The sequence below is a fragment of the Python bivittatus genome, unplaced genomic scaffold (genome assembly GCF_059951505.1).
Source record: "Python bivittatus isolate LINGU-HERP-01145 unplaced genomic scaffold, Pbiv_v1 ctg000020_np1212, whole genome shotgun sequence".
Classification (NCBI taxonomy): domain Eukaryota; kingdom Metazoa; phylum Chordata; class Lepidosauria; order Squamata; family Pythonidae; genus Python; species Python bivittatus.
In genome coordinates, this window is record NW_028277030.1 from 6,299,516 (window position 1) to 6,408,376 (window position 108,861).

The 108,861-nt window shown below is 42.6% G+C and overlaps 2 protein-coding genes across 2 annotated transcripts; both read right to left on the minus strand.

Moving 5' to 3' along the window:
- Positions 1–24,309: 24,309 nt before the first annotated feature.
- LOC148216974 (transcription factor AP-2-beta-like) lies at positions 24,310–45,558 on the minus strand. Its single transcript, XM_088150393.1, has 4 exons — positions 45,001–45,558; positions 40,988–41,129; positions 26,098–26,357; positions 24,310–24,373 (listed from the first exon to the last, which is right to left on the minus strand). The coding sequence occupies exons 2-4, from the start codon at positions 41,002–41,004 to the stop codon at positions 24,333–24,335; spliced, it is 318 nt and encodes a 105-aa protein (XP_088006519.1). The 5' UTR covers positions 41,005–41,129; positions 45,001–45,558; the 3' UTR covers positions 24,310–24,332.
- A 2,125-nt stretch (positions 45,559–47,683) lies between these two features.
- On the minus strand, positions 47,684–78,142 carry LOC103057700 (transcription factor AP-2-beta). Its single transcript, XM_088149936.1, has 6 exons — positions 77,970–78,142; positions 73,187–73,645; positions 72,412–72,603; positions 65,155–65,215; positions 48,617–48,836; positions 47,684–47,693 (listed from the first exon to the last, which is right to left on the minus strand). The coding sequence occupies exons 1-6, from the start codon at positions 78,048–78,050 to the stop codon at positions 47,684–47,686; spliced, it is 1,023 nt and encodes a 340-aa protein (XP_088006062.1). The 5' UTR covers positions 78,051–78,142.
- Between the last annotated feature and the right edge of the window lie 30,719 nt (positions 78,143–108,861).

The following is a 108,861-nucleotide window of genomic DNA, read 5'->3' on the forward strand; positions in this document are numbered from 1 at the left end:
AACCTTACCACTAGGAATGAATGAAAAGGTTCCCCAGGGTTTTTAAAGGCTTTTAAATAAACATTGGAACCAACCAGCTGGCAAAATCTTGGGATATCTTTTTCACTTTAAAGAAAGTCCTTCATGGCCAGGAAATATAACCCTCTCATCACATTGGCCACAACAAGGTTTACAGCTTCATGCAGCAATATATTTTTCCAAAAGTACTTTGTGTAGACCTTAAACAAACCCACACTGAGACCTTTCTATTGACCTTAACCACAACTTTCTAGACTGACAGCCCAATCCTGAGTGTATATTTAGTCAAGATGTTAATCCTGCTGCGTTGAATGGGATTTGCTCCTAAATTAACTTTAGGATTGTGGTCTAATTCCATTAGTAAGGGTGGTCTGGATCTGAAATTTCAAACTCTTAGTCAACTTTTTCATGTGTGTGTGTACATGATGTATACATACATACACACACACACATACACACACATTCTTTGTGGTTGCATGTAGTCTTCTGGCCTCAGAGAAGTTGTCCAAGATTGGAATGTGGAAAACTCAAAGAAGTTCTGCTTAGATTGCTAACAGACTAAAGGAAACCAAAAAACGAAAATGAAAACAGCCTGACCTCTTTCTGTGCCTTTAATAAGATCCTAAAGTTCAATCAACAGGAACAGTTTTTTCACAGTCTGGAGATAAAATATCTGCTCTATTCAAGTGTTTGGTACTTGAATAAATACTGCACTGTATAAAGGGACAAATACAAATGCAAGGACTAGACCAGCAACAGGCCAGCATCTACACTGACTACTGCTCTTAAAATTTGTGTTTGCCTTCAGTCTGTAGGGAGATTAAAATCTTTATGTGTCAAATGCCAGAACAAGTCTATTATACTATCAGCCACTAATGTGAAAGAGTACTGGATTACTGAAAAATATTTCACATGGGCTGCCTTTAAAGACTACTCAGGGTTCTTTAATCTTGAAGATACTCTTGAAAATATGCAGTTGTCAATTAAAGTTAGGGGATTTGTTTTCTGAATCTGGAATCATACCATTAGGTATATATTCTGATTAGTACCAAATTTTGGATGGTTTCATTTAGTATAAACTCTCCTTTCTAGAGCCTTTTAGAATATCCATACCTAGCATTTTCAGTTAATTGGATTGTTAACTAAATTGATATTAGGGAGTAATCTAGATCTTTAAGATTTTTTAATACTCTGTTATATGGAAGACTTCAATCAGTGCTGGGATTTTTAAAAAATGGACCCTGCACCTGTAGGAAAAATGCCAGGAAGAAAAAAAAAAATCCATGAATTTCCATCATTTCCTGTGTAAAGAGATAAATATCATTTGTTTTTTGCAACCCACTTGCAATATTTACAACTACACCATTTATTGACATTTCAATTTGGACCAGTGACATTTTCAGCGTAAGAGACACCTAAATTATTAAAAGTGATTACCAAATCTTATGAGACAAAAAAATCCCACAATAAATCTTTATAATTACTTCTTATTGATAAATCAATTAGATATGCAACTTTCAAAGACTGGATGGAGTAAGGAATTGGAGATTCCTATTTTTTCTAAACAATGGGAGATTGTCTTTACATTTGTATCAAAAGGTTCAACAGATCTTAGACTACAGCTTATTGATTAAAAAATAGAATTTCAGACTTTTTTTAAAAAAGATTTATAAAGCTGCCCAATTCAAACAATGTGACCCTGGGCAGCATACAGTATAAGAAACAAACAACAAATAATTTTTTTTTAAACCATATAATAATAAACAAACATAAAACATAAATATAAAATGGCAACTGAGCACATAACAAACCAATCCAAAGGGGATTTTCACTCAACTGGCCCCTAATGCCTGGGGCAACTGGACTCCATTGTGAAGGTACAGAAAAGGAATGATCATTATGTTGAAGATGCAATGAAAACAATGCTTCACTCATTCAAACAGGTTTTGCATCATCCTAGAATTGTTACATTGTAGAAAAAAATGTCAAATTGATGTACATATCAATTTAACTTTGAGACAAATTTTAATATTTTCAGATATGTATATTCTTTTGAATTACATAGCTACTACATAGAAATTGATGGTTGGACTACAGAAATAGATTCTCTGTGCCCCTGTTATTGCCAAGAAACTTATTTTTCAGCATCAGGAACATAAATTTATGGTCCCATTTACTCAATGGACAAAAGACCTAATGTTACTTGAAACTTATGAACAAGTTATTTACAGACATCATGTATGGACATTAATCATGAAATATAGTCACCTTTCTTGAAACTTTTGTGTAAAACCCCATACATATATACATGCATGAGGTGCCCTTATATTTTTTTTCCTTTTTCTTTTTCTTTTCCTTTTCCTTTTCCTTTTTCTTTTCCTTATTATGTTTAATTAAATTAATAAAGCCCCCCTCCCAAAAAAAACCCACTACTCAGAAACTGCAGTTGATCCAGAGAAGAACAAATAACTGAATTCATCTAATTTGGTAGAATGTTTACTAAAGATAGGGAAATGGATAAAGATATTGTAAGGCATGCAACTGCTGGTAGAAAGGGAATGAGTTTTAGAGGACTGTTGCAAGGAATTCATTTTTGTTTAAAAAAAAAAAAGTGAAAATGGCAGTATATAAGAGTATGTTTCTGCCCACTTTGTTATATGGAACAGAAAGTTGGGTAAGTCAGGCGAAACACAGAAGTTAAATGCAGCAGGAATGGGCTACTTAAGAAGCGTGCATGGTAAAGCAAAAAAAAAAAAAGTGTCAAAAAAGAATGGGTGATGAATGAATGTGAATTAAATACCAAAGGGAATAATCAGTACAAAACTGTACTCAAGTGGTTTGATCATACAGAAAATGAATTAGGATCAAGTTGCAAAACAAATATATGAAGCAGGGCTTCTTAACCTTTTTGTGCTATGGACTCCTTTGAGAGTCTGGTGGAACCCATGGACTCCTTCTCAGAAAAGTGTATTTAAATACATATACATACATACCTGCACATATACAGACACATACAGATATACACACACACACACACACAAAGGAAACTATGCTTAAATACAGTTATCTAAACAGAGTCTGGATAGCGTAGTAGTTAGAGCACTGCCCTTTGATGCGGAGGTTCAAATCCTGGCTGGTATCTACCTTACCAGTAGGGATCCTTGGACAAAGACCCCCTAACACTTCGCCTGCCTATCTAACAAGGTCCATGCCAGATTTTGGGGAACCAGGACAATCTGATGATAAGTGGGCTACTGGAACAAACCATACATGGATGAGACAAGAGAACCTGGAATTGATGGAATGCTACTACAACAGTAAACCTAATGAGAGGGGATATATGAAATGTATGAGAGAACTATGGATGGACAAAAGAGCTACATCCACACTGAGAAACAGCTAGTTATCCAACACTTCAACACAGTGAAGAGACAGACCAATTACATATTACATCTCGGACTCAAGAAGACCCAGAAGAACAACTGGATGTGCAGCCAACACCTGAAGCTGGAACATCACTGCCACCCTCTCCATTACAGAACACAGCAGCTCGTATGAGGCATAAGATCATGGACAAAGTAGCTACAGTCAACCCTTGAGATCAATTACCAAGGCTCAGTGGAGAAGTACCATCAGATAGTATGCTAGAAGATGCCAATAGAGCCCTCATGACAATCCCTACTACCCACCAAAACTCAAACCAATGAACTGGTATACGCTACAGACACTGTAATCCTGGAGATGCTTGGTTACATGATCAAGAAGAACAGCAGTACATACACTCCCCCCCCCCACCAGAAAATGAGGTTGGAGGCTAAGATCAAAGCAACTAAGAGAGAAGTTAGTCAGATGGTGGAACTACAGAAGCATGTAGAGATTAAGCATAAGACTCAGCTACTGAAAAAATACAAGGGACTGACTTATCTGAATCCCTAGAGACTGCTAAACAATGGCTCACAGCACTGGTTAACAGGCTAAGGAGATACATTAAAGAAGCAGAGGCCAAGAAGATAAATGCCATGTTCTCCAAAGAACCATCCAAGGTGTACTCCCAACTGCAGTGCAACAACACAGTAACAGCAGAGCCACCAACAGCAGAAACTGAACAGTACTGGAAGAACATATGGGAGAAAGAGAAGACACATAATACCAGTGCAAAGTGGCTGCAGGATCTGAGAGCAGACCATAGCAATCTCCCAGAAAAGGACTCAGTCAGCATCACAGGAGCAAACATCCAACAGCGGGTCAAGAACACCAAGAACTGGACAGCACCTAGCCTGTACACAATCTAGACCTTCTAGCTAAAGAAACTAACAGCAGTGCATGAACGCCTAGCAGCACAGATGAACCAGCTGCTAGCAGCAGGCTCCCATGCAGACTGGCTAACACAAGGAAGGACAGTGCTGAAAGACTCCCGCAAAGGAACAGCACTGTCCAACCACCGGCCAATAACCTGCCTCCCCACAATACGGAAAGTCCTATCATAGCTGCCAAGCTACAGGACCATATGGGACAATACATGAGCACAGTTCAGAAGGGCATTGGGAACAATACCAGAGGCTCAAAACACCAGTTGTTCATAGAGAGTTGCCTGAGACTCAAGGTCTAGACAGATCAATCTGAGCATAGCCTGGATTGACTACAGGAAAGCCTACAACTCAATGCCACACACATGGATCTGTGAATGCCTGGCGCTATACGAAGTCAATAGGACACCGAGGACCTTCCTCAAGAACTCAGTGGGACTGTGGAAGATAATACTGGAAGTCAACTCAAGACAGCTCACACAAGTGGCCATCAAGTGCAGCATATACCAAGGTGATGCGCTGTCCTCGCTGTTCTGTATAGGCTTGAACCCCCTCAGCCAGATAATCACAAGGACTGGATACAGATACAAGTTCAAGAGTGGAACTACCATCAGCCACCTCCTCTACATGGATGACATCAAGCTGTATGCTAAGAGTGAACGAAACATTGACTCGCTGATCCCACTGACACAGATCTACAGTCAGGACATTGGGATGTCATTCAGACTGGAAAACTGTGGCTGGATGGTAGTAAAGAGAAGGAGGGTAGGTAAGACTGATGGGGTGGAACTACTAGCGGGCTACATAGCAGACATACAGACCAGCTACAAGTACCTTAGTATCCCAAACTCAAATGGGAACCATGATGAAGAGTTAAGAAAGACAGCAACATCAAAGTGCCACCAAAGGATAAGACAGGTCCTGAAAAGCCAGCTCAATGGGAAGAACAACATGCCATCAACACATATGCCCTGCCAGCCATCAGATACCCTGCCGGTATAGTGAGCTGGTCAAAGGAGGACATGGAAGCTGTTGATGTGAAGACCCAGAAGCTCTTCACAATATACTGAGGTTTCCACCCCATCCATCACCCAGAGACTGTAGACCAGCCGGAAAGAGGGCAGGCGGGGTCTGGTGAGTGGCAAAGCCACTGTACTGGATGAAACCCAGAACATCCAGGAGTACATCAGTAAGATGGCACCCAAAGATCAGCTGCTGAGAGAATACCTGAGGCAGCAGCAGACATGGGAGGAAGTTCAAGCAGAAGAAGTGCCATGGCAAGACAAGACCCTGCATGGGATGTACCATCAACAAATAGCTGAGGTGGCTGACATTGGGAAATCCTTCCAGTGGTTGGAAAGGGCTGGATTAAAAGACAGCACTGAGGCACTGATCATAGCAGCACAAGAACAGGCACTAAGCACCAGATCCATAGAAGCAGGGGTCTACCATACTAGACAGGACCCAAGGTGCAGACTGTGCAGAGAGGCCTCAGAGACAGTCCAACACATAGTGGCTGGGTGTAAAATGCAGGCAGGAACAGTGTACATTGAACAGCACAACCAAGTTGCTGGCATTGTGTATAAGAATATCTGCACAGTATATGGGCCAGGCCCTCCCAGGTCCAGATCGGAGATTCCACAGAAGATTGTAGAGAATAACAGGGCTAAGATCCTGTGGGACTTCCAGATCCAGATGGACAGGCAGGTACTGGCCAATCAACCAGACATCATGGTAGTAGACAAAAACCAGAAGACAGTGGTAGTGATAAATGTAGCAGTACCAAGTGACAGCAACATCAGGAAGGAGTAAGAGAAGCTGGAGAAGTACGAGTGCCTGAAGGAGGAACTAGAGAGGATGTGGAAAGTAAAGGCCATAGTGGTCCTAGTGGTGGTAGGAGCACTTGGGGCTGTGACTCCTAAGCTGGGAGAGTGGCTCCAACAGATCCCAGGAACAACATCACAGCTCTCTAGGAGTTCTGCAGTGCTAGGAATAGCTAAGACACTGTGCAGAACCCTCAACCTCCCAAGCCTCTGGTAGAGGACCTAAGACTGAGGAAGACACATACCACCCATAGGGGTGAGAGGGTTTTTTTTTTCACACACACACAAAGGAAACTAATTATGCTTAAATACAGTTATCAAAATATGTAAAAAACAACCAATATGTAATATATGTGCTTCTTCATTAATTAAGGTTCCCTGAGTTGCATTTAAAAGTTAGTCTGTGAGGTAGTTTTATATCCCACCTTTCCGCTAAGGAGCACAAAGCAGTTTTCTCTACCCCCCCCCCCCGCTGCCCTCACTGCCCCCGCCCAATATTTTATCCTAACAACGTTTGGTGTTACGTTTGGCTGAGAGCTTGTGGCTTGCCTACCATCACCCAGTGAATTGTATGGCTGAGTGGGGCATTGAACCTGCATCTCCTCAGTCCTAGTCTAAATCTCTTTAAAAAACAAAGACCCCGTTGAGCTGAGCTCAGCCCTTGGTGATTTTGGGAATAGGTCAATGGAGTTGGCTTGCCAACAGGCCAGGCACAATCACTTGCTGAGGTTCTAACTTTCTTAGCACTACATCACTCAGTCCCTACCTGGACCTCCATGTAATTTTGACTACAACTTTCATTATCTCAGGATTGCTGACATGAAGCCAACAAAAGCATTAGAAATAAATTTTGCCTTAATAGTTTAATAGTGAATCACTGCTACTGCCTCACAGGGGTTCGATGAATGAGAAACAAGACGTTATGCAAGTAATAACAGGATGATAGTCCACTATAGAAGTTAATTGTAAAGTAGTTCGATTTGGAGCAGGAATTGCCACATGAGATGGAAGGATAAAAGTAGCATCAGTAATAGCTGGATTCTATTTGTATTATTATTCCATTTGGGCTCTATTTGTAGTCACGTAGCCATTGGGTAATACTGTATAATATATAATACAGTATATAGTACTGCTTGCAATGGCTGGGTCCTTAAAACAGACAGGAAGGGAACCCGAACAGTAGCTGTTGAGGAATAATAAGAAATAGAAGAGTTGGGGGTGGCAAGGCACTTCGGGAGACTTGCTTTTGCCAGAACCCAGCGCCTTTTTCTGGCATCCACAGCTGGGGAGATCCCCAGCGCCAGCCAGGCCAGCTTGCCTTTCACTTCCGAAGTGCTGTTTGGCCGGCCCGCGTCATGCTTCTCAGTTCAAACGCGCTTTGGCTCTTTATTATTCATGGGCCTTTTTCTCAGTCGGTGGCGCTGAATAATAAAACAGCTCAGGATCAAATGGGCCAATTCTCCATGCCTGACACCAACTGCTACTGTTCGCTGGGCTCTGCCAAGCGTTGCCTCTGATAATGAGTGGGATTTGGTTAAACAGTAAATTAATGAATAATGAAATATCCAGGTTGATCAGTTAGAGAGCACGCTTGCTTGGCCCCGGGCGGAACGCCGGGGGCAAAAATTACTTTCAAACGGCGCTTGCCTGTCTGCTGGGCTGGATAACTATTTTACAGCCTATTGCCTGACAGAATAGGCAGGGAGGGAGAAAGGGTGGAAATGGTGCGGGGGGGGGGGAGCTAAGTAGCCGAAAGAAAGCAGCCGGGGCGGGGGAAGACTAGAGGAAGCCGGCGGGTCCGTCTAGTTATTACGGCATTGCGGCCTGCTGCAAGAATGAAGAGCCTGAACGCAATCACTGGGAAACTCCACGGCGTTGCGGAGCAGAAAAAGATCTGGGGAAAAGCGCACGGGGGCGGGGAGGGGGGCATCCTTCGCTGGAAAAGCTCTTGGGAAGGCTAGATTTATTTCAAAAGCTCTTCTCGCCCCAAGTGAACCTAAAAGGCTTCAGGCTGCAGCAGCAGCAGCAGGTAAACAGTGGACGAGACCACACCTGATTAGAAAGATAGGAAGCGCAACACCTGAAGCATTCCTTGCTTCCAGTCGCGGAGAGCCGGAGGACGGAGGTGCTGTAAAAAAGCAAGCAATGGGGGACGAGTGGGAGAAGCGGCGGGAGCAGCTGTGAGTTTGAATTCGGCTCAAGCTACCTAAAAAATAGCCTGGAGCTGGATTCTGACTTTATTTTAGACCAAGGAGAATAATCTGCTAGATGCATCTTTTCCTCTCGTTTTTGATTTTACTACAGCGACGCTGGGATGTAAATGCTCTAAGGCCCTGGTCTCATTGAAAGGGAAGGGAGGGATATAAATTTAAATAATAATTCGCGGCTATAGCAGTCTTCCCAACCTTAGGGGGGTATTTAAACTACAATTCCCAGCAAGCACGCTCAAAATCTCAGGGCATCCGCGGTGGGCCAGAGTCAAGGCTGGCGTACAACTGCCGCGTTGGTGCGCTTCTCCGCGCTGGTGGCGCAGGAGCCAGGAAGACAAGAAGGAAGATAACCTCCTGCCATACCCTTGTCAACTTTCCCTGAAAACACCACACTGACAGACCATGAGTAGCAGCAGCGGGGGTGATTTTTCTAATCAACGCCCGCAGGTTGCTTTACAAATCAGCGCCGAGGAAAGGCGCTCGCGCGCGGGAACGGTCCAAGCCGGGCTAGGTGGAGCGGGAAGGTGCGGCTTGCCACCCCGAGGGCGCCGCCCCACATCTCCCCATGGAGGCGGGTGACGCGGCCTGCTGCGGCAGGAAAGGCGGGTCGCCGGATAAACTGACGAGCTCCGGCTTTCCAGGTCAGGACTTGCTCCGACTACTGCCGTTGCGCGGGGCGGAAGGGAGGGGAGAGGCTGCGTCCGTCCTTGGAGTTCGTGCCAGCGCGGGCGAGGGGTGAGGCCGCCCTGCTTCGCCTCACTCCGCGGGTACGGTTGGAGAGTGTAGGAGGCGCAACTGTTCCTGAGCTGCAGCAATTCTTGCGAAAGGTCCTCGAGCTCCCGCCCAGGCCGGCTCCAAGCTTTTGTAAGCCTTGGGCACTCCCATCAATGTACCCTCCCCTCCCCCCTCATTCTTTTGTGTTATTAAAAGGTGCTATAAACGAATCCAAGTAAAGCGAGTTAAGTTCGATTTGGTTGCTTGCTTTCCTTAGTTTTGAGTCGCGGAGTGGGAGGCACATTTTTCCGGGCTTATTGGGAATTCGCAGGCCCTGGGCTCCTTCTGTCCAATAGATAATCCAGCCCTGGTCCCACTACTACAGTGTGCAAAGAAAACTCAAGAGATAGGATGGGACCTCCCTTTCCTCCCAGGTCTTTGGGGCCCAACGAAAGACAGGATTATTGTGCTGGGATCTCTGCGGGGCAGGGCAGCTACCTTAAATCGGGCAGGCAAAGGGAGGCCTCCCTTTCTGTTAGTTGCCTCTCACTTAAAAATATTTTGCTTGTTTATTATTATGCAAAACCTATCTAGAAGCTTAGACGATGTCTCTGCAGTGAAAATAATAATTGCAGTAGGAACATTTTATTTACGGTAGAGAAATCTTTCCAGGCTATTCCAGAGTATTGGATGTTCCTGATAATGTGGTTATTTCTTATATTTATCAGTATCACAATTTGCTGAGTTTTCCACAATTCTATTGCACCTCCTGTTGTAAAAACTTTGGGAGATCCCACCGTTAGGATCACTGAGATTCTGAGCAGGTCACCCAGTTCCCAGGACCCCCTTTTATCAAGGATACTTTTGGCTGGCTTGTTTAAAATGAATAATAAGGATACTTGACTATTGCTGATTCCTAAACATTTGGACCCAAAAGTCAGTCCCATTGCAGTTATTGACATTTAACTTTTCTTCGAAGGCAAGTAAATCTGTGATGCCATGATCCCAGTGTCATCTGAAGGGCAGAGCGAACATCTATCCCATACTTGGTTGCTGTTCTCCTGGCTTTTCTTTTATTATTTATTTGTTAGATTTGTATCCCACATTTTGATTAGGAGCTCAGGCAGCATACCTAGTGCTCCCTCCTCCTTTTTTCCCAGCAACAACAACAATCCTTTTGGACTGAGGGAGACTGATTAGTCCAAAATCACTCAGTGGGACTTCAGCCAAGACATGGCTTCCTTTTCTTAGCAAATTTGCCCAAGGAAGCAAGTATCGCTAGCATAATTTCATTTGTAAGATAGAGAGGTATTGGTTGTTATTGTTATTTTTACAGTCAGATTTACATCTCCTAGACACAAAACCAAATAGAATAGATTTATAAGTGGGCTGAAATCTACCAATTTCTTTATTTTTAGAATATCTATATCCATCTATATCCCTCCCTTTCTGCCCATAGAGTATTCTGTGAGGCTAACAATAAAACACGAAACAGTTAAAATCTTATAAAAACATTTTTTTTTAAAAAGTAATTCAAACTGGAAAGAATGTGGGCTGAACTACAGGCTGTGCCAGCTGGGATTTCAGCTGCTTCTCTGAAATCAAAGGGAAGCACGTAAAAATCCAAAAATCAGCTTAAACTATCTTGCTGGTAACTTGAGGTATCTACATTGGTTTCATCTTATTATTATTAATAATAATTTTGGATTGCTCCTCAGTTCCTTACAGAAATAGTTTTCTAGCAAGCTTATCCCCAATCCTGATAAGAGAAAATGCTTGGGTTTAAGGTGTATGGAGAAAGTGGGTCATAAGATATTTCAGCTTGCTTCCTTGAGAGGCATAGAGGTATCTATCCAAATGCAAACCACAAGCTCCCAAAGGAACATTTTAGGCGAGTGTGGAAATTTTCAAAGACCAAGCCATTTGTGGCAATTAGAAACAGGCATTGCTCTCTTGCTTTTGTAAATAAATTGTTTATTCTTGGAGACAACAGAAAACGGAACAATCCTGACAGTGGTTCCTAACTATAGAAAGAGGAAGAATTCAAACACTTAGAATGTTAGGCCTTCCAATGCATAAGCCCTGCCTTTGGTAAAGAAGTGTTAGCCATCTGATGACAGCAGGACCATTCCATAAGAGCTCTTGAAGGTTAGGTCAGACCCATTACACCATCACCCAATTTAAAGGACTTCCCAAACACTTTTTCCCCAGTTCTAAACACACTGCTTACACTTCAAAAGGGCTTCCGCTGACAGCTTCTTGCATCTGTTAATTGCTAGAGAAACCATTATTTACAAAGCTAACAAAATTCTCCAGGATTCTTAGCAATGGGCAAGTTGTGTGTGTGCTTGGTGGGGGGGGGGGGTACACGTGACAAGACACAGGGAAAGGTGTATGGGTGGGTGATTGTGCAAAGTAGGTCAAAGCCAGGATGTTTTAATCTTTAAGAAACAGGTTTTTAGGTTGAGCTGTGTGGGGTCCTGGATCTAAGGTTGCTTGCCCTTGCTTTGGGCATGATGGTTAAGATTTATGGGAGTTGAAGTCCAGTCTGCTTGAGTCATGCTTAACAGCCCGACATCTCTAAGTAAGTCCCATTGACTTGTACCTGGATATAAGATCCAACCACCTTCTTACCAAGTGTTAATTCTACTGGAACTTTCTTGCAAAAGCACAGGAATCAGAAGAGAACTTTGGGGAACAAGTCCGTAACTCTACTCAGGAAAAAGAGCACTTTTGCACAGAGATGCAGAGGATTACATATCAGAGGCAATAATTCTTAAAATGTAAGGAAACAATCACTGGCTCTTTTACTATATATTCTAAAATCAGATGCAGGCAAGTTCAGGTGTCCTCTTGTCCTGACTTTTATTCAATTTTCCTCTTCCCTGCTGTCTCTATCCCTCCTTCTATATTGACATGGAAGTAAAACCCCCATTGGGTTCCATAAAAGTTGATTTCCAAGTTTGCAGCCATTTCGATTTGGGCCATACCAAGTCTCGCAGGTTTAAACTGGACAATTAATTTCTAGGTAGATACCCAGATTCAGCCAGAAGAGGAGACCGTTGGGAGAAGCAGGCAAAGGAGGATGCTAATCCTGGAAACCAGTCTCTGCAGGATGAAAATTGAGGGTGCACCTTCCCTTCTATCTTGCAAAGGGAATTGGAATTGAACTGGATTTCATCGCCATCCATAATCAGGTACTGGTTTGATGGCTGCATGAACCAACACTTTTGTACTCAGCTCTAATCAAGATCATTATGGCTGGGAATTGTAATCCAAAATATCTGGAGTGTACCCTGTTGGGGAAGGCAGCTTTATGTGGTAGAGGGGAATCTCTGTGTTCCTTTCTATCTCTATGTATCTATGAGTTAGCACTAAGGTTGTAACTGATGTAGAGCAGAGATAATATCAAAGGTAGAACAGCTTGTAATTTAAAAATGTTTTATTTGATAGTCCCCCACATATCTTTAATGGAATTTTTCTAAGAGAAAAGAAAATTTGCTGGTGAAAGTGAATTTTAATGGATGGAGTTGAGATGCACACATTTTTAAAGTTTAAGCCTAATTTCAGCCTATTAATGATAGTGGTTTAACCATCATACAAATCCCAGCAATTAACTGTTTACTTCCAAGTAAGTCTGCATAGCACTACTGTCTTAGATTACAGTGTAGTGCAATTTATTCAACACTTTTTCATAATCTCAAAAAAGGTGTCTTTTAACTGAACTATTTAAAATCAGTGATAAATAAAACTTATTTGATCAGATTATTTTTCTAATGAGAATAATGAAAATAGAAATTAAAATTTGACTGAAGTGGAAGAATTAAACCACATTATCTTTTTCCCTTGTTTAAAACAATGGAAATTAAGAGTGCTTGATTGACACAGTTCTTCAAATAAGTCTTTTATAATAATAATAAATATAAGGATATGCACCAGAGGCATACATTGTAAGACATGTCAGATAGAACTGAGTGGGACTACTCAAATATAAATTATATGTTATATTGCACATTTGCCTGTGACTGGGGGAGAGCAGTAGAGGATTGATTTACTCCACTGAAGTCAGTGATGAAATAAACACACTCTGAATCCGAGCTTTCAATCTTTGGCCTTCATTGCAAACAGATCAGCAAAGCAGTAAACGTCATTGATTTCAATGGAATGTACATCTTAGAAAATAAGCATTTTCTCAGTGAAAGAATGAAAGCAGAATTCCTAATTATTTCAAACTGGCTGTTCATTATGTCACTCAGTGATACTATTTACAAGGAAGCTTTATAAAGCTGAGTTCAAGTTTAGCCAAAAGAGGAGAGTTCTCCCTCAGGTTTTCAAGGAACAAAATGCTACTTATAGCTATATACATTAAGGCAAAGCTTTATCACTGAAAAATGACCAGATTGCCACTTCAAAGCAGAGAAAATAACTGCCCGGTTTAGTATATGCCTACTCAGAAACAAACCCCATGTAGTTCAGTGGGACTTATTTCTGGGTAAATTTCTTTAAGATTGTAACACTGGGAACATGGAACATCATGGTCAACATGGAAATCAACGTTTTGTTCTCATTCTCATTATACAGTCAAATCCTAAAATTCTCCAATTTCACTAAAGGTAATCCTGACCAAGTTCCCCTTGGAAACCAGTCCTTCATTCTGCTTGAGCCAGGATTAAAGTTGGCTAGATAGAGGCCTCCCACTGCCACCACACAGGAGGGCATTTACTGGCAAATACAAAAGCTGAATGGTTTACTAGAAGGGCTTAAGAGCAGAGCCTTTTTTTAGATTGTGAACTGTTGACCCAATTCTGTCATAAGTCAAGGCTGCATTTTACTTATTTAAACATCTGAACTGCCTCTGCCTCATCTAGGCCTACTCTTCCAGTAAAAGTAAAAATTCTCTTGATTGGAACTCAGCTCCTGGCAACATGGCCATTGGCAGGAATACTTAGGTGGTTTCTTGCTGCTGCTTCTGGGATATTTTTTGGTCGACTTCCCAGTATAATCTACAGCCCTGAGATGTCTTGTGGTTTCCCATCTAAGTAGTAATCAGGTCCACCCTACTTAGCTTTGGGGATGAGCCCCATTCAGCTAGTTGCTGCCATCTGTTTTAGTGTCTCAACAATCCATACTGCAATCTCTGGTGCTTGCTTCAGTGCTGTGGCCATTTCCTCTCTAGTGACTTGAAGCCTCTTCTAGACTCCCCCAATCAACCCTGTGCCCCTTTAGGAATGAAGGGGGTCTTTATATTGCCACAGGATTGTCAGGTAACGCTATAAATCCCTAGTTTATGACGTCACTATGCCAAGGATCACGTTCTAAAGGCATTTGATGCTCTGAATAAAAGGCATTTCATTTTTTGCTGTACTTTTGACTCCAATCCTCCTATTCTGTTCACTGCAATGGCAAAACCCACACAGGAAAGAGGCATTTTCTCCCTGCCTAATAGGAGGTGCTATTGTGCTGCAAGCTTAAAAGACATTTTTCTGTCACAGTCACAAGAGCAGTCTTCTTTTTATGAAGTTGTACGGGATTTGTTTTCATTGCTTCGGTTTGGAACCTCAGGTTGACATTGCTCTTCCCCGCCTTGGCCATTTCCCGAGGGAAAGTAGCAGCTGGACCAAACCAGCTGCTTAAAAACTAATCCATAGGAAGGAATCGGCTTTCCCGGACTCTACAAAACGTTAGACCTCGAGAAATGCGTTCTAATGTGCCACTAACATGGTTCCCTCCAACCGTGTTGGACCTCAACTCTCCGAAGGGAGTTCATCGGTGGGGATTGTGAGAGTTGTAGTCCATGATGGCTGGAGGACACCAGGTTGGGACAGGCTGATTTGCAACATTGAGTTCAGAATTATTCGAGGAAAGGAAGAGCGAAGGAATGCATTTTGGCACAGTATCCTCCAGATTGCTGGGCTACATCTTCCATCATCCTTAATCATAGGCCATGCTGGCAAAGAATGATGGGAAGTAGTTGTAGCTGAATATCTCAGGAGGATGCCGGCAGAAAGACTGTGTGGAAGCACCTCTTCTTGAGTGAGATGGACTTTCCCAGAAAGCTCATTTGGTACAAAAACTAGTCTATTGGAAAGCAGTGAAATGTTCTGGTTTCTCCCCACCCCACCCCATCAGAACGGGAATTAAAAATGCTGACATTTAAATATTTGGGTATTATTCTGTTCAGAATCGAAAACGTGTGTGCGCCCAATGCAAATTTATGCCATTCCAAAAATTCGCCCTTTACTTGGTTATTATTTTCATTCTCTTTTCTTTAAAAAGGATTCTACCTGATAGTTCACAAAGGGCCTTTTAAAGTAGTTACAAAATGCACTGTTAGCTCTTTCCAAGGATATCAGAATAGATGATGCCAATCCTCTGGTTCACTTTCAAATTAAGTTGAGGAATTCCCCCTCCCTTCCCCCGATATTTCGGACACTGAGTAATAAATTAAAAGATAACTGCGAGGAGGATTAAGATGAACCTTTTCGTTGAAATGAAAACGGAAAGCTTCCTTCAGTCTTTGCCTTTAACTTGCCCTCACCTTGAAATGCAAAGCGCTTGGTTTGGCAGATATCCGGATGCGGCAGCTCCAGCGCGCTTGGACTTAACCCTCTGCATAATCCGACTGAACCACCAAACAACAGTCCTAGGGCTGAATTGGGCTTCTTTCTCTTGAAGGAGTGCAACCTTATTCACACCCATATGCCCGCACTATTAATTTCAGTGCAAAGTAATACACTGGGGCATCATTCTCATTGGCGGATGTCTATTTAGTAATAATTTTATCATATACTCATGAGATTCATATACCACCTGGAAAGTTGTGTAGAAATAGGTATGGATTTCACTTAGAGGCCATTCCCATTAGCGAGATTATTTCTTATAGTGTCACTTGGCAATATTGGTGAGTTAATCTAAAGGCAGCCAACATTACTACTCAAATCTTTTATTTGCACTCCAAGGAAAAGAGATTACTAAACGAAAGTTTGCAGCCTCTTGGCACTGGAGTCCACGCATCTAAATTCTAAGACAGATAAAGGATTGCACTAACAGGGTGCACAATCCTATCCATGTCTACTCTAAAGAAAATCCAAACAACTCCTATCTTGCGAGTAAAACTGATTTAACTCAGTTGGAATTACTCCTGCATTACCCGTTTTGATTCAAAGCTGGGCTTTACAAGAGGTAAACAGGGTTGAAGTTTGGGCTCTAACATGCCCCACCCCCACGCCTTTCGGCCAGAGGTTTTGTTCCCTTGCTGGAGCATAGGCAAGGCAACACGTTTGTTAACACGATCTCGCCGAGGTCTCCAGCTGGCTTTAGGTGATAGGGGTCAAGTAGACTCCCATAGATGGGGCAAAAATTAAATGCAGTCAAAATGCATGTCTTTAACTCAATCCAGTTAATATCCCTACTCTCCATGTTTTTCATAATTCTGCTTACAGGTTCAACCATGTAGCCATTTGGGGATGCGGTCTGGGTCCCACCTGGGGGGGGCATGCCTTCCCTTACACGAAATAAAGACATGAGGAACAATCTGCGCTTTCGGCAGCGAGAGCCCAACACTCAGAGCGGTTGTTTCACAAAAGGAGCCAGTTTTGCTGAAAGGCAACAGGCCTGTGGGGCTCGGAGCCCAGACAATCGTTTCCCCGCCTGGTCTTGGGCATCATGCACCTGGGCAGCGGTGCGAAAGCAGGACCTTGTCAGAAAAAAGGAAACGGGAGTCTGCTTAGGTGGGGGAGAGGCGGTCAGCAAGTTCAGACAAAGTCAAATGGCCAAACACTTCTGAGAAGCAACGTTTATTTTTTTTTTTTTTCACCGTAGAACCAGGTCCTGAATTTCCCAGAAGCCCAGAATGGGAAAGTTTTGTTTGTTTTCTCGGCTGCAGAAGTAAATCCATCTTCAGCACTGAAGCAGCACCAATGTTTTGTTTTGGTTTTTTGTTAAAAAAGAGATAGGGAAAAATCTGAAGAGGAAAATACAACAAAACACAACAATCTTTTTATTCTTCTTATTTATGTAAATCAGGTCATCACTGGACAAGAAACCAAGTTCTACCCATTACCATAACAGTTTGTCGATAAAGAACGAAAAAAAAATCAGACTGGGTACTATCTAGTATCAAGCGCTTGTTTTTTGTTTTTTGTCTTTTTGATCTCAACCCTCCCCGTGGTTTAAATTCCCCACCCATTCACAGAGGTATAGTCACAGATAAATAATCCCCAACTACTTGCTTGCTGTATTTACACAATCCCGTTAAATTAAGCATAAATAAATATATACAAACTCATCACTGAATACCTTTCCCATTTTTTTTACCCACCCCGTTACTTTTCTGGAAGAGTCCCTAAAGCAGTTGATAATTTTCCCACTGTTACGGCAAGACTATTCAAAGGAGAATAGGCATCGTTTTTACTGTTTTAAATAAGGTTTGTGTTGACCTAAAAAGGGAACGTAACTGATTTCCCAGTCTTATTTCCTGTATAGGAATTTGCCTTGTTTTAGCTTTATTCTTTGAGGCCTCACTTCTTAAAAACTCACTGTGGGAGCACAGATCCCCTTCGATGCGCACAAGGGTTTAACTTTCCTAGAATGGGTTTCAGAGAATGGCATGAGCCACACAAGGGGTTACACCGTCCAGGCTCTTAGCCACCCGTGTTTCCTTTCCCAGGACACATGATTGTTCACTTTAAACGTGCTTTAAAAAACATAAGATGATAGAAAATTGGAGAAAACAAATACCAATACTGAAAAACATACACTCACACATATATTTTAATAAACATATGGCCGAGAACATACATCAGTGCAATTAAAGCATTAATTTATTAATTGCAGATAAGTTGCTTTTTAGAAGGGTGGAAAATTTTAGTCAGAGCTGTCCCACAAAAAAGGGCATTCAGTGCTGAAGACATCACCATCATCATCATCATCATCATAAGGAGAAATCTCCTTTAGAGACACCCTTTCCAGGTACCAAAAATCTGGACAACGACTACATGGAAGAAAGAGCTAAGCGTTCACTGTAGCTCTGCTGCCATGTAGTGATTGTTGATTTTCCAGCCAGCTACATACTTGATTTAACAATATGGTTGTAGGAATCCTTTAGAGACACCCTTTCCAGGTACCAAAAATCTGGACAACGACTACATGGAAGAAAGAGCTAAGCGTTCACTGTAGCTCTGCTGCCATGTAGTGATTGTTGATTTTCCAGCCAGCTACATACTTGATTTAACAATATGGTTGTAGGAATCCCCCACCCCACCACTTCCATTACTACTCAGCAAAAGAAATCAAAGACAAAGGTTTTAATAATACATGGAAATGCCCTGAGGTAAACCCAATGGGAGAGTGGGAATCACGCCTTGGTCGAATAAGCGACTCTAGAGCAAGGCAACTGTAATTGACTTAAAGCGCAATCAGCAGCAAGTTTGTTCCAGCAGTGGATGGTCATCCCCATCACTCTGGCAGCTTTTCTTTGAATGAAAATTTCAGCAGCTAATTGGGCAAAAAAGAGGGGGCAAGGACCGATAAGAAAGTGGGGGTATGTCTTTAAAATGTTACAGAAGACACTCACTGTTCTCCCCAAGTAGATCCACCATTCTTTGCATCACCAGTGATCATTCAGGGCTTTCTTCAATGGGGTTGGGCTTAGGGTTGGGTGATAGTTCATCCCCCTGCCCTCTGAAATGTCTTAGATTGCTACAGTCCCATTGTCCTTCCCCACCATTGCGGTTCCATTACTATCTCAAGGGTGGTGTATTGCCCCCTTCCTCTGGGAGACTGCTGAGAACTCACTCAACTAACTGGAGGAATGGATTGAACCAGAAGCTGAAAAGAGAAGGCTGTGAATCCAGAGCTTTGCTTCACTCGGACTGATTGCAACAGGGAGCTTGGGCAGAAAGCAAAAGGAGACCATTTCAAGCGAGAAACCATCTGAAAAGGAAAGAGTCAAGCAGTCCTTCCTTCAGGATTGCTGGTTTCTTTTAAAGGAAGCCTGATTACTTCAGGTTTGTAATTGTCACATACTTGTCCACCAATATACTATGAACCTAAAATGAAAGAAAGTTTCACTTAAACCAAATTCCAGAAATTCCCTTTCAAATAATTTTCCTTAAAATGCAGAGCTTAGATACTCATGACTAATGCAACCTTCCTCTCTAAATGATTCTAGAGATCAAATGGACTTGTTTCTAGCATGGTGCTTGCTATTACTGCATAGCTCAGAGTCTTTATCTACTGCAAAACTGGCCAAACCACCAAGCCTATGCTTTTCCCAGGACACAGTAACAGGAAAAGTTGCACCTGTTGAATGTGGAAGCAACTATGAAGCTGCTGACAGCCAGAAGAAACAACAGGTGCCGAGTACCTCTGCTATTCATAGCATCAATTCTTCTTACGTCATTTAGCTGAAAAACAGACTGTTAACTATCAGAAACAAGATTACTGGGAGTAAGTACCCTGTGGCTCTACAGACAGAGTTGACCACTCTATCAGCTCATGCCAGCAGTGCCAGTGAGGGATGCTGCTAATTGCAGTTGTCAGAACTGGAGAGCCATGTAAGGGAACATTTCAAATTACCTGAAGGGTACACATGGCAGCACACCTGTTTGGCTCCAGAACAAATACCAGTGGTCTCTCCTTTAAACACTTATTTGGGTTTAAAACAAAGCTCTTCTCCTATGCCACCTGCTTGTGTATTTATCTACAGATAACAGAATATTTGGACAAAGCAGAACAATTTCCAAGCATAGACTTTGGGGCCGGATGTGCAGGAAGCACAAAAAGCCTGGGTGCAGTGTTTGGCAAAGTATTTGTCAACGTGTACCAAATTTAGAGTCAGGATGGCTTCTGAGTGACATAACCAAGTTGCAGCCAATCTTGGTTCCCTAATAATGGAAGCAGATTGATTTAACAATTGGATTTGTTAAAGAGGGAAGCAATTCCTTCATCCCAAATGACTTTGGGAAAGTCCTTGGTAAAGCCTAATATTACTTCTATGCCTGGGAGGACCTATTCCACCACAGACTATGACCTAGTGCAGATATTAAATTCTGTTTATTCCCCTTCTCCACTGTCTGATCAAGAGTCCCTAAAATCGAAAAGTCTGAACACTGGTTTGTTATTCAGGTTATATCTTCTTTTTCTGTCAGAAATCTTGTGCCTTTAACGGCTCCTTAACAAGAATGCCAGTAAAGTGCAGCAGGTGAAGCATCACGTGCCAGGTAGTGTGAAAACTTCACATCCTCACTGAAGAACAGAAATAGTTGGCAAGAGAACCAACAGTGGTAGATACCTGCTTCTAGCTGCCACAAATGTATGTACATAATTTCAGAACTACATCATTTTTCAACAGAATGTTCTCTCTAGAACTAGGAATGCTAGTTTTTCAACTAGATTCTTTAATAGCAGTTTGATACACAGGAATTTTCATATAGCTTCTTCTGCTAAGGATTATATTATGAGCTACTTTTAACGATACTGAAAATTTGTTTCTTCCTCTTTAGATCTCAGCTGTGACAAGAACTTCATTCCTACTCCCCCAATCCTGCAATAATATTGGGAAAATTTAATAGATTAAAATGACAATACTATGTTTTCCCCATATAATCAAAACATTCAGTTTTCCCCAGCCACTTTAAAGAAGTTTAATCAAAGATCATTTTTTCTATAACTGCAGTCCATGGGGATGCCAAAATGATTCCTCCAGTAATACAATACTGCCCTTTAAGCAGAGAATACAGTACATGAAAAGTACATTAGACAAACTTTTATATTTTCCCATGCACTGACTTTATGAGGCTACTCTACAGATCAATAGTGGAAATGTATAGGTAGTGCTTAAATGCCATATGGTTTACAGGGGTTAGAAAAGTGAGACATATTGTAGGGTTTTATTTTTTTACTTTACAAAGATACTACTGCCTCATAAATTAATCTCAGATCAATGTGATTTATTCATGAATGAGATTAAGATGGTATCAATTATTTCTAAGAATGTATTGATGATTGTTATTTTAATACGATACTTCAAGAAAAGGTTGAGTCCTGCAGCTGTGATTAACAGTGGCATGGGCAGCCAATTTTCTTATACTTGAGTAATTTATAAAACTCTTTAAGAAAAGAAAAAATAAAAGTAGAAAGCTCAGATTATCAGCTTCTAGGAACACTGATGGGATGAGGAATAAAATTACCAAAAATAAGAGATGGGGGGAAGAATCGTAGTTCAGTAAAGAGTAGGGCTTGGCATGGTAAAGGTTGGATTGCAAAACATGTATCTCTGAAAATATGAAGATGCCATCAGTGTGTAGACAGTACTGCTCAATCCATTTGTGCATTCTGCTGTGCAGGATCACAGAATCTGTTCGTGATACCAAAAAAAAAAAAACCCCTTGTGAAAGAATATTCTCCTGGAATAGTTAACAAGTTATTGGGGCAGAAGACCCTATCCAGTAAAACCACTGGAATTTCTTTCTATTTCCTTCTGTCTTTATGATACCCATATGCATACACAAAATTAGTTTGAGGATCAGCAAGCTGAAACTGGGACACGTTTATCAAATAATGCTTCCAGACACCTACTCTTTAAAGCTAAACAATAATTGGTCTTTCCCTATCCACCCCAAAAGAACCTTGCATATTTTATTCTAAAACAGCAAGACAGGTTTCTTTTGGCTGTTATGCACAAACTTTAGCAACATTTAAAAGTAAAAGGCAGACATATCTGCAGTTCAATAAATGAATTGCAGTAAATACATTTTGGGCTAATGAATGCCCAGATCAGTTGTATGTGCATTAAGGGCAAAATATCTCCTGATTAGCTGTTCAACTTTTCAATTCTTCGGCCTCAATGTCTTGCTTAATTTAATGATAATCTGTATCTTAGGCACAAACAGTTGAATTTTAAGTAATGGAATATTTCTTCAGTGGGCCTTTTTAATGTTAACTCAGTTTGGATCCTGCATGTTCATATCAACAGGATGAACAGTAAATTATTTTTATGTTGCAACAGGGAACTTGCTACATTTGTAAAATTCTGTAAGAAAGCTTAAATTCAGAGAAAAGGGAGAACTAATCAATACTGCAATTGATTTCAAGCCCCATAAAGTATCCTCTAAAATAGTATGAACATAAAGGTCCACTGCCTTTCCTTTCTTCTTTCTTTGTGAGTGCTGGAATGGACAAGACACATAAACAAGATACAAATTTCAAATATGTTATCTAAATAAAGTTATTTTAAAAGTATGCTGTGTAATCCAGTCAATATTAAGCACATTTAAAGTCCATTGGCTTTAACAGAACTAAGTTAAACACATACTCAATTCTCTGAAAAATAAATGTAGCAGGCTGGGTAGATGGAACTGTAGCTCTGACTTGACCGTGTTGCCTGATGAAGACATATCTTTTCCCTTATGAACAGTTCCTACTACACTACAATATTTAATACATTAACCATTTAGCCTTTTATTTGCCTTGATAAATTGGGCAGCTTTTTTTAAAGCAGTAGCACTCAATAGCAAACATGAACTCAAGCATTTTTTTCTTCAAGTAGAACGGAATGCCTACACTAGGATGATATCCAGTATCTAAAAATAAAGGAAAGTATGTTTTTGACTTCATAACTTTTTTTTACTATATCCTAATTAAAAATGAATCAATATAATATAGGAACTCAGTTAATATTTTTCAAGTTCTACAATAGCCATGATCCCAATCCTATTGTAGAATGCTATGCTTAATCTCTCCTTCTAAAATGTCACTGAAATTAGGCAGATGATCAGAATTTAAAGCTTCACCCACAACTGAACTAAAATAGCTGGCATTAAATCAATTCCTATTAAAGTCAATAGAACTGCAATTTTAGTCTTTAGACATTATATATGGAAGTTCCACAGATTGATGAAATTTCCTGCCTAGATAAATATACTCAGGAATGGTGCTTTAAATTGACCACAGACAATATACTCCTATTTAAGAGTTTGGGAATATGTTCCATTAAAAACAAAGAAAAAGCTGAATTCATAACACAAGTAAAGATACTCAAAGAATGGCTTTAAGTACATCTTAATTGGCTTGGTTGGAAATTAGGAATCACAGGGTCAAATTCTAAATGCACAACACATAACATAGCACCTGTAGTGTATAGTTTCCTATACGGAGATAGTACTGATAATGATAAATTAAGAATGTACATTTTCATATTTCAAGCATCTGCACATTGATACATTTATGTGTATATGCTGCAAAGGACTGCAGCTCTCTGGCATATGATATGTGCAGTTGCTTCAAATGAAACATTAATTACTGCTGTACTATGTGCTCCCAGTTTATATTGTATAAAATGATGTAACTTTTACTGAAAACTGCAAGTACGCAAATAGCATTTGAAAACTGCATTTCAAATAAAAAGTTGAGTTCAGTAAAATGCATGGATGATTAGCCATAGACCCAAGCCTTCAATGTTCCCTTAAGTGGAATTAAATTCCACCAAAATTAATGGAACTTACAGCCATATAATGTGTTTGGGATCAGGGTGGCAGGCATAATACATCTTTATCCTATTCTCATCTTCTAGAATGAATTCAGTATGTGAGGCCAAAATGAAGCATAGACACAAGCTGTTATGACAAAGGGAAACAATCTTTCAAAATGCATGAAATCCACTGTCAATTCAACAAAACCTTTGCAAACTGATAACATGCAGGGTGACATTCATTTTGCACTTAAGCATGATTCCTTTTCCTATGTATTCCAAAAAAGGAGGTTAAATATTTTAAAAATGTAATTCAAAAGCACACACAGTAACACAATTACTGCAAATTATTGGAAAGTGGCCAATTCCTCCCCTTCCACCCCAGGGCCAAGACAACTATTTGTCTTCCAAGTCAAGATTTGCAACACTCCTTTGATAACCAGGGAAAACAGATTTCCTTAAAATTAGACACTAACTTAATAATGAGACATGATTCTTATTACCTTCTCTAAAAGAGGAGATACACTTAACAAAACTGCTTTTACTCTGTGCATCAAACACTATTGCCCCACCACCCAATTCTTTTTTTATATATATTGGAGGACATAGTATTTGCCTCTAAATCTGCATCACTTGCTCAGTTAGTGAAGCCTTACTTAATCTATTCCCTTTGAGCTTCTTTAAAGAAGTACACCTGCAGAATTCCAAAACAACTGACTTTGATTTGAAAAGGAAAAGTGTCAGAATTGTGGATTTTCATCTCAGTACCTGATGAAATGTGTACGGAGCTCTAGTCCTCTTTGAAGAAGCTCATAAGCCAAGCGGGCAAAGCTTTGGGAAACAGAAGAAAATTAAAAAGGTGCATACTCCTGAGAAGATTTAACATACTTATCAAAGACATTCTTATTAACATTTCTTTAAAAGAACAAAGAGTGTGTCTGTGATCTGAAACATTTTAAAGAGAGGCAGTCATTACTGAAATTTTAGAGTAAGAATGAACAGATTGATACCTTCATCCTAATCACACTGTCTAGGAGGCCTATCTGCACTCCAAAGCATATATGAATCTCATACATATGTGGATTTTCACTTTAGTAGCACACACTTTCATGTGTGCCTCTTTTGGGGCACTGTAAACCCTCCCCTTCAATAGGACAAGTTATTTCATTGAAATGTAAACGGAAGTCTTCCAGGTGAGAGCTCCATGTGTACATTAGAAATCTTTATCAAACAGACTAGGAAATAAAGCTTACCAATTTCAGGCACAGGGCCATTTCTGCAGTAACATTTGCCTTCCATAGAAAACAAATACTTATGAAAAAAGTTGCAATTAAAAGGAAAAGGCATGCTGATCTTTAGATCCATCCACAAAGAGAAATGTTTCTTTTCCCTTTCCAGTTCACAGTTGTTGCATGCCTGCGCAACTTTTTTTCACAGGTACATCTTCATGAAAATGTCTACTTCCATGATAGGCAGATTTTATTATGAAATGAAGGGCTTATTCTCATTGTCATGCTGAGTAGTAGTCCTACAGTTATTTATGGCTAATTCTGATTGCAATGGGTCTGCTCCAAATATGACCAAGTCTGGATCAAATCCAATACTTTAATGGAGCATATATATGCACAAATTCTACACATCCTTATAGACAGAGAAAATGACTATTTGCAGCCCCAACGTTTTAGGATTAAATATGCTATGTGGGCAGTTTTTGATTAACACTTTAGGTATCCAGAATAAGCAGGGGCACCTGATGATAATCCATTAGCTCTTCCACTTACTCATCCATGTAGTTAGTTACATTTTAACACTTTCACAGCCTGAACCCGTCACCTCTGCATGTAGTTACTAGTAATTCTTCTTAATGACTCATAATTTAGACAGACTCAGATTTGGTTTTTTTTCCCCCCCTTTCTTCCCATTATTAAGAAATCTATGGGCCAAACGCTACTGATAAATTTTAGGCATAGCTATTCAGACCACGCAGAGAGAGAACAGCAAAACTTTGCACAAAATCAGAAAACCTTGCTCTGAACGGGACAGTCCAATATAAAATATATCCATCCCTTAGGTTTTTCTTTCTACCTTAGATAGATTTTAAAAAATAATACAGAAACAGACTATGTACCTCGGCCAACATAGCAACATTATCAAAATGATTCTTCCAATAAATTATTGATTGCTTTTATCTGTTATAATCTCATCCCCACCAAAAATCATTTAAAAAAAGATTGTGGGATGACAGAAGTGGAAAATCCTGGATGTTATCTTCAAAAGTTCCTTTGCCATAGCCACTGAGCCACTCTTCCTGTTCCACTGTGCGCCTCTGACCTTATTTTCTTTTTTAAATTATTTGCAGGTGTGACCTACCTAGCATAATTCTTCCAAAACCCAATCCAATATTTTAAAGCTAAAATTAAATGTTTTTCCTCCCAAAGGATTGCTCTCAATCTTTCCTTTTCCTTTCTGTTTCCCCCCCAATTTCATTAGCGTGCTTTCTTTTCTCTCTCTCTCTCATTTTCTGTGCTTTTCTTCCTTGTCTCCAGTTTTACTACCTGGTCCTTCCCCAGAAGTGTGCCTGTTAGCAGAGTTGTTGTTCAAGAACATCTTGTCCATGCCTTTGAGAGCTTCCGTCAGGTAATTCTGGAGAGCAGTCAGGGCAGCACAGATGGCCGGGGACCCAAAGCCGTGAGTGATGAGACTGAAGTGAGTCAAGCAGCTCTGGATCCCTGGCTCCAAGATGGGGCTTGGTCGGCTATTGCCAATGGGTGTCCGGTCTTGGGCCAAAAGATCGGTAAATTCTTTACAAACTTGCCTGGAGATGAAGAAAGCAGATGACAAGAGCCAAGATCGGTCAGGATTAGAGAACTCTGATGGACCACTATCAGTATTTTGAAATGAAAAAAAAAAGTATCAAAATCTAACAATTACAGCACTCTTTCAATGTGGTGAGGAGATTCCTTTTGTATTCTATTTTAAACATCGTACTTGCGTTTTGCTCTTCCTCCAGAGAACTCAGTATATGAAATTTGTCCTGCTTCATCCTTACAACACCCAGGTTGAAAGATTATGACAAAGAAACCAAGCAAATGCCACTGCAGAGTAGGAACCTGAAGCAGGTTCTTCAGAGCTAGTAGACAACTGTATTCCATTTGATATAACTTAAGGAATTTGTTTCTTATTTTTATAATCACACTGAATATAACTTTTCGCATTTAAATATGATTGAATTATCCAATAATTGCACATTTTTCAGTGTAATTTGTGAATCTTGAGAGGTTTTTTTTTTTTTTTAACCATGCAAATAACATTTAATTCATAGCCCTGCAAGAATACTTTAATGTATCGATGGAACTTCTGGTTAAACAGTTCATGTTCAGTTCTACAGCAAATCCATACAATGGTCCCTTGTGAGAAGGAATGCTCTGATTTCTCATACTGAAAAAATAAAATAAAATAAAATAAAATAAGATGCTGGAGTTAGAAGAGACCAAAAATCTTCTATAAGATAATATAAAAATCTTCTGTAAGATAATATAAAAATACCTATAAGGGGCTAAATCTTATTGAGAAAATAAGCCATTCATACTGAAAAGAAAATATGAGAAGGAATAAAGGAGGTGTGTTTGTATGAATATCTGATATATTGGATGCAGTGATTACGGCACTACTCTACAATGGTTGCCATTATACATTCTCACTTTGAAAGTAAAGCCATTTTTTCAAAGTAACGGATCAAAATTGTAGCATGTTTTCACATTTATAGAGCAGGAGCCTAGATTTGTTCAAGGTTGCCCAACATAACAGTGATAGTATATGTGCAGAAGTATGAATATAGCAATTTAAGCATCATTGTATTCTGCAACCACAAACCTCTGTCATTTAAGGAGGAAAAAAAATCAGCTTAACCTACCCTAGAGAGTTGTTGCCATAGGGAAAACAGAAGGTGAGAGTGTTATGTATACTGTCTTGAGTTGTACAAAATAAAGGCAGGATATAAATCTAATCAAAATAATAATGTTACTGCAATTAAACCTAGCAGTGGTGTGACCAAGTACCTCACTCCAAATATCCTTCACATTCAGAACAGTGAAAGCTAATTAAAGATCTGGACTGTAAAAATCAGGACAGCCACTAGATAACTGCAAAGAGTTAGAGCATCCTGTATCTCTGCTGCTTTCTAGTGATCATCTGGATTTTTGCAGCTCAGATCTGGTAGCTATAATCTACTGTGTAGTAAGGAGAAAAGTCATTTCAGAATCTTCTATAGATAGTGTCAAAGAGGTACCACAAGCTGACTGGCTCAAGTCTACCAATAAATAACAGAATGGCTAGAGAGGTATGCTGGGCATTTGCCTACAATTCTTTTATCAGCATACCTGCATAGGGTTTAAAGAAAGAAGTAAAATCTCCTTCGAGTTGAGCTCAACTCCTGATGACTATGCAGATACAAACATGCAGTTTTCTTGGAAACAGTACAGAAGTGGTTTGGTATTGCCTTCTATTGGGCTGTTTTTTTAACTTCCAGGCTAGTATGGAGCCCTATTATTCTCTGGTAGTCTCCAAGGTCTAACCAGCATGGCCATGCTTAGTTTTGGAACCCAATGTCAGCCGTGTGGTTCCATCACCCAAGGCAGACTGGGTTTACACATTCCATAGCTTGTTTAACTATCATTAGTTGAATAAGCTACAAGTGGCTGGGTTTGCACAATATGATAAGCCATAAATCATGGTTCATGAACTATAGTGGTTTGGTTCACAAACCTTGCTGGCCCAAAATGAAACAAACCCATTCTTAGACTACAACTAACAGGTATTTTTCCTTTCTATTACATCCTGTGTCTGAACCATCAATTTGGGCAGCACTGTCATGCCAGTAGGCTTATTTGCCAAAACTTAAAAAAAAAAAAATTATTTAGCCAGCAAGAGAAATGAGAGATGTGGTGGGAGTATAAGTAGCTCCACCACTGTATTATTATTGTTTACTGTGCATTGCACAATGATGCACAATACATTGTACAGCTGGATAAGTTCAGGGTTGGCAAGGATGTGATGAAACAGCATTTTGGCATATCACATGCATGGACCTAAAGGGAGGAGCTTGGTCATAACTCCTATTTTGTCATTCTGACAAAATGGTCAGATTCTGCAAATGCCTCCAAAGGGAAAAATAGCTGTGGCTGAGGAACTGGTGTTAAGAAGAGTGCTAGGAATGGCCCTAACCAAGGATTACACAGAGATTTAAAGCTCTCAGAATCACAGATGTCAAGCCAGGCTTAAGAGATTTACCTGAGGAATCCAGAGAATAAAGCAAACCATAGCCAGCCACATTTTACCACCCAATATTCAGCAATCTTTGTGGTGACTGTCCCACTGGGACTTCTGTGTAATTACAAAAAGAATACTGTGGTGATCCAATCTGATCTTTCCTGAACTCTCTCACTGTTCCAAGTCTACCACCCCATGTATCCGGGATGGGTGAGAGCAGGAAGATCTGAGATACTGTTGCTAAAGCAGCCCCATTTCTATCTATTCCTTCCTTCTGTCTGTGTATCTGAAGACCAGAAAGAGAAGTTGATAACAGTCTCTTACCACCAACAGCCATGGCCAAAGTAATTGAACCAGCCAGCAACCATGAGTACAAAACTGTGGTTAAAGCAACCACTTTTAAGCCCAATGTAATCCATAGTTGAGACTTACAGATCATATGAGGCAAGCTTATATCTGATTTACAGTAGCACAGAGTATGGGTAGCATTCATGTAATTAATTACAAGAAATTTCATGTACTCAGAACACTAGGGAGGACTGTAACACAGCCTTATGTCTCACAAGGTATTAAATCTATGAGCATTAATTTTTTGAAGGGAAACAACCTATGATGCAATCCCTCAATTTCAGTCTAAGCTGGTACAATTGTTTATGTTTGTGAGAACAAGAGCAAAATCTTTAGACTATCCCATACATACAACTTTGATTTGTTGTCCTAGGTGCTGATCTCATTAAGATGACAGACAGAAGCTCCATTCATTAAAGTTTATATATGTATAAATAAGAATCCTGTATTGCCTTGCTCAACAGTAAATATCATCTATTCATAAGGAGAGTTGGAAAACAATAATGCCAGAGATAACGACTGTCATGCCTTCAGTGTACTTTTCTGGATTTGGAATCACATGAGAATGGAAGGCTGCAGAAGCTTAAGCAGGAGCTTCTTTTATTCTCATGAATGTATTAAATAGACATACAATCTGTCACTGAAAGCTATGCAGGTTGTAATTCATGCATATCTGAGAAATACAATTGTTTCCACATTATTTATTTATTTGATTTATATCTCTCACTGAAGTCAGTAAATGTACTGAGGGTCTGGGATATCACAGATATACATACATATTTTATTCATACTGTTGTACAGCTACCTATCAGCCCTAAATAGAATGAATGGGCATGTGCACACACCCATATAACAGAAAAACATAATTGAAGGAAATCATATCTTACTGTTTGTCTTTACATTTGTAGGTATACATATAATCTATAATCAAGACTAGAAGTGGGTACCCAGTGGCCATCTAATTGTTGGATTCAATTCCCCAGTTTGTTTTATTTTAATTTATTTGATTAACCTTAGAACAATTTTGGCCCCAATTTCTGTAGCAAATGAAGTACTAATTATCAGGAATGTTAAGTTCCATTGGCTAATGGATACACAACTATTTTGACCTCGCTCTTAGTTCTGATGCATATGGAAATTCAGGCAGAATGTTAGCCATGCCTGCTCATTAACGTCCCACTGGTAACACTCTGGTCACTTCCATGTTGTTCAAGACTTCAATTAGACAAGTGCAGTGCCAAAGAAAATAATAAGTAGGGTAAATTTGTCACATTTTCTAAACTCAACAATTTATGCTGACTATAGAAATTTGATTAAAATTGACAAATTGATGCAATGCAGAAACTGAGGTGACAGGTGTGCCAGTGAGATGGGTGCATGCCAGTATAATCCATCCATTATATAAACATTTAGAAATATGGAGCAAGGCAATTGATTACAACATCCACTTTCTATACAGGGCAAAGTGATTTACAGAAAGGCACTGTATATAAATAGTAACCTCAGCATGAAATGATGTTTTATATATATAAAGCTATATTATAATACGATGGCTCAGTTGTGATATTTTGAAAGTGATGGCAGGTGATGGTGAAAGTTTAAAGAGTCCTATTTGTGAGTCTGAACCATTAGAAATATGAAGACGGTAAAAAATAAAAAATGGAAATGTTGAAGTTACACACCAAATAATAACACATTTGCATCTTCAAAGATCAAAGGTGGGAGGTGGGGTCTGTGAGCAATTAAAGTTCTGAGACATTATTATTGTTTGACCCTGCAGACAAGGGCAATCTAATTCCAATCACATCTAAAAAACATCTGGACAAATTTCGGCAAATTATTTCTCAGCCATCCATATATTTCTTTAAATTATGCTGTCAACACAGCAAACCACATTCTAAGGCACAAAATAAACGAGATCTCTTTGGGGCTCGCCTGCAAGATAGAATACGTGGAGAAACAGGCAGCTATACACTACGAAAGGCCTAAGTCTGCCATAAAGCACCAAACAATATGGCAGGGAAGCCAAAGGGAGGCATAAATCAAATAAACAGAAAAGCTATTGTAAAAGTTTCAATGAGCTAGGGAAAAACATCTAAATATAGCCATAGATTTAATATTCCCCCCTGCTGTCCCCCAGCTGCTACAGTAAAAGCATCAGATCTGTGGATGATTAACTGTAAATATTGGGAAACATGCATTAAAATTTATTTTTTGTCATCATGAATGGATAGCCACAAGCCAAGAATTCTACTGAAATTCACATTTCTTTTGTGAAAGGGAATTAGGTCCAAGGTCACCCTTACTAAGCAAAAATGGGGCAGAGAAGGTAGTATGTTCTCCCAGGTCCATACAACTCATTTGGGGTGACAGTAATACAAATGAGAATATCTCAGCTGTTATGGTAGAATGATAAAGCAGCTAAAGTCACATTTGTCATCAACTTATTTAGAAATATTTTACCTATGTATTAATGTAGAGGTGGGATACATTTTTGTCTCATCTATATGGGACTCTGACTCAAACTTACAGTTTCAAGAAATATGTCCTCCATAATGGCACCTGGAACACCGAATTTCTTAGACTGACTTGTCTGGACATGCCCAGTGTCCAAGGACCAACTACTGTAGACCTACTGCCTGATACCAAATTTGAACATGCTTTTTGCCTCCTCATTAATGTCTCAATGCAGGAATAGTATAAGACAGGGGAGAATTATATATTTTCTTGTAACATCCATATCTGGATGAGAGAGCAATAATCAGAAAGCTTGGATACAAAGGTTACTTCAACAGTAATAGAAACAGGATGCTCTACAGCATTCAACCTTTTTGCCTCAGGTGGTGAAAAGGTTAAAGCTAGTTCTGACACACTCATTTTGCAGTGAACACAGAACTAGCCAGTTCTACCTAGTTACAATCTCACAATTTCACTATGGTTGTGTTAATCTGATTAATACAGGAGGCAGCTTACTCACCAAGTGAACTGGCACACTGAAGCAGAAAGAGGGAAAGCTGCAATAATGTGCACAAAAAATGAAGTCTATCTAACACACAGTACATGGAATAGAAAGCTATTCATATGAATGAAACAAATAACATCAGAGTCATAATTCAAGAACAAGGGTAACATTGTGGGATAAATTATCATCTTATCAAAATTGTCAAACTAGTAATTGATTTTATATTTCTTCACTACATCAGGAAAGAATAACAAACCAAACACAACTACTGGAGTGATACAACCATTCACAAAAATTAAAAATATTGGAGTGGCCAAGGAATTATTATAGAAATGATGTGGATGATTATAGAAATCCTAAATTAACGTGCACAATTTGTTCACATCTTGCCTAATTATTGTTATTGAACAAGCTGTAATTAGAGGTTGAACAACACACAATAAACCATAGTCAGCTTTGTTCACACATCACACTGATCCATAATCTGACTTGTTTGGTTTTGGCTTAGAGTCTTATTTAAACCTAACTAATTCATAGAAGACTGTATAGGCAGACCTCAGTAGTTAACAATGGTAATTGGGATTGGGAACTCTGTTGCTAAGCAACCCAGTTGTAAAGCACAACATCACATGACTACTCCAACTTACAGTGGCAGTTCCAGTTTTCATCGTTAGGTGAATCCCATGCAGTCATTAGGCGTGACGTCGCATGATTACCATTTACAACCTTCTGCTGGCTTCCCCATTGACTTTGCTTGTCGGAAGCCGGCAGTGAAGGTTGCAAATGGCAATCATGTGACCACAGGACGCTGCAATGTCATAATTGCGAAGTGGTTGTCAAGCACAGGATCATGTGACTGTGGGGACGCTGCCACGGCCACAACTATGAGGACCAGTCATAAGTCTCCTTGTTCAGTGCCATCCTAACTTTGAACATTATGAGCCACAGTATCTACAGTTCCCAGATAGGATATGGAGAAGTGTAGCCACCAGGCCAAGAAAAGTTATCCACTTTACTTCCTAAACACATCCTTCAAAAGACCAAAAGAAAGTTTTGTATAGAACATTGAATAATCCAAACTCTTCATGTTATTTCTATGGCCAACATTACAAGACTTTTATTCAGTTTATCTACATATTATCTTCCCTGAAAATAATATGTTTTGCTTCCATGTAAAAGTGTGGAAAGGAGAGAGGGAGGGAGAACTTCTTCTTGCTTTTATTTTACCAGCATTGTAGAAGAGTTCCTGATACCAAGGCATGGCCGCTACATGCAGGCCTCTATTAAAATTCTAGCAGCTGTCTTCAGGAAAGCAAAGATGAAATAATTTTCTGCATGGCACCTCAAGTAATCTACCCAATACCTTTAAATAGGTCCACAAAAAATAATGCTTAGACCATTATGATGAGCCTGTACTCAACTATTTTGAATGTGTTAGAATATGGAAGTAGAATATTCTGTCATAAATTTTAATTGTATATCTATTTACTGTTTTAATATGTTGTGAGCCGCCCAGAGTCCCCCATTCGGGGGAGATGGGCGGGGACAAGTTTAATAAATAAATAAATAAATAAACAAACATCATGCTAATCTACTATAAAACTGAAGCCAAAAATTTTGCTAGTACAAGTAGTCCTTCCTTAGCAACCACAAATGAGACTGGCAACTCCACCGCTAAGCTTCGCGGTTGCTAAGCAGAAAATCATGTGACCACGATTGGCTTACAACATTACTTCCCATTCAGTTGTTAAGTGAATCACCGCAGTCATTAAGCAACACATCACGTGACTCTGACTTATGATTTTACTTCTGCATTCTCCATTAACTCTGCTTGTTGCAAGCCAGTTGCCAAGCACACAAATGGCAATCATATGATCGTGGGAGCTGTGATGGTCTTAAATGCAAGGATTGGTCATAAAACTGTTTTTTTTTTTACACCATTATAACTTTGAACAGTTGCTAACCAAGTAAGAAGGACTACTTTTTTTTCATATTAATATGGCATTGCTGGCCATAGGCATATCTGAACTCTGGCCCTTTGTTCTTCCAGCTTTATTTTTTTTTCTTAGACACTTTCCACTGATCTTCTAATTTCTCCAGAGCATTTCTCCTTACTCAACTTCCAACTTTCATTTCCTAAACCCCTTTGTTTCCTACAGTGTATTACACGACTCATTTAAATTCTACTTCCTTATTTATTTATTTAGTGCCTTTGAGTTAGTGTTGACTCTTGACAACTGCCTGGATTAGTCCCTACAGTTTTCTTGGCAAGGTTTTCAAAAGTGGCTTATCGTTGCCTTCTTCCTAGAGCTGAGAGGGTTAGTGGCCACGAGGGTCACCCAGCCGGCTTCGTGCCGAAGGCGGGACTAGAACTCTCAGTCTCCTGGTTTCTAGCCTGGTGCCTTAACCGTTACACCAAACTGCTCTCTTCTACTTCCATAAGCCAGTTTTGTTTTTGTCTATCCTTTTCTAGGCTATTTTTCTCCTGCTTCTACCTAGAATCTGAGCTACTAAGCCAATGTCGCTTAAAACTCCTTTGCTAGTGGATTTGGCCCTAGAAAGTAATGTTGAAAAACAAAAATATTCATCTTTACAAGCTGTTATAGAGTTATGATACACTTAATATTTGATTATGTATTTTATTTATAATACCTGAACCCCACTTTTTAGAATTAAAAGTAAATCTGTAAGCAGGGAACAATAAAAAACCCAGAACTTTAAACAGTTAATTGTGTAAAAAAACAATAAAAATAATACACTTAAAACCATAATGGCTTAAAAACTACAACACAAGACCAAATCAGGCAATACAGCATTACTGAATGCCTGGGTTAAAAAATTCACTACAAGACCATGGGCTAACACTAGAAGGCCCTTTTCAAAGGCTAAATATATCTTCACAGTGACTCTTTATTACTAGTTTACTGCTAGAATTAGCATAGCAAATTATTCTGTTCAGGATTTACACTGCACTCCATACTTCAGCAGTTTAATTTGATACTAACTTTAGTTATTGTACACAGATCCACAGCGGATGAATATTCCCACTTTCAAATGGTGAATTCTCAAAATTCCCTGATCACGTAACAAAAGAATTACAGTATTTCATCAGCATCATGAATGCATTGTAGCATGTTAAGAACACAGACTGAAAGTACAAAAAAAAAAATCTTATTTCTGAAACTAATCAGGTGTGATCTGTACTGAGCACTACATGTAAACCTCTCTGGAGATCAAATAAACAAATAAACCACATTTAACATTTCAGTTGATTGGACATGTGAATGCCACAAAAATGAGTTTATTAACTGTAAAGCTATAATAAAGTTGTAACAGCTTAAGAAATATTTATTTAAGAAATAAATAAGGAGCTACAATGAAAACTCATTTTAACAGACTAATTGGAGGGTTGGTTCCATTATTTGGAAAGTCTCTCCAGTCAAAGAGTATTTCATGGCAACAATGCAAAATATATCATTTTTGTAATGACATCATTATGCAAGTGATGTAAATCACATTATTTAATGATGCCAAATTATGTATTTTCCATCATTTGCATAATAATATAGCTATGCAAATACTGCAAATCAAAATGGGGTTTGTTGCATGCATAATCTGTTCAATCAAGTTTTCCCTGTATTACAAAGAAAGAGAATTGAAGATGATATTGTTTTTATTCACTTTGTTCTTTATAACTATAATAATAATAGAACTTATGAGTAAAATGCATTTATTGACTATTACTAAACTCTACTTAGCTATATATTGTACAGCTTTGTTGGGACTCCTTGACCCACTTTATTGCTGGAACCTCAGCTCCAGATGTAGCTAGACCTGTTTTATGCAGAGGATAGTGGCTTTTCCCAAACCATCTGAGCATTATTGTATTCAAAAAACTCAAAACTCCATCTTCCATTATCTAGCATGGAAAAAATCTATATGATTGTAATGCTAGGGAGCATCTGTTGAAAGTCCCCCACTTCATGATGTCCATGAGGTATGGACCAGGCAACAGGCCTTCTCAGTGGTGAACCCCACCTTATGGAACTCCTTACCACCAACCCTTTTGCTTTAGATGTCTTAGGACTATCAGTGACTGATTAGTGTGAACTATTTTCTTACAAGTTTCTATAAAAATATTCTTAAATCACTTCCAATCCCTTTGTTTTAGTAGTATCTTTGCATCTGGGTTTTCATTTTTTAATCCATATGATCACTGATGCTTTAGCACCACTTTCAAGAATAACAATATAAGTATGATATAAAAAGTATGCATTTTCTGTTCAACAGTGTCTACTTCTGCTGATTGATTTCAGCTTAATACTTTTGCTGATGGATTTCAATTTAATACTGATAATTTCAACTTAACATCAGTACTGTGAGACTTTGTTACCAGAAAATATTTATGAACACTGTCACATTTCTGTATGTATCACATAGTGCAAGGTAATTAATTAAATAGGAGAATGTCATCATGTGAACATTACTGATGTTGTCAAATTTAAGTTGCTTCCCATACTCTTTGTAAAAGGCCTGCCAAGCTGAAGGTGATCTGTTTTCATGTGATGAAAATATATTCTTCTGACATTTAAAAATGTATGTTTAAATCCCATTCAACAGGCAGCAACTCATTCCATTCCAGTATTTTTACAGTCCAAAATTAAGTTTATTGTTTTATAGCAACAAGCTAAATGGATTGATGCATAGTACAGCAGAAATGCAAATGAAGATACTTTCAATTCAAAACAGATGTTGGTTTCAGAGAAAGATGAGATGATGAAATAGTAGGTAGAACATAAAGAATGTAAGGAATGATAAGGTTAAAAGGGTTGTGATTTCAGCTGCTCTAAGAGCCCTGATGCCTGGTGATCACATCTTCTAATTCCCCAGACATCTGGTCCCTTGAGGGAGTTTTGGGATCTCTTTGAACAGGTTGCACCCAGGCTTGGATAGGCATCAGAGGATTTGAGGATTTAAGCGGCTGTGAAGTGAGTAGTTACAGCCATTAGCATGAATACAGCAATTGATAGAAGATAGATTAAAGGGCTGGTGGGATATCCATAAGGCACTTGGGGTAAAACAGAGGGCTTGAACTGCTTCTAGCTTTACTGCAGTGGCAACCAGTTGTGTAACTAGAAACAGAATTACATGGGCTATTTAGGACACTGAGTTCAATCCAGTGCTAAGTGCAGGAATCCAAATTAAAGCTTCTCAAAGAGATTGTTGTCCTTCATCCACTTGAATGCGACCAGTAAAGAAGAAACCTGCCAACTCTCTTGGTAAATGGTTCCACTTGTGAACTGCTTTTAGTACTAACAAGCATGCAAATTCTTCACTGAAGAAAACATTAATATCTCTTTGGTCAGCAATATGGGTAGTGCTCCTTGCACTGTAAGATACTGTACATTTTTCTCTCAGATGAATTCCTTTTAACATCATTGTTGTATCATACAAATGCTGGTTTCTCTATACTCTGGTTTTATTATGTATGTGTAGTAAGCTTCTCTATATCAGTGATAGTGTCTTAAAGCTATTTATGGTGTCAATTTAGACCATAAATACATCAGCTTCAAAGGACACAAGTAAGGATAAGGAATAGCAAGGAGGAAAACATGAAAATCCCTGCTTTGTTTAAAAAAAGAATTCACTAGTGGGAAGGAAATCTCCTTCTATCTGATTTCAAAAATACATGAATTGTGAAGAGACAGAAGTTATTGGCTTCTACAATAGCTCAAAGTCCTCTGAATCTGAAGTCTGATATGTGGAAATGTGCTAAGCCCTACAAGCTGGTACAACGTGATTCAAATTCATTCACCAAGTTATTTGTCAACTCCCATACACTGACCAAGTTATTTGTTAGCATGCTGATTCCATTCCAGCTCTTCAGTTGAGAGACAAAATTTTCTTAGCCATTCTTTTTTCTGTCTCTTTCTTTTTTTGGGGGGGGGGGGGGGCAGGAAGATCCTCAAGCCAAACCTCTCACTTATGCTGATAACTGCTCAATTTGTGATCAGGGAGGAGGCATTCAGGAAGATATAGGTAATTTCCTTGGAGCCAACTCGTCTAACTGCGACCCATAACCCTTTTGCTCCGTAACCATAAAATTCCCCAGCAAGGCAGTTCTTTATTATCCAGTCTTCTGATGACTTTTGACATTATACAAATGTATCAATTCTTGTCCAGCCTACAGTAATGTCATATCTCAAGGACAGCCACAATGTATTTGAAGTCCTCAGTAAGAGCCTCTATCTTTCTATAATTGACTTCAGAAATATGTTGCAGGCATATGGATTCAAATACTAAACATCTGTGTTGTTTCTATATATCAATTATGTGCTGTTAAAGGAAAAAGCAAATGTCCTATACAGTGAGAATCAGCTTCTATAGGTTTGCATCTTCATGCAAGAGAAAGGCCCCAACTTGGTCTATTTGTTTTTCACTGGCCTTAGGTACTGCTTTTCACACCTACGAAGTCTGAACAGTTTCCACAGGTGTCAAGGCTAACAGTTAAAATGCTTGAACACTTCCACTGTGCTTTCTGGTTCCCGCACCCGGAAATACTGTAGTGCCATATTCTGTTGCGATGGCAAACTTCCTAGTAATTGTTGAAGATTACTCTAACCTTTAGTTCTACAGCTAACATAATCTTGATCATTTGATAAAAATACTCATGCTTTTTAGGACCATACTCAAGGAAATTAGAATTGGTCTTTAAGACCTATATACTGTATTTGGAAACTCCACCACATTTGATTGACTTAAAAGCAACACTGGGAACTTCTCCAGCTTCCTTCTGATAGTGGTGGGTACAAGCACATATTGTTTTGACTGGCAGCAAGGTCTGCATCTGTAGATTTGTAACATTTATAAGCAGGTGGACAGCTACAAAAGCTGAGTTAGCAGGTGGCACATGAGGCTTATTGGCTAGCATAGCCTCTGTAGGTAGTGTTATATTATTAGATATAATAAGCCAGAAGCAACGGACATTTGCTTTTGTACATCAGTTTTGTTATTAGTGGTTTGTTTGTTTTTTATTTATTTTTAAGACTGGATTGAAGTGCATACACAGACTCAGTAAAAGGATTTTTTTTTTCCCTTCAGGTAATAAGGACATACAAAAGATGAGCATTAAAAGGACAAAACTTACATGAAAACAGGATAACCACATTTTCTCTTTATCTGTGTCGTATTGTTTATTGTTTTGTCTAGCCAAAAAAGTAGTGTTCAAGCTTTAGCTTTGGCAGCTTGTGATTCAAAAGCATTTTCAAGGAATTTCGACTGGTGGGGTCTAGGAAGAGGGCCTTTTCTGCCATGTCCCTCGCTCTGTGGACACTCTCCCCCCTTCAGGAAGAGTGTGAAATCTTGGCTATGCCAGATGGCCTGGGGGCCAGATGGGAGCTCGCACCATTGGAATTGGCTTGTGGGGTAAATGATTCTAGCCCCCCCCGTCATCTTGAATGTTTTTAGCCTTTTTATGTATATGATCTTTTTATATAGTTTGACTTTTTAACTAATTAATGTGGATGTTTATATTTTTAACTGTTTCTGGGTTTTACTTTAATTGTGAGCCGCCCAGAGTCACCCTTTGGGGAGGTGGGCGGCGTATAAATTAAATAAATAAATAAATAAATAAATAAATAAATAATAAAATTTTCAACAGGCACAGTGTTTCTCAGCCTTGAACTGACTTCTTCATGCTCATCTATTCAGTAGAATTTAGCATTCTATTTTGTTCCAGCTTGCAGCCTGACATGTCACAGGACAGGACCACTATCTCTCCTTCTTGGAGCTTTTCATATAGACAGTGTTTCTCAGCCTTGAACTGACTTCTTCATGCTCATCTATTCAGTAGAATTTAGCATTCTATTTTGTTCCAGCTTGCAGCCTGACATGTCACAGGACAGGACCACTATCTCTCCTTCTTGGAGCTTTTCATATAGACTTTGGAACTCTTTTATTTTCTGTACAGCAGTTGTGGCGCATTATAGGTTCCAGCTGAATCCTACTACAATTCCCAGGATTGATATTTTTTTTTTCCTAACTATCATTATCAAATTTTCCTTGGAGTATGTATCTTTGAAGCAAATGTTTATTACATTAACACAACTCTGGAGATTTCCAAGATGGGGAAGCAACATCTCAAAAGACGTTCCAAAACTGAAACAAGTACTCATCCAGAACCAGCAGGCTGAAGTTTTACAGATTTATTTAGGTAGGCACAGATAAAATGAAGGGCAGTCAGATACAATAATAAATGGTATCCTTGAAATATAGGAATTGCTAATATCAGGCAACTGCAATGCATTTTGACTTAAGTGTTTTGGGTTTGTTTTTTTTTTTGTACTAAGTCTCCATTCATCCATAATATATTGTAATGATAAATAGAACTATCAACACATTTTTCCAGGGATTATAATCAATTTGCCTAAGATTGTAGGCAAATTGATTATAATTGTAAACTTAGCAACTGCATTTATTCAGTTATATTCTTTGGGGAGGGATTTTCAATACCTAACCACAGATTAGAATTGGAAAGCTAATTGGGGGAAGAATACTAATTTATTTTCATGTGCTTCTGTTAATTTTTTTTAAATCTCACTTTCTCAGCCTTTTTGCCTTTTGTTGATTTTCCTATCTGTCTATTTTTTCCTCTCTTCATTCACGTTTATTCTTCTTTTCCTGTTCTCCTTTTTTCAGTTAGAAATAGTTTTGGGGCCAGTACTGGCTAGTTATTTGGGAAATAAGAAAAAAAAAGTTTAGAATGAACCTTGAAATGAAACCAGCTAGTTTGCTAATGTCAGAGGGGGAAAAAAACAGGGCCAGGATCTTGAAAGCAAAGCATGTTCAAGGATTGTATTTCTACTCACTTTGTGGCAAGCAGCATATTCTTTCGGGAGTGGAGATCAGTAGGGTCTGTGTGCTGTCTATTCAGATATTCAGAAACAGCTTTGGCCGGGAACTCAGTTTCACAGATGTATCCAAAATCTCGAGCTAAGTGTACAGCTTCTCCTAGGAAAAGACAAGCAGCTTTGGTCATCATAACCAGCTCAGTTAGTACAATTTTCAATCCACCTGAAAGCCAAAGTTAATGCTTACTATCTCAATTTAAATTTATTTTAAAATTAAAATAACTCAAAACTTTATTTTGTCCCAATCCAGATTTGGGAATGTGGACCTTGGCACACTCTTCAAAAGTCTAGTGCAGTCCTCAGCTTAAAAAAAAGTTATGAAGGAGGCCCAGTTAATGTGAAAGATCTGGGAGATGTTCAAGGCATATTGACATTAAAAATAGAAAGCAAATTTTTATATGAAAGAGACATAACAAAGAGAACATAAAGAACTGGAAAAGCATCAGATATGTAAAACTCTGCTTATTAACATAGAGAGATTCCCATTAGGCCATGGCCTCAAAATACAAAGTTTGTGAAAAACAAATGAACAGTGCCTCTGAATACATACAGTTTATACTTGTCTCTTTTGGACTTTAGGCACAATCCAAGTTCAAACGTACTCTGAATTATCCAAGTCAGACCATATATAACAAATCAGAGGGCAGGTTCCAGGCATTGCTACCCAATCAGTTCCCAGCAGCTCAGTAATTAGAAACAAAGGTGCCATGAAATGCAATGATAGAACAACATAAATACACACATCAGAATATTCATGCATGCTATTCATCCATTAGGAACAAAGATGGTGATACATTAATCCATCTTATCCATCTCAGTGCCACAGACCTGGGTCACATGACATACTAAGTAATACTGTGGCTTGGCTTAGCATGCCATCCCAACTCAAAACCTTGGGTCAAATTAAGGTTAATTAGAGCACCTTGACCACAAGTTATAATCATGGCTTGATTCTGATTAGGAAATAGTCGTCCAGGAGAACAATGTAGGATGTGGGAGAAGCTACAAAGTAGAACCTCTACTGATCCTCCTTTTTTTATCTCCTATAGGTTAATTGGAAGTGGGGGGTGGAAAAAGAATGGAAGGGGAGGAAACACATTGGTGCCTCTGACTTAAGCCATACATACTCTCACACACACAAAATTGGTTGGAATACTGATGCAGAGAAGGGGGTCTGGCAAATTACACTTGGCTTCCCTGTTTCATGTATGTTCACTAGATAACTATCTTACCCATGATTAACTCCAAGGCAAATACAGAGATCTAGAACATAATGTTACAGCCAGGTTACTCATGTGAAGTCTAAATATACCTGTCTGAATTTGCTGACATTGGCCTCTTCTTATTTTTGCCTCTTGTCTCTTTCCTTCTCCTCTTGCCATTTTCTTCTCACAAATGCTGAGTATAATCTAAAGCATACTTGTCATCATCTTTTTAAAAAATTCTTGTATTTCAATAGTACTGGATAAATTATAAACAAATACAACTGAAGTTATTCCCATTCAGTTGCCTTTGCCTCTGGAGAGTGAAAATACACAGCTTATGCCAACTCTCTCAAAAACAGAGCTTAAAAGCCATGATCCTATGTATACTTACGTACTCCAGAATCCTATTCTTGCTAGTGGGAATTACTTTGACATAAAAGGGATGAGTGGGTATAAAACTAAAAAGCTTAAATTACTGCTTATTTTCATATTTCTTTGCTCTGATATCAAACTATGTGCTGTTAAAGGAAATATCAAACTATATCAATATCAAACAATATCAAACTATGACACTATATTGCAATTTAAACTCAAAGGAGGAAGAGAAGCAGAATATACTCCCCTGACTTTTAATCTACAAAAGCGAATGTATTATATTTTAGTAACTGTTCTAATGATTGATTGATTGATAAATAAATAAATAGTGACACTCAATTTTGAACAGATAAGGAAACAGAATAGAAAAAATGAATTTCCCATGGATATTTAATTATTGTAATAAAATTTGCAGAAGAGATATGAGTTCCTCTATCCTTGATGAATCCTTGACATACAGAGAGAAAGAGACAAAGGTCTGGCTAGTTAGCTAGCTATCCATCATCCTTCAATTTCATTGCTTGGCTAACTTTCTCTCTTTCTATAACCCATATATATAGGTTGTTAAAATTTGGGGACTATTAGAAGAAAGTGCAATAATACTGATACAAGTGCTAATTCCTGCCAGATGGATTGACTTTTTTTCTTTAGTGAAAAAACTGATTGGGCCAGATGAGAAATTACATTATGTTATAAAATATATATTAACAGTCATCATAGTGTTCACTAACAATTATCTTTTCCCATTAACTTTAAAGTTCCACTAGAGATTACACTCCACAAAATAAATGCCTCCCTTTAAGAAATTTGTTTGATTTGAATGACAATATTTGCTAAGAATGCATTGAAAACTGTGCTCTTGGACCCCAGCACAGTACCAACAGCTCTAGGTAACTGCTATTTATCTCTATCAAAAAGGACTTGTGGTTTCTTTCTGTAAACAGCTCATTTACTTTCACCTTATCTTCCTATTTTTAACAGGCATTTTTTTCTTTATTTGCTCCAAAATAGCACAATTATTCATTAAATGGCTGCCTGGAAATCAATAATTAAAAAAAAACAAAAACACATTAGGAAATTGTGTGAGATCCTTATACAACAGTCACATCCTAGGATCCAAACAGATTACTAAAAGCAGTCTTGTCCCTATGAAAGGGATCTCATCTGGTGCTAAGATCTTCATTCAGTGAAGATACTCCATATTCCTGGAGTAACCTTGCTAACTTTTGAGTTTACTGTTTAACTGCCTTATCCATAACTATGCTTTGGATTTCTACAATTCTCAATTTCTGCTGATTCAGTTCAATTCAGTTCAATTCAGCTGCTTCTTCCATATCCATCTTTTCATTTAACCTATACAATAGATCCTCATGTTTTTCTTTTCTTCTATTCTTTTTTTGGAGACGAGATCTGCAAATCTGAATCTGTGTTAAGTGGCAAATGTAGGTCCCTAGTGATGTATATACAGTATTCATCTGTCCAAGTCTGCCTCTGTTATACCCTGACATATTTTTCACAATTTCCAGGAAGGTATCTATGTTGGACTGTTGCAGCAAAAACACCACAAAATGTTGTTGCCTTTAAAGAATAGTGAATTAATTATCCATACGTTTTTGTCGACAAAGTCCACATCCTCAAGTGGAGTAATGAGCAAACTACATATATTAATCAACTCATCAGTTGTTTTGCAAATAGCTGCTATTGATAAGTAATTACCCTTGTCTCACCTCTATTTCACTGCCCCGTGTCTGCTCCTGTTACTATTCCTCTTTAACCACAGCATATAACAACTGTGAATCTGATGAAATGTTCTGTTGTCCATGAAGACATATGGCATAAAGATTTATTACTACATGACAGTTTGTTATATTTTCTAGAACTCTTGAGTTCTATGTATATTTATTTGAAAACAAGTTCCACATCTATCAATATTGTGGGACTTCCCTTTACTATACTGTACATAAATTTGAGTATGGTGGAGAAGTTAGTTTGGAGGGAGTGTTATTCCCAGAAAAACATTTTAATTAAAATATCTTCCTCTTCCATGAGGACAGATATCATAATCCCACTTAGTATGTCCTAACAAATACATTAGATGACTGGTTAATATCAGAAGTACCATTTAAATATAACTTCATGTAGCGCTGTTACTTAAAAGTAAATGCCATTTTCTTTTTCAGACTGCAGCCTTAATCTTGCTGAATCTTAAACACAGCCCCGGTTGGGATCTGTAATGAGCCTTGATTTTCTGCATGGCAGATTTTTCATGCCACAGCAGCAACGATTCGATGCAACTTTACAAAATGTCAAACCTTTCCTCGCCCAGAAGTGTCGCCAGAGGAGGTGGGGGGGGGGTGAGAAGAAATCGAAACGGACAGAAAGTCTGCTTACCTTCCACCAGGGAGGTGAGTAAAGTGACATTTGCCGCTTTGCGCCTGCCGGCTGGTAAATTCAAACCGATTTTTTCTAGCCGCTCTCGCAACGATCGCCCCCCATTTTTCGATTTGGCTCTGCAGTGGCGAAAAAAGGAGCGCAGGGATTCAAAACTCAAGGAATATCCCCGGGAGAGAGGAGAAGGGGGCTGAGGGATGGGAGGCGAGAGAGCTCTGGCGCTGAAGGGGGCTTTGGGCACAAGCCTCGGCGTGCAAGCAACGCTGAGAGAGGAGGTTTCGCGGTGCCGCACGGCGGGAAAGGAAGAAACGCGGCCCTTGAAAAGAGAGTCTCGCGGGGCCCGTTGCAGCCTGACCCTCTGCTGTTGCTTGGGCTGCCAGTTCCGCCTATTACAAGCTCGAGTTGGCTTGCTGCAAGTTAACGAGGAGAAGGGTTACGGCCGGGAACAAACTGGGTGTTCTTGGAAAAGAGCGTCATCCAAAGCATTTAGCCGCCCAATAGCGGTGGTGTTTGGTGGTGGTTTCTTTGGTAATTCTGCCTACAAAACGCTCAAAGAGGCTAAGAAGTGGAAAGACTGGGTTCCAGCCGAAAGAAATGCCTTGCGGTGGAACGTAAGCTATGCAGTCGCCCCCAGCAGTACACAGCACGTTTGTGAAAGTGCGTGTTATTAGTGTGTAATAACAAAATTCAGTAAGTTTGAATTACTTTTGGATGATGATGATGATGCTGTTTCAAGGCAAGAAATGCTACTTCAGAAATGAGTGTTTATCACTCCCTGAGGCTGGCGTGGTCAGAGGAAGGAATTCAAAGGCAACATGGCTGTTAGGCCTCCATTAGGAGAGAGGTTTGGTGCAGCAAGAAGTGGGAAGCCTTTCAAGGGGTTTAGTGTATTCTGTGGGTGGGTGTCTTTGTTTTTAAATAAGAATAATCCCCTTCCCTCAGTTTGCCTCTGCATTTTACGGCAAAATAAAATATTCACAACTATATGCAGGAGAACACTCTGTGCAGGGGGGAATGCATCAGCTATGTATTTTGTTTTTGTGAAGAGGGGAAGAGCCCATTTCCAAGGCAGGGATCCAGTGAAACCTAGGGGGTGGATCAATTTGATCCATTTGATCAATTGATTGATTTGGAAGGGTAACAGTGAGCACTGGCTGGCTGACTGTTGCCTGGGATCTACAGACAGGATCTCCACTAGCATCTTCTAGAGCAGTGGTTCTCCAAGGGTGGTTTGAGGACCCCTGGGGGTCCCCGAGGCCCCTTCAGGGGGTCCGTGAAGTCAAATATTTTAAAATGTCTCAATTTTAATTTCTCATATAGTCGATATTGATAGACATAACCCACATAAACCAAAGCTCTTTGGGGTCCTCAATCATTTTTAAGAATATAAAGGGGTCCTGAGACCAGAATGTTTGAGAACTGCTGTTCCAGAGTCATCCAATCATCATTGGGCCAATATAGCGGTCATGACAGACTTTATATTGCCTGAGTGATGCCAGAAAATGTTAGAAGTCACTATTGTGGAAATGGCTGTAGCTTTGCAAAACTTTGGAGATAGGCCCATGCTCACAGCATGTAGATATGCAAATGATCAGAACAGTTGAATAGCACAATCCCAGATGTGCTAGATGACATGGATTGGGAGATGTAGGGTCTGGTGGTTTCTGGAAGAAGTTTTTCTAAAACTCTGAAGTGTTTATGTTAGGACAACCTTCTCCAACCTGGTGCCCTTCAGATGGGTTCCTAATACCACTCTGAGAATTCCCAGCCAGCATTTAAGGGCAAAGGCTTCTCCTATTATTGTTCCCCATGCTGCTGGTCCTGGAGATAGCATATAACTATCATGCATAGTAGCCACAATGTTGTGTTAAGGTGCTGAATTAGGACCAGTGAGACCCCAGTTCAAGTCCACTCTCAGCTCACTGAGTGACTTGGGGCCAGGCAGTCTCTCAGCCCAACCTACTTAGCAGGGTTGTGTTGTAGGGAAAATGGAGGAAGGATAGCTGTGAACAGCTCACTGAGTGACTTGGGGCCAGTCAGTCTCTCAGCCCAACCTACTTAGCAGGGTTGTGTTGTAGGGAAAATGGAGGAAGGATAGCTGTGAATGCTCTTTGAAGGAAAACCAGGATATAAATCTAAGAAATAAATATTTTTTCTAATCTTTTAAAGCCAACCACAACAGTAACCCTGTGATAATGAATTCCATATTTCAGCTAGACATTGTAAAAAGATTGTATTCTTGATTATTCTCACCTTATATATAATAATACAGTTCTCCCCATCTCCGTGTGCATCACTTTACCTTTATTTACAATGAATAACATTTTATAGCCATTTCTCCAGTTTAAAAGTACCCATTCAAAGCTTTTATTCATCTTTTTTTGTTTTCAATGGTTTTATGTCTTATTTGGTCACATATCTATAAGTTGTTTTTGAACCAACTGAGAAGCACTGGTCCTAATTCAAGTCCTCAGAGAACCCCACTGATTACTCTTTTCTATTGTGGAACTGTCCAGCCCTATTTTATCCATTCATTCTAATTCATAAGACAGTACTCTTACCCCATATCTATGTTTACTCAAGGGCTTTTCATGAGAGACTTGCATTCTGTAAGTCCCAATAATAACGTCTGCCCAATAATGCTGTCATACTTGTGATATTCTTAAAGAACCAGAGGCATATTTCAATGAAACCTAATGAGGGATGAATTAAAATTAAGGAGAGTGCAAAAAAAATCAAAAAGTTACTTCTTCATAGTTTACAATCATTGCCATATATATTTGGTATTTAACTCTTCATATATTGTGCAAATTCTTACAGCAACCATGTAAAATAAATGAATATTATAAATTCCTTCTTGGGGAGAGGAACAGAATTTTAAATGATTGCTTAAGTCATCTAATGCATCTGAAACCTCATCTCCTGCTCCCTCATTCTCCACTAGTACAATATACCAAACTGAATAGCAAATTATAAAATCTATAACCATTAATTATTTAAAATTAATCCAACTGTAACATTCAGTTAAAACTTCCAGACAGTTTGTAGCATAGCTTACAACAACGGTCAGAAATAAAAATAGGAACAATGTACACAGCCACCTCCTTTAAGGCAGATGATAACACAGCAACTTCAATGCCTTCTAAATAAATGGGCCTTCATCCAGCATCCAGCTGACCTTAGAGACTCCGTCCGCACCTACCCAGCCTCCCTGGGTGAGCAGTAAAGGTTGGGCTTTAGTAAAAACGCTTTTTTGCCATTTGTCACCTATATCTTCTTAGCATCTAGGCAGCTCCATATAGGAGTACTATGTACTTTTAAAGCTGCAAGGTGCTTTAAAAGATAAACTCCAGGATGTTGAGCTGAACTCAACTACAGAAATAACCAGTCTGATTATTTAAAGACAGTGGTCAGTCCCACAGAATTAATGAACAATGCACTACAATAGTGAGATTGGCACAATGTCATCAGTGCCAATGGTGATGGCATCCAGACTGTTAGGTATATCTCATATGTGTGTTCCCTCATCTCTCTTAATCTCAACAGCTGCTTATAACAATGTTAATACAATTTTAATCCCACCAGAAAATACAGACTGGACTGTCCCATGACTTACCTTCTAAGGACTCCTCCAAGGAGAGAAGCATTTAAGCACTCTGGAGGTGAAAGGCGCCGTTGAACTTCTCCAACAGTGACTTTGTATTTGGACGTCGAACTGAGCAAGGAGAGTCTCCCAGGTACTGAACAAAACACTTCGCCTGTGTTCACAGACACACCACCAAGGAAGCCATCTTTGTTCATCATCAGGGAAGTAACAGATTTTGGAGGAACTGGAACTAGGAAGAGAGGAAAGCAGTATGGGCAAGATCACGTTGTCAAGGGCAGCCTACATAGCTCGTAATTACATTCATCCAGAAGAGATTCCCACTGATTAATAAAAAGGGTTTCAGACTAGTTGTAAAGGAATTGCTGGCATTCATTTTATGTTTCATTTATTTGTAATACTTTTATATGCCACCTCTCATGCAAAACATCTTCAGGTAGTATACAACATCAAAATAAATTCAATAGGTTAGTAAAGAAATAGTTAAAATTATAAACACATTAAAATACAATCACCAGTTGAGAACTGTAGAACAAAATCACTATGAGAAGCCAAATGCATAATGAGCGTATGTTCTAAAGTGTAATAAAAAACAATCCAAATGAAAGACAGATTCAGCTTTCCAACTTTCCTAGCAGACTAGAAAAGATCAGAAAATATTTGGAAAAGTAAGCCACCCCAATGTAATTTTCTCTTTATGTAGGTGGGAGCAGAGCACCTACTTCCTCCTATTGAGGACTTTGTCCTCTTTATCGCTGGCTTAGAAAGAACAGCATGTAGGTAAAGTGGAGGTGATCCTGCTCTGCTGAAGAAGCACCTGCAAAAACAGTATTTTCAAGCACTGTGCATAAACTGCCTTTTCCCTTTGAAGGATAAGGTTGAGGCACAGGCAAAACCAGCAAGGCTCAGCTTTCAGGGTTTTTTCAGAAGCACAGATGAAGGGTGTAGGGTGGGGGAAACAGTCTGCTGAAGAAGAAGGAACCTTGCTCAAGGCCTGTTGATGGATGGGCTGATCTGACAGACTATCTTAAGTCCAGACAGAAGTTTTCCATCTCTAAGACCTGGCATGGACTGGTACAAGGAATCTTTGACACAGCTGCCAGACTAATAGCCAAGGTAGAGATGTTCAGAATAAAAAGTCCAGGAAGAGTCTCTTTGAACATTACCACAAGAGACCATATCATAGGTTTTTTCTGTGCTGCTTCAATATTATGCAAGGGTCAAGACTGGATACATACAGGGACTCCATGGCACACTTCTTTTCCAGATCTCTTCCAGCAGAAATATCAGTGAAGTAGGAATAGTGTGTGCGGTGTGATTTCATTCTCCATGTTTGATAATATCTGAAAATCTTTCTGGAAAAGAAGCTGGAGAAATGCAGGACTTAGTCTAGTTCCAAGCACAAATAACTCTCCATCGGAGGGAGTGATTTCAGGCATTTGCCATTTCTGAGTGGTGTAGGATAAAACCGTGCTGCTGAAGATCCTGTCGGAAAGAGGCATACTGCCTATTGACCTAACTTCAAAGGAGACAATGCTTTTATAAGAAAGGACCACATTATAGATGCTTAATGTCTGGGGATTACTGAAAGAAGATTATGTAGCATGGGGTCTATTATAAACTTAGATTGGACCCCATATGGAAACAAGTCAGTGACCGAATTACTTCTTAGCCAGAGAGTAGGTTTAGATGGAGTGCCCTAAGAATAAATCTTAAGACAACAGCACAGTGCTACTAATGGTAACCTAAGAACTGGCAACACAAAACACTTCCCTAGTTAGGAATCCATATATTCTGTGTTTCTGGACTACCAAATCAGTGTAAGAATGAAACTTTCACATGCATGCAACCCTTGGGTACTTTTTTGGTCAGCCTTGGAGGCCCTTTTGAGAATGTCTGCTGAAAACTGAAAGTACAGTTGAGATGGAAAACCAATTAAACTATGAGATCCAAAACTCTCCAACCCAGTCCTGCCAGCCTGTGTGATGTGGCCCCACCTACTTGGTGGCCCTCTGTTGCCCCAGTATTAAGCACCGCCTTTGGTCAACAAAAAAGGCCTGCTCTACTACAGATCAAGAATATAACAGATTATAAATCACCTGCGGTACAGTGAGAAAGTCTGCCTTCTTCTAAGAACCTGAAAGCTAGTTTTCTTGCAGAGTTCTTGTATCTTTAACAACTAGATGACATCTAACAATTCTAATGCTTTCCTATCCTATCCCAAAACATAATTAAAGATGATCATTAAATGGCAGCAAAGAGTTGGATTTTTATGTTATGCCATCTAATGGGTGTCCAGATTTTTGTAGTGCAATTATGATAGTCCTAAATAATTCAATAGGTGAATGTTTCTCTCCAGGGCAAGAAAATACTCTTCCTGTTTAACTTCTAGCTTTTGTATGACAATTAAAAATTCAGTAGCCCTTGACAAGAGAAAAAGAAAAGAAAACAAGACTAAAACTCTTAAGATTTCGCCACTCAGAAATAGGGCAAATCACAGCCATGATGGGTCCCAGATTAATAGGTTGTAGCGGGGCTTTCTTTTTGCATTTTGAACTCCAAGTCTGCATATATGAAATTAGTATACATGCACATACAGCCCCATGCCCCCAAAGACTATGTTACATACCATAACATTGAAAAGTTATGCTATACTGTATATTTTAGTGGATCGTAACCTCTTACATGTTTTCCTTATATCATTCTTTTTAGGTTAACAGAGAACCTAGTGTACACTGGTGATTCCAACATTCCCTTTTGTTAGTCATATTTGAATATATTCTGTACATTAGAATGTTGCAGAGAAAAGGTAATTCTGGATACAAATGTTTTCGCACTTCTTCAGCACCATGAATAATAGGCCAAACTTATTGAAACTTTTTTCAGCAAATGGTTAGAGCAAAAACTTACCCCATATTTCAACTGGTAACATAATTGCTAGCTTTCATGTTAGAAATGGTATATTTTTTTCTGTGCCAGAACTAACTTGGTTACATTATATATTTAATTGTATATTTAAATATATATCTTTATCAAACCATGTATCTATTCATATTGTTCCTGTGTAATTGTCTTTACAGCATTCCAAGTAATAAATAGAAAAACCATAAACTTTTAGATTGTTCACTATCCTGTTTTAGAATATAATGTTGAGAACAATTGCAAAAAAAAGTATCAGGATACTAAGAAAATGTTGGACTCAAAGTACAACCAGTACAGTATAGTAGCTGAAGTGTTGCACTTGGACCAGGCGATCCATTTCAAGTTCACAAATAACCGTAAGAACCATGAGGCTTTTTATGCATTTTAGATCCAGAATCAAAATTATCATTTCCCCAGTCTCCATCTTTCAGTTTCTCTCTGCTATAATTATTAGAAATAGTATGCTTGTCCACATGTTATAGAGTAGACATAGCTAACAAGCTGTTTCACTCTGTTGTAATGCATTTGCCTATGCACACATGTGTATTTAAAATTGTGTGTGTGTGTGTGTGTGTGTGTGTGTTAATTCACAAATAACCATTGTGCATACTGGGAAACTTCATGCTAATCCTTCTCTTTCAGAAGAGGTTATTGTTGTAGGAACAAAATTAGGGGAAAACCTATTTATTCTGCCTTGAGCTACCAGAGAAAAGTCAGGGCACAAATAAATAATAATAATTACAATCCTCTCTAAATAGGTATCTCTGTTGATGATATAGGCTGTAAAGGTTAATGTGTACTGATAAAAAATACATTTTGTTGTAAGCTGTTTATTATTCCACCAACAAGAAAAGAAAAATATCCCAAAGAGTTTGTAATTTAAATTTGAAAAGGAGAACGAACCAGCTAGATCGTTTTTCATTGAATATTGACTTAATATACATTAAAATATTTTTTTTCTTTTTTTAATTTAACAAGCCAAAAAAGCCAATATTTCTCCTTTGACCTGGCCATAATGAAAGCATTCTTTCTTATGTATATATTTAACTGGGAAGGGTTACAAAGAGAGTAAGTCCAATTATACAAATGAATAAAAACTGTTGGTGGCATATGTGAAATTGTAAAATATACTATTTGTACTCCTTAAGATCCTCTGGTTTTGTTAACATGTTTCTTCCAGGAAGAATGGCTGTTAAGAGAATTAAATTAAAACAAACTTATTTAGTCAAAGATGATTTAGATATAAAGCTCTCTGTAGCCCCCCTCCCAAAAAACAAAAAACCCCACCAAAACAAATACAAGCAATTTATTCCTGACATGAGTATTATTTACAATTGAACCTAAATAAATCTGTGATAATTGGGACGTGTGTGTATAGTTTATGATTAACAGCAAGTATGCTGATCCACCAACCAGTCATGTTAATTTACATAAAGCCTCACTGAATGTCTCCACTCCCCCTATTCCTTTGGCTGCCAGTCATTGATAACAAACCATACAGGTTCCTGGTGCATTCGAGTATCTTTGTTAGAGTCCCAAACTATACATAGCAAAGAAAGAAACCCTTACAATAGGATTTCCAATTCTAGTCCAACACCTTCATTATAAGGAGCATTACAGCATGGTCCTCACTGTAATCTGAGAAGGAAGTCCCACTCATTTCACTGGGACCATTGCCTCCTCAAGGAAGTGTTTTATAAGCAGAATAATGAAAGCACTGAAAAATAAGCCAAGTACCTGTATACAAGGATCATCATCTCCTGGACATCCAGGACAGAAGACAGAGAAGCTTAAAACTATCAGGTGCAAGTATTGGGGAATAGCACTACTGTACTAGGATTTCTAGGCAAGAAAAAAATAGAGCAAACTTGCCACTAGGTTTTATACAAAATCTGTGTTGTTAACATGCCAGGAGCCTCAATACAGCCTGTGACAATTGCAGAAATCCCAGCTCTCTGTGAAATGTCATAAACCTGAGTTCAGGGTAAGCAAATGGCCAAATGGGTCTTCTCCATAGAAAATTGGCTGTTTCTGATGCTCATTTTTCTCATTGCTGTTGAACATGTTCTGACACTTAAGCAGTTGATCTTTGAGTCTAGGGTGAAACTTTGAAACTTCAGCCAATTCATTTTCCATTCTGAATTACTTGGAGGCCAATTCCACTGATTTCTATCAAGCACTCACTTCCAGGTAAGGATCAAATGTCCCAATATCTAAGTAGGTAGACATCCAATTTTACCCACATGTGGCAGGCACTAGAGATGGGGGCAGGGGGGACAGGATGGGAGGTCATGGGATGAAGGAGGAGGGAGCTCTCAAAATGCTTCTTACAATCACTCCTCCAGTCTGCTGCTGTCAACTGGACTATTTCTGTACACCATCTTCAGTTCCATGTTCAGTAATAGCCCAGGTAACAGGCATAGAGGGAGGTGTGGAATGAAGTAGGAGCTCTCTCCATGCTCCTGCTCAGTTTAGTCCTTTCTTTGCAGCTGTTACCTGCCAGTCAGGCTATTTTGGGATACAGGTGCAGCACTAAACCTATGTTCAGAAATAGCCCAGCTGACAGATAACACCTTGGTAAGTCACCTGGGATGAAGCAGGGCAGAATGAAGAAGGAAGGATCACTGAAGGCACAATCCATAGCATGGAAGCTCTGTCCTCAACTAATGCTGGAAGGCAATGGTGGTGGCAGCAATGAGTGGCCAAGGAGTCCAGTTCTGACCTTGGGGCCAGCTGCATCCAGACGTAGCCAAGGAATGGCTATAAAGAACAGACTTCTGGAACTGGGCAACTGTGATTGGCTTATGTAGTGGAAATAGAGTGGGCAAAACGACACCCACCCACCACCCACCAAAGGCTGAAGTAATTGTGTGTTAGAGTGATAGAAATTGCAGCTGCATGAAACAGGTCCAGGGAGCATTAATGGTGATAGGTATAGCAGTCTTTCATGAGTCTACAGAGATATTTTTTAAATAAATAAAAAGTTTTTTTTTTTTTATGAAACCTCTTTTTGGCAGAGGCAGCACAAACCCTGTAATATGCCTGGGGTGGCAGAAATAGCAACATACAGTTAGCAGAAGCTGGCTTTCTTTCACAGCTTAAATTGACCACTTGAACAACATAGGACTAGCACCCTTTCAGAAGAGCAGTATATCCTTGTTTATCAGTAGCCCGTGCATGACCTGTCAAAATGGTTGCTGAGATATGCTTGTGCTGTGGTTTTAGTCCCTAGTTCCTAGCCCCTAGCCAAAGCTGGCCAGGGCTGCTTGGAAACTGTGAAAGGTCAGATTTGATTAGGACTCAGGACACAACCAGGATAGATTGAACGTTTTTTAAAAATCTGAAGAAGAACAAAATGGAAAACTACTTCTGTACTGTTGCCAAGGAAACTGCATAGTTTTATCTATATAGGCACCTGAAGTTGAGTTCAATCTGAGGGCATCTTTACCTTCATTCTCAATACTAGCTAGGATCCTTAACAGCACAGCATTTCCCCATCACAAGATTATTTATTCATTGTTCTAATAGGCATGGATCCATTGAAATCATAAGCTTATGAAACTGCTCTTTGTGGATTTGCTAATTGCTCTCGCCACCAACAATTGTGGGAAATAGCAGCTCAAAGAGGCCACCTATTTCTTTGAATGAAAGAGCCCCTGGGGCAGAATTGCCCCATTGCCTTTCTTCAACAGGTTGTACAAGGGAGTCAAGAGAGTCTTGGCTACCAAAGCTTCTACTACAGGGTCACTGTTTAGAACAAAATACATTTCTGCAGCCTGATCCTGTCCAGGTTGACTCAGAACTACTCTGTGGGGCTTCCTATCACAGAAGCACAAGCATATCTGCAGCCATCTAAAGGGAATCATTCTAGTTAAATCAATAAGACCTACATCGCATTCTGCTTAGGCTAAAGGGCCAAAATTAAAATATAGCAAGACTAAGAGCCATCCAGTCCACGTTCTCCTTCCTCCAGCCAGACGCCTCCAGCCAGATGCCTCTTATTTGTAGGCTTGGATTTTAATTTCTATTTATTCCACATCTAGTAATTTCTCTTCAGTGGCTTAATTTGTTTTTACATCAGTCTTCTCCAATGTGGTGCCCTACAGATGGATAGGAGGACCATAGCTCCCAGGGTCCTCAAGACATCATGAAATTCTAGGAGTTGAATCATGAAAAACTGGGAGTTCTGGTGAGCTCCAGATGTTGGAGTTCCAAGCTGTTTCAAAGCAAATAACTGGTTCATGTTTCAAAAATGTGGGTGGTGTAGGGTAGCACAGTTTTCCTTAGTCCCTCCAAACCAATCTACTGAGGAAGAGAGGAGGACTGCAGGCACCTGGCTGGATGAGGAGGTCATCTGAATCAGAGGTTGTGATCCTAAGCAACATGGAAGTTTCCTTGAAAAGAATAAAATTTGGCTCTAAATTACATCACTTTGGGTTGAGAGGACAAGGGGAATTTCAGTACTGTAGACACTGCATATTGGCTTTGAATATTTACAGGCTGCATTTAATTTTTCCAAACGTATACAGTATTCTTACTGAGTATTTTCCAGAGAGACAGATATGACTGTGCCTGCCTGTTTCCTGCTTTATGCATCTTGGGAGAAAGGGAAACCCAAAAACCATCAATTCTTTTGTAAACAGCTTGATGACTTGTGCAAATATACCAAGAGTTCCTCCAAGACTCTACCTCATATCTATTGCTATTTCATAGCACCAGGGATATGAGCTCTAATCTGTATTCCATCTTTTGTAAATTACTTAATTCTTCTTAAAAGAAAAAAAAATGCAAGCCTCCCATGGAAGAAACAACGGGGATCAGGTTATCTAAATCTGTATAATTATTTTAATATTAAAGCTATCGCCAGAGGTAATGCAATTTGGTGATTTCAGTTACTCAAGATACATGCATTAGGTGTATACACCAGAGCAAGGGGGTGTGTATAATAGGATAAAGCTATAAAACAAAGCTCATTTGGAAATTGATGCTCTATTTTAATTTACATGTCTCTCTTGCCATTTTTTAAGATCAGGAGACATTTATTTTGTTACTGATTTCAATATGTACTGTAGTAAGGATTCCAGCCTTCTAGAGTTAACTGAAGCTACAGATCCAGTTTCAAATCCTAGAACTCCACTCCAGAACATGGGGGATAATGAGGACTGCCTTTGAGCCGAAGTAGGGTACTTTCCTGTCCTACAATTAGAAGGTCTCACACAAACACACCCATATGCACACGAGATTAAAAATCCCACTCAGATAAGTACAACTTCTTATTGAGATTTGTCCTTTGCATTAAACCAAAAAGGCAACAGCATTCAGAAATGGTCAGCTTCAAAACTGTAGAATTTCTCAATGCTTTCTCCAGCAGCCCTTGAGAAGACACAGCAGACACGAAAGTGGATCATTGTCCTCTCCCCAGTGAATGTCTGGTGTGGTTGTCCAAGAGTCTCAAAACCCCTTGCGTGTGGGTGGCAGTCAAAAACACCAGCCCGATCCACAATACGCAGAAGCACAATCCCGACCCCCCTCGCCTCATTTTGCAAGACGTCGATGCTCCTGCGGCTGCACCTCCACAGGTCCGTCCTTTAGACAAAGCCTATGAATGTAACCCCACTAATCTCGGAATAAACTCGGGGCTAAGTTTGCTCTTCAGGAGTACTTCCTTGCGTGGAAGGAATCATTACAAAGCAACGATATTTACACGCCGATAATTGCGGCTGTGGAGGCGTGTACAGGAGGCAACCGCGGCTCTCTCCCCTCCCTCAACATTTCAAATACTCCATGCTTTGGGGGGAGGATTAACCCCTCTCCTTCAGTTGTACCTCTCACCAATCCCCACCTGCTCCGCTTTCCTGCTAGGATTCAAACTTTCGTTCACTTTGGGAATGCTTGCTTTGATTCTTCTTCTCTCGACTCTCCCTTTTAAATTGCAAATTTGTGAACAGGGTGGCTACTTTGAATTCTTCATCCGATTAGGGACCGTCCCCGCTCGTGCTCCCGCCCCCCTCTCTTATTTCTCTTGAGCTTCTCCATAAAGGCGAGAAAGCAACTTAGCAACAGTCGCCGCTTGGTTTGTTAGTAATTACGAACAATATTGTTCCCGAAAACGGAGCTGGTCGTCGAGCGAGGCTAGCTTTACAACGACAGCAGCGGGATACAGCAAGGAAATGGAGCATGGAGCAACCCAGCGTGAAACTTTCGCTCCTTGACATGTTTACCATTTTCCGCGCATATATTACAGTTGGGTTGGAAGGCGGCGGCGAAAAGGCAAACGGATCTCTCTCGGTGGGGCCGCTCCCAGTGGCAGAGCAGAAACCTAGGAAGCAGTTGCAACTCAGAGGATTACTGAATCTCTCTGGCTCCGTGTATCGCCGGGGGGAGGGGAAGGAAGGGGGTCGTTTGCCTGCGATTTGACTCGTACATTAAATGTCTGATATATCTAAATGGGTACCTATCGTTCCACCACGTGTGCAATAGTGAAATAGTTCCCTATGTGGATATGTTTTCCCCAGCTAGAATGCAGTCCAACAGAAATTACTATATATTTATAGGACCGGCTGTGGGGTAAGTGGATTCATTATTTTCCACCTTCCGAGGAAATATTTTTTAAACACTCGTTGAAGCAGCATCCCCATACGAAACCATCTAATCTTATCCATAGTTAGGCAATCGATTTCATTGCAGCTCATTTCTTTGCTGCTATTCGCTTGGTCTTACCCTTTCAGGCCACTGCCCCCCAGTAGCTTGGAGTGTCTTCATAGCATCACCCAGCCGTCGTTGAAATGATATAAAGTCTGTCCTCTCAGGATAGCGACAGTTTGGAGGAGTGTAGAAAATGCTCTAAGTTCTCAGCACATCTTTACTACCAAAAAAAAAAAAAAAAAGCCTCGCCCCCGCCCTGCAGCCACTTGGATACTTTCTCCAGGGTTAGAACGCATCGCAGGGAACATCTAAGCTTATCTATAATTCTAGATTATATAGAATTAAATAAGGCTGGTAAGCCTGGCAGGAAAGATAGGGAAACAGTAGGCAGAAATGTGCATAGTTTGGATTGATGTCTTGTGCTTGCAAACTCCAGATTCGTTCGAGTTCGTCCTTTGTCACAAAAGGAGCCTTATTTGCCCATCTCCTGGCACTTCTGACTAGCTGGAAGGAACTCAACTCAGCCGCTTTCGGCAAGCAGCCAAACCAGGGAAAAGGGTGGCGGGTGGGTGATCCTAAACCACACATAGACACACGACTTGGAATGTGCCTGTAAAAATCCGGCTGCAATCCTATACAAGCTTCTTTCAGAGTAAATCCCGTTGAAGGGATTGGAATTTATTTTTTGAGGACATGTGTATCCTCAAGCTGGCATGTTAGACTATGTCTGCCCCTTTACACACGAGATGGATGGAAGATGAAATGCTTGAGTTTCCGAATTCACCTGTAGTACGAAAAGGCATGCTTAGCTAAACTTCCGTCCCAACAGTTTTAGACCTGAACCTTCCCTATCACGACCGTCAGTGAGGCTAATTCTATCTGGGCCACAAAATCCAAACTACCGGAACACTGTAACTGAAAATGAAGAAAACGCGAACTCTTGGCTGCCCTCTAGTGATCATTCAGATTCTTGCAACCCAGATACTGTAGCCCTAGAATTAACTATTCCTTGTTGACTGGGGAGGTGCTAACCTTCCTATTGGCAGCAGGAGGCAATTACGGCCTCGGGCTGTTATCGCCATCCTCTTGCTTCTCATTCGCTTCCTCCTGGCGCAGCTTCCAGAGGAAACCAAACGCGGGCCGGTGAATTGTGCCGAGGTCATCATCCTGGCCCCCTTCCTGCTATCATCGAGCCCCATATTCCACCGGCATTTTCAGGAGCCTTCTCTAAAAAGCCTGCCCACCCCTTATTCTCTTAAGACGCCCCGTTTCCCCGGGCGTGTTGATTTGCCAGCGGCCGCAGGAAGAGTAGCTGGGATTCCTTTAAAGCCTCGCTCCCTCCCCCTGCCACCCACATAACGTTATTTTCCCCTAAAGCCAGTTCCAGAGATAACTCCGCTTGGCCGGGAATAATTGCACCCTTGCCGCCTCCAGAACGAGGCATATCAAACCATCCAGCCTGTTGTTATTGCTTTCAAGAGTGCTGTAAAGGTGATATGGCACCGCCTTCAAAGGTCTGCACCGTCTGAAGAAACGCACCTGGGCCGGGGCAAATATTCAGGAACCCCCACCATCCTGAACGAGAGACCCTTTCCTCGCTCACAGACCAGGTGGGGGTATCACCAAAGCGAACCTCTCCAGGCGAGCACAGTACGATTGCACCTTGAAAGGACGTATGAGGTTTCAGCCTAAGTATCCTCCCCCAGTCCAAGACTGGAAGGGCTGCCCCGTCTCAGACGGTCAGTGCAGATATGCCGGGAAGGGGGATCCCGATCTACATTTCTGTAACCAATGCAGAAGCTGGGCTGGGAAGTGGGGGAGGGGAGAGGGGAGGTGGTGGATAAATTATCCCAGATAGAAAAAGCACATGACCTGGCAGAGATAATTGCAACAAAAAGCCTGAACGGAGAACCCATTCCCTCGCTTAACTTAGTTCTTCCTTAAACACATACAATTAGTTTAAGGGGATTAGTTACTTATTAAAGACTCAGAAGGGTGCAAGGGGTGGAAAACAGGCTAACTCAGAAGTAAGCTCCGATGGTAATCATTTGGTCTATCTGAAGCCAAGCCGAGCAAAGACTGGCAGGAGTCGCCTTTGCACTCTGAATGAAGGTAATAATCCACCCCCGCTTCTCTCTCGCGCTGGGCCAGAACCCAGCCACCCCGCAAACTTTGTTCCACAAGCCTTGCAGACTAAAAATGTCTACGGTTGAGGTCTCACATCACGCCGAGCCGTGGCTTCCTTAGCTTACCGACTAAACCACAGTTGCCTGAATTCACATAATATCTAAACCACCAACTATGATTTACAGGCCACCAAGACCGGGTTCGCATGAACCACTAAACCCGAAGGAAACTCATACACATCCTTCCCGCTTCAGGCAGGCGGAAGCCACCCTAGGGCTGCCCGCCCCCCAAGGGGGGGGGATTCAAAGCGCCTGCCAGAGGCCCGCTTCCGCTCGAGGGTCTGGGTGCCCTCTTTGCGGGGACAACCATTAGCCCCACGCCGAGCCGAGCCGCCCCCCTCCTTTCACCCGCCTTAATAGCAACGAGAGTTCCGAATGATTCTTTAATGTCTCGTTGGATTTCTAGCCTGTTAATGTAGCGCGTCCCTCTCATTATTACTTTATTGATTGCTCATTGACCAGCCCCCTCCAAATCGTATTAACTCCCCTCCGCCACTTTAGATTAAGAGGAGGGTGGGTTTCCCCCTCCCCTAAGACAGCGCCATTCACTCCTCTCCTCCAGCCCGATGGCCAGGGATCAGCTCGGGTGCTCGGCGGGGGCTTTCCTGGCGGGGCAGCCCCGAGCCGAGGAGCCACGGTCGCCGCCTGGTGCCTTAATAGCTCAAAGGGGGCTAATACAGAAAATGAGCCTTAAACGAGCTCTGGAGATCTCCAAATGAAAGCGCCGTTTATCACGCTGGCTACCTCCCCTCCGTTCGTTTGCTCTCTCTACTGGGAACAACTCATTTCCCCTTAACTAAATTACTTCAGAAATGTCAAGGAAGCCCGGATCGCAAACATCACCAGACCGGGGCGGGGGGGTAGCCGCTGCGCAGCCGCATCATATTGCATCTCAACCCAGCAACGGCGCAGAAAACAGAGCCAGCGAACCAGGCTCTTTCTTCAGCTCCAGAGAGAGAGAGAGACAGAGAGAGAGAGAGGAACCCTGAAAGGGCTCCGCAAGACCCAGCCTTAAACACGGGAAGATCAGATTAACAGTGTCAACTAGCATGGATTTATTGGGAAGAAAGCCCAGTGGAGGTGAAGTGTCTGCTATAAACTCTGGCGAGCGCGGGAATAAACTTCTGGATAGCTGAAGTCTGGTGCCGCGGAGAAGCCAGTTTGGTTTTGAAGTAGAACGCAGAAAAATAATTAGTACAGTATTCCAATCCGAATCGTCTGTTCCTCACGTGTAAGACTGTCTCTCAAGGATTCTGCCCTACCTGGTGGCTGGGTTCACACAACCTGATAAACTGTGGTTTACAAACTGCATTGGCTAAACCAAAGCCCACCAAAGCAAATGATTAGGATCCAGATAACCACCTTGCTTGTTGTGACTTAGCATATTGTGCGAACAATGAAAAATAATTATCATTATCATTATTATTGCTGGTGTAAGTAGGAGTTAAGATGTTAGAGTATGACTGGGGAGACCTCAGCCCTGGAAGCCCCCTGGATGACTTTGGGCCAGTCACATTTTCTCAGCTCAGTCTACCTTGCAGGGCTGTTGTGTGAGGAAAAATAGATATTGTCCTGTGCTTAGATATAATTATATGGTAAATAAAAGCAGTACAGTACTAAACACCACCACTGAGGTTTGTTAACCATGGTTAATAGAACACTTCGTGCCAAGGTAGCCACGAGCAAGCTGTCCCTCTTGAAATGGAAACGTGCTTGAGAGGATTTGGTGTGTGATGGCTGGTCTAAGCAGCAAGTGTAGAATATACAGGTATGAACTACTGTTGCTCCAAGAAGTTGCTACCTAAAACTTTTGCCTGAATTTTCACCAAGTTAGCTAGATTCATAAGCAGGAGGCAAGAAGCAGATAACGTTAAGAGGAGGAAAGGAAGGATGACCTGTTATACGTAGAGAAAGCTATCTGGGGGAGAGGAGGGCATCACACTCTGAGGCCAAAGTAGCAATAAAAAATGACAGATATGGCCATTACTTTTAGAGGCCTCCATGCTCATAAAAACCAGGCTCTAAGGGATGAGCTATTTGTATTAATAATGTATCTCTTTAACGTATCTTGGTCACAAGGATATTTTTGTGCTAGAAAAACGGGGAATGGTCTGAGCAAGAGGGGAGTCACTCCCATTTCCCATCAATTCAGCGGATGCTAGAGAAAGAAGTGGCCAGAGGCGTTCCCAGGGGAATCCTCCACTTACTTGGAGCAAGCCCCCAACAATGAAACACAGAACCATAAACTAGTCAACATATTTTAGCAAAACATGTTGTGCGAACCCAAACATTGGACAAGCTACGATTCAGTTAACCAAGGTAAGCAAGTACTATGATCCCGCACCCACGGACCGAGATTTTGTGTACAAAAGGCCGCTGGTAGGTGGTGCCTAGCATCTGGGTGACGGAGGTTCTCAAGCTGGAGAAGGAGCTACCTTCCCCAGGAGGTATTATAAAGAATAGTTAATACATTTCAAGACTGTGATAATAAACTTATTCACCTGGAAATTAAGCCCCAAGGCTTTCAGTGGAACAGATGTCCGATAAACACTCTATTCCTAGGCTATTTATTCCAAAGTAAACTCCACTAAGGCCATTTCTTCACTTGTGATTTATAGCATTATCCATCCATCGCAGGGCCGACATATCAATAATGAAGGCAGGCTTTCTGTGGCCACACCGATAGTTGGGTGATGTTATAAATCACTCCTGAGAAAATGCCTCAAGGCCTATTTTCCAATCCTAAACATGCTTAGCCTTCATGGGTGAAAATACTTAGGATTGCGCTTTCTGTTCAAGCAACAGGATCTAGACTGAATTATTGAATAGATGAGCAGAAATCAGTTCCAGGCTCATTTCTAAACGCTGTATCAGGGTAGCAAGCAGCATCTGGATGACATCACCGCTGCTTCTCCCCACTCTGCTTCTTACTCAATCCGCATTTACTTCTTAAGGAGCTGAAAAGAACAGCGCTACTTGGGTCACGCGTTCCTCAGTTAATGTATTTATTTCCCAAATGGCTGCCTCGCCATTCCCGAAGAATGCTTATGAACTCTCCTTGAAGGTTGATTTCCAAATAGACTGGCAAGAAAAGTAGAACCCACGTTAAGCCTGGGAAGTCAATGGGATCGTGCAAGAGGGGGTCCACAGCAGAGTGAGTCTCCTGCGCCTATGCCGTCCTTGGGTCAGACTAAGCCCAGTCTGATCCCAAGCCTCTGGATAACCCAAGTCACCCAGCACAGCGCACAGACGCCCCGAGTACGAGACAGGACCAGGTTCTATCCCACCCAAGCGCCGGAAGGGCGGGGAAAGCACTCGAACTGGCCCGAACCCCAGAGAGCTCTCGATTTATTCTGTGGTTCTCAATCCCAGACAGGCCTTCTAGGAGAGGAAAGCGAGCCCCGTTAATTCGGGTAGGGTTGTTCCTATTGGGGTAAGTGTAGAGAGGACAAGAAAGGCAGCCAAGGTTAGGGAGGTTTCGCACTTCTTGGGGCAACCAGCTGAATTTCAGTGCGACTTTCAGCTGCTAATTAAAGCTCCCTCCCTCCTTCAGTAGTTTTGCGCAGGGAGGGGGCGTGTCTCTCCCCCGAGCCTGTCAAAGAAATTCAAAACGAGAAGGAGGGGGCATGAAGCAGCTGCAATACGCTCAAAATGAGTTATTGTAATTACATTTAATTAGTTTAATTAGTTAATTATTTTGCTTACAGCTGTACAAGAGATTGCAAACATTTGTTAAGATCACGTTCCCTCTACTAGTGTGGGGCGAAGCCACACACTTACACTAAATCACGTATGCCTGTGTAGACAAATGGAGCGTGGGGGATCCCGCTCTCCTCGCCTTTTCCTCTTGAACAGAGGCGCAGTAACCTCATTCTGGCCCACAAGTACTAAAAAAAAAATGTCCCCAAGGAGGACCATCCCCTGCTTGCTTACACGGAGGAGGTTGTCCCACTATGACCCGTACTGTATTCCCAAGTTAAGCACGCCTACGATGCAGCCTTCTGCTCTCGGAGTGGCTCAAATCTTTTCTACCTAGATCTAGGTACGTGCACACAAGCGAGAGGTGGGAATCCCCAACCTTCAAAACTTTCAAGGATCCGAAGCAGTTCCTTCTGGCAAAAGCCGTTGCTATGTAAGAGAGCAAGTGGCACTGAAAAGCAAGGCAACGTTTTCTGCAAGCGCTAAGAGTTCCTTCTCTCTCTCTCTCTTTTTCTCTCTCTCTCTCTTTCTCTCTCCTTTAAACAGAAGAGCTAAAATGAAAAGACAGGGCAGTTTTTCATCCATCCCGGAAATCACATGTCCTACTTAGGAGCAAGTTCCGCTCATATCCACCCAACCCTAAACATTGCTTGGAAAAAAGTTCCAGCAAAAACAAAAACATGTCAGTCAAGAATCGGGTCTCTTGCTGAGGATGCTGGGGCTAATTCCCACAACCATGAGCAGCAAGGGAGAGTTCTCCCCTAGGACTAGGAAAAAAGGCTCCGTCACAGGCAGGGAGGCTAGATTCCCAGCCAATTGGCTGCTTCATTCAGCATCTCTGGCTGGGGGTAACAATTACTTCAAAATCCATAAATTCCAGATATGGAATCAAATCAGGACACCAGGTCCTTCCTTTCGGAAACTTGTATAGCTTTCCCTGTATACAAAACACACAATCCCCTCCTCAATGCTCTACTTGGGAGAAAGCCCCTCTGGAATGGGGTAGGGGGGGTTACTTCCAAGGAGGCCTGAAATGCCTCTGCAAAATGCCCACAAATACCCAACAAAACTGTGCAACAATTGAAAAGTTGCCCATACCTTTTTTGATGACTGACTGGTCCAGCAAGTTCATGCCGCTGTTATTAGCATCTTCTACTGCCTAAGGACAGAGGGGGAGAAAGAAGGGAAAAATCACTATTCAGATTTCCTGGCTCCTACCAAGTGCAAAGAGGTGCATAGAGCTGGACAAAGGCCATACTGTCTCAAATTCATTTAGGACCTGGAACCTCTGTTATTTCCAGGAAAAGCAATTAACTGGGGGGAGGGAGATGTTTCCATATTAAAATGATGTGAAAATGAAGCTTTCCTCTGCTAGGGATCTAGGGTAAAATAAAAAAAGTGCAAGATGTGACCCTGTTGTTTCTAATGACTCAAGAGACCAAGTAACCCATCAACAGTGCTCAGCCTTTATTCCCTGGAGCCCTACAATTTTGGCTTTTGTATCTGTGCAAGCCACTGGCATCTGCAACTAACACCTTTGAGAGGTGACAAGAAGTTAGCAGCGGGTGCATGTTTGCTTGGCAAGAAAACTCTTGAATTTGCCTACTTCCCTTCTTAACTAGGTGTTATTGGAGTTCCCCTGCACTCAGCAGGGCTTGTCCCAAGAAAATAGGTACAGAGCTTTGCTCTGGGAGAAAGTAAACAAGGGAGGCTTTACATTTCTCCTTATAAGGATCAGTGGCTCGCTGTAGATTCATTGTGCAATTTATGCTGCCGAGGCTCTGATGGGTGTTGCTATAGATCACGAGTATGGAAATGACCTAAGACCTGGAAATCAACCCAATTAGGCTTTGGAATTAGGCAGACCTATGCAAAAGTTACCCAACGGTCTCCAGTCCACCAACTCTAAGGGTTACCAACTGGGGGAGGGGCACCACCCCATGCACAGATCAGTATTTGACATGATCCATTGTTGGAGATTTTTCACTTAAAGCAGAAAATAAAATATTATTCCAAGGCTTATTTCAGCATTTTGAGTTTATTACCACACTCTTTTATGGGACAATTGACTTCCATGTTTTAGAGGCGAGGGAGAGGAAGAGAAATTGCAATGACACAGAAGGCAGTGCAAAGAAAATGAGTGGTGGCAGTTCTCAAATATACATTATGACGCTGAGCCACACATGGCAGGAATAAAGAGGTGACTTCAGCTTTTATTTATTTCTGTACAATCTGACTCCTGCCCTTTCTGGAGTGTGGGAGGGAGCAAAGAATAGATGGGAGAGGAGTAGTAACCAATTGGCATAATTATCAGTCTCCCTGTAAGGGCAACTTTTGCTTTTGACATCAGAGGTTCATCACTACTTGAGGTCTGCTGTCAGTGACAAGGGAGCAAGAAGCCCTGAACTTTTGCCGAGGACTTCCATGCACATGATCCTAGTTAAACAGATTAGGACTGCAAGGAAACTTAATTTTAATATTGGTTTAGGTAACCTGAGCTTGTTATTTTCCAAAGGCTGATAAATTTGTACCTGGATCATATGATGCTAGCATGCAAATCAGAGGATGGTAAACTCTGATTAATCACTAGCCAGTTGGGAAGATGGGAAGCCAACACCTTTGGACATTATAGGAGAACAGCCATGTTAGTGTATGGTGGCAAAAGAATCAGGAGCCTGACAGCCCCTTTTCTGACTAACAAATTAAATGGTATTGAAATACAGCTCACAAAAGCTAATGTATTTTAATAAAATGCTTTCAAACACTTCTGAAGAGCATTGGACTGGGGAGGTGTCCCTTCTGTATTGGCAGATGTGGTGTTGCACCATACACACTCTTGGGAATCAGTCCTATTGAGTAAAGGGGCATTGCTGCTAAGTAGTCAGCGATGGGACTGCACTGTTAATATCCTCCTGAATGATAATTACCGCTTCTTACATGTAGCAACTCGCAATGGACAGAGCATCTTGAAAGGAGCAGGGGAGTCCCCCTACAATTAATTAAGCCCCTCCCATTTGTATCAGGAGCATTTCCTGCTACATTTATATGAACTCAGCCAGCCTGAATCTGCTTCAGTTTATCAAGACAGACTGCTTATTTCAGAAGTAGGTTCCCTGTTTTCTCTTCCATTAAATAATAGACAAATTAGCCATCATGGCTCAGTGATAAAGAAAAAAGAAATGGCCATAATTTCATGTAAAACTAGAATATATCATTCCCCGCTCCCTTGTACATGGCAAGAACATGATCTGGTCACGCCCTTTCTCTTCTCCTGCTTCTCAGCCCAAGTTAAATATTGATTACATTCCCTTAAGTTTACATCAATTTAGGTTGCTGTCTTACTGAAGTTATACGCTGTCTCACACTGCCCATTACATCAAACTGGTTAATATATTTCAGATCAAGGTGCTGTGTGAACCCAACCAAGGATTCAATTCAGTGTATCCTGGAAATTCCAAAACTGGTGTTGAGTAAACCATGGTTCAATTTACTATGAGTAAATGTCTTGTGTGGACACAGTCATGATTCAGGAGAGGACAGCTGAAATCCAGAGAATTAATTGCGCTCTTCCAAGGCATTTGGCTCATCCAGTTGCTCCAGAGCTTCAGGGAACACTAGAGAGCCTTGAGCAGGACTCCCAACCATTTCATGTGACCGTAGAGAAACAAGATGCAATATATGACTGGCAAGTGAACATATATCTATGAAATCAACCCACTCCAGAGTTTGGGGGCTGAGCCACTCAGAGGCCAGGTATGGTTCTGGGCACCCCAGTACCCTAAACCAAGGTCCACATTTCTGGCTCTCCTTTTGGATGGCAGCCTGCATTCCATTTTATTCAAGGTTTCCTGCATCACCCTGGTCAAGTCACTTATAATTTGGTCCTAAACGCATTGTCTCGAAAGTAGGCCTGGCAGATGGAACAGACCAGAAATCCAAACAGCCTTCCTCCAGTTCCACACCACAGAAGCAGCCAACAATTCATCCCCACCATCTGGAAAGTCCACTGCCTTCTGAGAGGTTGTAGTCTTGGGCCACATTTTACTTTGGACTTTCCTTGGCAATGGCACACTGGCATGACATAACTAATGCATCATAACCTGTGCTTTGTTTATTTGTTCATTCATTCATTCATTCATTTATCAAATGTATATAGCTGCCCATCTCACAGATCCACATCATTTGGGGGGTTTGCACCCCACACTGACTCCTAAACTCAGCCAGAACACCACATCCCATTCCCACCACTCAGCCAGCCAGAGTGTGTGGGGTGAACCTCACCAGTAGTTCTCGCATCTGCAGTGCTACCTAGATCTGGAAAAAGACCTGCCCACAGCAGCTTCTCAGACTGGGAGGAAGCAGGAACTCCTATAAAGTGATTAAAGTTAGTTATCATGCTCCTTCCTCCTCCTCACTTTTATAGTTTCAGGTGAGCTTTTAAGAATACAAGAAGAGCTCCTCTGAATCAACAGCCATGAGGCGACTGCTCAAAGAGCCGCAGCTCTCTAAACAAGGTCCCATGTTCTCCATAGGTTTATTCTATGCCAGCGGTGTATGGGGATGGCGGTGGGTTTTAAACTGCCTACATCATATTTTCCTGGCAGATTTTTTTTCAGGACAGAATGAAACGTTCATCTGCCAGTTTGTCATTAATCTGGATTCTCTAGGCTAACGTCACCCTTCTTTGCGGAGGCAGGCGGATGAGCGGGGCTACTTCGGCCAAGAAGTTCCGCACGACCTCCGCTCCTTTCCGACTCCCCTCCCCCCCCTCCTCCAGAATGTGGCTGAGCTGTTGTAGTTAATGAGAAGAGTCTTGTCTGATTTTCTATCTAATTACGGCCGCCTGCTGGGTTTTTGTACAGGATATTCGCGCAGCATGCTGGCAGTTAATAGTCACAGAGAGAATCGTAAAGATTTAATTAGGACTGCGCGCGGAAACGTGGAAAGAGGCGCGCGCGCGCACGGATAGCCATCCACCTACACAAACTCCCACGCACCTCTCAGACGTTTAACTGTTAGGTTTCTTTAGTTGCAGAGTTCGCGTCCCCAACTCGGAGCCCTCCGAAGGCATTGGACTTCAGCTCCCAGAATTCCCTGGGTCCCGCTGGCTAGAGATGATGGGAGCTGAAGTCCAAGACTCGGAGGTTTCGCCTGCCACAAAACTTGGTCTCTTCATTTAGGAGAAGCGGTAAGCAGAGAGAAGACGCAGAGGATGAAATAAGGGTTGGGGCGGAGAAGAGGGGAGACCACTAATGACCTACCACCAACTGAAGACATTTCTCGCCAGTCGACTTAATAAAATCAGGGTGAAGGGGGGGTGGGGGATTGAGTGTGAGGGTGGACATCCCCAGTCCATCGTCTTCCTCGCGGACGCTTGCTCGGAAGTCACCTATTGCCAAGGGATTCATTTTCACATCCATTTGCAAAAGTGGGCTTGCAACCTGATGCACGCTCATCCGGGCCGAAGGCTCCTTGAACTCCGTGGGAGACACGTGCACGAGGGCGCCCCATCGAGGCACTTCTGTCAGAGGGAACTCCTGGGGCTACCCTTCCAGTCCCGAGCTAAAGAGCGCCTGGCTGCAAATGAGTATTTTGCTCGAGACTCCATTCAATGGGATGGTGAACCTGTTTCTGAAGCTACTTTGACTCACATGCGTGGAAAACCTGCAAGACCATCCATTTTGGAAGCAAGGCCTTAAAGCTGAGACTCTGACTTGGGAGTAAGCCTCCCTGGTTCCCCTTTCATCATCTTCCAGGTAATAAAATTTGCAACGGAAGTGATAAGTGAAGCAAAACCAGTGAACGGCTCACTGGGCTGTGGAACTGGGAACGGCGACGTGTGCCTGAGAGAACTATCCAATATTTCTAACGGTAATCTCATCAATATTTATCTTAATCTCTCCCCTCCACACACAGACACATTCTGATGCAGACAGCACTCTGCATGAGTGTATATCATACCTGATATCATAGATAAGTCGACCTTCACATTTTAATTAAAGACTGGGCAAAATTGCAAGGATGTTCCTGGCATACACACGTGTGTACGCCATAACGCTTGATCGATCAAGTTCTCCCATCTAACTTGAATTTACGGAGGAGATTAAGAAATAAATACCATCCATTTGTTACATATGGGTGGGTATTCACGATGCATATACTGTAAGAGTTCAATCCTATATCTATTCAGAAATAAGTCCCACTGAATTTTGAAGTGAAATTTTTACTTTGAAAATTAGAAGAATTCCATCTAATCACCAGCAACTGTTAACCATTCATGAATTCCTGTCAGCAGAATTTTGCAATTATTTATAAAAGTTCCAACTCAGAATGGACAGGCCATAATGGTATCTGTAGATGCAGCAAATTTAATCCGTTTAGCTAAGGCACCTGTCAGTCTCACGCCAGAATACTTATAGCACAATAAATGGAACGATCTCTTCAAACCCATTATCACCAACAATACACGTTTTGTGTCATCTAGAACAACTTAAAATTGGATCTCTTAGGAGGATAATGGAGTGTTTGGATAATCTTGTTCTCTGTTCTTTCAACAGTGTTTATCCTTTAACAGGCCAGTCGCAATTATGTAAACCCAACTTCCATTGAACTTCAAGTCTATGATCTCAATGAGATTTTAAACAGGTTAACTTTTCCTGAGATAACACAGTGACTTAGACTAATTTTGAGCCGATCCATGACTTAAGGAGCTTCTTGCTGCTACTTCTCACAGAAAAAAAATAATTTCTAAAAAAAGGATGAGTGCATGACTAGGGTGATATGTGGAAGACCCAAAGCTATTAACCCAAGATCGCGCAACATGCACCCTGCCCGTCTTGATTACAGCTGCCCACAGGCTCTGTTGGATCACTTTTGGGGCACTCTCTTACACACTGCCACTTGTCAGGCTGTCTTCTAGGCACCTTTGGCATGAAAGCAAGTGCCTTGGAGTAAACTTGCACAGGGTTGGACTGCATGTGGTTGGGGGCAGAATTCTGCATGCCCAAAGACCCCTCCTCTTGTTCAGAAGAACAGAAACCCTGCAAGTCACCGGCAAGGGATGTGTAGTTCTTAATTTCTTCCATCTCTACTTGCCTGATTTCTTTTGGTTACAGTCAGATACCTTCCTGTTCAGCCTACTTAAGTGAAGGGGGACAAGATGCATCTTCTTTCAGTTTCCCTCCCCTTTTTCCCCCAGAAGCCAAATAAAGTCCTGTATTATAATATAAAAGACACCTGGGTTCTCCTTATCTAGATTCAGCTAAATTCCAAAGAAGTAAATAATCACCTTAGAAAAGTGTGAAGGACTGTTAGAAGGGAAAACAAGGTATCTAACTTTATCTGGCAAACATCCTTGAAAATGTAACACATCACAAGGCCTTTCCCTTTTCTCTGTTTCTACTCCTGAAGGTGCTCTCTAAGCAGTCATGTCAATTTTCTATGATAATTCCTGATAAGCAATTTCTTGCCTACAAGAGGATAATTTCAGAAATTTTATAATATGTGTCTTTCAGAATTAAACTGCCTTTCTTTGTAAAGGCACACACCTAATCCAGGGGAGGTAAGGGGATACAGTTGGTTATTGTAATCTCAACCGCTGGCTAGAGCCCTCCAGAACTCTAGGTTTGGGACGGGGCAGGGGGTAAATCTGTGGGCAAAGTGGAGAGTCAGTTTCCTTTGGATTAGAAGGCAGAGGGTCCTTTTCCCAGACGGCCCTTTCTTGTGATCTGCCTCATTTCATTGCTTTCTCCACTTCAGTCTGGCAGCTTTAAGAAGTAGAAAAAGGAAGCATCGGTTTTGCCTAGTGGATGGTTACCCTTAAGGGAAAAAGCCAGGATCGGGCCTGCTAAATTGTAGCGTTCCTCAAGCAGTTGCATGCTGAAATCCTCGGACTGAGTCCAGAAAGGGTTGGTGGAAAACACGCACACAAAACCACCCTGATTGTGAGAAACGCAAAACCTTAGTGCTCCCCCCACCCCACTTCCTAACATTTGAGCTGCAAAACACGCAGTCTGGTCAGTGAGCCCTCTTTTCTCCATATTATTTGCTCATCTCCCTGCTCCAGCTTTCGCTTTGGAAGGTTATTTCCAAAGAGAGATCCCCCACCCCACCCCTGTAATGGGCAGCCAAAGCCCAGGGATGCGCTGATTCCAAGGCATTTAGCCGGACACGGACACCAGAGAGAGAGAGCCTGCTGTGCCCAGGGTCCGGCTCCAAGGCCAGAGACCATAGGAGCTCAGTCGCTAAGAGCGAGGCCACACAATATAGGCTGAAAAGGACCCCCTTCCCAGAACAAACACCCTACTAACTACTCTCTACCAGCTTCTTTGTCAGTCACTGTCAAGTGCTTCAGACTTGGATGTCTAAATTGGAAAGAGGGAAAGCCAGACTAAAACTGAGACAGGCCCGGTGCTGTGGAGGACTGGGCTGGGACACAAAGTCCTGGGCTCCCCCAAGCTGGCCTCCTTCTGCCCGGTCTGGGAGCGCCTGGAATTTAAATCTTTCCACCCAGCCTTTTTCTTCGAAGGCCGGCAGCTCTAGGCCAGCCTGGGGGGGTAGAGAAGAATGGTGTGTTAGGGACCAACAGGACTCCGCAGGTCAGGGAAGGGACAGGGAGTCGGAGTTGGGGTCTCGCCATTTCTTTCCACATCCTCGAGAATCTGGAGCCCGCCGGCTGGGTGCTCGCCCCATCCTTGCCAGCCATCTCCACTTGGGAATGAGTTCTCTGGGGCTCGGGAGAGTGTGGCGGGACCAGGCCTGTGAGGACCAAACCTTGCCGTCGCTCTGTGGAAAGGCAGGGCTGCAGTCCGGAGGAGCCCGTCGCGCCTCGGGCAAGTGGCCGCAAGGAGGCGGCGGAGTCCCCTCTTGCAAAAGCCAGGCCTGCTCCGGAGCCTGGCGGGGCAAACTTGCCTGGAGCAGCAGAGCCCTTTAGGCCACTTCGTCGGGCCGATCGATGGCGGCATGCAACCCAGCCTGCACTGGTATCACAGCGGCTTCGAGCCCCAGAAGGTTCCCAAGGCTGCACAATAAACTCTGGCGGGGAAATGGCCCTAGCTGGGAAAGCAACCCGCCACGACGGTTCCGGAGCCCGATTTCCCGCCGCCGCCGCCGGCCTCCCGCGTGGACTTACCTGCACATCCTCCATGCCAGGGTGCCCGATGCCGTGGAGAGAAAGCGCGTCGCCCATGCCGGAGTCCAGGCCGTGGTGAGCCGAATGGAGAAGGACGTCTGGCCGCCGGACGGAGTGGTAGTCCCGCCGCGGGTCGAGGCCCGAGAGCTGCGGCAAAGAAGCCCGCGGCTGGGGCAGCAGCGAGCCGGCCTCGGAGCCCACCTCTTGCCGCTGCCGCTGCCCCCAGGGGTGCTGCTGGGGCTGGTGCAGCGGGTTCAGGGCGTAGGGGTCATTGACGTGGGAGTAGGGGTCCTGGCTCTGGTGGTAAGGAAGAGGCTGGTAGGGCGGCGGGAAGTAGGGCGGCTGGAAGTCCGAGGAGGGGGTGTGAGAGAGCGGAGGGGCGCTGGAGTAGGGGCCTTGAGAGACCGAGCCCAGCTGGGACAGCCGGGAACTGTGGCTGGGGACTCCATCGTGCCGGTCCTGGAGGGGGCGGTTCAGGCCCCAGAAAGAGATACAGACAAAAGAAGCAGAGAGAAAGAGAAAGGCGTTTTAAAAAGCTGTTCCGTACTGTAAAAAATCACCCTGAAGTGCCTCTATTCTTCCCGGTGCAATGGTGGTGGTGGTGGTAGTGGTAGTGGTAGTGGTGGTAGCGATGGTCGGTCGCCATGTGCCACCATTCAAGCTAGTGCGAATGTTTCCCTGGGATTCATAACCGTTTGCTTCTTATCTTCTCCCCATACATTCAGTTATAATTATAACAGATCTAAAGGGGAAGAACAGCAGTGCTAAAGCCCAAAGCTCATGTGGGATGATGATGAAGATGATGAGGATAAAATGGCTGATTTTTTAAAAGTTCACCAAAAAGCTTTAATTGTGCCACCAAGGATGATGATGATGATGATGATGATGATGATGATGGCAATAACAACAACAGCAGCCGTATAATGCTGCCAGACCAAACTGACAGCATATGAACAAATGTGAGCCTACAGAACCATCGATTGCTTCAGAAAAAGCTTTAAAGCATTAGAAGAAACCAACAAAGGAGCCATCCACTCAGGTTTTGGATGGCAGGGCATCTGACCTGGAAGGCTATCATTCCAAGGGCAGGAAAAGAAGATATACAGACAGCATTAACCAGAATGATATTTCTCAAAGAAACGCAACACCAAAAGGAAAAATAAAGTGATGCATGAACTAGACAAATGAGCCTGCTTCTGGTCCAAAATGAATTTATTGGTCTTGGTCTTTCCCCCCCAGAAATCACATTTGTCTCTGATAGAAAAAATTTAAATGATCATGTAAAGATATATATAAACAATTATCTTTCACCACCTGAAAAATAATTAAAATGTCAATGAATATTCTTATAACATGGATATATACTAGATCTGAAGCAAAGCTGAAATTTTAGCCCCCCCCCCCATCTACACCAGAAAATGTAGCTCCTTTCCTTAACAACAGTATCTCTTTCCTCCCCCGAAAAAGTTTCCCCTCACTGATCCCCCCCATTCCCAGTTCAAACGAAGAGTGCACAATGCAAAATGGAGAAGCAGCTGCAAGCTTCTTCCAATTATTGTGCTAAATTACCAAGCCAAAGGCGTTCAGAGAGAGAGAGAGAGAGAGGGAGAGGGGCAGAGAGAGAGAGAGAGAGAGGGTGTAGAGACAGGGGAATAAGAGGCAAAGAGAATAGGGCAATTTTAAATCACAGCACGGACCCAACTCACCATAGCGGAGTAGGTGTGGACTAACATCTGGAAATTTGTTTAAAAAAATCTTGAAACAGGTAAAAATAAAATAGCAGTAGAACAATACTACTACTAATAAATTAATACTAATAATACTAGTAACAAGGAGAGGGGCTGTATCAAGAAAATCTGCAAAGGACCTTGGTGCACCCAGGAGAACAGCTGGAGGTATTTCCGAGTCTATCCATCAAAACCAAAATTTGGAGGAAAATATGTACAGAGAGAGTCTATGGTCTACGAGAAGCGTCCTCGTGTTGGTCCCCCCCTCCCCGCCCGTTGCGCTTCCAAATGCAATCCTCTTCAACCCAAGGCAAGCTTCAGACTGCTCCAGTGCCCCCTTCTCCTTTCCCTTCCCTACGCCGCCTCATAATAATTGATATTCATGACTATTAATATTACACGACTACTTTAAAGGGAGAATGCAAGACCAAATGGAGCGTGAAGGCTTTGCAGGCAGCTCGAGAGCTCCCCTCGTATTGTAAATGACGTTCATTCAGTGGAGAATTACTAGATGTAATCAGACGAGGGGGCTGGCGGAGGCAGAGTTGGGGGAGAGCGAGAGGGAAGGGACAAAAAGTTGAGCGGGCAAGAGGCAGAACTTCTATTAATTTGTGCAGGGGAAGACGTGTAAACGAGGCACTACTGATCTGAAGCAAGGAAGTGATCTGGAGCAACGCTAGAGGCAAAAGAAGGGAGGGAGAAAATCATATTTCCCTTCTCTCTCCCCCCCCCCGTTTTTTTTTTTTACATTTAATTATACATTCCAAATACGAAAGAAAATCGATTGCCCTCGGTGCTTTTGTTCTGATTTTTAAAGCAAATAAGAGCTTCTCCAATCCTGTCATATTTTTAACATTTAAAGGCGGCCAATGCGATTTGTTTACAGAAGCAATTAAGCTTTTAAAGAAGAAAGAAAGAAAACTCAGCCGAGCCCTGCTATAGATTGCCGGTCGTTTTGCAACTTGCTACAGCAAGCGCTGTTCAGCCTGCCGGCTTCCCTGAGCGAGAGTGTGCGCCCACGCAAAATCCTTTGCCTCTGGCAGCTGCTGTGCCAAAAAGGCGCCCAGCGGTCACTTAGGCAGAACATGTATGCAATGGTTCTAAAGGAAAACCAAATTTATAGTTCTCTGGCAAAGCTAGAGGCGACAGAAAACCTTTCTGACGTCCCCAGAGCTGCTGCTCTACCCTGGTAGCCGCTTCAGTGAAAGTTCAGCCGAACAGTGTTTCCTAAACGCATTCTCGGTCGGCAGAGCAGAGCTCAACTGAGCCCCAGATAAGTTTCTGGAGAAGCCTGGCTGCCTGGGCTCTTAAAAATTATCATGACCACTATTTTATCTGACATTTTTAAGCATGGGCCGATCTGATCTATGCATGGAAATCGGAAGGATTCCCTACATAAGGGTGGGTGGGTGCCTTTACACGTGCGGGCACACACACACCTGCCTCAAGAGTAAATTTATTGCATAGTTAGAAAACTCGAAAGAGAACAGTTTTAGAGCCCTCCCGGCATTTCGGTCCCCTTTCTAGAATTTGCAAAGATGTTTTGATCCATCCAAAGTCAGTTCAGCACTATTCAGGGCAAGGAAACAGAACGAGAAATTGATCAAAGGAAACACCCCGGCGCGCTTAGAAACATTCGCTAGCCGGACTGAAGGACCCCTAATGGGATCTCGAAGGATGATAGAAATGGAAAGGCAGAATCTTTACCTCGCTCGCCTGCCTTCCCCCCAGACGGGACGCAGCTTACTTCGAACCTTGTATTTAAGGGAGTCGTTGGGAAGGGGACACCGAAGGGGAGGACCAGAAAGAGCGACTGGGAGGGAGACAAGCCTGCAGTGGAGAAATGGGGCAGAACTGAGCACCTTTGCCGGCGCTTCGTTGATCCTTGCCCTGACGGGCGCTTTTGGAAGTCCGGAGACCTGCCGTGGAGTTGCAAGGCAGCTTCGCGAGTGCCACCGCCTAGCACGCTGGAGGGAGGCGAGGCGAGAAAGTCCCGTTTCTCCCGCAGATTTAAGCTTTCAAACATTAACTGGTTCCGGGCAAGCCGGCTCTGGACTTTGGGATCATTCAGAACGGAACGGCCAACTTATCCGGCCGGAGGAGACTCGAATCCCCCTGTTGCCCCGAGTGCGATGGTTTCTCCAGCTGGTCGCCCACCCGAAGGGAGAGGGGGTGAAAAATCCGAAACTACCCACCACCGGAGCCCAAACGTTGGGCACTAGAGAGAAAACTCTCTCCTTTCAGCGCCCCGGAACAGGCATTCCAAGAAAGGCGGTGGGACCTAAGCACTCAGGGCAAATGGCTTTATTTCGGGGAAGAACAAGTGGAACTCGGTGGTAAAACTTGCCCGGTTTGGAGAAAGCCGGATGGCGCCTGGGAATTTAGACGAGCGGTTCGAGATAACAGAGCCAAGGTGGGAAGCAAGAGAGCCGGCTCTCTGTCTCTCGGCGCGGAAGATGCTGCAAAAGCAAAGGGGAAAAAAGCCCAGATCACAGAGAGGGCTCTTCGGGCGGGCGGGGGTCTCCGGGGCACGTCTGGGCTTGTGCCTTTCCGCCCTGCCTCGCGCTGCCTCACAAAGAAAAGCGAGCCGAGCAAAGCAAGCCCCTTCGGTTCCGCAGGAGGCTGCCTTTATGAAAATATACCGAAAAGGAAGGATGGCTGCGGTCTAATCGAATTCCGGTGGATCTAAAGCGAGCGCGGCGTGGAAGGGAGTCCCTGCTTCCCCTCCCAGCCGAATGCAGCGTGCCTGTCTCTTTCCTTTCTGGAGAGGGAGAAGGAAACGAAAGCAAAAATGAGAGAAGAAAGTTCCTCTCTGGATCTAAGGCGGTGGTTAAGGAAGCCTCCGAATTCCTTTCCTGCCTGCCCCCCTCCGCCCCGGTTCCCTTTCCCCGGCGCGAGGCAGGCAGCTGCACCAGGGCTCCTGCAGTCGAGCGCCCGGCTGGTCTCGGACCCCTCTCTGGTTTGCCTTCCCAAGATCTCCGTGCCTGTCTGGGGACTCTTGCCCGGGTGTGTAAATCTTCTTGCCCCGCCAAGGTGCCTCTTCTCTCCATACTGACCTCGTAGATGTCTTCATATTTCACATTTTCCACCAGTTTCCAGAGCATGATGGCGGGATGTCCTCTAGGAGGTGAGTGCATTCATGTGAAGAGCAGATGTCTGGATTCTCAGGACTTCTCTGTCTGTAATGATCCATCTATAATTGGAAACGGGGGACAGACACCAAATCCGACGTTCCTCTCCCATCGCAACTTATATCTGTTGTCTGAAACAATAGGCTGGAGAAGGAAGCCTCAGACAGAGAGGGAAAATCATTCCCATCTGTGGAGTTTATATAGAACACATAGACATATTGAACACACATAGATTATGCATATAATTACTCACCCACCCTTGATACATCCACGACTATATGTTCATACACACACGCGCTCACACAGGCAAGTATGAAAAAGAGAGTTGGAGATATTTCTGTAGGTAAACATCCCAATTCGGTGCATATGTTTGCACACACACACATACATGTAGGGACACATATAGGGAAAGGAGCAAACGTGAGTCTTAACTTTCTGACCACAGGGAGCGTGTATTGCGACATATTTACTTCTACAGATCGATTTGTTTATGCAGTATATCTAGGCACTATCTCAAATAGTTTAAAGATATACGTTTACATATCTGTAATACGCCCACACGTATTTTATATATGTGAAATTTACATCTAAAAACTCACACATACCCACGCAGCAGGCACATACAACACACACACACAATTATTTGTGAGGTAAATGGGCATTTCCCCCCTTTTTTTTGGTGGGGTTGGAGAGAAATATAGAGTTTTATAATTCTGATTCACTGACAAATGCAGAGACATGGGATAGCAATGATTTTAGAAGCTAAAACGTTGCATAAGTTTACAACCCATGTCCTTTAATTTCAATCATTCCAGACAATTTTCTCTCTTTTCTCGGCTGAAAGCCAAAGCACTCCAAAAACTAGGACCATCCTACTCTGGCCATATTTAATCGAGGAGAGCTAATTTCAAAGTTCCCTCTCATGAAACGGTTTTTCGTTGTTTTATTTTGTTTCGACACTTGCCTGGTCTTTTGAGCGGACGTTTAACGAACTGCACATTTTAAAACGAGCCCCATCTCAGCGAGACAAGCTGGCGAGCTTTCGCCCTTGCGGAGGGAAAAAAATGACCCTTGGCTGGGTGCGCAAACAGGCCTTTCCCGCTGGAATTTCAGGCACTTTTCGAAAGATCTGCGAATTTCTCAGCGCCTCCAAAGTGACTTGGGAGGAGAATAGCTACCTTAAACGCACTCTTCTAGATGTCTTTACAAGAGTGGGCAAGCCATCGATTTTTCGCCCTCTAGGAAGGGGAAAGGGCGAGCTGCTCAACGAAGGGTCCAGATGTCCTGGCCCACCCCAATAACAGTGAAAAATCCAACTTTGTTCTCTCCCTCTCCCCCCGCCCGGTGCCCGTAACCTCGGAATGCACCTTTCCAGCAGGAGCTGTCGGAAAGGGCAGGAGGAGGGAGCAGGTCAGACGCTCTCGCAGCCAGCAGGTAGCTGGAATAAGAGGAGCAAGGCAGGTTGGCCTTTGCACGGAAGTGATGAAAGCTGGGAAGAGGGAGCCGCGGCAGCAAAGCTTGTCTTATAAGCGGCTCTGGGCGGGAGGCGACGGGAGGAGGAGTGGGAGGAAGAAGAGGCGGCGGCGTTAGGACGTTAAGAGGAGACGGCGCAACCCTGAACACACCGTGCTCAGCTTTGGGAAGAGAGAGAGAGCAGCAGAAACGATTTCAGGCTTCCAAGCAAAGCACATTAATTGGTGGGATGGGGGGGGGGGAGGAGAGAATGAGCTCACACCCCCTTCTCTCTCTCTCTCTCTCTCACACACACACACACACACACACGGAGGGGTGCGCGCACTCTCCTGCTCCTGCTGAAGCTGACAGCATTAAAAGAGGTGAAAATCTTCACCCCGAACCCCAAGTAGGAGCTTCAACTCCTACTTACTCGGGAGTTAGTTCTGCCGCTTTCAGTAGGGGCTTACCCCCACATAAGTGTAACTCTCTCCTTGGCACCCGGAACGGACTCCCCAGTTTTCGAGCTAAGAAGGATCACGACCTTGCCATTGGGCAGAGGACAAATTGAAAAACGATTGGAGCACCCTTTGTCCTCCCACTCAACCTGCCTCCCTCCACCTGGTCCCGAATCGTAGCGCTGCTTCTCCTCCGACTGCGACCGGAGCCGATCCCTTTGGGCTATGCTGGGGCGGCAATGATCCCTGTGCCCTCGCAGCGGTGAGGTCGGGTTGGTCCTGTCGGGAAAACTCACGTGCATAAAAATACTACAAAGGGTAAACCGGATTTGTAGCCTTATTGGCTGGTTCGCTAACAAAATATATTGTTGCCTTTCCTGCACGGAACTGTGCCCGGAGGTGCTAAACTGAAGCACGCGAGCTCCTGGCTTCCAGCCTTCCTTAAGAGCCCGGGGGAAATGCCCATTTTGCACTGAAGCAGGCAGTTAGTAGTTAGATCGAGCTCCCCCTGCAGCTCAACTAGACACGCAACGAGGTCGAATAGGAAACAGAAGCATTTAAGGCTTCAGCACCGCGGGATGGGAAAAGCATCGTCTTCGTTTAGGGATACGTTCTGGTTGCTCTTTCTTACGCTGATCAGCCTGCAATCTTATGCGCACCTACCCTGGAATAAATGCCGCTGAACGCACTGGGACCTCCTTCCGGGTAAGCGTGGAGAAGATTGCTCAGGCTATGCTGTACAGAGATAGTGATTTCACTCGCCCCCAGGAACTGGACAGCTGAATTGGTCGTCGGACGGGCCTTAGATACCGCACGGTCCAGTTCAGCTGGAAACACCAGAGAAATTCGCCTCCCCGTGAAATGTTTCTCCGGTTGATGGGAGGGGTCGAATAAAAGCTGAGATTTAAACGTATTAAGACCGAAGAGCTACGTTCCTTGGGACTTCCACTGCATTGTATGTTCCAAAGCCCTGCCCCTAGAATGGGATGTAAGATTTGGGAAATGCGCACACACCGTTGAAGGCGATTTGGCTGGGTGGATTTAATATGTCAAGAGAAGTTGGCGCGGCAGAAGAATTACAGTCGAGGGACCTGCCTTTCTACAGGCTACATAGATCCTCAAGCCCCTATTAATGAGAAACTTGAGTGTGAAATTTGGGGGGGGGGGGGGGGGGGAGGAGACCTGTAATTCAACAGGATAATAGCGCCCTCTATAGGCTCTTGCAAGCTGCAAACAGTTGAAATCAACCTTTCGGTTTATTAAATACATGCACGGGGGAGGGGGGAAGTGGAGTGCTTGAATCTCAGGAAGCTGTCCTCTCCTTTATTAGAAGAAAGATTAAAACAAAAATAGTATTTTAACAATGCAGCGCTTAAGGTATTTGACTAGGTTGGGAAGATTTAGGTTCAAGCATCCTCAGCAACAGAAGCAGCCAATCTACCTCACCGGGTTGTTGTTACGGGGGAAAAAGTGGAGGCGGGAACGCCGTGTATGTTAGACTTCTGCTCCTGGAGAACAGGCGGGATATAAACCTAACAAAGAAAAAAACATAATTCTACAATGATTCCAGCTGCAACCATTTATGCGTCTGAAAAACATTAGTATGTACAAAGGTTCGGAGGACTGTTCATCACCTGTGGCCACTCCGCAATTCAGCAGCGTCTCTAACGCTTCTTCTCCTCCGTCTTTATCCCGCTTTTACTGCTTGGGGGATGGAAAGATGTTTTTCCGCGTACCGTTTCCTATATAGTGAGATGTTTGGCTCCAGCAAAGATCTGCTGGAGGTTTTGTATTCGTTCCTTTGCTACTCACTTCTTTTGAGTAAGCGGGCCTCTGTAGACGCACGCAGCCCAGGGACGTCGAGGTCATCAGCGAGCGGGCATCTCATTCGACCTCAGTTTTGAAACAATTTATTTTCGCGCCCTCTGCTGGTGGTCACATGCATTTTTTCGCGCTACTCTTTAAAACCCTCCGCGTCTCGATTTTAATCTCTTACAAACACGAGAGGATTCAGAATCATTATATTCTTCTATTGTCTACAAAGTGTATATTTTGTTTTAGAATGGCGGTCCAATTCTGGTTTTACGGAAGCAGGCGCAGTCGTTATTGGTGCTAATCCGAATTAACGGAGCTACATTTCTAAAACGAGTGTTGGATCTCAATACCATTTAAAAATGACGTCTTTTATCTCGAACACTTTAACTACTAAAAATTCCAGAAAATGTAGGAAATAGTGGCGTTGAAATTCACCATGCTCGTATTCAGAAATACTTACTTTTGCACTTCTGGAGTGCAAAAATCTGGACAGCTAGTAGATGGCAGCAAATAATACATATTAAATTATTTCATTAAATTTGTATGCCTTTGAATCTTTAACAGCTCACTTCTTCATATCACATAATTTTCTGTCATGCGCTTTTCACAGAAACGTAAAATTCAGCTGCAAATCTGATTTTCAGATACAAACTGTGTAAAAATTATCATTTTAGCAGAAGACATTTTAATTTTTTTAAAGGAACACTAAGGCCAGTGATTAAAGGTATGTCATTTTATAAAATATAGCCTCAAACTCCAGTATGTTCTCTTTCCATTTCAGATATTAATTTATTATTTATATTAAGAATACATTAATATAACATTAATTATTCATTAACATTAATATAACTGTTAATTAATTAACAGGGAGGCTCTCTGGATCATCTTGAGATGTTATGGATGCCCAAGGAAATTTGTGAAGTTGATTCAGCTGCTCCACGATGGAATGACAGGACAGGTTCTTTGCAAGGGTGATACGTCAGCTGCATTTGCCATTTCCAATGGGGTAAAACAGGGTTGTGTGCTAGTCCCAATCCTGTTCAATCTGTTCTTCGCTTGCATGTTGTCACGTGCTGTCCAGGGTCTGAAGGAGGGAGTGTACATCAGGTACCAGTTGGATAGCTCTCTCTTTGACCTTCACCGAATGCACAGATGAAGTGCCTCCATACAGTCATCCAAGAAACCCTCTTTGCTGATGACTGTGCGCTCCTGGTGCACAAAGACAGCGATCTACAATTGATGCTGCTATGCTCTTCAGCCTGACTATTAGCCTAAACAAGACTGAAGTACTTTACCAGCCCGTGCCAAAAGCCAACCCTGTAGAACCAAAAATCATTGTTGATGACATTCAGCTGACAAGTGCAAACAACTTCAAATACTTGGGAAGCACCATCTCGAGTGATGGGTCTTTGGACAAAGAAATTGACTCCAGGATCAGCAAGGCCAGCCAGGCTCTGAGGTGGCTGTGTACTAGAGTGCTCAATCAACACAACAGTCATATCTCCACAAAGCTGAAAGTCTACAGTGCTGTGGTTGTCCCTTCTCTCCTATACGGATGTGAGTCCTGGACTCTGTACCAAAGGCACATCAAACAATTGGAGAAATTTCACATGTGCGCTCTCCACTCCATCCTCAGCATTCATTGGAAAGACCATGTCTTCAACCTGGAGATCTTGGAACATGTGGAGTCCACTACCTTTGAATCCCTGATTATCAGTGCCCAGATGTGGTGGGTGGGGTGCATCATCAGAATGGACGACCACTGCATGCCTTGCCAGTTGCTCCATAGTGTACTGGAGATGCTGTGAAAGAAACCCTACGCCACTGTGACATCCACCCAAGGGAATTAGAAGCTGCAGCTGCTGACAGAACCCACTGGCAAATTGGAAATGGCAGAAAATGATAAACTGACTTGTTTATTAAAAGAAAATTCAAATAATTATTACCTTAACGAATGGAAACCATTGATGGACTATTTGCAAAATGCAGGCGGGGCAAAGCTTACATGGGGATTTGAAGATTAGCTTATAAATGTAATGGGATATGTTTTGATAAAGAATTATTCCTACTTAATGGATTAAAAACTAGCACTTATGACACTCTTATTATTCTTAAGATCAGAGATAGATTGGAAGCGATCTATTTTTCATGTCTTTTTTCTTTTTCTTTTACTTTATCTCACTTTTTCTCTTCCTTTTCTTTATAATTTGTATTTTCAATTTTCTTTTTCATTTCTAACTTTTAATTTGTAATCTTAAAATCTCAATAAAATACTATTTTTTAAAAAAAGAACCCACTGGCAAACCCTGTGCTATGAAGCCTCCACCAGCTTTGAAGACAGGCACCGCCAAAAACTGACAGAAAATCATGAGCAGCATCACAGAGTAACACCCACAGTTACTACAACAGTGGACTTTCAGGGCCCCCCTTGTGCTAGACTCTGCACTTCCAGACTGGGACTACAGAGCCACCTCTGTCTCCACAAATGAACTGCACAACAGTGTGTCTTCTTCGAACCCGAAGGACTACCATATATGTCTTCTCACTTTGTTCTATAGAATTGAGAGTTGGGTATATTAGAAAAAAGAGAGGGGATAAAAGCCTGAATGCAATGGGAACGGGCTACTTAAGAAGTGGGTGTGATCTTGGTGTAAACTAGATGTAGGTATTTTTCTATTTCTACCTCACGTCTAACTTTTTCAGGAGCAGCCCCATGTAAAGCTGGGAGAATAATTCGATTTGGATGTAACTAATGCTTGTAGCACCAGCCTGGTTTGAGTATACCAAGAACGGATGCATCTGGGCCACCAGCCCAAACTGCGTAAACATATTCTTCATAACAGCCAATGACTGAGCACTTAAGAGAACTTTCAAGCTATGAATCTCATCTCTTCAGGGGGGTGCAATCCCATCTACAACAGCTGACACAGCTGCACTGCTAGATTTCCTATTCCATAATGCCCCTTTCTTACCAGGATTAAATTTCAGTTTGTTTACTTTCATCCAAGTATCCACATTTCAGATGCTGACTCAGAACTTCCACAGAATACAGTGGAAATGAGATACAGAACACTGTGGCATTAGCATACTGCATGATGAAGATTCACTACCTGTCATTGGTGGGGCACTTTTCCCAGGAGATCTAAACAGGTTTTGAGAACCAGAAGGGTCCAAAAGCATAGGCCAAGGGTTAGGTGTGCGACCCTTGGAAGCTTTTTAACAGTTATCTCTATGGAAGAAAAGATTTTTGATTATCTGCCATCAAGTTGTTTTCGACTTCTAATGACCACATAGAAGCCATCCCAAAATGGAGCCCTCCTTCCAGAAACCTGATTCAGAAGATACCATGGGCAACATTTCAAAAACCAGATCATAAGTCAAGGCACCACCTTGTCTTGCTCCCACTGTGTGAACCCACAGGAGTTGGAGAACATTTTCTGTCCATGCCCCTGTGAGAGGAAAATTAGTAGTAGCCTTCTATATGTTTTAATGTAAGTTTTGAATGCATTTAATAAAGCCAAGATAACTGAAATGTGACCTGTATGGCAATGACAGGAAATAAGAGGAACTTGCAAAATAAAGGAAATTGCAAATTTGTTGATGGGAACAGAAGTGCCAGGGACAGGGCACCGGAACATGCTGAACTTTGTTCTGGGAATGTTCTGAGAATCAGGATTGTGGTTTGCGGTTTAAAGGGATAAAAAGGATGGCATCCAAGTAAACGAGGCCTCTTGGTCAAGTTGTCTTTCTGATGGCTCGATCAAGCAGGTCGACATTGCAGTGTGTCTCTAAGTAAGTACCTTGTATGTTATTGACTGCACTTTACTTTCTTGTTGAACTAATTTTCAGTAAAGTTTTTAGAAGAGCTTAGTACTTTGAGGTGACTTGTTTTAGGGTGTGTCTGCCTCCTGTGTTTAACGTGGTTTTTAACGTACCACTACCAAAGCAGAAATGTCAACATTCTTGCACAAGATCTCATGAAATTCACCAATTTTAAATCACTGAGCTTTCTTTGTGAAGGACACATCTTGGAGATCTGGCTGGAGTTTTCTCTAAATACCCAATATAGCTATAAGAAAGAAAGGCCAATGTCAATTTAGCAGTTTTTGCTAAGGTTGTGCAAGTTGAAGAGGATTGAGGGAAGCACCTTCTCAAAGCTACTTCTCAAAGCAATGAAATTTTGACTGGCACTTGCAAAGGCCAAAGAGGCTTCTGAACAGATGCAAAGCCTCCATGAGCTGTTGCAAATGCCAGTCAAGGCTGCAAATCTGTGCAAAGCACCACTTTGAAGCAAATCAAATTTCTTCTTTGCTTCCGTGTTGAGAACTGCATGTCCTGTTCTCTGCAATGAAACAAATCTGGGCTACCCTGCACATGCCTAGTATTTATTTTGGAACAATCATCATCATCATCATCATCATCATCATCATCATCATCATCATCATCTGTTGGTCACACAGTCAGCCAGATGTTTAGACTGGATTTGGCATTTGTATCCACCTACTGAGTCCTTTCCAAGGACCTGGGATAGGCAGATGTTGTTTGATGATGTTAGAGGTATCATTGCAGGATGTAAGATGTTCCAAGTAAAGCTACCTTTTGCAATTGTCTGATGATGATTTTGTCAATGCCGATGGTCTTCAAGTGGTGCTCCAGATGTTTTGGGATTGCACCCAAGGCACCTATTACTATTGGAACTATATTTGCTTTTTTCTGCCATAGTTGTTCTACTTCTATTTGCAGGTCTTGATATTCTGTGATTTTCTCCAGTTCTTTTTCTTCTCTTCTGCTGTCTCCAGGTCCACTATCTAGACTTTTTGTCTTTCTTATCAACAACTATTAAGTCTGGGGTGTTATGTGGCAGGTCCTTGTCTGTTTGAATTCTAAAGTCCCAGAGTACTTTGGCTTCTTCATTTTCTACTACTTTGTCTGTTTTGTGGTCCCACCAGTTCTTGCTTGCAGGCAAATGGTATTTCTTGCAGATATTCCAATGCTTCTTTGCCAAGGCAGCATTTGCTGTCTGTTGCTGTCTTCTCAATTCTGGCTTTATATGTATTTGTTCTTAAGGCTTGGTCCTGTGCAGCCAGAATATCTCTTTCTTCAACTTTCCTGCTCTTAGCCATTGCCAGGTCTTCTTGTTATCTGCTTTGCCTGCTAATTTTTTTTTGCGTACTGGTCATGTAATACTTTGCCTTGCCATGTCTCTTTTTTGTACTTCATTTGGTCTTATAGGCCAGTTTTATTTCTTTGGTATTTGATAAACCTTCATGGTGTACTAGCTTCAGTGCATCTTCTTCACTGTCCTTCAGATATTCTTCCACTGCCCTTTTTTCTTCTTCAACTGTCTGGTGTCCTCACAACATTCCATGCCCACCTACGCTCCTTGGTAAGTAGAGTCTGTCAACATCGCTGCATGGATGAAGGGCATGATTCATTGTCATTATTTTTCTGGTCTTCCTATCCAGGGCTTCTAGTTCTGCTTGAGTCCAGTCCACTATTCCAGCTGTGTGTATAATGACTGGAATTGCCCAGGTGTTAATCACCTTGATGGTATTTCCTCCACTGAGTTTGGACTTTAAGATCTTCTTCACTCTTCTGATCTATTCACTACTAGCCTTCTTCTTGACTTCAGTGTGCTTGATGTTGTTGGCCTGAAGAATATTTGTAATGATCTTCTTCATCCAGACTCTTGATGTTATTTCCATTGGCCATCTTGATTCCTTCAGTTTTCACTATTTTTCCCTTGTTGTTGGTAAGGGTGGCACATTTGTCCAGTCCAAACTCCATTGCAATATCTTGGGTGTATATTTGGGCAGTGTTGAGCAGTGATTCCATTTCAGATGGTGTTTTTCCATACAGCTTCAGATCATCCATGTAAAGGAGGTGGAATAGCCTGGCAGATGTTTTTGATGTTTGATAGCCATGGCCTGACTTGTTCAGTATTGTTGACAGAGGAATCAATGCCATGACAAACAATAGTGGTGATAGTGAGTCTCCTTGAAAGATTCCTCTCTGTGGATAGACCTGTCCCAGTCTATCACCATTGACCAGCAACTGTATCTTCCATTGTGCCACTGATCTTTGTACAAAGCTTCTGATGTTTCTGCTGACTCTTGTTATTTCTAGGCACTTGATTATCCAGGTTTGTGGCAGGGAGTCAAACGCCTTCTTGTAATCAACCCAAGCTACATTCAGGTTGGTCTTCCTTCTCTTTCAATTTTCCAAAATCATCTTGTCAATTAGGAGATGATCTTTTGTTCCTTTGCTGTTTGGGTGGTTTCCTTTTTGCTCAGATGGAAAGAGCTTGTTTTCAACTAGATGCTGTTGGATTGCATCAGCTACCACACCAGTTAGCAATTTGAAAATTGTTGGTAAGCAGGTAATTGGCTTGTAGTTGCCTGGTGCTGCCCCTTTTGCTGGATCTTTCATTATCAGGTAGGTTTTGCCAGATGTTAACCAATCTTCAATTTCACTTCCTTGCAGTATGCTGTTAAACTGCTTGGCAATGAGTGGGTGCAGACCAGTCAGATGTTTCAACCCAAAACCATGCAGTTCATCTTCGCCTGGTGCTGACCCAATTCTTGATCTTCCTTGCCCTTTCCCCCACCATTTCTGATGTTATTATAAGTTCCTTCATTTCAGCTTCTTTTGTATTCTTATCTACCTCCTTTATCCAAGCTGCGTTCTTATTGTATTTCTTTGGGTTGTCCCATAGCTGCATCCAGAACTGCACTATTTCTTCTTTGTCAGGTATTGACTGGTTCATTGCAGTCTCTCCATTGATGGATTGGTAAAAAATTATTCAGCTGAAATTGGAGATTCTGCCTATAGTGTGCAATTTGAGTTTTGTATTTGCTGATTGTTTTGGCTATGGCTGTTATTTGCTGCCTTATTATTTCCAGTGCTTCTTTGCTTTTCCTTGTCTCTAGGTGATATTTCTTGATCAGGTATTCTTTGATCTTCTTGTTCTTCAGCTTCTTTTCCTTTATCTGTTCTAGCTTGCTTGCATCTGATCGTAGCATGCTGATCTTATTTTCCAACCTGATCTTCCATTTTGGTGGTGCACTGTTTGGCTTTTTTTTTTTCTTGTTTGTTGATTTTGCATCCAAGGCATTCAGTTTTAACTGCAGCTGTGCTGTACATTAGTTGGTTTGTCCCTTGCAGTGAGCTGGTGCTTATATTTGATATCACAGTATTGGCATCTTTTAACACTTGTGCTAGCTGTTTCTTTGTAACAAGCTTCAATGCAGGCAACCTTATTCTGTTCTTTTTGTGCTGTTCTAGATGCTCAGTTATTCTCTGTTTCAATTCCTCTTGTTTTTTAGTTAGAGGGCTTCGTTCTTTCTGAGGAGAAGGCAGAGGAGAGGGTGCCTGGTTTGGGAATGAAAACTATTCAATAACTATGCTGGCTTCTTCTACCGCTGACTCCCCCTGGTTTGCCTCTACTGTCTGAGCTACCTCTGGCAAGGCTTCGGTTTCTTTGCCCTATGTAGACCGTTGCAGTTCTTCCAGTTCTACTTCTGTGAATACTTTATTTTGTATTTATTTTGTATTATAAATCAACATTGATCTGCTAGCATCTGTTCTGTTATTTCTGATTCTGGATATTGTTCTTTCCAGAACTGGTGCATTGTTTTCAGATATCCTCTTCTCGTTGGACTTGTTTTAGAATAGCAAATAATTATTTCTTTGTTTTCAGTCTTTATACATTTGTGACAGGTAAACAACTTTTCTTCCAGTACTCTTGCAACTGCTGGCCCTGGTTACTCAGCCAACAGTCCGGAATCCTATAGCCCACTTGTCACCAGATGTCATTCTACTTCTATTTGCAGGTCTTTATATTTTGTGATTTTCTCCAGTTCTTTCTCTTCTCTTCTACTGTCTCCAGGTATTGCCATGTCCACTATCCAGACTATTTTATCTTTCTTATCAACAGTTGTTATGTCTGGGGTGTTGTGTGATGATGATGATATTTTTATCCCACCTTTCTTTTATATCTATCTATCTATCTATCTATCTATCTATCTATCTATCTATCTATCTATCTCAAGGCAGCGAACATACCTAATACTTCTGCCTCCTATTTTCCTAACAATAACCCTGTGAGGTGGGTTGGGCTGAGAGAGAATAACTAGCCCAAAGTCAGCCAGCTGTTTTTCATGCCTAAGGGAGGCCTAGAACTGAGATTCTCCTGGTTTTTAAGCCAGCACCTTAACCGCTACCCCAAACTGGCTCTCTACACATGATCACAATTGTGCTACTTTTGATAGAAAGGACTTGCTCCATCTAAAGTTAATCATATTTCAATCAAAGTTGATTTAGGAGGAATGTCCTGCACATATTTAAAAATATGTATACAGTTCATATCCAATCTGTAGGGCAGAACTATTAATTTGTCCTACTGCAGATTCATGCTGTGCACACTCAGTTGAAAGTTGCATTGCTGAGATTACACATTATAGACTAAAATAGAGATGGAAAACATTCCATCTCCCCACACCCAATCAGCTGAAGGGTGAAAGGTGACAAGTGATAGGACTGTTTTTTTAGCCTAGTTTTTTGGGTGGAAGGGGGAAGGAGCATTCAAATTTTTTATAGTGGGAATGGCAGCCAGAAATGAGGAACTTGTGGGAAGCAAATTGTTCTTTTTCCAACTTTAGCTGTTCCTCAACCCTCCCCACATTCTCAGAAATTGCATTGTTGAAATTTGGTGTCAAAATGATCAAATTTTGGTGATGCCCTTTAAGCTGTTTAGGGAAGGAGGGATTGTATTTTTAAGCATGGGAACTGGAGCCAGAAATATCCCAAATGCTATGATAGGGTTTTGGGGGACAGATAATGGGGTATTAGTGCTATAGGTTGCCTACTCTTGCATTAAGCCATTACTTGTTTTAACCATAATTTATTGAGCAAACCATAATGTCTTAGGTCATCATGCAAAACTGTAAACCTTATGCAAGCCTAATGGCCACCCATTTCTCTAAGCCAAAAGCAAGCAAATCATTTGGCTTACTGATGTGTGAATCCAGCCACTGAGTTCAAAAGCACTTAATTTCTGTTCTGTCTTATTCTACCCTAGGAAACTTCTCCTCCTAAATATTCTGATCTCACAAGAATGTGGACCTGAAATCTTATCAGTCTTGTATCATTTCAAGGTTTTCTTAATGTCCAAGCTATAGTTTCTTGTTTTATAGCAAGTACAAGTTAAAGTTTTGACTCACAATACAGTAGAGATGCAAATTTTCTCAGTCATAAGAGCTGCAGATTGTTTCAGCTGAAGAAACAGTCAAGGGAAGGTAAAATGGCTAGGCATTACAAGGTAAAAGGAGATTGTAGCTTAGCTGTTGATCCCTGGCAATCCAATCTCAATCCTCCAGAGCACTCTGGGATCTCTTTGGAGCAGATTACACCCAGATTTGCCGAAGCATCTGAGTTTGTTAGGATTTAAGTGGCTTAAATCCATTACATTAATATGAATGGGCAATCTTGGCAAGGCAGAATAGATTACAGTAGTGTTTCTCAACCGTAGCAACTGTAAGTTGTGTGGAGTTCAACTTCCAGAATTCCCCAACCAGCCATGCTGGCTGGGCAATTCTGGGAACTGAAGTCCACACCTCTTTATGTTGCCAAGGTTGAGAAACACGGGATTAGAGGGTCAAGTAACATTTAACTGTTTGGAGCAGAACCCTAAAGGTTATTGCATAGGTATATGCCATTTTGCAGAGGTTTTTTCCCATTTTATTCTCCCCCAAATAATATTCCAAATTAACTGCCTACCTGTATCCTGTTAGGTACCTTCCCGTGTTTTTTAAAGCTTAGGATAGTTTAAAAGTAAATGCATAATCAAACACGCAGTTGTATTCCTGAACCTTCAAACATTCCCCCCTCTATTAATACATGTAAACAAACCAGCCAGAAAACCTAGTTACAATATAGAACTTCATGAAATACGCTACAATATGTCACTAAACGCTAAGCAGTGAATGCACTTAGAAGGCCTTTGCTTATGTCCATGAGCCGCAACCAGAACAATAAAGAGCTTTTATTTCCCCATCATCCATTTCACCCAATCCATCTGGTACAGGAGACTTTAATCCAGAAAATAAAAATGTTATAATATGGAACAGTATCTCCTGCCTCGCCTGCAGAATCCAACTCTGCTTGTATATTATTGTAGTAGCTGCTTCTCAGTTGTTGATGACTGGTAAAAAGTAGTCTTCACACAGCTTTCATAGACTCAGTACTGCAATGCTTGTCCTGTGTGTGGGAATATATGTTTACAGTATTTCATGAATACGTTGACCACTAGGGGGCACTGGAAATCTCCCGAATAACATTTCCAGCTCAAGAAGGTGGTTAGTATGTTAGCCAGAAAAGGGATCATTACAAGTTTGGTTAGGGAAATGGAAAAAAATAAATAAAAATGACACGAAGTCACAGAAGGAGAAATTAGGCACAACTGCAAATGGAGATAATGCAATGTGCCTCAAAAAGGACATTAAAAAAAAAAAGAGGATTGGCACACATCGAGAGACCCCTTTGCAGTTCAGGAGACAGGGCAGGTGAGTAAAAAGTCACGCTTGCTATGTTCGACTTGCAACTTACTTGGGCCGAGCGACCAACAGCTCTGCCAGTTTAAACCCAAAGAGCCCCACTCGCTGAGCTCTGATTTTTAGAACTCCTCCCGCCCTAGTTAGGTTATGCAAACTGAACTTTTTTACAAAATTATTTGCATTGTGATGGCTTCCCATACTTTTCCAGCTCACAGGGATGCTGCTTGGCAAAGTAACAAATATTTCTATACTTCTATATAGAATTTAAAGGGCTTCATTTAAAATATTTAAATATTTTTAAATAAAATATTTAAAACAGTTGAGCTTAACCAAGCATCTATCAGTTAGACAAAATAGTCTGGTTCATGGATAAACAATAAACCCTGTTCTCCAAGCCAAAACTGCAACCTTCACCAAACAAAGCTTGTTATGGTTTAGTGTAATAAGTGAGCTCAGCTTCTCACAACAACCCTATGAAGTAGGACAGCATTATTATCTTCACTGGTGCACTTGAGGAGGCTGTGTGAGCAGCCATTTTATCAGCTGTCCCCTCTCTGCAGAGGTTTAGCCATGGTGGCATCACGCTGCGATGGTTCCATTTCACCATTCACTCTTCTGTTACATTGTGAGCTAAAGAAGGTTGCCATGGTGGCTTCCCCATTTTTGCCACCATGGAGACTTTTTAAAGAAATAATTAAATAAGTGAACATCGTGTTGGGGGAGGGGAATTAGGTGTCACATTTCTGAGGAAGCACTGGGTGGCATATGGGGGTTCCCAGTGTTTCAAAATTAGTAGCAGTAAAGAAATTTGCTGGCCAACCTGAAACTATTTTGGGGTTCAGGGAGTGGAAACATTGGCAGGGTGGAAGAAACTTGATAGTGATCCAAGGAGAGATTCCCCCTGCTCCCCTCGCAGAAACAGCTAGCATCTTCCCATGATATTTTGGAATAATAATCTGGGATCTTTAAGGTACCAGGCATGTGATCCTTCCCTGTGAAATATGGAGGGCTACATTTATCAAAGCAGACATCATCTTAGAAATTACCTTGATTCCACCTGTCTCTGACTCGTATCTTTTTTAAAAATAAACACACACACACACACACACAAACCTACATTACCAACAGAGGAAAAAGAAAAATAGCATTTCAGAGTGAAGAACGAAATCTAAATATATGATAGAGATTAAAATAAACTAAAATTAAAAAAACATTAATATGGGATCCATGTAATAACTACAAATAATAGTATAAAGTTAATTCAGTCCTGAAGCTTAAGATTAAATCTAGAAAGATATTATACCATCTACTTTTTTTTAGAACACAGAGACTTTTCAAAAATAGGTAATGAACTCATATCCTAAATCCATTCCTTGAAATCAGAAGAGTCAGTTTCTTTCCAGTTATACAAAATTATCCCCTTTACCAGAGTTGTTGAGTCAGGGAGCATATAAGTTGAATATATTATTATTGTTATTGTTATTGTCAAAACTCTTCACGAGATGAGAAATTCCATGTTTTAATAATATAGTTCAACATCACATTGTGATCCTTAACTATAATATTTATTTCCAAAATTGTATTGGTATATGTAGCAATTAAAAATCAAACAAGGCTATAACTGGACAAGACTGAATCATAGGAGTTTAAAAATGCAAATTTATTATAATCCCAACATTAAAAAAATCTAATATCCATCCCTTTTTAAACATTCCATGAGGGGTTCAATAAACATGAAATAGCATTTTCTGATGAATTTATTTAATTTTAAATCATAAGTAAAATTTACATTTCTTAGCACCTGGAGCCATTGATTCTCCAAAACTGGATATTCCAATTTTTCATTTCACAATTCAGATAGATAACTAATACTTTTATTTCATTTTTTAATTCCTTATAAAATTGAATTGCTAGTTTCTGCTCAAGTGGAACCTAAAATTGCAAGTATTTTGAAGGCTGCTAGAGTATATGAGTCATACTGTTTAATTAGTATATGTTTCAGTTGTCAGGTTCGGTCAGCACGAAGCTTCAGGGAAGCACGGGGTTGCAGGGAAGCTCGCAACCAGACCACGCGGAATCCACCGGCGGTAGCTAGCGGGGAAAAGAGGAACCGAAAGCGCCGCTAATTAACGAGCCACCTGCGGCCAGCTAAACAGGAAAACCACAGCGGAAGCTTTCAACTATGAACTGATAACGGCGCGAGCATGCAAGGAACGGGGCCGCAGGGCAGCGAAACAAGATCGCAACGCAGCACAGAACCCGCGGGTCTGCACGTAGCAGGGAGGGACCAACCCAGCCGGAGGGGGACTGGCAATCAAGGACAATGGACTCTGACCGACCCTGCCATCATGAACGATCAGGGGGGACATTGGGGGGCCTAATAGCCCACAGCCGCAACGCGATCACGAGGCGGGAAAAGCGCGGGAAGGGGGGAATATAACAAGTGATGCAATTGTACCAAGCCAGTCCTGGCTTTGCTTGTGACTACTACGTTACGCATGAGTAAACCTTCTTTGTGAACCACACGTGTCACGAGAGTTTCTCTGTCGAACGGGGCAAATCTCACATAAAGCCAGGACTCACCGTCAGCGCTACCCGGTACCACCGAGGAGCGTTTTCTTTCTCAATACAGGCATGACCAGCGACGAGGAATCCGTGGGTCAGCTGGAGCGCGAGGGATCCAGGCTCGCGGAAGGGCGGTCGGAGCCGCCCGGGAGCGACGGGGCAGCGGCCAGGGCCGGGCGCACTCCATCCGAGCGGTGGTCGATGGGCGTGAACCAAGGACCAGACGATTCGGGCGTTACGATGACCCGGGGTTCGGGGTTCCGGAACCGTGAGTGGAGCGAGAAATTCGCCCGACTAGAGGAGAGAGTCGAGCGACGCCTAGACGCCGTGGAGGCGATGCTCCAGACCCTACTACAGAGAGTGGGGCCACCGGCGGTGAACGAGGAGGCGAGCGACAGGGGGGGCGGTCCGACACCCCCGCCGGCACCACCCACGGCGCCCCGGTCGGAGGACCAACAACTTCGAGGTATCACTGGGAAGTTCTCAGGGGACCCCGAACAGCTGCCGCACTTTCTGACGCACGTCAGGGGGTTCATGCAGAGGGGTGGTCACCTATTCGCTAGAGACGAGGACAGGGTATCCTACGTGGCCGAGCTGCTAGATGGCCAAGCAGCCAGCTGGGTGATCGGGCTGTACGATGCCAACGCGGCGGAACTACGGAGTTTCCCGGACTTCATGCAGGCGCTCCGGGACAGATTCGAGGACACATTGAGCGCCAAGCGGGCAGAGGACGACATCCTACAGTTCAGACAGCGGGGCAAATCGGTATCGGAATATGCCCTGGAGTTCCGGAGGTTGGCCAAGAAGCTCGCGGACTGGCCGGAGTCCCTGAAGGTGAAGTATTTTAAGAGGGGACTCAACCCAGAGATTCTGGAACGGGCACTGGGGCGGGACGACCCGTCCACAGTGAAGGATTGGATCTGGCTGGCCGGAACGGCGGAATCGGCGTGGCGGCAGATCCAACAGAGCACAAGACGACGGGACCAGACGAGGGACCGGCCGAGGGAGAGGACCCCCGAGGAGAGACGGAGCGGTCGACGGCAGTCCACCGGGAGGCGAGAGGCGACCAGAGCCCCGAATCTGTGCTTCCGATGCGGAGGCAGAGGCCACCGAGCGGCGCAGTGCCCGACAGAGCGGGAAGGCGCCCCACCACGGCCCGAAGTCAAAACCCCGCGTGCGAACGGGAAAAGGACCGGTGACCGACCGCGGAAGGGGGCAGTGGCGGCGGTGACCGAGAAAGGACGCGGGGGGTGGTCGACCCCGGAGACAGCATCCTCCGGAGAGGACTCGGAGCCGGCGGGAAACGAGGCGCGCTCGCACTGAACGGCGTCCCAGTGCGAGCAGTGGATTCTAGGCTCGCGGACCCCATAGGAGACGAGGACTGCCCACCGTTCCGGGTGAGGATACACGTCCGGGGGGTGAGATCCGGAGGGGAGGCGCAGCTACGGGCGCTACTGGACTCGGGCTGCACCCACTGCTTGATGTACCCAGCGGTGGTCTCGGGGCTCGGGCTACAGCTGAGGCGCCTCCGGGAGCCCATTTCATTCAGCCAGTTAGATGGCACGCTGGCAGGGGGGGGGCCAGCTCAGTATTACACCGAGCCGGTCCAGATGACGATCGGGAGTCACCGGGAAGAACTGAGGTTCGTGGTGGTCCCGGTGGCCGACTACGCGGTGGTACTCGGCTTGGCATGGCTGCGGCGGCGGAACCCACGAGTCGACTGGACGGCGGAGGCAGTGCGGTTCGGGGTCGGCAGACCGGCGAGGGGCGAGAGCAGAGGGGACCGAGCCGTGGAGACGGAGGCAGCCGCAACCACCGGCGGGCAAGCGGAGGGTCCGGGACACCGGGAGACGGGGCGAGAGCAGATGGGGCCCGAGACCCGGGCGGCAACAGCAGCAGCAGCAGCGCCGGGACCCCGGAGACCCACCACGATCCCGAGGCGAGGGGAGGCAGCGGCGACTGGCAAGGCGACCGCAAAGCGAGGGGCCGGACCCGGGGAACCCCCGACGGGCGGCGGAATCCCGAGGCAGTATCGAGACCTGGCGGCAGCGTTCGGGGAGAAGGAGTCCGACCAGCTCCCACCACACCGGCCCAGTGATTGCGCCATCGAGCTAGAGCCAGGAGCGACCCTGCCTAAGCCGAAAATGTACTCCCTGTCGAGGAGGGAGATGGGGGCCCTGCGCGAGTTCATAGACAAGAACCTAGCGCGGGGATTCATCCAACCCGCGAAGTCACCATTAGCGGCCCCGGTGTTATTCCGGGAGAAGAAGGACGGCTCGCTCCGTATGTGCGTAGACTACCGGGGGCTGAACACAATCAGCACGGAGTACAAATACCCCCTCCCCCTGATGAAGGACTTGATGTCGCATCTGTCGAAGGGGAGGGTGTTCACAAAACTGGACTTGCGCCAAGCCTATTTCAGAGTTAGGATCCGCGCAAAAGATGAGTGGAAGACGGCGTTCAACACCCCGCTCGGAAGCTACCAGTTTTCCGTGATGCCGTTCGGATTAAAAGGGGCCCCGGGGGTATTTATGCAGCTAATAAATGAGGTGCTGCACGACCTACTCTACCGGGGCGTCCTGGTCTACCTGGACGACATCCTCATCTACACTGAGACCCTGGCGGAGCACGTGAGCCTGGTGCGCACGGTGCTCCAGAGACTGCTGAAGGCACAGCTGTACGCAAAGCTCTCGAAATGCGAGTTCCATCGAGAGCAACTAGACTACCTCGGCTACCGAATATCCAGCCGGGGAATTGAGATGGACCCGGCGAAAGTAAGGGATGTCCTGGGCTGGGAAGCGCCGCGAACCCGGAGGCAACTCCAAAGCTTCCTAGGGTTTGCGAACTTCTATCGTCAGTTCATCCCGAACTTCGCCCAAATCGCCCTTCCCCTAACCGACCTGCTAAAAACCAAGGGCACTGGGAAACCCCCCAAGCCCAGCATGGCACTCGCGTGGACTGCAGAATGCCAGGGGGCATTTGAGGAACTAAAACGGCGGTTCACCGCGGAGCCGATCCTGCGCCATCCCGACCCAGACCGGCGGTTTATAATCCAAGTGGATGCATCAGACGTGGCAACGGGAGCAGTCCTGCTCCAACCCAGCCCGGAGGGGCCATCCACCCGTGCGCCTACGCCTCCCGCAAATTCACCGAGACGGAGAGGAGGTGGATGGTGTGGGAGAAAGAGGCGTACGCGGTCAAGTGGGCGCTGGCCACGTGGAGGCATCTACTGGAGGGGGCAACTGAACCGTTCGAGGTGTGGACGGACCATAAGAACCTCGAGGCCCTGAAGACCCCGCGTAAGCTATCCCCCAAACAGGCACGGTGGTCCCAATACTTCGGGAGGTTCAGGTTCACACTGAAACACATCCCCGGGAAGCGCAACTTCTTAGCGGATGGACTGTCTCGCATGCCCCAACACGCCAGCCTACGGGAGGAGATCGTGGACTCCGTCATCCCCGCCAGCAGGCTGGCTGCAAAGGCGGTGACCCGAAGCCAGACCAAGGGGGAGCGACGGGACGCGGCGTCTGAAGTAAGGCAGGGGTTCGTGGAGGCGGCGGAGCGGGACGCTTGGCTCAAGCAGAACCGAGAGGCGCTAACCGGCCAAGAGGGGTTGTGGTGGCACGAAGGAAAGCTGTACGTGCCCGAGGGTTGCCGACGGGAGGTCATGGAGAGAGCCCACGACAGCCGGAGCGCGGGGCATTACGGCTTCGTAAAGACACTCCACTTAATCCGGCGGCAGTTTTGGTGGCCCACGCTCCGGAAGGACGTGGAGGCGTACTCGGGGGGTTGCCCGGTGTGCGCAACAGCGAAAGGAGCCAAAGGCAAACCTAGAGGCCTACTCCAGTCGGTAGCGGAACCCGACGGCCCTTGGCAAGAGGTCGCCATGGACTTCATAGTGGAGCTCCCAGAGAGTAAGGGGAAGACCGCCATTTGGGTGGTCACGGACTTATTCTCCAAACAAGCGCACTTTGTAGCGTGCCGGCGAGTCCCCACGGCCGAGGGGCTGGCGAGACTGTTCGTGCAACATGTCTACCGACTCCACGGCGCACCTCGACGTATCGTCAGCGATCGGGGCGGCAACTTCATCGCGCGGTTCTGGCGGGAGTTCCTGAAGCGGGTGGGGATGAAACAAGCCCTATCCTCCGCGGCGCACCCGCAGACGGACGGAGCCACGGAACGCCTGAACGGGGGGCTCGAACAGTACCTGCGCTGCTACGTGGGGCACCAACAGGACGATTGGGCGGAGCTACTACCATTCGCGGAGGTGGCATACAACAACGCCGTCCACAAGAGCACCGGGTTCTCTCCGTTCAAAGTAGCCACTGGGAGAGATTTCGTCCCCATGCCGGAGCTGCCTCAGCCGGAATCCCAGATCAACTCCCTGGACGCCTGGTTCGCCCAAATCGACGAGACCCGGCGAGCGGCGCACGCGGCATTGCAAGGAGCCAAAGCCGACTACAAGAAGCACGCGGACCGCAAGAGGCTCCCCGAGGAAAAGTGGAAAGTGGGGGACCAGGTGTATCTGTCAACCAAAAACCTAAAGACGCACCAGGCATCGTAAAAACTCAGCCTGAGGTTTGTGGGGCCGTTCCCCATTTCGGAGGTCATCAATCCGGTGACCGTCAGGCTGACGCTCCCGAAAAGCCTCGGGAAGTTACTAAAGTTACACCAGCCGGGGAACGCCTGGCACAAGGCGGAGGGAGTACCACCACCCATCATGGTCGGGGGGGAGCAGCATTTCGAAATCAACCGGATACTGGACGCCCGGAGGCACAAGGGGCAGACCCAGCTCCTAGTGCAATGGAAACATTTCCCCAAGTCCCACAGCGAATGGGTGAGTAAAACCCACATAAGGGCGCCGGACCTAGTGCGGGACTTTTACAGTAAATACCCCGGGAAGCCGAAATAGGACCGAGGGGGGGGAGTTGTCGTCAGGGGGGCGGCATGTCAGGTTCGGTCAGCACGAAGCTTCAGGGAAGCACGGGGTTGCAGGGAAGCTCGCAACCAGACCACGCGGAATCTACCGGCGGTAGCTAGCGGGGAAAAGAGGAACCGAAAGCGCCGCTAATTAACGAGCCACCTGCGGCCAGCTAAACAGGAAAACCACAGCGGAAGCTTTCAACTATGAACTGATAACGGCGCGAGCATGCAAGGAACGGGGCCGCAGGGCAGCGAAACAAGATCGCAACGCAGCACAGAACCCGCGGGTCTGCACGTAGCAGGGAGGGACCAACCCAGCCGGAGGGGGACTGGCAATCAAGGACAATGGACTCTGACCGACCCTGCCATCATGAACGATCAGGGGGGACATTGGGGGGCCTAATAGCCCACAGCCGCAACGCGATCACGAGGCGGGAAAAAGCGCGGGAAGGGGGGAATATAACAAGTGATGCAATTGTACCAAGCCAGTCCTGGCTTTGCTTGTGACTACTACGTTACGCATGAGTAAACCTTCTTTGTGAACCACACGTGTCACGAGAGTTTCTCTGTCGAACGGGGCAAATCTCACATCAGTTGTATGTACTGCTAAGTGAATATTGTAGGTAATCTCTCAAAAATCTTTAAAACAACGATTAGAAATCAACTGATGTAAAGTGTCCATCCCTGTTTACCCCAAACATTCCAATAAAACATCTTCCCCACTATTTGGGTTATTCCACAATGTCAATTTCTTCTGTGTTTCCAGATCAAAAAGTAACCTCTACTTATTAATAAACCAGATGTGCCTGACAGCTTTCAAGGCTAGAAATGCAGATCCCTGTTTTATATGCCTGGACCCTAAACTTGCCAAAATTTCAAATACATTGCTCTTGATATGAACCCAAAGAGGTAAATAATCATAAAAAGTTTCACTCCAAAGGGGGGGGGGGGACATTAAAATAAGATCCCAATAATGTAGTTGAAAATCTGGTAGATTAAAGCCGCCTTCATCATAAGATAACCTCGATTTGGCCAAAGTTATTTGCGGGGTTTTAGCTTGTCATAATATTTTTCTCATTAACTTACTTATTTGTGTAAAATATCTAATAGGAATTAACACTGGAATTCCTCTTTAGATATATGATTGATGTAATGTTCATTTTGATAACATTATTTTTGTCCCAAAGGATGGGAATTTTTACCATTGGGTTATAGCTACTGAAATTGCATCTATACTTTTACATATATTTAATTCAACATATTGTGCTCAGTACTTTAGATTTTTCCACAACACCCAATTTAAGTTTTGCTATTATAAATGCTTGATATGGTTCATCAGTGGGATTTCTAACATACAACAAGTGTGAATCTTTAACCATCTTTTCCAACTATGTAAAATTAGAGTCTCTGAGTCTCTCCTTTGCTAAGGCAAAAGTGATAATGGATCCCTTGATGCATCCATCAGGAGATCCATTAAATGCATTCCAGAGAGTTAACATGTTGGTTGTGCCTAATTTATTTTTCAAAAAAAGAACAAATTACCTTTTTAATATATTCTACAAAAAGACAATCTCTAAGGAGAGAAATATTCCAGTACCATCTAGAATTGGCTGATTTTTGATAGTTAAATTTTAGTATTAGAGTCACTGGAACATGATCTGAGATTATGATGGGACCTATAGTAGATCCCATAACTTGATCCACCAAAGTAGAAAAAAAAATCTAAACTGAAACACTTTTGATGTGCATGTGAGAATACAGGTAGTCTTCATTTAATGACTACTCATCCAATGACCGTTTGAAGTTACAACAGCACTGAACAAGTGGTACTTAGACTGGTCCTCAAAGTTCTGGCTGTCCCAGCAACCCTGCAGAAACATGATCACAATCTGGGTGCTTGGCAGCCAATTTGCACTTAGGATGGTTGCAGTGTCGTGATCGCCATTTGCGACCTTGCCTCCCAGCTTCCCACAAGCAAAGTCAGTGGGGAGGCTGGCAGGAAAGGTCACAAGTCACTCCAGTAAGTCACTCGCACTCTCCCCCACCCAGCAGCAATCACCCCAGCCCTGCCATGCTCATGCTGTGCCTCACAGGGGCACCCTCCCCTGTCCTGCAGCAGCCATTTACTTGCCTGCCAGCCTGTAAGCCACCTGGGACTCACTTCATGATCCACGAACCTTGCTTAACAATGGCAATGGGGAGTGCTGGGAATATATATATATATATATATATATATATATATATATACACACACACACACACACACACATACACATATACTTCTCAGTGGAGAAGTACCATCATTATCTATCTATCTATCTATCTATCTATCTATCTATCTATCTATCTATCTATCTATCTATCTATCTATCTATCTATGGTACTTCTCCACTGAGAATATATTGGATTGATATAATAATTAAATAGTGATGGTGCCAGAATGCATCCCTGCCAGACTCCATTATTGAAAGGAATCTCCTTAGTATAATGTCCCTGGGAGCTGCATTTGATTTTTATAGTTGAATTATCATATAATTTGTAAATAAGCAGAAGGAGCTTAGGCTGGGAACTTAAATCAAAGGTCACTCTAAAATCTCTAAAGGCTGCATATAGTTTAGCACATGGTTCAGAAGTGTATTTTTTGGCCAGGTGGCCATGGTGAGCAACTCCAATTCCAACTCGTATAGTAAAAAAAGAAAAGAAGGAGATGAAGGAGAAGCAAAGCTGTTCTCCTCAGATGAGCACAGAGCATATAAACCTTCCACAGCAGCAGATGAATTTGCTCATATGGACTCTTCAGGTCTCATCTTCAAGAGAGACAGAAGATTGCTGGACACAGAAAAAGCATTTCACTCTCTCAGTTCTTGTGAACATGAGCACCAAATCCAAGTCTTGCTGTAAACACTGTAAAGAAAGGTTTGGATAAATCATAACTTTTCATCCGTGGTGTTTCAATTTGGGGGCTTGTCTTGAAAGTTGTGAGAAGTGATCTCTAGTGTTAGATTTCAGACATTTAACAATTATAGGGGCAGGTCTCTGTGAGGGATTCCCTACTGCCCTTAATTTGTAAGTGTCCATTATCTCAAGTTTAAAATCAGCCAGCAGTGAGAAGATTTCCTGAAGGCATCCTTCTATGTAATTTAACAACAGCTTCTACTGCTCAGCGTCTAAAGGTAGGTTAATTATTTTTAAATTATTTCTGGTGAGTTGCCCCTGCAATGTACGTTGCGCAGTTTGTAAATTTGTAATGAATTTATCATGGGATTGATCCTCCCCCCTCCCCAGGCCTTAATTACAGTTTCAAGAGAAAAGCAATAATTCTCTTCAATGCTTCCAGATCTTTACCAAATTTAAAGGCTTGGGATTTCATGATTTTGGGCTCCATGGATCCTAGATAAGCCACTTTCCAAACTTACTGTAAATTTACCATGCCTCTATTTAAGAATTGACTGAAGTTTCAGCATTAATTCAAAGCTTTTTATGTAATCTTGCTGAGATGGTGATACATTGGGAGTTAATAAAGTTTTCTCTAATCCATTTGAGATTGGGAAGAAAACTTCACTCCTTCTTCTCTATCTGAGATTTCAGTAGAGTGTAGCAGCTCCTCCAGCTTTTCTCCCTTGCTATTATCCAGAGTAGAGCTGTTAGCATGGAATGATGAAGGAGGAGCCCTCTTAATGTTATATGGCATACTATTAAAAGAATATTAAATCCAATTATAAAGACAAGCTGAGAGAGTTTGGGTATAAATCACTCACTATTCAGCTATCAATATGAGCAATTCCACCCATAGGTTCAGCTCAGAGTAAAGAAAGGCAGCCAGCTAGGCAGTCATAAGAACTAAAAATCTGTCTTTCATGTCAGCAGGCACACCTGGAATGCTAGCTGGTTTCAAATGAGAGTAGGGTATGCTTTGTTTCCCCCAATCCCCCCACACAAATGTTAAGTGTTATTCTTTATTTCACTTTGCATTGTCAGGATTCTTGGGGCTTTACAAGTGCAGAGGGTGGTCATTATATCCAAGAAAGGTTTCTCATAAGGGCCATTAAAGCTCTAGGGCAGCGGCATTGTATGTATAGGAATTACACACAATGTGACTCCATGGTCCAAGGTAGACTAGAAGCACAAGGGGATGGGCCCTTTGTCAGCTGTATCAATGGATGAACCTGGCCCACTGAACATCCTTAGGACCATTCTAAAGTTTAGGGAACCTGCCTGAATGATTCATTTCTTCTAGGAAGAAGAGCAGGATTTAACTAGCTATCAGTTATGTGTAGTCTCCACACCAGCAGTATTGGGCATAGATTTTGGAATGTTTCACTTGGGCATTCCTTCATTCCTTCATTCCTTCATTCTAGACTGAGTTCATCCACATCCAGCTTTGGTTACAGACAAATGAATTCAGATGAGATAGGGTATCTGGCCTTCAGGAGCCTTCCCACATTCCAATTTGGTGAGCCAATTTGGTGGAAAGACCCTGAATTGTTCTTGCTGACATGAATCATTTTGCTTTTTGATAGATCACTAGAGGGAACAGTGTATGTGATGTAGCATGGCAGAGTGGAGAACCTATGTCCTTGGATATTGCTGAAATATAATCAAGCCAACATACTGGCTGGGAATTTGGGGGATTGTAATCCCAACGTATCTGGAAAGCACTAAGTACAAGAAGGTTGTCTTTTCCTCTTCTATTTTCCTGCAGGCAACTTTGTACTAGGGGATAATATTTTCCATAAAGTTCCACCATTGCTATTAGCATATGGACCAAACTAGATCCATGATATGATCTTTTGCTTAAAAACAGTGGCATAGAGGGGATGGAGGAAGGTAAACATGGATCAGTGGTGGCTATTAATGGGCGAAACAGTCCCTCTTCCCTCCTTGTTTCTAGTTTAAATATCTGAAGAGTACCTTTCTGTCCCTCCTCACTCTTTTCCATAGCCAGTTTGGGATGCTATGTATCGACATATGGCAAACAGCTCTTCCTGATCCTTTTTGTACTCAGGAATGAAATGGGTCTTTTGTTTCTGGATGGATGTCAGCCTTGCTGACTGGTAATTTAGAGAGACCGGCTGAATTACTGAAAATGAAAAAGACAAAAAGAAGGTAAGATGAAAACTAACTGAGCATCACAGGTGGCATGTTGTGTGAACACAGCCATGAAATGACCTGGTTAAATATATTGTGTATGCCTGGATGTTGCATGTTCAAACTGCTACTCCCCCAACACACGCACACACACGCAATTTGATTATTTTGTCCTCTCAGATTCTTGATCATGAAAGAAGCCAAGCCTAGTAGGCATGATGTTCCTTCTGAGAAAGTCTTCAAGTCTTCCCAGGACTGTTCGTTTTGGATTCTGCCACTGGGATTTCAGGGCTGGGAGTAATCGAGAGACCCTTTGCCTGCATGCCTAAGTACACTTACTTGGAAGTAAGGCTCACTAAATTTGGTGGAACTCTTGAATGCAGAAGAGTGAGATGTGAACTTCCCATTATTCTACCTGATCCTTTTTTTTTTTGGCAAGCTTTTCTAGCTAGATTAACACACCCAATTATTACTTTGAAGCAGTGTTTGTTTACTAAGCCATAGTGGTTGAATTCACATGTCTTGCTAAGCCATATTGAAACAAATCACATACTGGTTTAACACAAATACAAGCTCAGTGTCCTTACCATTGCTTGATTCTCACACCTTGCTAAATCAACCAAAATGTGTTTTTTTCTGTTCGTTGTGTCATTGTGGTTTTTAAACACTAACTTACAATGTTATGTGAATTTAGCAAATTCTGCTTAGATGATTTCACAAGCGCTGGCTTTATATGTGGGAACACAGCCATTGCACTAAAGGTAGCAATTTCACCTGGCAGGAAGATTGATCAATGGACAAGACTCTACTGCCTGCATTTCCCTTACCGAGAAAGATGGTGGTAGAGGCAGCAGCAATGCCATTTGTATGCTACTGCTGCTTAGAAATTATTTCCAAGTGCATAAATCAGCATTGATTTTATTGCTGTGAAATGTTCACTTAAATGTGGTCATATTTTCTTAGGGTCATGTCTAATAGACAGGTCGTATAAGAAACAGAAAGAGAACAATGCATTTCATTGCCAAATTATAAAAGGTCCCATCAAAATGGGAGGGGAAACCATGAAGTTTTGCCTTGCTTGTGTCCATGTGCTCACTCATATTTAGATACAATTACAATGATTGCTGTACAGAATCCATCATACAAAAGGAAAATCATGGGTTAAAATTACAGTCATTTTAAACTATAACTGAAATTGGACCTTTATCTGACGTAGGGAAACCAACTGCTCTTCCCAGCCTCCTGATCTGCAACCCAGCCAAGAGAAAAAAAGGTTTGAAAATCACCTCTCAGATCATTTCTGTTGGTCTGAAATCTGTTACTGCCAGTTTCGCTTGCCCTTTTATATGTCACTGTTGGGGCATGATCTCTTTGAAGATCAACTGATGTCAAACGATCCACAGCCTTTTCTGGTGGATTAGTGTCCAGAGCAAAAAGGGGCTTTCCCCCTCTTCATTTTATTAAAACTCACCAAAGGTAGAGAGGGATACAAGTAAAAACAAAATCAAACCAAACAGGGTGCCATCCGATTAGTGCTTCTACAAAACAGACATGCCTGTAAGGAAATCTTGAAAGTAAGATATGAATAGGATGCAGTATTTACACAGAGGTTGGAGAAAGACCATACACTAAATCTGTTCGTGTTTGATCGATCATCAAGTGAAAAGTGAAACAGTCATACTATACATCAGACAGCAATGAATAATTTTTTTCCGTGGTATGAAGCCTCAGGCTATGCTATATTCAGCTGCAGCCTACCTCCTAGTCTCAGGCATTCACGTTTTAGATATGCATTTTATAAAAACGTAGTAGGTGAAGGACATCCTAAATATGGTTGCATGTCAGGTAGAGAAAAGAGATCTTTGGGTAGTGAGCTTACTTATTAATCGACAACCACAGAAGGAACCAACTGATCCTTTAAAGACCTAGTGAGACATTTAAATATGAACTGAACAAGGAAAGGACTGTAAAGCTGCAATAAGGTTTTGGCCAGGATTTCAAAATTAGGGGAAAGGCCTTGCTTGCTACCATCTAAAATGGTAGGCATCCATATGACAGCACAGTAGACCCCTGAATAGTCTCAAGGGCCCACTTATATTGACTGAAAACATCTTTCTCTCTCTTGAATGTAGAATAACATTTCTTAGTAAAAGCACTCATTGGCAGATCTTATTATCAATGTTTGCTGTTTGCTGCCAGAATCTAACAAGCGACAGATGTAGAAGACCAGAGACTTGTGTCTCTTACCCACACCAGACATATGGAATCAAATCTAACAAGAAGTTAAGCTTATTACACTCAGTTTTGAATCCAAAGGTACAAATAATACATTCATATGGCCTATAGGGCATCTCTACAACACTTAAACAATCATAGGTTTAGCCATATTTTAGTGAAATTACAATAATTGCTTAGGTGTGGAGATTCCACTATAGACTTTGATGGAACTATATTTGAACCTTTTTACTGTAATTTTGTTTGTGTGGTTGATTCTTTTTTGGGAACAAATGTCTCCTGTTGAAATGATATGCTCACTATATGGCAGCCATATTGGCCCATAATTCCTTTTTATAGTAAGACAGTAATATGCTTAAGCACATCATGGGTTTTGAATGAACTGTGCCAGGTGACCAGCTGAATTTTCAGTACAGGTAGTCCTCATTTAGTGACTGCCTCGTTTAGCGACTGTAGTTTACAATGGTGATGAAAAAGTAATTTTACGACCATTCCTTGCATTTATGACCTTCACAGGTCTGTAAAGGAAAGGAAAACTGAAGTAAGATTATAAGCACAGTTGCAGTTTCACTTAGTGACTGCTTTGCTTAACAACCAAATTGCTGGTCCCAACTGTGTTTGCTAAATGAGGACTATCTGTACCACTTTGTGACTCAGTCCTGACAAACCAAGCTGATCTTGGCTGATCTCAAAAAATTCAGAAGAGAAGGCTAGTACTTGGGTAGGAGATCACAGGCCTTTAGATTAGGCTAAATTAAACTGTTACAAGCTGCCTCAAACAGGAACTTGGGAATTAATTTACTGATAAATATAATTTTTGAAGAAACCCACATGGAAGATGGCAAGGGCAGACAAGTTCTATATGATTCCCATGTAAATTACATGGGCAATTTGAATGAGCAAACTTCACCTACTGAAGTTTTACTTCCCTCCTGAATTGGAAAGAACTCTTCACTGCTTTTGCAAGCAGTTTACTCCTATCAGCATGGCAGTATGAGAGCCAGGAACCCATACAAGAGTACATCTTCTAAGGATGACCACCTTGGTTTATATTTACATCCTTAGTTTAGGGCTAATGGATCTTCTGAAAAAAAAAAGTGTTATCCTTAGAAAGATGCTCTATAAATGATCCCAGAAAAGGAGGAGACTTCCTACTTATTGTGGCTGGCCCTGCTACTGCTCCTCACGCATGACCTCTGCATATATACCTATGACCAGACAACTGCAGCAATGTGGGCTGTGCCTAGGAGATAAGGGATCTTGCCTATTCAAGGTTTGCCCAGAGCCTACCTACTTACAACTCAGCATATAACATCGTTCTTCCAGGCATTCCTGGGGATATGTCCTAGAGAACTAGAGCAAGGAAGAACCACCCTGGCCTGCCCTCTATCTGCACCTGGAAAACACCTGGTGTTGAGCCAGAGCTGTTATGAAAAGACAAAAAACAGAAATATCAAAATAACACAGTAGACCTCTCCAGTTCCTTCTTTTGAACCAGTAGAGCAGGTGACTGTATATCATTTCTTGCCGAAACGAAAATTGGCTGAGAAGAGGAACTGCAAATGGGAAAGAGACTCATTGAGGCGAAAGTGTCGCTTGACTTCTCCTAAGCAGAGGCCAAAAGGCGGTAGATTGAAGCGAAGGCTCATTCATTCTAATCTGAGATTTCATCCTAAGGCTGCTCCTTGGATGAGGACTGGACCTTGATGGGCTTTGATGTAGCCCTGA

Bases quoted from the DNA above. Each gene is read 5' to 3' on its own strand.
- LOC103057700 (XM_088149936.1), bottom strand. From the start codon at position 78,050: ATGCACTCACCTCCTAGAGGACATCCCGCCATCATGCTCTGGAAACTG. The intron at 73,646-77,969 runs GTCAGTATGGAG...CGCCCCCTCCAG, and splicing joins AATATGAAGACATCTACGAG to GACCGGCACGATGGAGTCCC. The intron at 48,837-65,154 runs GTATGGGCAACT...CTCTCTTCCTAG, and splicing joins CCAGTCAGTCATCAAAAAAG to TTCCAGTTCCTCCAAAATCT.
- LOC148216974 (XM_088150393.1), bottom strand. The intron at 24,374-26,097 runs GTAGTAAAACTG...TGTTTCCCAAAG, and splicing joins CACTTCTGGGGAAGGACCAG to CTTTGCCCGCTTGGCTTATG.